General features: G+C 38.4%; 4 protein-coding genes across 10 annotated transcripts in view; 1 reads left to right on the top strand and 3 right to left on the bottom strand.

Moving 5' to 3' along the window:
• Positions 1-16,139: 16,139 nt before the first annotated feature.
• Positions 16,140-32,521, bottom strand: DDX24 (DEAD-box helicase 24). The gene is made up of 9 exons (XM_027729396.2): positions 32,410-32,521; positions 30,529-31,269; positions 27,290-27,667; positions 25,432-25,585; positions 24,543-25,058; positions 22,337-22,412; positions 21,560-21,748; positions 19,036-19,165; positions 16,140-17,295 (listed from the first exon to the last, which is right to left on the bottom strand). The coding sequence occupies exons 1-9, from the start codon at positions 32,519-32,521 to the stop codon at positions 17,063-17,065; spliced, it is 2,529 nt and encodes an 842-aa protein (XP_027585197.2). The 3' UTR covers positions 16,140-17,062.
• Positions 32,522-41,466: 8,945 nt separating this feature from the next.
• PPP4R4 (protein phosphatase 4 regulatory subunit 4) lies at positions 41,467-110,129 on the top strand. Of its 4 annotated transcripts, XM_027729400.2 has the most exons (25): positions 41,478-42,046; positions 42,532-42,605; positions 67,410-67,512; positions 75,890-76,037; positions 76,726-76,799; positions 77,227-77,333; positions 79,886-79,993; positions 84,320-84,441; positions 85,461-85,583; positions 87,793-87,962; positions 88,972-89,091; positions 90,583-90,660; positions 92,103-92,186; positions 93,457-93,639; positions 94,368-94,473; positions 95,251-95,398; positions 97,678-97,822; positions 98,677-98,718; positions 98,810-98,884; positions 100,892-100,967; positions 101,421-101,501; positions 101,826-101,919; positions 102,354-102,424; positions 103,199-103,337; positions 108,232-110,129. In XM_027729400.2, exons 1-25 carry the CDS (start codon positions 41,933-41,935, stop codon positions 108,254-108,256), a joined length of 2,610 nt encoding a protein of 869 aa, XP_027585201.2. In that variant the 5' UTR covers positions 41,478-41,932; the 3' UTR covers positions 108,257-110,129. The 4 variants fall into 4 exon arrangements, with proteins under 4 accessions (XP_027585207.1, XP_027585201.2, XP_039238608.1 ...); XM_039382674.1 differs by lacking the exon at positions 98,810-98,884; XM_039382675.1 differs by lacking the exons at positions 41,478-42,046; positions 42,532-42,605; positions 67,410-67,512 and adding an exon at positions 73,560-73,639.
• Positions 110,130-111,781: 1,652 nt separating this feature from the next.
• SERPINA10 (serpin family A member 10) lies at positions 111,782-117,238 on the bottom strand. The gene is made up of 4 exons (XM_027729407.2): positions 116,501-117,238; positions 115,284-115,557; positions 114,415-114,562; positions 111,782-112,006 (listed from the first exon to the last, which is right to left on the bottom strand). The coding sequence occupies exons 1-4, from the start codon at positions 117,207-117,209 to the stop codon at positions 111,815-111,817; spliced, it is 1,323 nt and encodes a 440-aa protein (XP_027585208.1). The 5' UTR covers positions 117,210-117,238; the 3' UTR covers positions 111,782-111,814.
• Positions 117,239-137,312: 20,074 nt separating this feature from the next.
• The window catches only part of LOC113992280 (alpha-1-antiproteinase 2-like), a 9,013-nt gene continuing 2,146 nt past the window's right edge, over positions 137,313-144,179 (bottom strand). For all 4 annotated transcript variants that reach the window (XM_027729421.2, XM_039382682.1, XM_039382683.1 and 1 more), the window contains 4 exons: positions 141,325-141,990; positions 140,109-140,379; positions 138,169-138,316; positions 137,313-137,566 (listed from right to left, as the gene is read on the bottom strand). In XM_027729421.2, the coding sequence (XP_027585222.1) occupies positions 137,372-137,566; positions 138,169-138,316; positions 140,109-140,379; positions 141,325-141,973 (1,263 nt within the window). In that variant the 5' untranslated portion in view covers positions 141,974-141,990 and the 3' untranslated portion in view covers positions 137,313-137,371. The remainder of the gene's footprint in view (positions 137,567-138,168; positions 138,317-140,108; positions 140,380-141,324; positions 141,991-144,179) is intronic.

Consider the following 144,179-nt stretch of genomic DNA (forward strand, 5'->3'; position numbering starts at 1 on the left):
GCAATGGCTTAGTGGTGATGCCAGAGCTGCTCAATGGTTACCTCAGCGTTGATGGTGAGAGAAGGGAATGATCCTACCAGCAAAGGCAAAGCTGCACAGCCCCTTGCAGAGCCTTGGTGCTTGGGGACCAGCCCAGCCTACACTTGTCCCTGCCCAGCCCCAGAAGCAGGCTTGGTAAATTCAAAGACTCTTCTAGTCACTAAGAAAGCGACTTGGTAACTGGAAGCCATTGCAGCCAACAATCGTTCTGCAAGCGAGAGACACAACAGTGGGTCAACTTTCTGCACTCTTCATCCAGATGCTGATGAGTGAGCTTTCCCACTCCAGATGAAGGGCAGCATCTTGTGGAAAAAAACAGAGGTGGAGCTACACACCAGCCAGGAGAAAGGTCACTTCAGACAGCAGGTGAGCAGGTTGCATGAGGCCAGACAGAGTCACAGGGAGGAAATGGGGACAGGGACAAAAGCATTAGTGTCATTGGGCAGCTGCCAGAAGAAAAAGATGATCTCCCAAAGAGATTTGTACTGGGCTGAACCCCAGCGAGTTGCCCTGCTCACCAGGCACTCTGGCAAAGGCAGTACCATCCAGACCAGCAGTTCTGCCAATGGCAGCAGGAGTACAAACAGCCAGGAACAAGAAGCTCCAAACTGTCTCTCAGCTCTACAAGCAAGCTACAAAGAGACTGGGAAAAGCTCACATAACACCATGTTTCAATTTCCCCACAAAGAGCAATATTTCTCTACCTCTCGCTTTTTTTTCTGAAAGTAAGTAGATATATTAAAGAATTGAAATACTGGGGGAAAGGTTTTAAAAAGGGCTACATATGATCAGCAGCACATGCACCTATGCATGTGTGGTATGCACATTACACAAAGCATAGTCCCACTTGCTGCCAGTCTGCAACATTAACAGCATTAATGGATTCAGCTCCTTTTAGGTGATCTGACAACAGACAGGCTATAAAGCCAGGACAGGGAGACTTGTAGTTCTTGGCCGAGATATGTCACAACATGTTCTTCAAAGCCGATTTTTCAGGATTCAGCCCCTGGGAATGTAAACGTGAGGAGCAGAGTATCATTGGAGAAAGCCATAGAGCATGCAGTCTGCTAGGATAAATAATTCCACTTGGAGACTGCCTAAACTTAGCTATATATGGACATTTCTAGAAAGTGGGAACTGCCATGGTTTTACCATTAACATTTCAAGGGTTTTCTTCAGCCTTTTCCAAGCCCTGTATTAAAGTGGTTTAGCAGAATAATCCTGTCTTAACAGAGTGATAACAGAGACATGGAGAAGTGCTTGGTCAGAGGAGGAGCCAGTGAAAGGGCCAATAATAGCACCCAGACAGTTCCCAAGCTGTTACTGCTTTGGGTTTAACTCTGAACATTGCCTCAGATCTCTCAGTCTTCAGTTGAAATCCTGGCCCTACTGAGACAAGACAAATTACTTTACCTTGCAAAAATAAAAAGGGAAGAGGAAATCAGTTGAGCTTCATGGTCTCAAATCTCAGATTGTGGACCTAGTCTGTATCTATGTGCATTTCTTAGCAAGGACAAGAAATCCTAATGGTAGTACATGCTAATAACAATATATAATCCCAATACTGGCCAGGACTAGTTAATGATGTACAGAAACACACTCCTTCACTTATTCTGATCCACCTTGCCTGCATTCCTGGCTACAGCATGTGCCTGCAATGGACAGCATAGCCCCATGACAATACTATGGTGTTGGGCACAGGCTGAGGGCAGCAGAGCTGTAAACTCAAATCCTGTAGATTAGGAGGTTACTTAAGGCAATTAATGGTTTCCTGCAGAGGAATTCCCTCTTTTTCCTCACCAGAATTCACTTTTGAAAAAATTCATATCATACACTTAGTGACACAGACTGATGAATCTGGAACATTGCCATTTGGAGCTGGAGACCAGACTGGAGACCAGACTCAGTGCAAGATGCTTCAAGGAAGGCACAAAACAAGCTGATGGTGGGTAGTGGTGGAATAATACAATGTGGTGATAAAAAGTGGAAAGCATCCACATGGCACTATTTTAGATGAATGTACTGCTGCTTCAACCCATTAAAACTGCAAACCTCAGCATTAGGATAGCTGTTTTTTGTAACCAGTTCTTCTTCTAATGCTCCTTTTCATTGCTTTTCCATGCATATCCAACTTCGTAAAAATAGATGTAATTGCTGTATAATAGAAACACACTGGTAATAGAAAATATTGACATTTCACTGGTTGTGCTAGGAATCAGTGGGACCAGTGCACACTTTGGTGCACTCTGATTCAGAGCATCCACTTTGAAATCAGTGCAGAACCCCTCATGTTAGTTCCTTCTTCTTTGGGAAAAAGAAGGTGTTACAAAATGGACAAATTATTACCTACCAGAACACCGTGTGGGTGGAAGAGCAGAGCTCTCCAGGGACAGATGATGTGAGCAGGAATGGGGGAATAAGAAAGGGTAAGATGCAAACCCAGCATCACAGAGCTCATGATACCATGACAGTACTTTGGTACTGGCCAGTAACACACACACTGTGATGTGTTATCACAGCATCCATCACTTTGTGATGGATGAGAATTTAATGAGAAGTTATTCATTACCTATGAAACACAGGGGCTCCACTGACTTATGCATGGTGAATACCTTACCTAGGATTTCCACTGGAATAACAGCATGTTCCATTCAGTTTTTCTGCAAGCTGCCAAATCTCTACACTAGGGCAAGCTTGCTAGAAAGCACTACCTAATTAGAAAGGAAGCATCTGACATTGCTTTGCACCAGGCTGCAGTGAACTAAACCCCTGACTTCTTCCTCACACTCATTTAAACAGAAGAGCAGGTTGCTAAAGTTTTGTTTCCTAAGAGTCATATCATTAGGCACTCCTAAGTGACTCACCAGCAGATGAAGCTGGAGGCACTAATTGCAGGCAGCATGAAGTTCTTTCAGATCTAGCATCAAACTTGTTGTCTTTTGTCTCAGTCCAAAGGTAGCATCAGTTTTAATAGCTCAAACCACTCCTCAAGATCAGCCCTCCTTGAGTCACAAAGAATTATCCAGCTAGTAAAAGCCCTGTGTGACAGCAGCTGAGTACTGGTCATGCCCCAAGATTATTGCCAAAGTCAACAAGGAGTGGTACTGGTGCCAAGGATGCTAACCTTTAGGACAGGTAGGCAAGGAGTGGTAAGAGCTTGCACTGGTGTCTGGCAGGTGTGGAGCTGTGTCCAGAGTGCAGAGCTAGATTCACAAATGCTCTCCAAAATGTCCCACCACCGTGCTGCAGATCCTGCTCCCCTCTCACCTTGCTCTCCAATGAGGGTGTAGTAATGATGGCTCTTCATCCAAAGCATGAGCCAGTGGGCTGGAAAGCACTGGGCTGCTCAGGGACTGCACTGAATAATGTTTTGAATGAAAATTTCTTCTGATCACACAGAGGATGGAAGTAACACCTTTTCTCCAGTTGTATCACAGCCCCATGTGCAGTCAGTCCACTAGTAAACGAATAATAATTGCTTCTTTCAGAAATGAAGCAATTGTAAAAAGTTCCTCTTCAGCTCCCCTGTAGCCCTCTTTAGGTACTGGAAGGTGCTATAAGGTCTCTCTGGAGCCTTCTCTTCTCTGCCTCAACAACTCCAACACTCTCAACCTGTCTTCATAGGAGGCATGCTCCAGTCCTCTTGATCATCCTTGTGTCCCTCCTTTGGACTTGCTCCAACAGGTCTATGTCCTTATGTTGGAGCCCCAGAGCTGGATGCAGTACTCCAGGTAGGGTCTCAAGAGAATGGAGTACAGAGGGAGTATCACCTCCCTCAGTCACCCCAGATTCTGCTAAGTTCCACATTTCAGATTTTTGGATGATTTTGTGATACCATAGTTACTATATATAGTGCTGCTGTATAGTTAAAGACCCAGAATAAACCAGTACCTCTGTGGTTTCTACAGATATAAGTAAAAACCTGAACAAAATCACCAAAACCATATCACCTGTGCTTAGTTGGAGAAGGACATAGATTTTCCTTTGGTGTTGAAGGCTCAAATCAATAGTGTTTGGAAGCTGATGCTGTTTGATAAGTAGGAATTCTCAAAGCTCATTTCACAGCTTGGAAACCTTTAAAAACATCCCCTTTATAACAAATGACCCTACAACCAACCAGGACCAAGTCAGAAGAACAATCAACAGCAAACTAAGTTGTACAGTAAAATAAAAAAGAAAATAAGAACGTGCCTAAAGACCTGAGGAAGGCAAGTGTTCCTGTTGCTGATGTGTTAAGAGAAATGATTGCAGAAGAGTTTATGCATGTGAAGCATGACCCTGGTAACTGTCCAGTTCAGTCAGCTGAGGGACAGCATCCTTTGCCAATGGAAGGGACAGGCAGCACCACAGAGCTCTGCAAGATTTCATTTACCATGGATAGCATCATGAGTATCTTGTCTGATCAGCTTCACTTGGACTTAAAAAGCAGGATTTAGAAGTGACTGGATGCATCCTACACTTTCTGGATGCCTCTGCCCATCTCTTTACTCCAAGTGTCTTCACCCAAGACTGCTACCTGGGTCTCTCCTCCCATGTTTATCATTGTGCAGAAGAGAGCCCAAAGCGTCAGGCACATGGAAAACGCTGTCATGCTCCAGTCCCAGAATGAATCTTTTCAACTTGGTAACTGTTAATAGGCCCTGCTAATGCTGAAACTGCTTCTGAATGCAAACAAGACTTTCCAAAATTGTGGGGTTTGATAGAAAATGAAACTGACCTTTGAGAGACTATAACAGATATGTAAATACCTGGAAAATGGAAGTCACAGGGTCTTTAGACTACAGTTGAACTTTGCTCCCTGTATTCTTCAGCTTTCCTAGAGGCCAGGATCACCCGCTCTCCCCCAAGGAGCAAGGCCAGCACCTCCCAGGGCGAGGAGGCTGAGGGGTCACCTCAGGATCTCAGCTCTAAGATGAGAATGACAGCTGCAAATGTAAAATATGACTTTTCAGAGGCATGACAGCTCCTGTTTTGACTGCAGTCTTTCATGTTTTCGGAAATTAAGTCAGAATTTTCCACTGAATGAAACATTTCCATTTCAGCAACAATTTCCCTCGCTTCCCCTCTCCTACCAAAATGCTTGAAATAATTTCAACTAAAACTGTAAACTGCCACATACAATTTTTATTTTCTAATTTTTTTTTCTTTAGGCCACCTAAAGCCCCTTTTCTGTAAGAAAATCAAATGTTTGGAGTTGCTGTAGTCTTTCTTTCTGTGACAGGCTTACAAGAGCAGAATGGTGCCCATGCTGAACTTGGTTCCTCTCGTGGAAATCAGAAGCCCTGGAAGGACAAAACTCAGAAACGTTTCATTTCACCTCTTTGCACCTGCCTGTGCATTGTGTAAAATGCAACCGAATTGCATTGGCCTCAAGCAGCTCCGGGTGCAGGACAGTGGCAACCAGGTGCTTCTATTCCTCACCTACAGTTCCCCACCACCTTCTTCCAGCTACCATGGAGATTCCTGCCTTCAGCTGCTCATCATTGCCCACTGCAGGGACATGCTTTTAATGCCAGCCCAGGTCATTACCCTCTTGAGCAAACTGGGATTCAGCTGCTCCAGCTTCTTCAGGGCAGCCCAAAAGAGGGTAGCAATATCACCTATGGGTCCTGCCTGTGGGTTGCCCCATTGCAGCCCCATTGCACACACCCAGATTCCCATGGCCCAACCGCTGGGTCATGAAGATCTACAAACAGATAACCAGTATAAATGGAGAGTTGGTCTCAGCCTGCGTAAGCATCACAATTAGGAATCTATAGAGTGTAAGTACCAATGATTGAAGCATCTGAGTGAGCTTCCCAAAGGAAAAACCCAGAAAAAGCATTTGCTGAGACCATTTGCTGACAAAAGTGTGGAGACTTAAACAATCCTTGTTTCAGGCAGGAGGCAAATAAGGAAAACAATCCAGAACTGCTGTGTCTGAACAGCTTTGGGACAGTAACAGGATTTGTCCATCTCAGCACAAAATGCCCATCCTTGCTGTCAAGACCCACATCTGCTTCCTTCACACCATGGTTTTGTCCAGAAGTTTTCCAGTTTCTTTCAGCCTGCTTCACTGGAGTGGACTTAAAGGACAACCTCGATCATTGTCATCCCCAGGACTGACAGATTCTGAGGATTTAAGTGAGGTTAAAGCCTAGTCTGCTTCATCATCTTTGTTGCTGAGATAAATGAGTTACCAAAAAAGTGCAAGTTTGGGCCAAGTAAAAGAGGTAACACAAGATTTACAGATATGTAAACTTGACTTGGGACACCTCTCCCGGAGGCTAACGGAATACAAGAAATTACACTGGTGGTTCACAATTACTCTGGTCACAGTCCCTTATGTTTCTTTGGCTGCAGAGGCCCAAGTCCGGCTCGTGGGAGAGGGGAGGATGCAAGAGGCTCAGACCAGCGCAGGCTGTCTCCTGCTTTCCCAGCGCATCGGTGCCACCCAGCGTCTGCTCCGCCTCACTGCCGACATGTCCCATTGGAGCAGCCCAGGGCTGCGGCAAAAACAGTCTGGAAAGTGATGAATTCGCTAATTGCACATGAGTTTAGCTGGGTGAAGATATATGTGACACGGAAGACGCACAAACTCTATTGCATCCATAGGCATGCGGTCTTTGTGGCATTATACACAGGGGAGAGATGAATGCTGGTCAGTTATTTCACAGAATCATTAAGTGGCTTGGGTTGGAAGAGACCTTACAGATCATCTCGCTCCAGCCCCCCCGCCATGGGCAGGTTGCTCAAAGCCCGGTCCAACCCGGCCTTGATCACTTCCAGGGATGGGGCATCCACAGCTTCTCTGGGCAACTTGTTCCAATGCTTCACCACTCTCACAGTAAAGAATTTCTTGCTAATATCTAATCTAAATCTATGCTTTTTCAGTGTAAAGCCATTATCCCTTGTCCTATCCCTACATGCCCTTGTAAAAAGTTCCTCTCCAGCTTTCTTGTAGGCCCCTTTAGATACTGGTCTTTGGAAGGTCTTCCTGCCCATGGAAGTGGGGCTGGAACTTGATGATCTTTAAGGTCCCTGCCAACCCAAGCAATTCTGTGGTTCTATGTTTTTATCTAAAAAGTCATCATACTCCAGAGCACAGAGGAAAGAAATAAACTAAAACCAAAAAACAACCTTAAATAATCCCTCCCCAAATCCATCAATTTCATTTAGTCTGAATTTTACTATTAACTGTTTAAGCAAGACACCAGAATTTTGAATCCTTTTTCCAATCCAATAAAAGCAATAGAGTATTTTATCTGACATCATATCTTCATAACTTCAGAAGACAAAAAAAAAGGCTTAAGGGTTACAGAACAGGCCCTCTCTGATGTTTGCAGAGGATCAGTACACTCTGAAACATGGAGACTGCTGCCTCCTGCAGGAGACAGGATAGTAGCCTACGCAGGCCAGACACAGCCCTTGCCAGTGGGAAGGTGACAGGAAGAGCAGTCAGCGTTTCGCTCTGCTCAGCAGCAAGGTATTCCAGCTGCCCAGGAGATAAATGTGGGAGGTTTCGGCAATATAAATAGCTATTGCGTTAGCACTGGATTAACAGGAGAAAGGCCAAGCTTAATCCCCCTCTTAACATGCTCCTGCATGCTGGGAAAAGGGCTAATAAAGAAACTCTTTCCAGAGATGAGCTGATAGGTAGGTACAGAGCATTTTGCTTGAAAGAGGAAGACACTGAAGGAAAATACATCACCCAGAGTAGGAATCTCCTAGCATTAGTGGCTAAAATTCAAACAGCACTGTCCTATTGTGACTTTTTTTTAAAATCATGTTAACAAGAAAGAGCATCTTAGATGTTGCTCCATTATTGCTTCCATGAAGAGAACTATCAGTAATGTAGATGTTATGAGTATTTATCATCTTTCAGGACCTCTCATTGTCTCCTCAATCACTGCAGTGCAACAACACCTGTCAAGACTTGCTTTTAGTGCAATAGTTGAATAAATAAATATGAGGAAAGCTGCAAATGAAAAGAAGAGAGAGTGATTGTTATTGTGATAATGCCTAGGGAAGCAGGGCAGAAAGTTGGGTGCTAACTACATGCACCCAAGGGCGAGGGACTTCGAGACACAAGATGCTGAAGGTTCTTCCTTTCATCTTAAGGGATTTCATTTCCTTCTTGCGAGGAGAAGGCAGGATTCCACAAGAAGGATAACCATGGCTTGTGCAGCAGTGTCACTGGTCAAGTTTTGTATATGGGACAAAACAGTATCTTCATAAGAGATCTCTGTGTGAAAGTAGTAAGGGAGTTAATCACTGTACTAGATTTACCCCCCAATGCATCCACTGCTACAATGTGCTGTGCACTTTATAATCCAACAGCAAAGTGAATTTTTTTTCTTAAAATTCAGTGCTAGCTAAGCAAAAATGTACTATCAGATTTGCTAGGATGGATAAAGCCAGTGGCTAATGCAGAGATCTGTTTACTACTCACAACAGCTGCAGCCTTTTGAATTTGATGGTTTCCTCCCAAAACTTGAGAAAAGTTTTTGAAGGATCATGGAATTTTTGTGCAAAGGGCACACAAACACAATGCCTGATATTCACCATTCACCAGATAGTAACTGAGGAAGATGCCTGTCTATCCCCTAGACACCACGCAGCCTGCTGAACAAACAGGGTTTTAAAATGACGAACGATTTGGCACCCTAACAGGCTCAGACTTAGAGGACTTGAACAATCTTTTGCTCAATGCTTGTTAAGCAATGGCACACAGGAGCCTGGTCTGCACCTGGCAGTTCTGGCTGTATTAATAGTATTGGATCAGTAACTAATGAGAGCTGTCAGGAATTAGCAAGCACTGCTTATAAGGCTGTCACTTGAATCCAGTTCCCCCCCCACACACACTCTAAGGTATTTAATCAATTTTTCTAAATGAGTGTTTACTTTTCACATTAACTCATCTGAAAAATTATGTTGATAGCTTAAAAACAAAACAGAGAGGGAGAACATGCAGTTCTAGCAATTGCAAGGTCACAAAAATTTTTTTCTTGAACTCCCTCCTCCCTATTTCCTCTGCTTTGGCCATTTGGTAGAGTAAAGCACATTTACCAGCCCTGCGTGTACCTGTGTCCAACCCATTAGTCCTCTGTTGGGGAAACAATGCCATATATTCAATTGCCTGACTTGCTTTTCAGAGTATATGAAATGGTCATAAATATAAGTATGCTAAGGAGCAGGAATGTTTATTTATTGCATCAATTGCCCAGCAGTGGAACCAGTGTCTCATGGCTGTTTGTTCTTGCACCATAACCCAGCTCTGGGAGGCATCATTCATTGCGAACTGAGTTTTGGTTTCACCATCTGTGTATAAGGAATAATTTACTTAAAACGCAGGAGTAACAAAGACAGTTTCCATTGATATACAGTAGATAAACCTTTCTCAGTCAGAATGATGCCTTACAAGAGGCAGCTTTCCCAGTCTAGGTTTTTGGTTCATTATTTGGTTTTTGTTTTGATAAGGCAATTGCAGTATAATGTGAATGCAGTATAATGGAAACTGCAAACTTTTTCTTTATTCCAAGCAGAAAGTTGTCCCTGGCTATTGTAACAGCCAGATTTTTGTGTAGAGAGAAATTTTGGGATAAATGGTGGTACCCTTTTCTAATTAAACAGTCCCTGATAAGTGTTACTCAATGTTTACCTTTGTTCTCTCATTGATCATATTTGAAATAGAAGAAAACAACAGGGAATTTTAACTTGATATATCAGGTCTTGATTCTCTTCTTTTTTTTCTTTTTTGCCAATGAATCAATTTAATTTTTGTTGTCCTTGGGTGGGCAATAGGAAAAAAAAAGGTAAGACCATATCAGGAATCTTGTTTAAAGGCTTAACGGAAGGTGCATTTTTTTGGCTGAGTTATAGCTGAGATAGAACACTGAGATTTTATTTCTTTTGAAATCTGTGATGGCAACAATTTTTCCAGCTCCCTTTTGTTTAGCATTTGGTAAACAAATACTTCATTTCTTTAATGAGACAAAGAACTCCTGAGGCAAGGGAGCTAATGACAGTACTTGTTCTTATATATGTAGTTTAACTGGCTAAAAGGTCACATTGTGTCTATGTGTATACACACATATAACTGAACCACTAGAAAATAGAATTTTGAAAGCTTCTGTGATGAAAGTGACATAATTTGCAGTTGTGTTTATACATGTATATATGTGCAAGAATAAACTTTTTTCCCAGCTGGAACTTATGAGATTTTGAAAACCTAAGACAAGAAAGAAAAATAGTGAGAAATATTTCAGCAAATTTAATTCTCACAAGTTTTTTTTAACTTGCCAAGAAAACAACACTGTGAGGTCCTCTCAGAACTGAGACAATGGCAATGACCTCACTAGAGCCAGCTTAGAAGTAGCACTGTAAGAAGCAGTAATATATTACACCTTGTACCTTATTCCTGTGTTATAGAAGAGATTTAACTATTCTCTCTAAATAGACTCATTTAGCATTAGTTGCTTAGCACTAGTAACTAAAGCACATGAAGCTCTGGGCTGCAAGAGGCAACTGAGATTAAGCGAAAACTAAGGCTGCTAACAGAAATAGCTGAATCCAGCAGATGTGAGTGAAATGAAGAAGATAAGGATGAAGGAGACAATTTCAAGAGAATGAGGTAACTTCAAAAGAAGACCAGGCCAGCAAAAACAAAAACCAGTAAGAAATCAAGAGACCACCAACCAGAATTAAGTGACTGGACTTGTGGATTGAGCAATGGGTGGTACAGGTGTAACTGAGGGGCATGATCTGGGTAGGGGTACCTCCAGGTTTTGGTATTCCTGCAGTAGAAGACAGCCAGTATCTGTTTGCTTTTATGTGGAAAGGTCAACAACTAACATGGACTCTCTTGCCCAAGGGTTCACTGGGTCTCCTATAATATTATCCTATTTGCTTAAAGATGACTTGAAAGATATTGTGAGGATTTTCAGGCACAGTAGGATACTGCAGACTCTGGGTCCTGGGGCAGAAGCTACCAAGGCAGAGGGAGTGGAGCCTATACAGTGGAGTCCCAAGAGAGAAAAGGATTTCCGAAGTATAAAAGGATCTTTAGCTTCTGCTCCGGCACTGGGATTGCTGGATTCTCCAAATCTTTTGCACTATGGGTGCGTGAGAACAAAGGAGTAGTGAGTGCAGTCCTTACTCAATAGCATGGGGTCACACTGCCGCCCTGTGGCTTAGCACTCAGCTCAACTGGATCCTGTAGGGGCGGGAATAACTTGCGTGAAAGCAACAGCAGGAACAGTGACTATCACAGAAAGAAGCAGACCACTAACCCCGGGTCACCCAACAACCCTGTATGTCCAGCATGAAGTAAAACTGATTTTTAAGCAACATGTTATGCAAGCATAACATGCCACAAAGGGGACATCACTATGTATTAATGGTTTTAAATTAGGATAATATTACTTTAAAAAGATGTAATATTCTGAATCCAGCAATTTTACTGTCTGTTCCTGACAAAGATGAGCCCCACTGGGACTGTGCTAAGGTAGCGTTTCACTCCAACTGCATACAGGAAGATCTGCAGGATCAGCCTCTAGAGAACTCAGATCTAACCCTTTTCACTGACAGATCTTTATACTATGTGAATGGAAAATGATACATGGGCTATGTAGTAGGAAGAAACCTAGAGGTACTTGAAGCAGAACCTCTACAAGCCTTGATGAGTACCCAAGGGTCTGAATTAACTGCGTTAGCAAGAGCAGCCTGGTGGGGACATCAGCCGCATTTATTATTATTGCAAATAAGTTTTTGGAGTGTGTCATGCAATGGGTATGCTACGGAAAGAATGAAGTTTTCTTACCTCAGCAAGAAAGAGTATTCCTAATGGAACTGAAATCTGAATGCTGTTGAGAGCTATTCAGCTTCCAAGGGAAATTGCTGTACTACACTGTCCAGCTCATACAAAAGGATACAGCAAAAGTGGAACAAATAATGAATTGGCAGATAAAGCAACTAAAGCTGCTGCCCACCAACCTATAATGAGTATGCCACCATAGTAACTCCCTCTGCTTATAGCTGACCAGAAATCAATAATCCAGCCCAAATATAGGCAGAAAATACTCTGGAAGAATGGGCTCAATGGAAAAGTTGTGAGGCTACGAAAGATGAAACTGTAATTTGGACTACTGGGAGACAGTCCATTTTACCAAGAGTATTTAATGACTTTGGCTATGTGGTTTCATGATAAAACACATGGAGACATGATGGCCTCTAGGAATAGTGCTATGGGGTATTAGAAATACTTCTTCCCACCCTCTGGGGTTGTCACCAGCAGAAATGTTTTGGCAGGCACTTAACTGTAACTGCAACCTTTGTCCCTACTACAACCAGACTCTTAGATGAACAAGTTACCAAATTTGTACTGGGGATACAAAAACACCTGCAAGAAGAGAGGGCCAGATGATTTCAACCTTTTTTATTATTGGATTGTCTTGTATACCTTAAGATACTAGAATGGTTACTCCAGTTCAGATATTAAACTCTTTCTTGTATATGTTTTGGTTCCCTTTGTTTTCTAGAACACAAGGACCAAGGAAAGAATTCCAAGAGAATGAAGTAGCTTCAGAAGGCCAGCACAGCAACAGTGAAAACCAATAAGAAATCAGGAGACCACTAACCAGAATTAAGTGACTAGATTTGTGGATTGAATGATGGGTGGTATGGGTATAACTGAGGGACATGATCTGGGGTAGACACCAAACTCAAGCTGTAACCTGAGAACTAACAAAAGAGGAATTGGAAACCATCACTTGGACTTTATGTTAATCAGTGGATCCTAGAGTCATACACCCTGTTATGGTGGCCCGCGTGTGTAAATCCATAACACCTGTCAGCTTATACTGCTCAAGGTATTGTCATGAGGAAAGGAAAACAAACTTTACTCCTAAAAAAATCATCCACACTACTGATTAGACTGATATAATTATATCAATATTAAAAGAACATCAGACCTCTAATTAGCCCAATGGTACCAAAGCCCATGAGTAATTTGTAGTGCTTGTTCTGCTTTTCCAACTCAGGTTTTGTGTCTGTGTTCTCTAACTGCAGCTCTCACCTACAGAAATTTGGCAATTTGTACCATCTAAAGTTGGTTGCTCTGGAAACTGGCTACAATTTCTTCCAGTTTCACAGCAAGAGATGCTGAGCTCCAAGGCAAACAAGCATAGCAGCTCTGTTCACTTGCTTCCCCAGGCCAATGAACTTGCCGCAGGAGCGACAGATTATTTTTCTCTTTTTTACTCACTCTATGAGGCCAACCCCAGGAGGAGCTTATGATTGACTCACGAAAAGACTGAAGCCTTGAAATATCTTTCACAAAAAGAAGGTGAAATAGAAAATCTCTCACAGGCCAAAATCAGACAACATCTGGCAAAGTATCAAAAGGGGGCATGTAAGGGATCTAGAGGGTTACAGAACCCTCCCACTCCCCGATCCTATGACCACTGACATCATCCTACTTTTCTGAAATGACTATTGGGTATTACTTACATATTGTTGCTTGCCACATTATCAGTCTGTTACTAGTCATTCAAATCATGATCTTCTGAGCTCCCTCCTTTACCAAGCCATTCATCAAAAAATCTGGAATAGCTCAGGCACCCAAAAAACCACATCCTGCTAGCACAGGACAAGCAGTGGGCATTTTAACACCCAAGAAAGCACAGGATTTCTTACCAGATTTTCCTCCTTGTGTAAGGCAGTATGAAGTGAGATGGTAAAAAAGTGTCCATTTCCTGTCTGCTCTCTCCCTTAGGGACCTGGACACAGGGACTGATTGCATTAAGCACATGATACCCAACCCTTTCTGAGGAAGGTGCAAATTACCTCCCCTGGGCACATGGCCATTGTGTGCCTGGGCTCCTGGCATATGGCAAGGCAGCACTCCAGCTTCTGCTTTGCTAACTTGCTGTTTTATTAACACAGGGGAGGAGAAAAAGAAAAGGCATGGGGGATGTCAGGAAACTCTCCTGTCTAATATGCGAGATCCTGTCCAAACTATCTCCTCAGCAGATGCCTTAAACTGCAGGGACTCTTCCTTCTCTTGATAGAAGCATGACAGACCAGGAACTCTGTGACAGGGATGAGGTCAACCAGCCCCATGCAGTTGGAAAATAAAAATAAATGTTCAGAAGCTATTAGGGTTTCGGTTTTCTGTTAGGTAGTACTGGTTACTCTTGCTCTGTATCAGCTTGTACCCTACCACTACTCCGCTGAGCTCATGTTTTTATTAATCTGCTTGGAAGTTGCTGTGACAGCTTAAATAGACTTAGTAAGTCCTTTAATTAATGGGTGTTTTAGCAGACATAAGCGGCCACAAACCCCCAAGATTACTTGTTTGAAGCCTCAGCATAACTGCTGTGCCAGCAGAGCATTACAGAAACCATTTGATACTACATGTTCCATTAAATACCAAGATTAAACTGCCCATATGGACTTGATGTAAAATTCTTCATGTCTAATTTGCACCAGTGGTACATGTGCAAATCAGAGCTGGATAAAACATTCTGCCTTGCCTTCCTCTCTTCCTGCAATAACCTAGTTCACATGGGCATGGGACAGCTACAGGGTAATATTTTCCAATTTATTGTTTAATAATTTCTTTAAATTCACTAAAGCAAATATGAGGTTTTTGATCTAGGTAGAGGATGCAGGGTGTAAGAAAACAAGGCAAAACAGGCAGTTGCAAGACAGCTTTCAGAGTTCGAGACAAGTATTCTTTTTAAGACACCGAGATATTTTTAGGTTCCAAACTCTGCTTGAGCTCCTGTGGGGGGCAGCATCAGTAGATTTAAGCATGCAGAGTTCATGCAGAGCACTGAACTCAGAGGCAGCAGAAGAAAACTGGCACAACAGCATGTCCCACAAGCAAACATGAACCATCAAGCACTGGAACAAGCTCCCCAGGGAAGCGGTGGATTCACCATCCCTGGAGTGTTCAAAAAATGAGTGGATGTGGCACTTCATGATATGGTTTAGTGGGCGTGGTGGCATTAGGTCAAAGATTGGACTTGATGATCTTGGAGGTCTTTTCCAACATTCATGATTCATGAAGGCTGTAAGGAGGGCATAAGTGCCATGCTCTGTCTTGGGGAAGACTGTGAGTGTGAGAACTAGATTGTTAAACACGGGGAAATAGAAGCAGCTGAAAAACTTCATGGCAATAATAGAGAGGAAATAACAATGCTCTCACTGTCCCTCAATTCAGTTCACCTCACGATCTCATGGAATCAAAAACTGCCAAAATTCCTACCTCATGCAGATTTTCAGGCAGGCAGGAGATGCTGAGCTGTATCGTCAGGATCCAGACTTGATTTTGTTGATGAATTGTAAACAGAAATATATCATAAGACACAGAAAAGGTCCACCTGGTCTTCAAACCCGTCAGGGATGCAAAACCAATGCAAGTTTCCTTTTCGTAATGTAAAAATGTGATTAAAATGGCACAGAAATAAGGGCTTGCTTGTCTTTTCAGTTCCTTTTTTCAGCTTCCTTACAAGGAACTGTCTTTAAATTGCTTTTATTTTTCAGATGTCACATTACTCCAAAGATGTACCTCTTCACATGAGTGAGGAAACAGAATCTTACCATCTCTTCTCCCTCAAAACATCCCCCTCTGCTCCCAAGGGCATGTGACAAATAGTGCATTGCATGCCTCAGACATAACTGATAAGCTCTGTATGCTTATGATTAAATTATCACGGCTCTTCTTCAGTAATGCATGGGAGCAAGAGAAAAGCCCTCCAAAGATGGGGATGGGGGGGCCTACAATTACTTACATAGATGAAAGAGTGAAGACTTTGTTATTCTCACGTAACCAGCAAGTGGTTGGAGGGGGCACTCAACTCCACAGACAAATTTCTTTAAGTAGTTGAGTAAATTGGTGCTTCCTATCATGACAGTAACACTGGTTCCATACTGCCTAAGACACAAAAACTCAGCCTTATCCAGAGCTGGCAGGTGAAGGTTACCTGTCCTCTCACCAATACAGATTCCACTGTCTTACCTTTTGGGTGCTTTTCCCCTTTCCTTGCCTGCTAAGCGCAGACAGGATCAGCTATGAGGGATTTAGAAATCTCAAGTGACTGAAAACAGACACAGACTTAGGGTTTTATAGCAGATACAATTTAACAAAAATTCACAATATATTCTTCTGACATATTTTTAAAAATAATTTTAAAAAATACTTGCCTGGGTCAGGTTAAAATGATTTAAAAGCATAATTATCAGGAAGCAATCTTCAAAAGTGACATTTCATAACATAATCTTTTCCATTAAAGCAAAGATCGTGGTTCTAACATGTTTTCAAATACAGGCTTAACTCCAATATTAAAAAAACACTGAGTAGCAACGCTTATTCCTCAAAAATCTACACATCTTCCAAAGTCTGTCCTGGTCTGTTGCCCTCTTTACTTTTTTTGCACATTTGAACACATAAATTAACATAGAACTAAGAGAGTTAAACCCAGTGGAGAACAGAACAGAGAGTATTATCAGAGGAGAAAGAAAATTGGGATATAAGCAGAATTGTAGACTTGCTGGTAACACTAACTCTATTTGCTGCCTTTCTTACTGAGCTGGCTGCAGAAAAAGCCAAACCTCCCATCATCACCAGCTCAGATTGTACTCGCACTATATACAGCTGACCTTCTCCTGTCCTTTAAAGACATTAAAATTCAAATCAAGTTTTATCATTAGACTATGCCCACAGTGAATTCTACCCACTAACTTTTACCCATCTCACAAAACGGAGTAATTATCAGAACTATGTGAAAAATAATTAACTTCTATTAATATAGAGAGTTAAGAAAAAATAAGAACATAGAAAAACAAGATCCAAGACAAGATTCAACAGTAACTAACCCGGTGTTAACTGAGCCCTTTAAACCAACATTTTGGTTTGTGCCTGCACAACCAATACACAGGCAACATCCTTATTCTATCTGTTTTCTAGCTGAGTTCCTCCATAAGTACTGACAGCCTTGAGGAGGATAGTTCTTGCTTCTGTCACACTGAGTGATCTTGCTCAGTTATCTAATTTTATTAATTTCTTCTTCTTGGCTTGCTTTTTGGACACGGTACTCAGAGCTGAAATGCCCACTGATGTCTGAGGCAGGAGCAGTCTTCCAGACTGTGTTGGGTACTTGGTTTTCATAAGGACTTTAAAGAGTGGCTGGGACAACATATGTTTCAGTTGTTTTTTCATTCCCTTCAGCATCTTTTGCTTCTGGCTTTCTTCTTGCTCATTAGCTTTTCTTCCTTGGGGCAGAAATCAAAGATACAGAACGTTACAACAAGAGAACAACTTGCATTGCAGACCTTTGTAGTGAGAAGTGCAGATGTTAATCTCAGCTTTCTCTCTCTAACAAGGTCACTCCCACACAGTCTTCCAGTCATCTGTGTCACTTTCAGATCACCCAGGCTGTCCACAGGATAATGAGATCAAGAAGAATCTCGACTACTGAGTAACCATAGCCCAGGTATCATTCTACTAAATCATTCAGCTGGCTCTCAACCCTGAACAGACTGAGGAACAAAGGGAAGGGGGCCCCAGAAGATAAGGTATGCATTCATCCAGGGCTTCTAGCTCAGGCAGGAGCTTCTTCTGTGTATTTTGTTACTTTATGCATGCCTCATTTCAGCACCTGTAAACCAGGAAGTCCTTTCCTCTTTATACATAAAAAGCAATGAGGTTCTCAGATTTAATAACACAGGATAAAGAAGGGCATAGAAAAGATTTGAGACAGTTAATAGGGTCAGAGGCCTGAAATGGAGAGAAAAACAAAGTTGTTGTAAGGTAAAATTGAAAGGGCACTACTAAAGCCTTTGTAACGGTGTAAGAGGCATTTCATTTATGGGAGGAATGACTGAGATTTTAATTGGTCTCCAACAAGCTACAGAAGAATCAAGAGACTGAGTACAGCATGAAGCTGGCAAGTTTCTGGATGGCAATTACAAAATGTTTCACTTGAGAGCCCCAACTTACTTGGACTGGATGTGCTGTTTTGAAACTCATTACAAAGCACAGCATATTCAGATTATGTCAAAACAAGACAGCAGAGTGCTAATTATCTGAAAGCACTCCTGAACAATTTAGACAGAGACGATTAGCGTTTGCTTGCAAAGTGGTTGAGAAACAGCTAGTCCAGCCATGAATAAAATAAATAAATACATAAATCTAAACGTATTTTGAAATTAAGGCATCTTCATATTTAGCAGCTAACAGGTTAGAGACAGATTCATCTGAAGTGACCTCTGCAGCACCTCTATTCAGCCTGCCTTCAAAGAACTGGTAGGAAATCACACCTTCAGCTCCTAAAATATAAACACAATGTGGTACTTTACAGTGCATCTAAATTTTGCAAAACTTCATGGCACTGAGCTAATAGGCACCCGCAATTGCAACAGCCCTACACATTCAGGCACAGCCTGCAAAACATTTAATTTATAAAATATAAGAAATTATTTACTTCTAACACACCACCAAAAACCTCAGCAACTTGAATATATGTATTGGCCATTTTGCCCACACAACTCAACCTACATGAGGCTCACATAATATTTGGTGTTTCCTAGCACTTCCTAGCTGTTCCCACACAGAGCTGTCAGGCTCCTGTCCTGATGCCTGACTACAGGGAGAGACAAGCAGAAGCGAGGAAACAGCTTTTTCTTTGACACAGGGGGGACAAGACTCAATCAGGACATACTGGGCTGTTTAGATCACTCTGAAATACTTGCCAGAAGCTAAACAGTTCTTGTCCTATGACATGTAGACTTGTCTGTGACTTGCCATAACTGTCACACCTCACTCCCTCAGCTTCAGCACTACTGCTGCACAATCATCCTGAAAACACCAGTAACACCACATACTAATGACACTCCTTTCCTTCCCCTTCTGCTCTGCACAATTTGAAGTTTCTCTGCCATGGTGAGGCTTCTTCCAGACACCAGCACTGTGGGAACAACTGAGCACACCCACAGACAAACATTTCTACTTGCCCATCAACATGTTATCATCAAGATCCATCTCAAGAGCCTCTGCAGCTTGATGGAGCCAGGAGTTGTGTTGCTTTGCCCGACTGTTGAAAAATTCTGCCTTCTCAATCTGCCTTGCCAAATTCATCCGTTCCTGCAACAAAAATACATTTAGACATTATGATCAGGTTTAAATGTGTGGTACTTCAGCAGAATCTGTTTGAGAGCATGCATTACAATGCATCTGGGGTACAGAGACACTCTGGTTCCCTATCCATGTTCCAGGAGATGCCTTGCATAACAAAGACGTCATAATTTGCTAGTGTTTTATTTCTTCAGATCCACGATAGAATCTGGTTTCTAAAACATCTCAACTACTAAACATACCTGAATGTTAACATTCTATAAACAAATCATTACAAACACTTGAGAGACATCAAGAACAAATCATGATTCAAATACCCATAATTTCCAACTTACATATTCACATAGTACAGATCTCAGAGTTACTAGACTCAGCAGTAAGGGGCAGCCACTACCTTCACTAACTCCTGCAGGCCATATGGAAGGAACAACTCATGTTTTAAGGAATGCACCTGGATCTTGTTTAGGCACAGGACAGAATGTCCTGTCCTTCCCAGCTGCACACAGGTGGAACAAAGATGTCCAGCAAATTTAACCTGATCTGCAGCCTTCCAGCTGGGCCAAAAAAAATAACTAATTCACTGTGGAAAGAAACTCTACACTAACAATAAATAATAATCAACCAGCAGCAAGTTCTGCTGTTTGGAATGTGCCTGCAACTGTACAAAACAAACCCTGTGCAGGAAACTGAATAGTCTGGTGCTACACAGTAACAGCACCAGCCAGAACTGCCACAATAGTTAAGATGCAGAGAGAGAAGAAATTAAATGTGCCGTAAACTACTAAATCAGTCAGTTCTAAGAAATTTTAAATAGTTTTTCCGTCTTTGCAAAATTTAAGTTCTCTTTAGGTCTATCCTCTATCCTGGTTCAACAAGTCTATTCCTTCCAAGTGTGAAACCCCTTCACACTTTTTCTGAGCTTGGATGAAGGCATACAGAAACAGAGAAGGAGTGTGCAAAAGGGACAGACATACAGAACCTGCAGCACTATTAGTCCTAACTACAGTGACTTTGTGATTAAGCCCTGTAAGTGTAAAGGAGACCTGACTGTTCAAAGGGACTCTGAGGCTGAAGTCCTGCAACTACAATTACAAAGACATCTCTTCCGGGAAGAGGAGTACTATTACAGATAGGAGAGAAAATCGTGAGATGGTAGCAGGAAAATTAAAGTGTGGAAACAATATTTATTTGCTCATTAATTGACAGAGCATGATAAGAGCCAAGAATACTCAGCAAGAAACACAGAAAGAACCTCTGAAGAAACACTCTTAAAAAACAACAGATTTCTTTCAGTAGCCAGAAATATTTAGTGGGTGTAAGGGGGCAGCAGAGGAGATGGGGGGGAAGGAAATCAGATTCTCTTCATTACTACCAAGAGGATAAAAACAAGTCTGTAGAAGCATTTACTGATTTTCTTTCTCTTTCAGAAAGCTGCATCTCCTGAAAGATTCATGCTAAATACCCCACCTGCAGCAAGTCTGGGCTTTGAAACTTGCTGACATTATTCCCAAGGTGAGGATAGTGCTGTTGCCACTGGGGGTAAACCCTGGGCTCTGTCCAAGCCAAATGGATAAGCCTGAATCAGAATACTATAAGGAAGATAGCTGTTGCATTATCTGACTGCTTGCATTCTCCCTTGTTCTCAATGAGTGTGCAACATTCAGACATTCCAACCCTGAATTCCTTTCAAATCCAGTATTTAAGTATGTCCCATTCCTACATAGCTGATATCACTCAAAACATTAAGAGAATGCTGAGACATGAAATGGTCTCTTATTCAAGAAGTAAAAAATCTGCAGTGACTAGATGCTTTCTAAAACACATTGTTTTGTAAACCCTAACCATTGTCTATCTCCTTAAAATGGTCAATAACCCAGAAAAGAGAACATACCTAGTTTGACAGGGTTCAGTGGCAGCTGTGGCCTCACAGTATAGGAACTCTAAGAAAAGCAGACAACTCACTACTTCAGCTGAGTAGAGGCAGGTGAAGACCACTGAACACCCCTGGACCTGCTACTGTTCTCCAATCTGTTCCTAACAAAAGAGGCTTTAAACAATGTACTTAGCAAAGCCATCCCAGCTCCCCAGCCACAAAACATACTCGCTTCCCTATACTGTTTTTGGAAATCTAGTCAGGAGAAACTCTACATAACACCATACAAGAAAAACATAAGTGATGTTTACGTTCAAACACATTTCTTGGGCCAGTTATAATGGAGAAATCATAAATACTGCTTAAAAAAATATAAAATGTGACTAATTTCATTTTCAAATCCAGGTCCTCAGAAGTAAATTTCACCTGAAATCTGGAAAGAACACGATAGGCAGTATCATATCAGTAATGTAAGTAATATAAGCAAGCAAGCGACTACTCAGGCTCCAAAAAGACTGCTGTTTCTTTACCTTGATAGAAGTCATGCACTTGGTATCAACCGGGAAAAACGGCAGCTCTTCACTCTTCCCCAATGTTTTATAAATTTTCCGAAAATTGATCAAGTCGTCAGGGCCAATCAGCAATAGGCTGAGGCCTTCATTGGCAGCTCGGGCTGTTCGACCGCTTCTGTGCACGTACAGCTCAGAAGTACGAGGGACCTGCAAGTGTTCAGAGAAGCCATGAAGCTGCCAGGGAAAGCTAGCAGCAGCCTGTCATGCTTTGGACAAAAGGTTGCCAAAGAATATTGCATTTTATACACCCACAGTACATCACAGGTAACAGAAAAAAGTAATGTAAAAGATGATGTCTTGACACACTTTTTGTTCTCTGATCCAGCATTCTTCCTTGCATAATCTTTTGTGAATTTCTCCTAACTTCTGACCCTCTGTCATTTCACTTGAAAAGCAGCAAAACATTTTATGTGTCCTCAGAGATGAGTTATATGGCTGAGTCATTTGACACCTTTGGATATCAAAGTGAAGCAAAAAGCAAGGAGGATAATATCTGTTATGCCATTTCTGATATAATCGCACATTGATGAAGTGCTAGCTACTGCAGTCAGTCACTGCAGCAATGAGAACTTTAAGTACAAAGCACTAAGACAGTTAAATGATTAAATATCTATACTTGGGACTATACTATACATGGAATCAAGAATTATAGTTTTATAGTCTTCAGGATTTGGATCATGAAGGTCTTATTTCAAAACTAAAGCAGTAAAAGTAAAACCATTAAAAATACTTAACCTGGTAGTGGATGACATGCTGCACATTGGGAATATCAAGACCACGAGCTGCAACGTCTGTTGTCAGGAGGACACAGCTGAGAAAGTGACAAAATTTAATGAAGATAAAATTGAAGAGTAAATCATCTGCCGAGGAACATAAAATACAGCAATACAGAATCCTACCACAGCAGTTTAAGAAACAGATTTATACTATATCATCTGCTGGAACAACACATTCTGCTTTTCCTTACAGAAACGATACCCACTATTACATCAGAGGCAGTCTTGAAACAATTCTTAAAATAAAACTAAAAAAAGCAAATGTTACCCTCAGCAGGTCTGTATTTCCAATATAGAAATTCACTACCTTGCTGGATCCTGTTTTCCTATGCTCTTCTTCTCTCTCGGTTCACAAGAACATTAGAACTAATTGCTATCTAAAGAAGAAGGGGGATACGTTCCCCTTTGATGCCCTTTTCAGTGCACTGCCCAGGTTGGGTTTAAAAATATCTTTAGTTGATATGACCATACCATTAACAACACAGCCGATCCTTCAGTAGTACAGACATGTTATTAAAAGTTTTACCAGTTGAGAAAAATTACATTAATAACATTATATATTTAAATAACAGCTTTTTGGGGCTAAAATATCTTCCACCAACTTGCATTCAAATAAGCTCTCTCAGTAAATTAAAAGCCGGAAATATAAGGAGAGGATTCTGTTCTGACAATTAGTATTTCTCCTTACCCCTAGATATGATGAACTACTCAAAGATGTTGTTCTTTTATATAAATAGCCTACTACAGAGACAAAATTCTCCTTAGGATATGGAACAATTTGTTTTAAAAACATCTCCCAGCACCTGAAACAAGTTACTTTTAGGTAATGAAAATTTATTATGATTTTACGGCATCTGACTGCATATTCTATTGCTACAAGGTTCAAAATAAAAATAACAAGAGAAAATTCCATGGCTTGCAATCTGCAGAACACCATGAGAGATGGTCTCATAGATTTCTTTCTTGCCTTGAAAATCTGCAGTTTCTGAAAGCGATCCATCCCACCTTGGCCAGTGCTATCAATACAACATTTGCCAAGGGATACTGCAGATCTATCACAGCAATTCAACCTGTGTTCTCCCTGCTTGAATCTATTAACAAGGTACAAATTCCCAGACAGCATGCAGCAGTTTACAGCAGGACTAAACTGTGAGGCTTCCGGATTATGGAAGTACTGAGACCATCACCCTCCTGCCAAAGGCTGTTCCAAAACCAGCAGGAAACAATGTTTCTTAAAATGGCAGGACTGGTCTGCCTGGGTAAACCCTGGCTGCCCACCACTGCTGAAAGGCACAACTGCCCCTTCTCTTACATTGCTCCAGGATACCTTGACCCCCTGAAAGCTAATTCATCTAACTAAACCCACAAAATCGTAACACAGCAAAAAATAGTTAGTTTTCTAATAGCTTAGTGAGATTCAATGACTTACAGAGGATCAAATGAGCTGCAGAGCAAGGATATAGGCAGAGAGGTGTGCAGGATGGTCATGAAAGCCTATGTCTCAAAACAGGGCAAGTGACAGCTCTGTCAGCAGCAGTGAGCTGCCAGACCACAGGATAATTCAGGCTCCAGAGGACCTCAGGACATCTCTAGTCCAACCTCCTCCTCAAAGCAGGATGAGCTGTAAGGCCGGACCAGGTTGCTCAGGGCTTTATCCAACTGAGCCTCAAAAAACTCCAAGAACAAGCAGCCTGTTTCAATGCTCAAGTGTCTGCACAGAGAAAAAGCCCTTTTTCACAGGTAGACCGAACCTCTTGTTTTAACTTACACCCATTACCCCTCATCCTCCTACCATGCACCACTCTGAAGAGCCTGGCTCCATCTTCTTGACAGCCTTCTTTTAAGATATCAGAGGGCTGCAATTAGGCCCCTACAAAGTATTTCTCCCGGGCGACACAAACTCTGTGCCTTCAGCTTCTCCTCTTGCAGAGCCAGTGCTTCTTGAACACCTTGGTGGCCTTCAATTGAACTTGCTCCAGTTCATCACCTCAACTATCCCGTGAAACCTCATCCTTCATTGTTAATAACTTGGGCTGATGAACTTATGGGTACTCACATCCCCAGCTAGCCTCCTCAGCTTGCTCCAACTCTAACAGAGCTGCTTCCCCTTCCCACTACCTTTTACATGATTTTTTTCTCTACTAGGAAGTTGAAAATCAACCTACCTCTCTCGCTCAGCAAACCTCTCCAGGTTTTTCAGCCTTTGCTTTTGGTGCATGTTGGCATGTAACGGAAGAGGATCACAATTTAAGATTGTGAGGAGAGAACTGAGGCGTTTTATACAGTCTATGCTGTTTGCAAAGACCATGGTTCTTCCTGGATACTGGAGAAGAAAGTAATATAGATAATAGTCCTTCTCGTCTGTATTACAGTGGATTCTGGTTTCTGTCAGAGTCTCAACAGTAGCCTCCTTCCTTGTTAAGTCTATTACTTTGGGTTTGCCCTTTATTCCTATTTTTTCCATTAACAATTCTAGTTTGGTCTTCTTGTCCATCTTTTTAGCGTTCTTTTTTTGTAAAACTCTTGTAGGAGTCTGATGGACTAAAGTCAACGTGGCAGAAAAAACAAAAGTCTGTCGATGAGGGTTATACTGTGAATCATTTAAGACTTCCAGCAACTGAGACAGCTCTAAGAAGTGACCTTTCTCAACCATTCGGTCTGCTTCATCAATCACAAGGCACCTGTCAAGCAGAAAACACACAGTAAAAATATACTTGTGCAGATAAATACAAACCTGATACACTTAAAAAGAACTTTTCCTGCTAAACACATAAGGGATGTTCTGCATATAAAACCAAAAGGAGCACTGGGTATGCTGGGGCAGCTACAGTAGCCTTCTGCACTTGTTTTTGAAAAAACAGGCTTTTACTACTGTCTTTAATTGACATTTTCCTCCATCAAAATAACCACTGTGCATTTCAATAAAACACTATGAGACAAAAAAAAAAAAAATAAGTGATCTTATGTAGTCTAAATTAATCAGTTAGTAAACACAATCAGGGTGCAAGGATGACTAGTTCAGTATCCAGCAGTTATTCTACAAGGCACATTTACCTGAGCTGACGAAGATTTGAAAGATGTGGGTGTCTCTCTTTAACTAAGTCCCACAGACGGCCTGGGGTTGCAATTACAATTTCTGGCTTTCGATTCAGTACACGTTCTTGCTTCTGTGCAGCCATGCCTCCAACTAGAATTGCAGTCTTAATGCCTAGAACACATAATAGGTTTTATTTCACTAATTTATCAGTCAATGTTTTTATGTAGATCCATTCAATGATTTTAAACAGTTTATACTGCAACTTTCAATAAGCATTTTGGTCAGGAAACTTCAGGGGTTTTATGTAACATCGAACATACAGCAACGTGCTCAATTTTACAGAAAAATCCTCATTCTTTCTCTTAGGGCACCTGTCTTCTAATAGCACAAAGAAACACATCCATAGCTGTTAGTTTTGTTTACCCATAGGGCACCTGTCTTCTAATAGCACAAAGAAACACATCCATAACTGTTAGCTTTGTTTACCCATACTTCAGAGTCTCATGTTTTGTCAATTACATCTGCATGAACAAGCATATTCCTGCTATGATTAACCAGGAGGCCACTTTGTAAAATAAGACTGAGAAATGCTTGTCTTGCTAAATGACTGCTTGCTTGCTATGGAATAATCCTACCAAGAAAGCTCCTGCCCAATTAATGATTCTTGCATAGTAGCACAGACCTTGAGTTAGCTTTAAGTACTTTGCTGAGGTAGTGAAAGGAGTTTAGTTTTGGAAGCTGACTACACATGGCTTATTTCACCCTCCTTCTTCAAAGAATACATTGGCCCATGACAAACTCAATGCTACTGTGCAAGACCCTTCCAGTATCCAAGCTACCACTGATCTCTCTTCCCTACTACCATGCTTCCAGGTATGGATTTTTTTTCAAAGTGTGTTTGAGGCAGTAAAGCAAGCCCACACTAAAACATTTTCTCTCCTGCTGCTGCAACTATGTATCACTTGGGCAGCAGATTTTTACACATAAATAGCTCTGCTCCTGTCAGAACTGTATGACATAAATCAATTGTTTCAGGCTAGCAGTTATAATAAGCCTTGTAATCAGTTGCAGAATGATGAACACAGCAGGATCCACAGACACTAAAGAAGATGTGCTTAAAAGTAGTGCAATGCACTACATATCCTCTTCAATAAATAATTACTGGTGTTGAAGAAGTGGTGAGTTCTTTTCCAATTCTCTCCCTTCTTTAACAGTTTCATGTCCTCACTCATTCACGCAATAGATGTACTGACTTCTGGTTTGGAAGAGAAAGGAACAGGATGGAATTGCTTTTATCAGGCATATTACTCAGTAATACTCTATGGCTTGACTGCTGCAGGAGGCAAGTCAGACAATCCAGCAATGTGATCTACCCTAAAAATTTATGGCCTTACTTTTCTTTTTTGATCCATCAAAATTATATATTTATATACACACACACACACATAATTATATACGCTATATAAAAAGATTAATAGACCTGTCAAAAATTGAAATTATTATATATATTTAAAATTTTATATATAATGGAATTATTTTTATATATAGCCTACATTATCCAAAACTAGGACAAAGTTAGCTGTGGCTGGGTATCTAGTACTCATTCTGTGTTGTGAGAGCACAAGTCAATAGCTATTTGAAGGAAGACACATTTTAAAGCAAAATATCTCACATTAGCTGTTTACTTCCACATGCATCTCACTGAAGAATCTTCATGTATTTCTCACACATCAGTGACTACAAACCCTAACCCTTCAAAAGCCACAGCAACTTCATGATTTTATGGAAGAAAGTGTGGCACGTGTTCTGGCTCAACACCAACGCCAAGACCCAAACACAGTGTAATCCGGGACATGGCCTGCAGGACCTACGTACCTGTAAACTTTGCAACTGCATCAATGTGGTGCTTTACTTGTACAGCTAATTCTCTTGTAGGAGTGAGGACCAGTCCTAAAAGAGGTCTCTTTTTATGGGAGCCAACAGTTTGTGTCTTGTCACCTGAATCAAATTCAACATTTTCCAGAACCTTCACACAGCCTGTTGTGGAAGATGCATCATCTTCATCTCCGCTATCTTCAACCTGCTGATGGGTTACTTTTTCTGCTTCATCCTCATTTTCCCAACTTGTTTCATCCTGATGCTGATGGGACTCTTTAGAAACACTGTCATTTGTGGTTGTTGAGCTATTCGATTTTTGCCACTGCAGCACAGAGTGAATCATTGGAATTGCAAATGCAAGCGTTTTGCCGCTTCCTAAAAAAACAAACAAGAATAATAACACAGACCAACAAGTCATTTATTTGAAAAGATGAGAAAAGCAACAGCCAAATGCACACTGTTCTTAAAACATACCACTGTAACAGACACAAATTCATGATCTTTAGAACACCAGAAACTTGCAGAAATAACATCTTTTCTCCTGTTCCCCTTATACATCTCCTTGAGGTCACCAATATCGTATTTCCTGGGGAACAGGTATTTTTCCAATCTCTAGCAGGTCAGGCAGACTTATTTGTTCTGAAAGTGTTTTTTAAAAGCTGCAGTTGCAGTCAAGATATTTTTAAAGAACTGTATGCCCGTAAGGAGAATACCATGTCCTATTTGAAAGTTCTGATCAACACTCTCCAAACAAAGGAATAGCAAATGAGGCCAAGGACAAGCTGGAAGGTACTTGAAGGATTTGTTTCTATCTTCAATTTATAGTCCTGTATTTACAACTTTCTAAGAAACTGTATTTTGAAATACTCCACTGCCTAACTTCCTGATCTAGCACCATTTTTATAATCAGAACACAGAAATCTGATTTAAAACAGATAATCCACTTTGGAGAGAAGGCGGTTGTCAAAAATGCTCCTAGTTTTAATTTCAGGGGTTCTTGGCACCAAACTGCCAGTTACATCCCTGCCACGTATTCCCCTCTGAACAATCTGTCAGTATTAAAGATGTCAGGAAGAGCCTGGTAGCACATCGACCCCAGTTAAGGTTCTCAGTTCATTGATCATGAATGCAGCATCCAGAGTACAAGACCATTCCTGTAATAGGCCACTGCTGGGAAACAGTCCTCTGGAAATCTAAATTCATGTCCACATCACATTTATGTCACAAGCCATAAAGGTTTGCCAAATTCAGCAATACAGAATTTTTCCTATTTAGGGGAGAACCTTAATATTAGTTAATTAACAGATAAGCCCAGTGTCATTATCCTGATCAATGCTGCTGCAAAGTCTCCTCGTATGCACTTCCCCACCTTTCTGCATGTCTGGGAGGTCTCTTATGACTTCTGTCTGCACTTGAAGCAGAAATTGTTTATAATCTGTATTTACAGATTATAAACTTACATACTTATATACTTACACTTATACAGTAAGATTCTGTATTACCAGAACATCTGTTTTTAAGGTGAAGAATACTGATGATCTTGAATTAAATGTAATGCAATTTGGCTGGTGCAAATGTCAGTACTGCACCCAGACAGACTATTGCTGTGATAATCAGCACTATTCTGCAGGCAAGATTCATCCACAAATTTAACAAATTATCACCTCAGAGGACACGTTACCTTCGTAACACACAGACCACATACCAGACAGGCCTGCAAAACCAGGAGAAAAGTATATCTTGGTACTACAGCTCAAGCCAATTCACACTTTTTTAAATGGTTTTAGATTGTATAATCGTACGGAGATAAAACTTGGTTCCCTAACCAAAAACTTCAGTAGTTCTACATATCAATGAAAAGAAAGGGTTAGACCCACTGCAAAAACAAGAAGCCTTGCCATTCCCTCCACCTGATCTCCACACAGATCTACTGCTATGTCAAAATGTTGATGTTCTTCCCAATGTTGCTACCAAAAAAGGAAGATTAATAGTTCTTTAACTTATCACATTCCTCCCTCAGGCTCAATGCTAAGTGATGCTGTAGGATGTAGAAAAAACAGCTGGAGAGCTTCAACCTCTCCCAGCTGCAGCACCTCCTAAGGGACAGTTGTCCATATATCTCAAGTTGCTACAGGAACACCAGTGATCCACTGGGCCCTCTGGAGAGAACTTGGATTTCTCTCATGAAAGAATAAATGAGCAAAACACAGTCCTCCTACCTCAGGGTTATGCAAAATTATAAAGCAACAACACAGCCTGCCACCAACCATGCTTTCTATTCCGCAGCTAGAGAGGGATTTGCTTACCAGCACTGCAAAATGGCACTTTTTTTCAGCACATAAACACCACTTAAATTTTCAGTTCCATTTTCAAAAACACTCCCTGCAGGGATTTCTAATCTTATTAAAGCTAATAGCACCAACCGAGCTTCTAATTAAAATAAAAATGCAAATGACTGCATATCTTATTAGTTAGTATACCTTCTTGCTTGAGAGCTGTAAATGACTTTACAGACAAGCACTGAGATAAGGCAACTGGAACAGATGAAAAGAGTGCAAAGGAAGCCTTTAAACCAAGGCAGCTTCCAATTGTGCTTCCTATCTTTATGTCTTTTAGGGGAAAAAATGTTGCAGTGTTAAAGAAGACAAAACTTCAAAGGTATAAGCAGCAAAAAAAAGTTTGAAGGAACATAATGCTCTGAGACTTCACAGCAATAAGTAAAAAAGAGGCTGTAACAAATATGGCCTGGGCCATATTCACGCTTAACGTTGTGCCCAGTGTTTATTTACTGCTCCATGCTAGCACTGAATCATCTCCAGAGGAATCCAGTTCTCCACTTTGCCTTGCCAGGGGCACAAGTTTGGCTGCTGGAAAAATGACCCTGCTTGTTTCATTAATTCTGCCTTTTGCAGAGTATCACCCTACTGTTCCCAAAGCAAGAAACAATTTGAGAGAAAAAAGACTTCTGTCAAAAGCACAAAAACTGATTGAGATTTCAAAGCTGCATAGGCTGTACTTTGAAAAGATGGAACATCTCCAGGTTTGTAAGTTACAAAGTTTTAAAAATTTACTCATACATTTAAAACTTTACTAATATGTTGGATTTGCAGAAGATGGAAGCTCTTCTCTCATGTATAAATGCTGCTGCTTCTACAAGTAAAAACTTGTAACCATGGGCTGCTTTTAAAGAAGAGATGGGACGCTCGCAACACACAAGCAGTTTAACAGATTTGTACCTGTTTCTGCAGCACCAAGAACATCCATATTATCCCGGATGGCAGAAGGCAAGGCTAAGGCTTGAATAGGAGTTGGAGCACTAAACCCCAGGTAGCTCAAGGCCTGCAACACTGGTTCAGGTACAAACAGGTCTTTCCATGCAGACACATCAGCTTTTTGATCAGCTGAGGCAGACAGAACTTCTGTTGTCCAGTTCTTCCCTTTTTTAGAAGTTGTTATTGGTGGAGGAGCTTCCTGTGCTTGAGAAGCCTTGTTTTTAGCTGCCTTCTTTTTCTTTTTCTTTGGAGTGTCTTTTCTGCTTGATGTGCTCTCAGTCGCATGTCCATAGTCTTTACAATTTGCTTCTTTGATTATCTCACTACGCTTTTCCTCTTTATCAACCAGCACATCAACTTCTGCTGCATCAGGAGCATTGCTTTTATCTGTTTTGCTTCTCGAATCTTTGTTTTTCTTTTTCTTTTTGGGAGGGACAACAGGTTCTTCCACCTCCTCATTGCCGCCTTCTTCTGATGCACTCTCAGCCTGTCTCTTCCTCTCTTTTACTTTCCCCACTTTGGAAGAACTTACCAGCCTGTACTCTGTAAGTTCCTCCAAGCATACTATATCTCGAAACTCCTCCTCAGCAAATAGATTGGGGTCAATTTCCACAGTTTTCCATTTTCCTATTACTTCAATGCCTTTTTGCTTCCCTTTAAAGGAAGATCTAAATCTCCATCCTTTTCTAGCCTTCTTTTTTTTACCTGAAAAAGAGAGGGAGAGAAAAAAAAAAGGAATGAAGACTAACTTGATGATATTCAAACAAACAAGAAATCCATGGCATAATTATTTTACTTTCTTCTTTAAAATATTAAAAATATAACTTAGACATTAGTAACTCAAATATTAATAATGTCAATATAACTACAGGCTAATCTATATCACTATAACATATATATATATTAGCCTGTATAGATATCTCTCTATATAGACTAACATATACAACTATTATACATATATATATATTATCCTATATAGCCTATACTATCCTATATTAGGCCACACCTGAAGTACTGTGTCCAATTCCGGGCCCCTCAGTTCAGGAAAGATATTGAGGTCCTGGAGCAGGTCCAGAGAAGAGCAACCAGGCTGGTGAAGGGACTCAAGCACAAGTCCTGTGAGGAAAGGCTGAAGGAGCTGGGGTTGTTCAGCCTGGAGAAGAGGAGGCTCAGGGGAGACCTCATCACTCTCTCCAACTCCCTGAAAGGAGGTTGTAGCCAGGTGGGGGTTGGTCTCTTCTCCCAGGCAACCAGCGATAGAACAAGAGGGCATGGTCTTAAACTGTGCCAGGGGAGGTTTAGGTTGGATATTAGGAAGAAATTTTTTACAAAGAGAGTAATCAGCCCTTGGAATGGGCTGCCCAGGGAGATGGTGGATTCACCATCCCTGGAGGTTTTTAAGATGAGACTGGATGTGGCACTTAGTGCCATGGTCTGGTAACCACAGCGGGGTTGGATCAAGGGTTGGACTTGATGATCTCAGAGGTCTTTTCCAACCCAGCTGATTCTGCGATTCTCTCTCTCTCTCTCTCTCTGTATATATATATACTAGTCTGTGGTTATATAGCTACACATATACGTATGTTTTTATATATATTATACACTATATTTCCCTATAACATAACTGCAGGTTAATTTATTTAACCATATATAACCAAACAGAGCAGCAGGCCAGGCCTACTGCCTGGCACACCTCTGGGGATAAAGAGAGAACCGCCGGATAAATCCCCGCAGGCCCGAAGCGCTTCCGCCGCTGCCCACCCCGGGTACTACCCGCCGGAGCGGCGGCAGGGCCCGGCACGGCCTCCGCCGGCGCACGCGGGAGCTCCCGACACCTGTGCTTACCGAGCTCAGGAGGCCCAGGGCAGAGAGGGACGGAGAGAGCGCGGCCGCGAGCTCTGCGGGCTGTGCCGCCGCCACGGCCGCCGCCCGCCGCGTGTGCTCGGGGCGCCGCCATTGCTGCGTGACGTCACTCACCGGTACCGCGTGAGGTCACTGCGCGGCGCCCGCCGGCGCGTGCCCGTAGGGGGGTGGGGAGGGGGTCGCTGCGCGCGCACGAATGGTCTCTTAAATTGCAGCTCTGAAATTAGCGGCTACGGTTGGATGTCACCAGCTCGTTCGCTGGATATCACATCGTATTAGTCATTCAGTAAAACCCTGGCTATTCGTGCTTGCTTGCGTGCCAGTGTGCTCCTGTTTAAGGGTGCTGCGGGTAAAGCGATGCGACTTGGGGAAAAGTTGAAGTGGCGGCAGGAGGAGCAAGCACGGCACCGAGGGCACAGCAGGATTTTTTTTTCCTCTCACATACTCTCTGCAGCTTGATCTTGCTGTAGGAAGACGATGTCATGAATTATACGCTATGATAATGGCAGATTTTTGTTTCTGCTAAAAGGGTGGCTGATGCTCAGAACAGCCTCTTTTGCTGTGAGACATGGGGGAGGAGAGGGTTAAAAACGGGAGGTTTCAAGGTGATAAGGGACCAGGACACTAGATTAAAGTGCAATTACAACTACAATTATTTCTTCTCTTTGTTATTTGCAGGTGATCCAGGTCCTGTGAAGAAATGGGAAAACAAAAGAGTTGTTTGTTTCTTTGTTTTTTTTCTTTTTTTACTATTTTAAGGCCAAGGGAAGAAACAAGCATATCAAATGTTTTCAAGAACAGTTTCACTTCCTGATAATCAGCATTAATGTTCTGGCAATGCACAACATGAGCAGTTGCTTCCAATTTATATCCTCCTGTGAGGAACGCTAAAGAGCATTTGATGCTTGGTCCTCGTGTTCTGTACAAAATGAGTTTAAATCAGTGACTGTCAGGAAGTAGATTCAGGGAGCAAAGTTTTATACAGTACCTTTAACTCTACGACCAGCAAACCCTATTTATGTAGTACTGAACTGAAGACAGTGATGCCCAACGGTGCTGTCTCACTGGCAGCACCCCCTGAGCTGGTGCTGTGTCTTCATCAACAGCTTTAATGAGGGGTCTCAGCAGTCTTTATGCATTCCTTCGTTAAAAGTATCTTTCCTTCCAGGTTATTAGATTCAAATTTGCGAGTGACAATTCTGCTTGTTTACAATTTTTCCATTTTCCCTCTTTTTATTTTACTGGATATTAGCAAAAGCGAATTTGCAGAAGCAAAAGAAACAAATTACGCTGAAATTCTGGTGTGGCTGACTTAATGTTGTTCCTGAATAAAGAATAAGAAAAAAATTGTGGACAGGAGAGTTTTTACCTGTTAATCTTATGTCCTTATGCTGTATGTTGTGTTAATCATATGTCCTTATGTGGTTCCAGAGTTCCCAGTTTTGTCCTAAAAGCAAGATATAACATGGAAATGACTTGCTGAATTATACTTTTTAATGTAATTGTGGACATATTTTCACAGGACATAGGAGTTATTCTGATTTTTTTTTTTTCAGTAAGAATTCAGTTGTATATGCAGCTGTCTTTTCTGCTTGATCAGTATTGAGCTCTATGTACTATTTATAGACTAAGGGATTGAAATTACAGGCCCTAAATTTTAATTTGAAAGCAGGGACATGCCTATTTGTAATGAGCCTGGAGATTCAGAATGATCTTACCTAAACAGACATGGTACCTTTTCTGATTGCCATGGTGTGAACTGGTTGTACAAGAGGCATTGATTATTTGAGTTGCTTTGAAATGGGATAACCAAGGGAACTAAACATTTGCTTAGTATTAGAGCGACATTAATCTCTCTGAGCCTTTGTCACGTGAAAGAGACGCAGCTTTGTTATGTTGTGACAAGGTTCTGTCAATAAGAAGTGCACCTTTGTGTCCTAACAGAGAGTCAGCTGATAGACTCCTGGTAAATACAGTTCCATTATCTACAGTGCCGAATGACTTCTTAGTAAAAATAACAGTGACAAATGAAACAGAGGCCTGCTTTACCCCCCCTAGGACTTTTTTAGATCAACAGTTACTTAAATACCAGGAAATTGTGAATTGAAGAGAATAACCTGTATTAATAAGTTAACGAGTCATGTCATTTGTCTTGCATAACTCACGTCAGTACATACATATTTTATTATTTTATCAATAATTTCGAAGTTATTTAAGCCATTATGTCTGAGAGCCAAAGAGAACTTGAAGGGTTTGATGTCTTCATTACAGAACTTTACTCGACAGCAGATCCTGTTCTTCCCAGCTGTAAACTATGGTCCTGCAGATCAGTAGTCCAGAGATTGTGGTTTGGTCTCTAGTGTGCAATATTAGATATTATATGTTTTGTCAGTTAATATTTTGGTTTTTTATAAAATATAGAAGACTTCTTCTAAGGTAGGTCGAGTCAGAGATTGCTTTGACAAATACCTTTCATTTGTGTAGCTGAATTCAGCACCAGGAACAGCTGAATCTGCATGTGAGCAACTGATGTAGGCTTTCACATACTAATCAAATTCTTTGGCTTCTCTCTTTTTTTCCCTTTCTTTTGTTTTTTTGGCCTCTTGCAGGAATGGCAGTATCTGGTTAATTACTGATTTTAATAGCCATTACTGCTAATGAAAGAATATCACCATACTGTGATTTATATTAATCCTCATGGTACACTGTGCGCATGAAAAACATGCAGCTGCTGGCCAGTGGGGGACTTGATACCTCCTGTGTTTTGAAGGCTGTAGAATTTGCTCTTCTGTCTTTTCTGGCATGAGGCCAGATGAGGCTTGTCGTCCTGTCCTGAAGTGCCAAGGTAAAGTCTTGGTTCTTGGGATCAAGGCCTGTGTTTTCATATTCAGAAGTTCTGTAATATCATTCTATGACTGATAATATCTTAAGACATAGTGCCATAAAAATAATAACTATGGGAAATGGGTTGCTAACTGGAGGAGAGTTTTAGAACGGATTCTTCTTTCTGTCTTCTGCAGCATTCTGCAATATTTTTCTATATTTCTCCAATTTATTAGTTCTCTATTGTTAAACCTATTTTGAAAATATATGTCCCTTTGCCTGTGCTGCCTATTTTTTTCTTTTTCTCTCTTTATTCCATCTTCTAACTTCACAGATGTGTTTCTTAGCTCTGTGAAGCGTTTTGTCAAAGACATCGTGCTGCTCCTTCAGCTAATGTGTTCTCAAAGCCAGGAGAAAAAGATAATCTCCATGCATGAGATTTAAGAGTACTGGCATGTTTAACTCTAGTTACAATAGCAAAGACTGTTTCAAGAACAGAAGAAGAAGGTGTGATTGAAGAGTGGCAAAGACACCTCCATTTAATGTGAGGGAAACATTTGGAATGGTTGCAAATGCAGTCAGATGCAGTAGATACTTCAGAATGTATTTTCAAGAGAAGAATTATAAAGAAAGTTAAGAAGATAACAGGAAATTAAATAAGCATCAACACTGATTAACCCAGGGGCGAATGGCAAATCAGGCCATGTCACTTAATAAGGTAACTGCTTTTCTGGGCAGAAAAATAAAGGTCATCTAATCTATCTGGACAACCTCAAAATATTTTTAATATGGGAAATGATTAATAACAAGGAATAGTAGAGAACTTTGAGGTGAAAGGAGTTTGCTAAAGAGGAAGAGCAATACATGTTTCATTTTGGGGGAACACATTGGTGTGTACATTGATAGATTATCAGTTATATCAAGTTTACTCAAGGAGTTTCTTAAAGTCTTGTGGACTAATCTTATTTAACGAATAACTGTGATACAATATTAAATTTGCTGATGACACAGTTATTAATACAGAGGGGAATTATGATATCAAGGCAGATTGAAAGGACCTTGAAGACCAGAATAATTGGATGAATATACTTATACAAAGTACAGCACCATTCGGCTAAAGCGAAAAGAATTTATACCATTAAGATGGGAGTTAATTAGTTTCAGATCACTGTGGATGACAGAATTATTGACCACAAGATAACTCTGAGCTGCAGCTCTAGTAGATTTGGTAAACTAATTCCTGTACAAACATTCATTCTTCACAAGAGGCATTACTTCCCTGAAACTTTTATTTTCAACACTGTATTCTGACCACTTTAATTCAAGAGAGGTGAAGTCAAACTGCAGCAGATACCAGGGGGACTGCTAGGGTGATCAGGGGAATGAAGAGCCTGTTTTAGGAATGAAGACTAAATGCTGAGCTTAGCTTTTTAAACCTGTGATTACAGCAGATATGACTGCAGACTTTAAATACCAGGAAAGGGAGAATAATTTAAAGGAAAGGACAACACTAGCACAAGAAGAAACTCGGTAAACTGGCCAACAGTAATTTTAGGTAAGAAATCTTAAGTTTCTACGGCAACCAATGAGTAAAGAATACTTGAAGGCAAAAAGTTGTTAGTTTTAATATAATGTTTGACATGAGTATGACAGATTGTTCATGGTTGTCATAGCAAGGGACTGGACTCACTGGCTTCCTCTTTGTTATGAATATAGCAGTACCAGTCTTTGCTTTTGCAGCAGGCTGGTATGTCTTAGTACACTCTCTTCGTCTTCTGGGTCAGGGTGCTGGTAGAATGTGGTATAGACATCCCTACTGCAAGACTGATGGCACTGAGATTTTTGCCATTATTGTTCTTATTTCTAAAATGCAAATAAATTCTGCTTTATCTGGATATTTGGAAAAACTAATAAATGTGGGGAAAAAAGTTTTCTGTTTCTACAAAAGAAAATCATTCACGTAAACTTTGTAGTTTGCTATTAGATCCTACTACAGGGTGAAAAATCCTACAAATAGCTGGAAGATATGAAGAAAAATGGCACTTTCTATTTGCTCTGTTGTTATTCTCTCTTTGTGCATGTGCTGTTAACTACTTCTGGATAAAGGGTAGTAGATTAGACACTGTAGGAGAACATTACTAGTTCTTACAGAAAGACGGAGAACACAGTGATTGCAGTCTTAGAGATTTTATATATTACATAAAAACAAATTTAAGGATCTTTTCTGTGTTATCATATGATCTTTTTGGGTTTTTAGAGCTTATTGGAGGGAACTAAGTTACAGGAGAGAATATGGGAGACCAGGCTACAGATGATGAAAGCACATTGAATACAATCCATTGCTTTTTCCTTTATAACCCATTTAATTACATAGCTATTACAATGAGATGACCCAAGTGGCAAAAGAACAATCAAAACTTTTCTACAAATGACAGCAGTAAAATGAAGCAACGGTTTCTTAGCAACAATTTAGAAAATATGCTAAATAATATTTTTTGCTGCTGAGGTTTGTGTATGCTACATTCCAGGCATTGTTCCAAAGTAGACTAATATTTCTGTGCATGTTTCTTTTATATTAATCTTCTTACAGGTTTGCCTTAACATGGAGTTTTTCTGAAGAACCACTGTTCATGGAGACATTCTCACCTGGAGTACAGAGGGAATAAAAAAAAATCTTGTTTGGTAAGGCTAAAGCATTAGATGGAACATTAAAACTGCATTATTTTAAGGGTTTGGTGAACTGTAAAAACCAGTTCCAGTCAGAGGCTGCTCATTTGGAAATGGTGAGAAACAGTTGTTACAGCTCTGGCTGTCTCTCAGTAGTGGTGAACACACTGAACTGAACTTCTGCACAGTTCAGGTGCTGAGTCCTGAGCAGAACTGTGATTACACAGTGCATAATCTTCACAGTGTACATTATGAAATAGTATTTATTTTTCTGTGGAGTATTAAATGAAAGAAAATGGGAAATGAAGAATGAAATGTTTCATTTAATTTTGATGTTTATGGTAATTCTTCAGTTGTCTAAATTAAAATGAACAAAAGAAAACCCCAAGAGAAAGCATTACTTTCAAGTTGACCCAAAACATATTGCCTTTTTTCCCCCCCAACATAATTTAAAAATATTTTGCTGATTTTTTCCTCCTTTTTTAGTTTCACCATTGCATAAGAAATTCTGGCTTTTAATTGGGAATGCACACATTTTGCCTGAAAGCATTTCTTGTCGTGTTCTTCTGTATCCCCCAAACCAGTTACTTCATATTTCAGCTGATTTCAGAGCAGTTTCCAGAAGGCAGACACCTAACTGCTCGGTAGCAAAGGAAAATGGCCGTGTCCGACATGACAAATCCCTTCCCCCAAGAATACTTAGGTTGAGCCAGTGTACCTGAAGAATTCTTTAGGTACAAAGTCCTTCCACCTATTTTTTTTTTTTTTTTTTTTGGTCTTCACCTGTATTGCATTTAGAGTTCATTACTTCAGAAGGCCTGAATAACACCCTCTCTCTTCTCCCACTCAGAATGGGTGCTATTTTTCTGGGTTCTCTGCAGTTGTCTCCATTAAGGAAGGATTATTTGAAATCAGCCCGGTATTAGCTTTGCAACCTTACACAGCTCCTGTGTTAAAGTGAAGGTTCCAATTCACTCTGGATTTCACAAAAGCAGCATGAAATAGCTCTTCATTCTACTACATTAGCTATGACAAGGTTAGAATGAAGCTGAGAGTAGAGCTTTATTTGAGAGAAGAGAGGAGTGAAAAGGGGAGGAGCTGGAAGCAGCAGAGTTACTTTAACCATAGATGATAGTGAGAGACTACTTGCCTGCAGATTTACTATCAGAGGGGATTAATTTTTATATATGTGGGTTTGGAACAAAATATGCAAGAATTCTTTTTCCTGTCAAATGTGTGGGTCAAAAGGAGATTTGTTTATATTTAATCTAATTCCTCCTGTGATCTTTAGTCTGGTATTCAATTTACAGAAAAAAATTCTTATTTTTATTCTGCTTTTAACGTTTCCAGGATATTTGTAGGTCTCTTTGATATATCTACTGATTTTAAAACTAATGGGAGTCATGGCCACACAGTGTTTCCTGGACTGAGTTAGAAGGACAGGACAGCTTTTTAAAGGAGCTGTTTAAATGTTTACAAGAAACTCTCTTCCTTAGTGGCTTACAAAATTTATGTAAAATATAACATCATAAATCAGCCTAGTTGTATATCTAAACTCCATGTTCTTCAGTTTTTAAAACTGAGTTATGAAATTCCTGGTTTGAAAACTGCATTGAGTTCCTAATTCAAGGCACACATAAGGTCGCATAAGATCTCTTAAGATTCATGAGAACTACTTCTCACTATTTCACAAGGTGAAATAACCACAGATTGGATGTGAAAGAACTTGCAAAAGGATTTTCCTAAGTAATTGCCATTGGGATTTCAGTACGTTTTCCTAATATTTATCATTGGCAGAAGCCTGCACGTCAGGATTCTGAGTTTGAGAAAAGAACATTGTATAAAATTCTTTTTTTATTTCCCCTCATGGAGATAAGTTACTTAACTGCTCTGAGAGAACTTAAGTTCAGTCATAACTATTGTATTTGCTGATGATGTTCCCTAGTTAAAAAGATAATGCAAAGGAAATGTTCAAAATACTGTTCTCATTTTAATTTATTGTCATGCCTTGAAAACTCCAAATGGTTTTGGTTTTCTATTACATAACACTTTGATTATTTATATATATTTTGGATTAGATTTTTTGTTGTACACTTGCAATTAATGGAGATGCTCTAATTTTGTACTGTTTTACTTGTTTAACTGAGCACAAGATTTGGCCTAATTGGTAGACAGAGAAATAACAGACAGGGGACCATGTTTATTTTTTGCTAGATAAAAGCTGAGGTACTTACCAATCACGGAATAAAAGTTACTAAAATTCTGGGCAATATACTACATAGTATTATCTAATCCTTACAATTTCTGGAATTACTTTTATACTTCATTAACAAAACTTACTGGGTCATGTGGGCATTTCACAATAATAGTAAAACATTGTACCCACCCTTGTGAAATATTTACAGGGATTTTAACTCCTCTGTGAGTGTGATTTGCTTAGTTGTGTTCCATATAATTATTGCAAATACCACTAGAGGCCTGGTGAATAACTTAGCTCAGTAAATGCTGAGTCAAACTATGTGTAATGATTCTTGTCCTCCATGAATTTTGCATCACTGACCCACCCCAACAGGAGCTGTCCTACTAAGTTTTTTAAAAAGATTACATTTTCCATGCTTATTTGTCTGTGAATCAGGGGTAAAAATGGTGTACCTTTATTTCGAAAAAAATACTCTCCCTTGTACCCCCAGTGTACTCTAAGTTTGTGAATGAGCATGGTAAATCCTACAGCATCCAAGGCCTAACTGCATGTATCAGGAAGACTATCCATATGGAAATCTGCACTGCGGTAAGTGTGAGTGGTGTATAACCTGGGTCTGGAATGTAAAAGGTGAAGAATAAGAATTTATGAAGAGTGCAAGTGATGTCTTCGGTGTAGATTCATAATTTACTGCTACGGATGTAAAAGACTTTTTCTTTTTTTTTTTTTTTTTTTTTTTTTTTTTAAGATTAATATAAAAGCATTCATTGGAGGAGGAACCTGCTTTGGACTTTTCTTTAAAATCAGCTCATCTAGAGGTTTGTCCTGTGTAGTTCTATGAGAGCAGGGCAGGACACTGGTGCGGGGTCCCAGCACCACTGGCGGGGGACACCGCCCTGCTGAGGGGATGCCGCGCCCCACCGGGGAGGCCGCAGCAGCGGACGAGGAGCTTCAGGGAGGCTGCAGCTGTGGGAGGGGAAGCCAACAGAAGCCACAGCTGCGGACAAGAAGTCCCGCAGCAGACGGGGGAGCCCGGCGGGGCAGGCTGGGCTGCGGCTGCTGGGGCACCCCAGGCGCGGTACCGGCTCTGAGGGGGCGGCGCCCCCCGCGTGTTCCGACGGTGCCGCGCTCGGGCGCTGTTCTGCCCCGCGGAGGCCGTGGCAGCGCCGCGTTGCCCCGGCGACCGGCGAGGCGGTGCTGGGGCTGCCCCGGCCGGGGTCTGTGGCGCTCACCCCCGCGACGCCGGGGAGGGAGCCCAGGGGGCCGCGCCGCGGGACGGGGGCGGGGAGCGTCACTGCACCACAGCAACCGTCCCTCCTCCCGGGGCGGGGGGGAGAGGCGGCACCCGGGCGCCGCGGCGGGGCTGCTCCGCTACCGCGTCCTGCCGTGCCCTGCCGTGCCGTGCCCTGGCGGTGCGGAGCGAGCCCCGCAGTCCCGGGTGCTGCGCCGGGGGCTCCGCCGTGCCCGTCTGCCGGCCGGGGGCAGCGCGCTCCCTGGCCCCCGCAGCGGGCAGGTGCGGCCCGCGACCAGGGGAAACTTGGCTCGAAACTCCCGCCCGCCGAGGCACCAGCAGCTGCACCGGCGCTCCCGGGGCTGCGGGTGCCGGCCGCGCTCGCTGCCCACCCGGGCCGAGCGGAGAAAGTTTCCCTGCAGGAGGCTGGGCGGAGGCGGGCGGCGCGGCGGGCGCTGCCGCAGTGAGTGCGCCGAGCCCGGGCTGTGCCGGCGGCGGGAGCGCCCGGAGCGTTCGGTCCCGCCGCCCGCAGGGCGATGTGAGGCTCGGGGACAGCGTCGGCTGCCGAAGGCTGTAGGTGTTACATGCGTCCACTAACCTTCTCCAAAATGGATTTTAGTCAGAGCAATCTGTTCGGATACATAGAAGACCTGCAGGAACTAACTATTATAGAGAGGCCAGTACGCAGGAGCCTGAAGGTATATACACCTCAAAAAAGAAGGATGCTTTAAAATCCGTTTTAAATTGTGTCTGTTTTATTTATGCACAGCTAAGTGAGTAGACAGTCTATTTTTTTTTTTTTTTTTTACGACAGCAGGATACTTAAGCATTAAACAGACTTGAATACTACAAAGCAGGGACTTAATATTTCCAGTATAAGAATATTCAACTGGGAAAAAAATTGACTAACTTAGGTCTTTAGATTAATTTATATGTGATTTGCTTTTACTTTAGTAGTGATAATGCCTGGCATGGAACTGTACTGCTCCCACATTGCATCTTTTCCTGGTGAAAGATTTATTTGATTGAATTTGAAATGTTGGCTAGAGATTTCATGGATAAATTCAAGTAACTCATGAAACTGTCCCTGGATATGTGGGGAGGAAGGACTTGTTTTAAGAGGATCAAAACAGTGAAATAATAAGGCACTGGAAACTCATAATCTCTATTTCACACTTGACAGACTCCAGAAGAAATAGAAAGATTGACAGTTGATGAAGAACTCAGTGATATTGAAAGGGCTGTTTATCTACTCAGGTATTTCCTAAAATATTGCTCTGAAACATTGCTGACCATCATGTTTGCATACAACTTTTTTTTTTTTTTTTTTGTCTTTCAGTAGTTTTTTTTATCTTCCACTATGTTAAACATATAGGTAAGATAAAAATAGGTACTGTAATTTAAAAAAAGCCACCCTGGAATAGGGTGCCTGTGTACGCGTACAAACATTGCTGACTTTTTAATATGGCCTTCACCAGCACAGAGTTGTACTTAATCATCTTTTTCCCTGCAGTTGATTTTGCAAGATTCCGTGAATATTAAGGTTAAAAACAGCAATCACTCAGGAAGTTCATATTCCCTCAAAGTGAATATTCACTCGTGGGCAGTTACCACAGGCTGAAAGCAGAGCTGTTCTAACACCCTGTATATGTTTGGACTTTCAGAAGAGAAAACTTGAGAGATTAGTTTTATAGTCCTTAGGAATTACTGTAGAAGACACTGTGTTAATACTTCTCACTGTTCTGGTTTTTCATTTTACCTCCTTCTTCTTGTTGAAGGTATTGATTTGCAGCTACTTGAATAACTTAAATTTTGGTAGTTTAAAATACAGATCTTTCAATTACTGTGTAAGTCATCTTTGAAAGTACAAATGTTCTGAGGGATTTTGAGTTGAATATGCATTTTTAAACAATACCTAGTAATTGAAGAACCAGCTGCAGCTACCTCTCAGTTTGCTTATTCTGCTATAAGTGCTTTTCTGATCTATGCCTGTGCTCAGTGTTTAGAGTTTTGGGGTGCATGGCGTTATTTTTAGGTAAGCATTTTTGTCCAGTGATACTACTTTTGATATTGTGTTTTGTTTATATATATATATATTTTTTAATGCTGGAATTTACTAAATAGAGGATTTTAAAACTTGCTGTGCGTTTCTGTAATCAGAGCAGTCTGTTGACTCTGGGGAAATTCAGAGAAAACAGTTTGTATGTTTTGCATATCATTGAAAGTATGCATATCAATTTGGGGTTTTACCTCACAATAATCAGCATAGCTGACTTCTTTTTCTTTCCCCATGTGGCAGCAAATTTCTTTGCTCTTTTCCCAATTAAAGATCCTGTTTCCAGCAATCTGTGTTAACTAGCTCATTGCCTTGTTAAATGATGAATGTTCCACTTCATATCTTTCCTCTTGCCAGTTGCTATTCAATCTGGCCTTGACCTTCTCCTGACATCTTTATTTGCTTTCTCTCTACTTGAGCAGCTGTTCTGGGGACATAACATTCTTTTTCTTTTGATGAAGCTTTCATTTTTGCCTCTGCATTGTTCTCATTGCTGAAAGGTAGCTTCAACTCTGCTTGATAGGCATTTTGTAAGGCAATCAATTGTTTTCCAGGTATGTTAATACAATAATCGAGTGGAAGCTTTTGCTGTTCAGTAGTATATTGCCTTCCTGGTACTTAGTGGAGTACAAACAAACAGTTGAAAAGCTGCCTGTAACACAGTATCTTTTACATAATGTACAAAGGTATGTACTTTTGGTTTGTCAGGAATTTTTTAATCTATTGTAATAGCCTGTTGCTGTTTGACAGTAATGTCAGTCTGGTCTTTTTGTGCCTTATTTTCTCCAGCAGATGCATTATTTGCTGGCCTTCAGGTTGTCCCTTATGTGGGACGCTCCTTGATATTATCCAAAAAGCCACTGCCTTTTCCGAAAATCCAACTATAAAAATAGCCTTGATGAGATCGAAAGGAATTGTTAATGATGGCTGTGTTATAGCACATTTGAAAAGGATAATGTTATCTCCATATACATTAAAAATATTCAAGAACAATATTAGAAAGTAAATCTCTTACCTTTAAATATCTACAAATAATATCAAAATACTACTTCTGTCACAGTGTTATTTATATTGTCACTTACGGAAGCTTAATCTGCAAATTGAGTCAGAATCACAGAATATTCTGAATTGGAAGCGACCCACAAGAATCATCCAGTTGAGCTCTAATGTGAATGGCCCATACAGAGATCAAACCCACAACCTTGTTGTTATTAGCAGCGTGCTCTAACCGAGTTGAAGATGTTAAATTTACTGAGAATATCTTTAGTGTTGCTTGTACAGTGCATTAGAGCTAACTAAACTGAATGAAACCTTTGTATGCTACAGCAAACCTAGTGTTTACTAATGTTTTTCTGTTGAAGTTCAGGAAGAATCCACACACTTTAATGGCTTTCATTCTGAACGAAAAACCTCAACCACTTTCTTCTCTTAAAAGCTGCCCCCAGCTTCTCCTCCCCACCCCTGAAATTGAATACTCTGGTTTCCTTATATGCAGAGTTGTTCTGTGTTTACTAGGTACTTGTGTTTTCTAGAGTTCTGCTCCTGCAGTCTTTTACTATTTAAGTCTAAAAAATGGGTTGACATCTGAGTTAGAGTAGTTTTCTTTTTTTTCCTAGTGACTGATTCTTACTTTGCTGTGTATACGGGAAGGCAGAGATTTCCCAGCTGTCACTGTTTCATCAGTTCATTCTTCTTTTTTGACTTCTTGTATTCTTCACTTCTCATTTGCCAGTAATACTGTGGAGTTTGGAGCATGGTCTTTTGCTTCTTGATATTGCAAAGTTAATTGTTTTACTCATCTGGTATTTATTTGTAACCATCTAATGATTATTTTGTATTTCCACAGTGTCTTGTCTGTGTCTAGACATGATGTGTGGTCACAGATTTTATAAATTTCTGTTCATTGTCTTCTCTTAAATATGACATAATTATAACCTCTGAATGTTTTTAGCTCATGGTAAGTACCTGGACACAATAATCCTGTTTAAGATCTCACTTTCATAGGACATGATTTCATTTTGATTGTTTTTTATTGTTACCTATCACAGTTTGGTTTCACATTCTAAAGTGATAATAGTAATTTTGATAATCCTAACACGTTTCTCTCTCTCTCTTTAATAATTATTTGTAGCAGATGACTTTGCTTTCAGTCTTCCCTTTTCTGCTAGTACTGTTTTTCAGATCACTGTGCAATGAAGTAGATTGATAAGATGTTCTAGCTAAGGCTGATCGTTTTTAGTGACATTAATTTTCAGCTAAATCAACTCCTTGATTTGCTGCATCATGGGGATGTAGAAACAAGCGAAAGGAGAGGACGTAGTAGCTCTCCTGGTGGCTAAAGTCACTTTATTGTGACAGAGTGAACTTCTGCTTTAGATCACTGATGCCCGGAGAACTCAGTTTTAATTAGGTGACATTCTGCAGTTAGACTGAGCAAATCCTAATTAAATAAAAATGTGGTAACAAATTGGACTGTCATCTGTTTTAATCTCAATTAACCTTAATTCTTGTTGAGGAACTAGGCTTCCTTAGACCCAATTTTCAGGGATGTTTATGAACTTCCCATTGAAATCAAATGGATTTAGGTACCTAAAGAGGGAGAGGCATTGGAGTGTCTAATATCGATGTTTTAGATGTTCAGCCTGTGTGTTTGGTGGTTTCTGGAGGGTCTAACAGGAATCACCAAAGGGTTGTATTGTGCCGATGTTTTGCACACTGCTGGCCCAACAGAACAAGAAGGACAGCAGAATAACTGTGCACCTCAGCCATGTCAGTGTCAAGATTGATGGCTTATCATAAAACCATCAGCAGATTAAGACAGGATGCCAGACTACACTGAAACAATTGAATAGTTTGCATTCCACCTCAAGGCATCATGACCTCTATCAGGACAGTGGCAATAAGCAACTCAGGGACAGTAATTTTTATTCCTGCTGTGAACTTTTGGCTGTAGTCTTAATTTCCATGTTTTCTGATGTTTGATTCATGTTATTACTTATATTAATTTGTCTAACTGTAGCTCATTGTTTTGGGGCCAAAGTTATGTATTCTTTGCCTGATGCGAATCTGTTTTTGGATACAAGGATGCTTACTGGCATGTGCACTGCAGTGTGGCTTGTTTTCTGAGGGCTTTCCTGATAGATTTCCCTAGGGCTTTTACATTGTTGTGTTGTATTATTTTGTAGTCAGCTACTTTTTTTTTTTTTATTTGTGCCTGCTTAGTGTTAAAGCTTCTAGACCTTGACATGTCTGTCATACTCAAAATAACAGGGTGATAATGAATTATCAGGGTGGAAGATTGAATTATTCAGCCTTTTGGGAACATAGTGTACTTTGGGTTTGGAGAGATCCTATCTATTGGTGTAGAAAACAACACAGTGCCTCTCCAACATGGTTTTTGAAGACACAATAGATACTCTATCTAGACTGGAAAGTGTTCTATGCCTCTAAACTTAGCACAACTTAAAAAAAACCCCCAACAACAATAAAAAAGTTGTACTTTATTGTAGCCATGCTTGATTAGCTAGAGTATTCTCAAATTCCAAACATCATTTAATACATTATATGTAGTTAATTGTGAATGTCAAAACCACTACTATTTAAAAGTTTCAGATTTTTATTTTTTTGTCTAGTTTTTAGTCATCATGTTAGTTTTGGAAAATTTCTCTGAAGGTGAAGGCAACTACCCTTTGATTTTAAATGAAAGCTTTCATTTAAATGTAACTTTAGAAGCTGATTGTCTACACTGTGTAGGTTTTTTTGTATTATATAATCATGAAAAATTATACAGCTTCTGGTCCTGATGCAAACATGGTGTACTGGAAGATCCAGCTATAATGCTAAGCATATTGGAAAATAATTCTTCCATCTATACTGCCAAGCTGTAAATATTAATGTAAAAAGTATTTCTTCAGTCTTCTTTTCTTCATCTTTTATTTTGTAAATTGCAACCTAAATTTTATGAAAGTTTAATTCTGATTCACTTAGTTGGACAAATAAACTATTTGCTTGACATTGACAGTTATACAAGTAAGTTAATGTATATGAAATTGATTCTTTCACCCTAAAGTGAAAGGTGTACCCATAGACTCCTAAAGTGTTGTAAAGTCACATACTTTTATTTAAATTTAGATTTGTGCAAATACTTCTGTTAATCATATTTGCTGAGTTGAAACTGCAGCTGAGGAACCAGCTGTGAATATACAGAGCAGAGTTAAAATAGTGCTTTGAGAAGCCTCCAAAAAAAAAAAAAAAGAAGAGAGGAGAGAGAAAAATCTACATTTCAGTTTTCTTTCTCAGGCCCCAGTCAGTGCAGGAAGATGGCAATGCCACTCCTCTCCCTTTTCTAGTGATTGTGCTATGTTTGCACTTGTGCCTGCACAGCGCATTGGGGAATTTATCTGAGGCAAACCCTGAAAGTGATAGTTAGTTTTCAAACAGATTGATTGTGTGATCCAGGACTTTGTGCACTTCAAAAAAGACCAGTGCCAGCACAAAGGAATTGGATAGCATCATAGGAACAATGCTCATGAGTGGGTGAAATGTCTTTGAGACTTAGCACTTAATTTGGCTGGCTTATGGTATTTATGAAGCTACGGTTTCCTGGTGTCTAGTTTCACAGTCAAACTTAATGATGCTCTTCCTCTATTGGAGAGGATCTCTCTTCTCCTTTCCTTAGGTGACTGCATGTTCCTGATAAGTTTTGTGTACCGGCACTAGTGTTGTTGCAGCCACGGTCTCAGTCAGATTAGGGATTTGATGCTAATTCTAGCAGTTTCCAGATGCTTGCTTCCAACAAAATGTGGAACAAAATACAAGCAACTGCTCACGCTACCATAAGGGGGAGCATGAGCAGAGAAGTCACAGCTGATAGATGGCTCTCCCATCAATAGCAAACCAGATTTAGTTCTGATTACTCTAATTTTGAATGTATACTTTGAATTTGTGAAGTCAAGTACTGGTTGAAATGACCAGAGTATCAGCTGTAGTGTATTTAATGAGCTCTTTGACATTAAATGGACTTTAAGAATCATTAAAGTTGGACGAGACCTCCAAGATCATTGAGTCCAACCTTTAACTGAACACTACCATGTCAACTAAACCATAGCACTAAGTGCCGTGTCCATTTGTTTTTTAAACGCTTCCAGGGTTGGCAACTCCACCACTTCCCTGAGTAGCCTTAACCATCCTTTCAGTGAAGAAATTCTTTCTGATGTCCAACCTGAACCTCCCCTGGCACAGCTTGAGGCCTTTGCCTCTTGTCTTGTTGCTAGTTGCCTTGGAGAAGAGGCCAACCCCCACCTGGCTACAACCTCCTTTCAAGTAGTTGTAGAGAGTGATGAGGTTCCCCCTGAGCACCCTTTTCTCCAGGCTAAGCACCCCCAGTTCCTTCAGCTGCTTCTCACAAGACTTGTGCTCCACACCTTCACCAGCTCTGTTGCCCTTCTATGGACATGCTCCAGCACCTCAATGTCTTTCTTGTAGTGAGGGGCCCAGAACTGGACACAGGATTTGAGGTGTGGCCTCACCAGTGCTGAGTACATGGGGATGATCACTGCCCTGGTCCTGCTAGCTACACTTTGCTGATACAGGCCAGGATGCCATTGGCCTTCTTGGCCACTTGGGCATACTGCTGGCTCATGTTCAGCTGCTGTCCACGAGCACCCCCAGGTCCTTCTCCACCAAGCAGCTTTCCACCCACTTGACCCCAAGCCTGTAATGCTGCCCGGGGCTGTTGTGACCCCAGTGCAGGACCTGGCACTTCACTTTTTTGAACCTAATACAATTGGCCTCAGCCCATCAATCCAGTCTGTTTAGATGCCTCTGCAGAGCCTTCCTACTCTCCAGCAGATCAACACTCTCAACCAACCTGATGGTGTCTGCAAACTGACTGAGGGTGCACTTGATCCCATCATCTAGATCGTTGATAAAGATATTAAACAGGACTGTCTCTTGAGCCTGGGGAGCCCCACTTGTGACTGAATGTAGCACCACTGACCACCACTTTCTGGGCCTGGCCATCCAGCCAGTTTTAACCCGGCGAAGAGTGCACCTGTCCAAGCCATGAGCTGTCAACTTCTCTGGGAGAATGATGTGAGAAACAGTGTCAAAGGCTTTGTTGAAGTCCAGGTAGACAACACCCATAGCCTACAACACCACTAAGTGGTTCAGCTTGTTGTAAAAGAAGATTAGGTTCTGGAAGTCTGTGTGATAGCTTTGATATGTGAGTTCAGTAGCTCTTCCTTATGCAATGTCAAATTCTTCTCTGGAGATGTCAGTTGTGTTTCAGAGCATCTTTACACATGACATAATTAGGAGAAACTAGGTAACTGTTGGGATGTGTTTTTTGATATTAAACACAGTTGGAAAATCTGCGGGTTTTCTTAACTTCTAAAAATTGTACTGTTACCCTGGGAAAATCTTATCATCCTCTCCTAGAAATGTTCTACACAGGAATATCCAGCTAAATATTTCCCATGTTTCTTTCTTTCTACATGACTGATCCCATACAGAAATAGCATGTTGCTTAGCAGGAGACTGACTTTCTTCTGTTTTTGTTTAGATGAGCACTGGCATTTAATAAATAACAGCTGTATGGTTCATTTTGAGATGGCATATAATTAATGTATAAGTATAATAATTCTCCTTTATATCACCTTCCTTAGAAAGTTACAAGTGTCTATAAGAACATTTTGTACTTATAATGAGCTTTTATCCTCATGCTTGCTCAGTATTACTAATTTATGCTTTTATCCTTTGCCTGATTTGGCAAGAGATGATAGTATTGCACTAATTTATGTCAGGACCTGGAAATGCATCCAGTGGAAACTCCATGAAGGTGTAGCTGGGAAAATGTAATATTTTATGTTAGAATACATCAAAGGTACAGACTCCTCAAACAGTAGGTCAAGCTGTCCATTTATGGCAAGTCTGAGTACGCTTTCACACTGTGATGCCCTGTAAAATAATGACTGTTGTATGCAAGTGCTTGAAGCAGTCTAGCCTATTTTCACAGAATCACAGAATGGTTTGGGTTAGAAGGGATAAAAGATCATCTTATTTCAGACCCTCTGCCATGGGCAGGGACACCTTCCACTAGACCAGTTTGCTCAAGGCCTCATCCAGCCTGGCCGTGAACACTTCCAGGGATGGGGCATCCACAACTTCTCTGGGCACCCTGTTCCAGTGCCTGAGCACCCTCACAGTAAAGAATTTCTTCTTAATATCCAATCTAAACCTACTCTTTTTCATTTTGAAGTCATTTCCCCTTTTCCTATCACTACATGCTCTTGTAAAAAAGTCCCTCTTCAGCTTTCCTGTAGGACCTTGTTAGGTACTGGAAGGCTGCTATAAGCTATCCCTGGAGCCTTCTCTTCTCCAGGCTGAACAATCCTGCTTCTCTCAGCCTTTCGTCATAGCAGAGGTGTTCCATTCTTCAAATTGTCTTTGTGGCCCTCGTCTGTTCTTGCTCCAGCAGGTTAAATGTCCTTTCTCTGTGGAGGAACCCAGAGCTGGATGCAGTACTCCAGGTGAAGTCTTACTAGAGTGGAGTAGAGGAGCAGAGTCACCTCGACCTGCTGGCCACGCTGCTTTTGAATCAGCCCAGGTTATGGTTGACTTTCTGGGCTGTGAGTGCACATTGTTGTCCAGCCTCTCATCCACCAGCACCCCCAAGTCCTTCTCAGCAGGGCTGCTCTCAATCTGTTCATCCCCCAGCCTGGATTGATACCAGGAGTTGCCCTGGCCCAGGTGCAGCACTTTGCACTTGGTCTTGTTAAATCCTGTGAGGTTCCAGCAACACTCAGCTTGGTGTTGTCAGCAGATTTGCTCAGGGTGCCCTGGATCCCTTTGCCTGTGTCATTAATACGGATACTAAAAAAACCCTGGTACCCGTACTGGTCCCAGAGCTCTGGGGGACACCACTCATCACCTGAGCTAACCACCTCTGGATGCAACTATCCAAACAATTCTTTATGCACCAAATATGTTTTTCTTGCAAATTCATTCTGGTGTTTTGAGAACCATGTTGTAGGCATGGGAAGTCCTTCACATGTCATGGTGTGATGCTTCCATGGCCTTGCGCTCTGACTCCATTTGTTGCTGACAAAAAGGAGAAGCTGCAGTTAGTACTGGTCTGGCTATTCTTTCCCTAAAAGCAGTACAGTATCATGTCCCAAAAATCTGAATACTCTGAGACTCTTCAGAAGAATGATTCTGAGTGCTGATAAACCACATACTTTTGCATTCAGATCTATTTAAATGCTCTTCTGAATCTCCACAAGGCAGAGCAGATAATACTCCATTTTCACAGAATCATAGAATATGCTGAGTTTGAAGGGACCCACAAGGATCATCGAGTCCAACTCCTAACTCTGCACCCATTCCCAGGAGTTACACCATATGCCCAAGAGTATCATCCAAACGCTTCTTTAACTCTGTCAGGCTTGGTGTTGTGACCACTTTCCCTGGGGAGCCTGTTCCAGTGCCCAACCACCCTCTGGGTGAAGAACGTTTTTGTAATATACAACTTCACCCTCCTTTGGACGCTCTCTGATGTCTTAATATCTCTCTTACAGTGTGGTGCCCAAAACTGCACACAATATTCAAGGTGAGGCTGCCCCAGTGTAGAGCAGAGTGGGACAATTCCCTCCCTTGACCGGCTGGCGATGCTTTGGACAGGACATGGTTGCCCCCCAGGACATGGTTGGCCCTCCTGGCTGCCAAGGCACTGCTGACTCACATTCAGCTTGCCATCAAGCTGGACCTTCAGGTCCCTTTCCACGGCACTGCTTTCCAACATCTCGTTCCCCAGTCTCTCCATACATCTGGGGTTGCCCCATCTCAGGTGCAGAATCTGGCAGTTCCCCCTGTTGAACTTCAAATGTTTGATGATTGCCCAGTCCTGTAATTTGTCGAGGTCTCTCTCCAGGGCCTCCCTGCTTTCAAGGGAGTCAACAGCTCCTCTGAGTTTTGTGTCATCTGCAAACTTGCTTAGTGTCCCTTCCAGTCCTGCGTTAAAGTAATTTATGAAGATGTTGAAGAGCACGGGGCTTAAGATGGAGCCCTGCAGAACCCCACTAGTGACAGGTCACCAGTCTGATGTTTCCCCATTCACTATTACCCTCTGTGCTTGACCCATGAACCAATTGCTCACCCACCACATGATGTGTTTATCCAACCCTGTGCTGTATTGGATCATATTGCAGCACTTTGTAAACTTTATGTGAAGAGAAGATGCTTTACTGAGGTGAAATTCTGATTGTGATTTAAGGACTTCAGAATTTAGGACTGTAGGCTTGTATCTGTGCCTCAGAAGATATGCTATGACAAAATAATTTGGAATGAGACAAGAAATAGCTTTGTTGAGATTAAAATTAATCCTGTTCTCTGGGGTAAACTTGTAGAACTGTTCATTTAGCTATTTTTAGAGTTGACTTTAGTAATATTAGTATTTCTGTCCTTTTTTTACCAGCTGGTACTCTAAATGCCAACACTGAGTTACCCTGGAATTTGTCAAACCTTGGAACCCAAAGCTTATTGTCACAGGAAAAAAAATAGGATTATTTAATCACTTAAACAGAAATTTTTATGCTGGGGAAAGAGATTGGAAATGTAGACAGTTCTAGAGACTAAGCAACTCAAGGAGGTCTTTATTATTCATTGATAAATTCTCCAACTTTGTTAGGGGCACCTTATTTAGTCTTTTAGGGGCAGTTTTTCTATAAGAGAGGTTCTCTTTGGCTCTTGAAGACAAACTGAAAAGGAATTTGAAGTTTCTGTAGTAAGGATTTCTATTGATATAATCTGGCAAAACCTGTATTACAGCTAAGAACCAACTGTTTAAATTCTGCACAATTATAGGACTCTGTACTTGAAAAAGAAGGTTGCTTCAGATTCCAAAACTGAGACCAGAAGTCAAAGGCAGTTATGTCCTCAGGGAAAGAATTTTAAAGGTAGACCAGTGAAACATAAGTGCAGTGACAGGAATTGTATGTAATTGAGTTGTTCTTGAAACCCACCCTTTGAGAATGAACATGTCACTGGCATTCTTACATCTTGATTCTCCTCCTTCCCCCGATGTATACGGGCCTTTCCAGTCTGAAGAGTAACAGTATCCTTTGCAGACTTTGAAAAAAAGGGTTCTCTAACTCTTGTACCTCAGTCTCTTAAAATTAGTTTTACATGGCTATCGCATTCACTGCAGTTTTTGAAGTTTCTCCTCTCTGTGTGAATAGCCTTGCTGCTCTCATGGAGATACTTTTTGACAAGATGGAATCTTTCCCATTGAATGCTAATTCCCTATAGCCTATCAGATGAACACCCCTATATATGGAAGAAAAATGTCTTTCTGCTTTATAAGTAGTAATTAAACAAAATGAGGTAAGAGACAAAGACCCACTTGGAAACTTCTGGTAGATTTCCTGGCTGCATCTGTCTGAGACATGGTTTATTGCCTCTGCCTGATACTTTTACAAAAGTAGGAAAACGTACCATGTGTTTCATACACATGTGATTATTCGAATGGACTCTTGATGATGCAGGTATTCTTATTTAAATTCTTCAATTTAACTTCTTTTGCATTCAAATAAATGTTTCTCTTTGCAAAACATTACCCTACAAGGGGTTAATGTTCAGGAATAAAAATACCAGGCTCTGGATATATGTCTCCGTATCTTGGTAGCAGTTGTTTTAGCAGCAGTTTTCTTTAGTCCATGTTACGTGACTGTGGGTTCTGAGAATTTGTACGACTCTCATGTACAGATTAGCTGAGTCATTCCTTGTCGGTTGTATCAATTCAGAGCAGGACCAAGGGGAATTACTATACCTTATTGAACTCATTAACTATGGTTGGAAATGTCTTGCCCATCTACCCCTTACATACTAATGGGATTTAGGTAACTACCCTTTTCTAACAGACTGCGGATAGACAGTACTTCTTAGTCATTGCTTAATTCCAAAATTACAATCACTTTGTTTACAGGAATGTGCTACAGTGTGATTTTAGCCCCAGTGTTTCTCTGTAATGCCTACTTTTGTGTTCTTCCACTGTTCTTAAATTTACTGTAGCATAAGAAAGATTCAGGCAGTGTGTAAGCAGGGGTAGATGAACTGGCGTGAATGGAATTGCATCATTTTGAGTGTGTATGAATCCAAGTCGAGTATAGGAACTAGGAGTTTGTTTTATTGACTTAATCTACTTCAAACAGCCAGGAAGGTGTTTGTAGGACTTCAAACATTTTTTTTTAAACTTACATTTTTTGTAAGATTATATAAATAGAGATGACCAGAATAAGTCAGAAAAATGTATAGTGATGAAGAAAGTCTGAAGTCTCAAAGAGCATAGTCTTCCATGCTTTCTAATGGGCACAAAACTTAATTTATGCATTCTTCTTGTCCTTATCTGTTTTTCAATAATCATCCTGTTTAAGAGAATACTTCTGGCTTTGCAAATAGATCAATACAGATAGTTTTTCCTAAGGCATTTTTCTCATAGGTTTTTAAAATTAAATCTTCTATTTGATTTTTTTTCTTTCCTCAGTGTATCTTAAATCAGAATGATAATTGGTTTTTATTTCTTTAAAATGGCAATGCTCTGTAACTTTGAATAAAATTACAGGAGTTCCCACAGGGTTTTCTGTGACAGTCCGGGAGCGTGAGGAATGGTATAAATGGAAGATCTTGAAGACCTTGTTTTTTTGGCTTATGAGAGTAGCTTTTTGTCCAAATTGTCAATTATGGTTCTAGTAAGAAGTCCGCATTTCTTGAAGTAAAAACAGTGAATTAATTTGGGTAACTATCAATTAGCTTCTCCCCCTCTCCCCCACCTCCACCCCTGTAACTATTGTTGAACAAAGAACATTAAGCAGTGGAGCCACCAGTTTATGCTATGATTAAATAAAAGTTATTCAAAGCTGCTTGTGTAACTCCAAAACATTTCTCTTTAACAGGGAGAGCAGGAAAGTTGGATTCAAGGTGGATCAAAGCATTTGATGATGCAACTGATATTAACAGAGCTGCACAGCAACAGCAATGTTGCACTCAATAATACCATTCCATTTTGCTTGCTGTGGTTTATATTTACAAAATGGGATAGTTTACTATTCGTCTGTGCTGCATGAGAAGTGCAGCTGACCAGCTTGTGGTCTGACTTTCCAAAGTAGTATATATTCTTCTTTTCTTTTCTTTTCTCCTCCCTAGTGAAATTGCTTAGTAACTCCTGTTACCAAGAGTATATTGAAAAGGCTGGACTAGGGACAGGAAGAAAATGCTTTAAACATGATAACTGTGTTTATGTTGTAAATGGAAATTGATTGTATTGTCTCTGACAGAATAAACATATGTAAAAGAGAAATGTGAAAGGTGTCTGCTTTAATATGCTTATTTACATGGTAATATTATTTACATTGTTGGGCAGGCTTGGAGATAAAAATGCTGTCTTTAAAGGGAGAAACAGAAAAGATGCCATTTTCACTGCTGAAATTGTAACTGAGCTTTTTGAGGGGGAGGATTTATGTCCATATTAAATAGCAAAACATGAGTCACTGCCTCATTGCTGCTTGCACCAAAATTCTTCTGTTATAAACAGTTAATCTCTTTTATGTAATTTCATTTCAAAGCTCAGAATTAGGATACCTATTTCTCTGCCATTTTGGGAGCTAGAAGTTAGATTATAGTCTTCAGGGTGAGATTCAAGTTTATTTTTGGTTTTCACAGCTGCATCAAGTGCTACCCATTAAATCAATGGAGAAAAGAATGACCATTTAAAATGAACATGCTTCTTTACTACAGGTTTTAACCCAAGAGTATGTCTATTTCCTTTTATTTTTATCACCATGTGGTTACTTGTAACTTCTTTTGAACCTTACATGCTTCTTGTATTATACACAAAGAAAATACTTGTGCCATGAGTTTGTAATTATTAGGTGCCTACTTACATGGAAAAATCAACTCTAAGGACAGATAAATACACTTGTGCTTTAATCACTTAAACATCCCACCTATTGAAAATTATTTGTTAGGGAGTATATAGACCAATAAAATTAATATCCAGATCTTCCTATCTTACATAATTAGTGCCAATTACGAAGGTATTCATAAATACTTTTCAAGTGCCTCATCTTACTTCCTGATTAAATGAAGAAAGTGTTTTTGGTCTTTTTAAATGAACAATTGGAACGTGGCGGCTTTTGGATCTATTGTGTGTAATGCCCCACACCTGTAAGACCCATGAGTTGAAAAAGATTCGAAGTAGATTTTAGTACCTTACTAGGTCATTTGAGATGTTCATGACTCACTTTACCTGCTTTTTGGTGAAGGATGCAAGTATTAGGGTTTATTTTTTTGATTCTTTTGCTCCCACTTTTTAAGTCCACCATACAAAAGGCTGATATTTCCCCAAATGCAATTTCTTCCCTTCCATCTTATTTTCCTTTTCTTTGCCCTCATCCCTATGACTGAGGGTTTGCCTTAAGTTCATCATCTTCAGGGCACTACACACTGGATACCAGTTGAGATGGTTTGTATGACATCTGTGAAGACTGTGTTGGTTTATGGTACTTGTATAGAACTTTGGAGTTCTTTATGCACTAGAATAACATTGGTATCTTGAGCCCTGCATGCTGTGTTTAAGGTGAATTCTGCCAGTAGATATCCATTTGCATGAATGCCTCATCCGATACCTAATAAAAGTATTGTTCATGAAAATAATATGTTGTGTTAATATTCCGCCGTGGGTTTATACTAAAAATTTATTGTCTCACACCTTTCAGTTAATGATATTCTTCTTCAGTTACAAACCATAGGGAGTAGGAGGGGGAAATGGTGTGCAAATGGTATTGCATCAATTGTTGCCTTTTTCCATGTAACTTTTTCTTCCCCAGAATGATATTGATACTAACATAGTAAATAGATAAGCCAGATATTCTGGTGGTTAACACTGAGTATATACTATGAAGGATCTATGCATGAGCACATTTGACATGCATTCAAAGGAAAGAGATATTCTTTTCTTCCAGAGATGATTCGGTACTAATTTTAGTAAACGTGGGTGGAATTACTGGTAAATGCTTTTATTTATTCTTTCCACTGCAGAACGTCAAACTCTTTTTAGGATAATTGTACCATTAGAAGTAAGTTAAAATATGAGTATGCGAGGAAAAAATAGTCTAACAAAAGACTATTTAAGATTATTGTAGTGATTTTGAAGGTAGGGAATGTTATTATAATTACTTAAACATAATTGAGTAGTGTCATGGTTTAACCTCAACAAGCAACTAAGCCCTATGCAGCAGCTTGTTCATTCCCCTACCAGTGGGTTCTGGGAGAGAATAGGAAGGGTAAAGGCAGAAAACTTGTGGGCTGAGATAAAGACAGTTTAATAGGGAAAGCAAAAACTGCAGACACAAGCAAAGAAAAACAGGGAATTCATTCAGGGCTTCTCATGGGCAGGCAGGTATTCAGACGTTTCCAGAACACGGCCCCATCATGCGTAATGGGTGCTTGGCAAGACAAATGCCATCACTCCAAATGTGCCCTCCTTCCTTCTTTCTGCTCCCAGTGAACATGATATTATATGGTATGGAATGTCCCTTTGGTCAGTTTTGGTCAGCTGTCCTGGCTGTGTCTCCTCCCAACCTCCCATGCAGCCCCAAGTGCCTCGCCCGTGTGGCAGTGCAAAAAGCAGAAAAAGCCTTGGCTCTGTGCAAGCCCTGCTCAGCAATAACAAAAACATATCTGTGTTATCAACACTGTATTCAGCACAAATCCAAGGCACAGTCCCATACTAGTCACTGAAGAAAATTAATTCTAACCAGCCAAAACGAGCACAGGTAGTCAGGAGGATTCTGATGGTTTGCTCAGAATGATTTTAACAGGAATGCAAATACAGATTAGTTATCTGTATATGTAACGCTCATTTTTATCTACTGTTTGAAATTATTCTACCAGAGAGATGGAAATTTGAAAGACTTGTATCATCATTTCAATTTGTTTATTATGTTAATTGTATTATCTGTTTTGATTGTCTGTCCACTCCAAGCTATATGGAACAACTCATGTATTTTTGAGAAACATGACTCTGACTCTTTCTTTTTATTTTAATTAAGTAGCTGAGTTTCATCCTGATTCCCAAAGTGAACGTGAATCAAATAAAGCCCTTTTTTGTTTGACAGAACATGAATCAGCAACAGCTTGAAATTGAAGCAATTTTTTAGTTACATGTTTACCTCAGAAAGCTGCCTTTGATTGATGGTTACTTCCAATGGATGAGAAAGCAGCGCTAGAGTTACCTTTTTGACATTGTAATGCTGATGCATGTAACTGCATCAGTCTGAAGTAGATGTACAATACTGCTTGAAAATATGAATCAAGAGCTTTAAACCCTTGGGTTCAGTCCTTTACCCTTTTTATATTTATTTTCCATGTGACTTTTCATTTATTCACTGTACTCATACACTGTGCTTTCATTCTGTACTCAGAGTTATGTCTGTATGGGTCTTTTACATTTGCATTTTCTTTTGATCCAGAGTGTGTGATTTTGAAAAGGGCTGGTCTACTCGTTTATGAAGTATGTTTTATTTACCATTTGTCTGTGTTTTACTGTTTGATGCAGCAAATAAGTTTTTTTTGTTATGAAATTTATAACCCTATTTTTAACGTTTGAATTTTTTGAAAGACAGGTAAAAAATTCTACTTGTACTTTAATTCTTAGAAAGTTATGATTATTTCAGGCTTTTACTGTGGTGTTACATTTTCAAATTAATTTTATTCTATCTTGTTTTCAACAGAGTTACAGAAGCCTAAAAATAAAGTTTCTTCTCTTTATTTGCTCTGGCTAGACAGGTAACAAAGAAAGAGAGGGAAGGAGGGAAGAGTTAAAAGATGGCTGCCTGATGCTTCTTTGGCCCCATCACAGTCTTGGACTTAGGCGGGTTTATATCCCTAATCTAGAATTTCTGTAAATTTCATACATGTAAAGTCTTGTATACATAAATGTTGTAGTGTATTAGTACATACAGAAAAAGGCCACTGGCTTCTAGGAAAATTTAAATTAGTTTTTAGGTTGATACCAGTGGTGCCCAGCTAACTGTGATCTTCAAAAGGTTTTCTGACAAGAAAGTGCAGCATTTACAGTTTAGGAGCCCCACTATTGTATTTTAATACATAACATTAGTTATATAAAACAATATGATACATAGATCTATGTGTGTGTGTGTGTAAATGAATAATGTTTTTTAAATTCTTGCACTAGCTTTTTTTTTTTTTTAGCATTTACTGTACAATGCCAGAACTATAAGCAATTTGCTACACGTGATACCTGATTTTAAAAATATGTCCCAAATATTGTGTGTTTGCAGTGTCAAGTACTAGGGCAAGTTTTCAGATAAAAGATCATTTTGATTCTGGATACTTTTTGTTTGAATTAGCAACATGGTGGAGGATAATCATACTGTACAAACAATTTTGTATAGCACTTATGGTCTGTAAAATCTTGTTTGTAATATATAGATTCAAGACTATGTTAATAATTGTACAGCTCACAATTCTCTTCGTCCAGCTGAGGCTCTTAAAGGAAGTTATTTTAAAAAAATGACAGATCTTTCCATGGGACTGGCTCTGTTTTTGATACCCTTACTACAATAAATGTCAAATAGATTTTCAGACACTCCTGTTACATAGTTTATGTTTAAAGAAGTATAATTGAAAAGTAAGCATACATAACATGAAATAAAAGGAAAGTTACTGCTTTACACCAGTGTAAAGAAAGGATTGTACTTCTACAGAAAATACCAGATTGTATTTTATCAAAGGAGTATTAACCTTAAAATAAAATGAAAACTGATCTTAAAATGACACATCAATATTTCTGATTTCAAGACATTTTTCTACTTTCTAGATTTCCCCCTTTTTCTTATTAAAAACCTTACACTGTCCAATCAAAGACAAAAATTAAGAAAAAGCACCCTTGTAAAAGTGTTAACTTTTACTTAGCAAGAGCAGTACCTACAAAGCAGTGTAATAAATTTTAATTCTGTGTCTACCCACCTGCATAGGAAAGATTGCAATGTAAAAATCTTCACAATAAACTAAAGGAGATTCTCAAAGGAAGTCTTATGGCCACGCACTTTTATGCTATTGACAGAAATACTTATCTGGATTTCTAGTTTACCTTGGCAACAGTAGATTGTACATGAGAACAGAAATCCTGGAAGAAAAATTGAAGTGGAATCATTCTGAATAGGGTAAATCCTGTTAGATACTGAGCTTTTATACACATAGGAAATTAAGTCTAGGATTTATGAATCCCAGTCACAGGATAGTTTAGGTGTCAGAGGACCCCTGGAAGGCATTTGGTCCAAAGCCCTGCTTAAAGCAGGACCGACTTCCAAGTCTGATGTAATTTGGTGTTAGATCAGGTTGCTCAAGACATTGTCCATGTGAGTTATGAACATCTCCAAGGACTCCCACAGCCTCCAGACACCCTTTTTCAAGTTTCAGTGTTCTTCGTGAATTTTGTTTTCCGAATACCCAGTTAGTTACTGAATACTTTATTCATTTTTTTAATCTTACTATTCTAAGACCTCACTCACTGAAGTTGGTAAATTTTTACTTCTGTTTTCAACAAATGCAGATTTAGACAAACAGAGAACATTTTAGAATCTTGCACTGAAAATAATGACATTTATGGAGTACTAACACTGTAATCTCCTGCAGCCGCCCATCAGAACTTCTAGGTTTATAAAACTAAGTTACACAAAGCATGGACTTGAGTTGTTGGTTCACCAATGGCTATTTAACAAGTCATTTTTGCTGAAGTGGTGTAGTTAGCCACAGTGTTAAAGAAAAGTCTGTCCCCAAACGGGGCTTTAGTTAGAGCTTGGGTAAACAATGTACCTCAGTCTTCTTCACAATACTGTATTCTGCACCTGTCATTGAATTTTTCAGGCTAGTGTGAATAAAGGAGTGAGAGACGGAAATCTAGCTTCTTTTTTTTCAAACTCCTTTGTGGAAATATTGTCTTGGGGAACATTCAGTGACTAATCTTTCTTCATGCTGTAGAAGGAGCTGTAGTCCCTCCATCCATTTCCAAATACAAATGTTTCTAATTGAGTACCCAGGGACTTTTTAAATTTTCTTTGTTGTTATTTCGTAGAATCTGTTTTGAAAAATGCTTTAAAAATTAGTCTAAGAAATCTTATTGTCTTCCTTGAGCTTGATGAAAGTTTGCAAAATTGGAAACACCTATCTTGAGTGTAATCATAGTGTAGTTGTTGTGGGAAGGGGCCTCTGGAGATCATGTAGTCCACCTCCCTACTCAAAGTAGTGTCAATTAGAGCAATATATTCAGTCTTGTCCTGAACTCAGGATTTTGAATCCTATGAATGGAGACTGTACCACCTGTGTGGGCAACTTATTCCAATATTTGAACACAGACATAGAAGAACTTTTGTTTTTTAAGGTTTAAGTGGAACTTCCTATGTATTGAATTTTTTCCCACTGCTTCTTGTCCTGTCACTGGGCACCAATAGGAAGAATCCACCTCTGTCTTCTTTGTTGTCTGACATCAGATTTTATGCATATTAAATAAGGCCCCTGAGCTTTCTCTTCTCAAGATTAAAAATCCCTGTTGTCTGAGTTTCTGCTCAGATATTAGATACTGTAATCCCTTAATTTTAGTGGCCCTTCAGTAGACTCACTGGCACCTGTCTACAAGATTCTTGTGTTGAACAGAGAAGAAGAATTGCCTCCCTTGAGCTGCTGGTGATGCTCTTTTACATCTAGCTCAGGATGCTGTCAGCTACCTTTGCTGCAAGAACACATTGTTGGCTCCTGGTCAGCTTTGTGCCCACTGGGACCTCCAAGTCCTTTCCTGCCAAGCTACTTTCCAGTTGGCTGGCCTCCAGCCTCTACTGGTGCACAGGGGTATTCCTCCATGGCTACAGAACTTGCATTTCCTGCTGTTGAACTGTGTGAGATCCCTGTTTTGTTTCTCCAGCTTGTTGAGTCAGCACAGTCATGTGGTCTGTCAACTGCTCCTTCTGGTTTTGTGTCATCTGCATATTAACTGAGGGTGCACTCTGTCCCATCATCCAGGTCATTAATGAAAACATTAAACTATTACCCCCAGTAGACCCATGAAGTAAACCACCTGTGGCTGGCTTCCTTGCAACTCACCACAACCCATTAGGCTCAATAGTTCATTCAGTTTTCAGTCCACATCACTTTCCATTTCTCTAGGTTGTGCTTTATCAGTTTGTTTATGGGGATATAATGGGAGACAATGTCAAAAGCCTTGCTAAAATAAGTTAAATTCCATCATCTCAGCCAGTCATCATGTTGTAGAAGACTGTAAAGTTAGCTGGTCAGGCATGATTTCCCCTTCTCAAATGCAGGCTGACTACTCCCAGGGATTTTTTTGTCCTTTGTATGTTTGTCGATGATTTCTGGGAGGATTTGCTTCAGTCTCAAGGCAGTTCCAAATATCATGTGGACTTCATTTTATGAAGGTAGAAGAAATAGGTAAAACCAAACGCAGGGGCTAGTGGGAGAGGGTTAGTGCTGTGCTTGTGCTCAAGAAGTGTTCAAGGAGTGCTCTTCAATGGGTCTTGCAGTTAGACCAGCTCTGGTACCAGCAGCGAGCAGCTGGTGTTGCAGAGGCAGTAAGTATGAGGACAGAAGTGTTCAGGCACGAGAACTTTCCTCCCTGCTTGAGGATTCCCAGCACTGGAAAGTCACTGAGCTCTCCTGTAGGATGAACTCAGAAGATGAGTCTTCGGGTTTTATATTTAAATGATATTATGTATGTGGATTTTGCTAGCACAAAAGAGGTTGAGCTAAATTGCTTCTAAGTATAGGGCTCTGCTGTGTTCTTCTATAGTTAGCACTTCATTATATTGAGCTTACTGTGACTGAAGAAAAGATTTAGCGTTTATTTTAACTTGTTTATTAATACAAAATGTCTACATCTGAGCATTTAGCAATAATTCACTATCATTCTAAAGTCTTCAGTGTTTAAAGCAAATCTATGGTGCAGCTCTTCTGGTAGAAATAGAAGAAAAATCTTCTGCAGTTGGAAAGTTACAGACTGTGTAGGTGTTGAAATGCCTCCTGCTTCATATTCTTAATTGGCAGCAAGCCAGGTACTAAGAATTTCTGGTTTAAAGGGAAATACTTCCCTTTTCTTTACATTTCAATGAATAAAGGCAGCATTTTGGTTGCATTTTTTAGCAGTTAGGATTTCTTCTATCTTGATACAAAATGAATAAAATTTTCAGTTAAATAGCTCTGTCAAGTTACCTTGAACTTGAGCATGATTACACAAAGGTATGTATTCCTTTCAAGTTTTATCATAAGAAATTGTGGGCCTCATCCCCTCTGTGACCCTTTTCCACTCTGGGTGCTCTGGATTTCTCAGTTCTGCTTTAAAGCTTCATTGGAATTAGCATGTGATACTCAAGAAAAATTTTCCATGAACATGAAAGACTTCAGAATTCATGGCTTTAAATTAGTTAATAAAATGACTTTGAATAATGCAAAAATATTTCAAGTTGTAAGTATATCAGTTATTAATCATTAACTTAAGTTCATTTTCAGTAGTTGACAGAATACTGCCCTTTCACTGAGTTTAGACATTACTGGGAGAAGTTTTTTATTGAGAGCGCTCATACATGTTTTCCAATAAAGATTAGGGGGATGCTAATATTAAAATCAGTCTGAAAAATCTAAACTCTCATCCATTCTTGCTGGTTTTGAATGGCATTAAAAAGGGCTTTGGTGTAGCTTTGCCCTATCAAAACTTGTCAACATTTACAAACAACAGTTTGTATAGTGGGGTGTATATAGTTACTAACCAGAAAATTGGTTCCTAATGCTTTTTAAGAAAATCACATCAGCTTAATTTTATGTAAGTAGGTAGTCTTAACAGAGGATTAAACCACGGAAAAAATACTGATGTATTTTCTCTTGGAATACACACTGTATTAAAAAACTACAGTGTTGGATTAGCAATTTTGTGTATTCCTAAAGTAAGATAAATACCGAGAGAAAAGATAACCCATATTCAAAAATACGGGAAATGGTGATTGTTTTTATGCTTTGTCAAGCCTTTTTCTCTTCCCCTTGAAATATCTGAAATTTGTCTTGTTTTCAGCCAGGTTTTTTAATTAATATTTTTGTTACTGCACTCTGATATTGTGAATATCAGTGTAATTTTTTTTCCATCTGTGTTGAGCTCCATCCCCAGCTATAATTTTTGTTTGCTCTTTATTGTTGTAAATGTATAGGCACAATAAAGGTGAAGTGTCTGCTCTTGGAATGATTTCCAGATTTTGCTCAGTGGGTCAGAATGTCGCAGCCTTGGTGACAGCAATGTGTGATAACCTCAGTACAGTGCTCACAACTTTCTGCTCACTTCTTACCCATCTTAGATTTAGAATAAGTCTTCTATTTACATTCTTATTTATCTAATACTTAAGGTTTATACGATCCAAAAGAAAGAAAAGGCAAAAATACTAGTTCCTCGCATTCATGGTGTGTAGCATTTTTATAGAACAGTTATTACCATTACTAAGTTTTTAGTGGATTTGACCCTAGATTAGTTCATTTGGTTAGAACATGATGTTAATATCAAGGTTCCAGGTTTGGTCCACGTATAGGCCATTCACTTAAGAGTTGGACATGATGATCCTTGTGGATCCCTTTCATCTCAGAATATTATGTGATTCTTGATTGCTCTGGGAAGTAGGAATGTTTTATTTTGTCCCAAATTAATTATGTTAGCTGATGTAATCACACGAGCATTTGTAAAGATGTTACTTCGAGTTCAGTTTAGACATAGGAAAAGGTTCTTTGCTGAGAGGGTGGTCAGTCACTGGAACAGGCTCCTCAGGGTGAAGGAGTGGTCACAGCACTCACACAGGTGGTCACAGCACCAAGCCTGTCAGAGTTCAAGAGTCTTGACGGTGCGTTTGGTCATATTATTTACTTTTAGGTAGTCCTGTGAGGTGCAGGGGTTGGAATTGATCCTTATGAGTCTTTTCCAATGTGAGATACTGTATGATTCTAATACATTACTATGTGAGAAATTAGTGGAACTACTTGCAATGATGAATCTGAGCATAAACCTGAGCACCTGTAGGACTAAGGCTTGTAATGTGTGTCTGTGGGTAGGAGCCAACATTTACTTAAAGTGCTGCTATACACACGAGTGCTAGTCTTTGTGTCAAGTGATAAAGGGAAACAGGCACTGCAGGGGCACTGTGCATCTCATCTATTTGGGCTGAGATAAATTGCTTTTTATTGTCTTATTTTTCTCCATTGATTGATTATAAAGGAAGTTTATCTTAGAGGCAGACATGCACAATCTAAGATGAAGTTAATTCCATCATATAGCTTTAGTCACATACTGTGAGATTACAGACACTTTGTGTTATTCTGTACAAAAATAGAAATAAAAAAAAAGAGAGACATATCTGCCCTTTCTGGAGGGTAAAGGTTTTGTTGGGGCAGAGGTTTTCCTATATTAGTGCCCATATACAGAGTGATAGTTTGTAATTGGTGAGTTAGGTAATTACACCTGTGTGCAGAATGGAAACCTAAAACATAAGTGAACTGGGGGGAGGTGTGACTCTCCACCTTGCAAAGAGGATTTGAATTCCTGCCATCAAGCCTCTACTTAATCTTCTAGAATGTACTGCCTTCTAATGTGGAAAATTATCTTTGCAAGGATAGTAAAGAATACTTTCTTTCAAAATTTTTACATTGAAATTGCAGTTTGCTAGATACAATTAAGTTAATATTGATGATACCTAATTGCAGTTTGAAATTATAGAGTGCAAAGAAAAAAAATCTTTCTAGTAAGATATTACAGTATTTTGGTTGGAGTATTTTAGTCTCTGTAGATTTTAACCAAAGATTTTACTTTTGTTTCTGGCTTATTATACAAATATATCCTTATTTTTAAAAGCATATTTATATATATTTAACAAAATAGGTCTAAATTGGCCTGCTTGACTGTACCTGTAATTTCATTTGAGCTTCTGAAAGACATGAATGTTGAGGATGCTGTAGAGCATTAATGGAATGTGTAAAGGTCTTTTCAGCTCTAAATGCTTCAGAAAGACTTTACACCTTAACTGTGAATTCTCTAATATACTTCAGAGACAGAACAAAACTGGAAGATGATTGTGCAAATCTCCTATCCTGTGACTATTTATGTATCTAGTCCCTTCCAGAGGTCATATGTTTCGCTAAGGGAAAAAAAAAGGAAACGGATGTGTTGATGTTTAGTTTTATTTTTAATTTTGGTGTCCAGACCCTTTCTGTTTCTGATTCTATTCTAGAAGTTTATCCACTTGAGTGATCTTTATTTTCATCTCATGCTTTTTCTCCATTGTTGCCTACCATTTCCTTCCTATCCTACTTTTTTTTCTTTTCCTTTTTCAATTGTGGGATACCGTTGAGAGAGACAGGATGGGGAGAAAGGTGGAAGATCTGTAACCAAGTTTTTACATCCTTTAATCACAATTGTCAGTATGCATCTGATTATATCTCTGACTGTTTTCCCTACAAAAAGGAAAAAAAATGATAGATTTCTGTTAAAATGTTGTACACCATGTGTAGCTTTCATGTATATCTTCTATTTGTCCCCTACCTATGGTTTATCCCTTTTATTGTTATAATACAAAAACTTCCACGAAACCACTGCCTTGATCATCCAGTTTGAAAAGATCTTTTGAAAGTTTTATGTTTTTCTTCAAAGCTATACTAAAATTAAAACATTCCATGTAAGGAACTATATATAACAGCTTTTATGGTTGCTATTTTTTAATGCTGTCTTCTGCAATGTATTTTGTAAAAAAAAATTCCTCTACTTACATGAAAAACCAGGGTAGGGTAGGTTTGTTCTTGTTGTTTTTTTTGGTTTTGGGTTGTTTTTTTTTAAATGAAAGCTGTGAGTTTGTAATCATGATACAGAGTAATATATTGTGTGTGTTTGTTTTTGTAAGTTCTGGTCAGGATATCCAAGGAACAAGTGTGGTGGCAAATCTTCCAGTCCTGATGCGACAGAATCCTGCTGAAACACTTCGTCGGGTTTTACCAAAAATCAGAGTAAGTTTTGTGAAATGAGGTTTGAATGTGTCTTTTTCTGCAAGTATAAGTATTTTAACAAAGCCAAAAAAAAAAATCCCACTTTTATTGCAACTCACTCTTCAGGAGTGGTATGTCCAGTAGGTCTTCCACATTAATTCACTGAATTTATGAAGTATTAACAGGTATTATATTTTTAAAAAAAGTGTTACAATTGGGAAAAAACCCAGAATTAATACTATTTATGTGTTCTAAAGGTTTAACAATATTTTGACAGCTTTTTGAGAATTCTTTTTGAGGACCATCTGGTCATAATGGTTCATTTTGACCTTCTCTATCTCCTTCCATCCAAACATTAAGATTTTCATGCTGCTGTCCAGAAGAGTATAGTTTGCTTTTAACTGTCTGTGAAATGTCACATGCTGCCCTCCCCACATTTTTAGTTAGTTGTGGTAGAAGCATGCTGACCATGTAATGTTGTACAGTAATTTTATATACAGATATGTTTGTATAAAGGATACTTGGGTTGTTCAGTCTGGAGAAGAGAAGGCTCTGGATAGACCTTATTGTGATCTTTCAATACTTAAAATAGGCTTATAGGAAAGATGAGAACAAACTGTTTAGCCTGTTGAGGGTAATGGGTATAAGTAAAGGGTAGATTCAGACTGGATATAAGGACAAAATTTTTTGCCATGAGAATGGTGAAACGCTGGAACAGGTTGCCCAGAGAAGTTGTGGATGCCCCATCCCTGGAAGTGTTCAAGGTCAGACTGGATGGGACTCTGAGCAACCCGGTCTGGTGGAAGGTGTCCCTGGTCGTTGCTGCGGGGGTGGACTAGATGACCCTTCCAACCAAACCATTCTATGATTCTGTGATTTTAAGGAACATGCATATCTCTCATGTATTTCTGCTCTGCCTCAGATATGAACCCTTGGCTAGAAGAAATATAGAAGTTCATTTAAGGTGTGGTTTAAGGAGCAGCTTCAGCCAAATAAGAACAAACTGCATCACAAATACAAATGCAAAGCTTAATAACTCTATATGAGGCTGCAGTAGGAATTATGACTTTGATAATGTTAGCCTGCCTGTCAGAGTGGTTTTTGGTGATTTTAAAGGCTACCAGCTGGGTGGAAAAATACATTTGTTTTGGCTGTCAAAATATCTCAAAGTTTATTTTGGTACACAACAAATATCTGAGGTGTTTTTTGTTTTTTGGTTTTTTTTTTTTTTTTTATCGGATTGGTCTTCTACCAGTACCATTGGCAGTTTTTATGTGATTAAATTAAAGTTTTGATTTAGAACAGTCTCTTAACCTGATCTCGTGCAATTGCTCACTTTGATATAAACACAGTCCTAATTTATACAAATTGTCAGCTGAAGGAGCATTGTGTTTATTAGCAGTTATTTCAAGATTTTCAAAGCATTGAGTTATGTTAGTAATTTTATGGACAGATTCAATTTCCTTGTTCCCCGTGTATTTTCAGAGATACATTTGACACTTTCAGTAGGGTGATTCAGTCATGATTTTACCAGGACACTTTTCGAATTCAGTCGGTTTTTTTCCCATATAATTTTAAATCTCTCCCTTTTTAACACAATTTGCCAATAGGAGTGTTATTTTCTTCTTGGAAGCAATTAATGCTTAACAAGAATATTTAGATCACTTGAGATGGGAAGAATTTAACTAGTTACTGACTGAAGCTAAATAATAGTTTGATAATCTAAAATACATTGAAATGAAATGTAGAGTTATTTTAAGAGTCTCCTTGCTATGTTGTCCTTTCTATCTCAAGAACATTAGAGTTGAGAAGAAATTTACTGTAGTAGCTGACGTGACTTTTCTTGCTGTATCTGTATCAAATTCTCATTGCCAGGTATAAGAAAGCATATATTAGTAAGAAAAGTGAGATGGCTGACTCACATGCTTATGTTATACAGTTTTCTATATACTGAGGAGATGTTTACTAAATAGCAGAGTGGGCCCATGCAAAAATTATATTTGTTTGTTTCACTAAATTGTCATTTTGTTTCGTTGTTTTCTTTGCTGAAGTTTTCAAAAAATCACTGCTTTTGTTGAAAACCTGTGTGGATGTGTATCTCTCAGCTTTTTTTTTTTTTTTTTTTTAAAGGCAGATATCATAACATTATATTAATAAAAGAATTAAAAAGAGTCATATTATGAAAAATTACTTGGTATATTTCTTACTGTCTGTGGAATTCGTCTTAAACTGAATCCTCCCTCTGTCTCCTAATGTTAAGGAAGAGGCTGCTCCAGGGACAATTCAGTGTTTGTGAAGAACTAATATAATGAGTCATATCCTGCACATTATTATGAATTGATAGACTGAAAGATGAGGAACAAATATTTTTGTAGTCCTTACCATGATTACTTAGCAAATATTTTTCTGTAGGGTATTTAAATGCAAGCCCCGATGCAGGGAGGACGTAGGTTCTATGTGGTAGATGTACTCCATAAAGTTCTGTGCGCCACTATGTGCTGGGGATCACCGAGCTGGAAGGCTGCTTTGCAGAAGAGCACGTGGTGGTCACCAAGTTGAACACGAGCCAACAGTGCTCCCCTGCAGAGCAGGGCTCCCCACAGAGCATCCTGGGCTGTGTTAGTCAGGACACTGTGAAGAGTTCAAAGGTGATCCCTCCCCTCTACTCCACGTCCTACTCTACTCCATCTATAGCACTTATCCAGTTCTGGGCTCCTCATAACAAGAGAGGGCTCAGACTGTTCAGAAGACCCCTGCAGAAGAAAGGCTTGAAGAGGATCTTATCAACATATGCAAATAAATGAAAAAGCCAGATTCCTTGCAGTGGTACCCAGTGACAGGACCAGAGGTAATGGGCACAAAGAGAAACACAGGAGGTTCCTTCTGAACATCAGGAAACACTCTTTCACTGTGAGGGTGACCGAGCACTGGCACAAGTTGCCCAGAGATGTTACTGTCTCCCTCCTTGGAGGTATTCAAAAGCAGTCTGGGCATGTCCTAGCTCTAGGTGGCCCTCCTCAAGCAGGGGGATCAGACAAAATGACCTACAGAGAGCCCTCCCAGCCTCAGCCATTCTGTGAATACCAGACATCATCTCTAAACTTCATATTATCTCCTGAAACTTCTGTGATCCCAGGGAGACTCTTATTTCTTAAGGGGAACTAGTCCATTTTTTGTCTGATTATTTAAATTCAGTAAATGGTCAAGAAATAGCTCTCCTCAGAACCAGGGATTCGTATAGACTAACAGATTGTTTAGAAAACATTGAAGTGCTTTCTAGTTATGTTCTGTGCTATAAGAGGCAGATTAATATGCATTTTGTTTAAATATATATGTGTTTAAAAATGCTTTAAGAAGAATGACTTGAAGTTGCAAAGTAATTGGAAACCCTTCAACTTACATGAAGTGTGTGCAGTTACTGCCATGTTATTCTGACATAGGTAACTCAATCTTTCCTAAAGCAACCTAACTGGCTTCAAGAAGAGTTGATTTGGTTTTTTTATGTTTAACATATTGAATCCATTTTTTGCCTCCAGTGTTTCTACTTTGAGAGCAGAATTCATCTTGAAATGAAGGAGAATTAAGAAACACTAGGGATTTTTACCCTTATTTTTCAGGGCGTAGAGAAGTGCTGGTTTTGGCCGGTCTTCAATAAAAAGTCTAATATGGGAATACGTTTTTTGATTCTAGTCTTATTTTTTTTTTAAATAGGGATGGAGGAAAAATTTAAAAGTGTGATCATTAGCATGAACAGGGCCTAGGGCCTGGAAAATATTTGTATAGTGGGAGTTGGATCTCAGTGTGATCTTAGATCAGGTAGTACTTAATGACTTTGTAAAGTATCTTTCTGTATAACATTAAAGAACATTCAACTGAAAATAGTGCGTGAAGAAAGAAGCATTAAGAATATTAGAAATGAAGCAGACAACTTTAATAATAAATGCAATCAATCTTTGAGCAAATTACTGAGAAAAGTAGTGTGGTTTTCATCTTACAGTGTCATTTAAACCCAAACTGGATGCCTTCCTAGATGATGAATTAAATGAAACCTAAGTTAATGGGCTCCAGGCAGGGGTAAAAGAGTAAAATGTAATGAGGTCAGTCTAAATCTGAGCTCTCCTTTCAGGTTTAAACTTTATAAATTGAAACTTTCTGATATGAGTTAAGTTTCTTTCTGTGGCTTTTATAAAACCAGTTTTTCAATGGTGTTCTGTTATCTAATATTTATTTAATCTGCTATAGAAGTACAGTTCTGCAACCATGTGCATTGCACTTTTAACTGCAAAACAGTATTTGGCATCATTAACTTGATGTATTTTTTTTTCTTATCCTTATTTTTATTGGAGGAATTTTCCTGACTATTAAATGGAAACTTTAATAGTCTGTAAAGGCATAATTGAACTCAACTGCGATTAGAGTCTTGCAAATGTAATCTGGCATTGCAGGGAAATAAGCTGATTTAAATTACTGCACTTGGTTCCACTTCTTAAGACAGGGAAAAATCATTTGTGAATTCGTATTGGCACATGAAAAATGAGTTGTGTAGTAGTTTCAGAGGGCTATTTATTTGAAAGTATTGTCAGCATATAACTGCATAAGGAAACCAATGTACTTATTCAGGATACTTGCAGAAACTCAAAGCAAAAATAAATACTGTTTTTATTAGAGCTATGCGTAATGCAGAGAATGGAAGAAATAAATGCAAGGAATGTTCCGGCTGGATACATTACAAATTTGTATTTCATTCATGAGAAATTGATAAATATGGTTACTTCTATAAATATAGAAATGTGTATATGTAAAATCTAATTAAAATTATTTATGTCAAAGGCACTTTATATATTTAACATAATTGTTTTAGATCTGAGATGAGCAAAATCAGTATGTCAATAAATATGACATAAGTGATGATTGAATTAGGTGTCAGTATTTTGGGTATGCTAATAAAACAAATATGCTGTATATAATTTAGATGTTAATGTAGGAATGAGATTATGAAATATTTTTCTTAAGTTCTGCACTTAAAATGAAATGGGTTCTTTTGTATAGAGGACCCCACTCTGGATTTCTGCATGCACCTCCTCATGAACTTTGGAAGTCATTGAAATGCAGATTTAGGGAAAGCTTAGACATTCTTATCAACATTTCTCTTCCTATACCGGATGGCTCTTTTCAAATGATGTTAATAGTATTTTCCCTGTTTTCCATCCTTGGGCTTGCAACCAAAAGTGGTGGAGGGAGATTGCAGGTATATCTGACTAATCTGACTAAAAGAGATTTTTCCAAATGCGGCAAGCTATGGCTGTTCTTGTTGTAGTGTATACATCAAGCTTTATTTAGTGTTGTCTGATTAATTTCAAACTCATTTTCACAGTTACTTATTTTCCTAATCTGTCAGTCTCCTCTTGAAAACTTTTCTTTTTTCATAATAGATTTTATAGTTTAGGAAGAGGTGGGGTGATTTTCATCCTTCTTTATACCTAACATTGGTCTTAAGGTCCATTATCATTGTATCCTTGAGTTTCTGTAATTTCCATTATTTCTGTGTCTTTTAGTCTTAAAGGAAAATTTCTGTCATATCAACACAGTAACTAAAATGGTTTGACTATGTTCCTGCTTGCAGCATTCTTTCAAGAGACAGGACAGGACAAACTGTGCATTTAAACTAGAGGTGAATTTTCTTTTTTTACAATTAAAGAAATAAACCAGGCTTTCTAAGTTTTGCAAGTTTTGATGCCTGAGTTTAACTTGTGGACATTAGAATAGTCAAGAACATGCTAATAGTCTTAAATTCCATTAAATACACTGTATGAATAAGATAGGAAAAGCTTTTTTCCTGCAGTGAAAATCTGTGGAGTATCCCTGTGTAGAAAAATACATTACCTTCTAAATAAATACATTTATATTAATTAAATTTAAGTTATCCAACTTGAGTTAAGTGAAAATGGAAAGAGGAGACCCATACATTTTCAAATGCAGTTCTGAGTGCGAACATCAATGCAGACAGGTATGTAAGCAATCTAGAAATTTACATTTCAATGTCTCCCGAGGTCCATGAGGAGGCACATCCAGAGAATGTGTTCTCACACATGACTATCCAGAGTTGTGTGGATCTGTGGAGGAGACTATTTGGAAACTTTGTTTGTTGGTAAGTAACCCTGTTTGTGTTGCGTACAAAGCAAATACGTACGTAAAACTGAATTCAAAGAGTCATAGAATCATTTAGGTTGGAAACAACCTTTAAGTTCATCAACTTAAAGACTCTCAACCTGGCACTGCTCCAATATTTTCTGATCTCTGTTAGCATCTACTGTGTGTAGACAGTGCTTTTGATTATTTTGGGGATGTTTTTTTGAACAAATGTAAGCCAGAATCCCAGAACAGTATGGACAGATATTCTGATCCTAAAAATATTCAAAATACAAAATTGGTAGGTGTCCTTATTCTTTCTTGCCTGTGGATGTAATACCAATGGAGGAACAAGGACAGAGATAGGTTGTGGAAATAAGTCTCCATGGCTATTGAATGCAAATATTTTATCACACTTCGGTAAGCAGCTCAGTGCTGTTTCTTTTTTTCATTTGGGGGAGTAAGGACACAGGGAATCCTTTTAGAAATAAACATGGCCGTAAACTGAGACAGATCTTGAGAGATAAGTAATGGTTCTCCTTGAAATCAGATAGACTAATAATTGCACATTTGCACATACAAACTGGTTGATGCTTGTGGAATGAAAACTTCTTGTTTTTTTACCAAATCTACTAAAAATTTCTCAGATATTCTTTACAAACCCTTTTCTCGGAAAATTTCCTCTGCTATGTAATACCTAGAATCATAGAATCATTAAAGTTGGAAAAGTCCTAAGATCATCGAGTCCAACTGTTTGCCCAGTACCACCATGTTCACCGTTGAACCATGTCCCCAAGTTCCATATCCACATGCCTTCTGAATACTTCCAGGAATGGTGACTCCACCACTTCCCTGGCAGCCTGTTCCAATGTCTGACCACCCTTTCAGTGAAGGAAGCCACTTCCCAGCCACTCTGCCCCAACCTTTACTGCTGTGTGGGGTCGTTGTGACCCAAGTGCAGGGCCCAGCACTACCTTGTTGAAACTCATACAATTGGCCTTGGCCCATCAGTCCGTCCTGTCCAGATCCCTCTGCAGAGCCTTCCTACCCTCCAGCAGATCAACACTCCCACCCAACTCGGTGTCATCTGCAAACTGACTGAGGAACACCACTTGTGACTTTCTGCAAGCTGGATCTAACTCCATTCACCACCACTCTTGGGACCCAGCCATCCAGCCAGTTTTTAACCCAGCAAACAATGTACCTCTCCAATCCATAAGCAGCCATACACTTAGGTGCATAATGAATATTTTCTTAATCTGATCTAGGCTTATTTTTATTTTAAATTAAAAGACCAGATTATTTTTGATTTTTGGCAAGTGATCTGAGAAAGCACTGTTCATCTCAAGCACTTTAAAAAAGAAACAAAACCACATATATAATATGTTATGTAAGAAGTATGTGTTTTAAACTCTTACAGAGTTTGGAGTGACTTGTAAAATGAGTGTAATACTTTAGTGGTAGAATAATGAACTTTTTATTTTCTCATGAAATAGATACATTTAGAGAAGTAAACAAATGTAGTAGAATGTTCATGTAGTTTATAGATATTTACAATTACTACTAAAAATGAATGTTGTGTCATAGAGTGCATCATGGAAGTTCTGTGCATAAATCTGAAATTTAAAATACAAATTGTCTTTTTGTTGAATTCAAAAAATTAGTAATATTTCATCCCCTTATTATCTTTGTTTAGCTTTTGAATTGATGGTTTTAAAGACAACCTAATTAATTATATTCTTGTATGTTAAAGCTCATAAGTACTAAATACTGAGTTAGCTAGATAAATATTCTAGTCCATTTTGCCTTATTCTTAGGACTATATATATGTACTTTTTAATTTACATTCCATGTTAGTTGTCAAGGGATGAAATTTAGGTTGCCTCCTGCTATTTTAGTATCTCTCACTGAATGAATGAATTACTTCTTTTTAATTCATGTGCATAAACAACAGAAGTGCAATTGTTGGTTGATCTGTATTCACCCCTCATTCTGTAAAGCAGAAAAATCCACACATACACATTGATGAAACTGGAAGTCACAAAAAATATTATAATTAACTTTTTTCCATAAAATATCCATACTATAATATAAGAAAATCTAATATCTGCAAGAAATTGCTGTTAACAGAAAAAATAATTTTACAGAGAATTTTGTAGTTTACCCAACTTGTTGCATTTTAATTCTAAAAGTAAATGCAAGAATTTGGGTGTTCTTTCAGTACATTTCTGCCTCACGCTTTATATTGATATAATTTGTAATTATACAGGAGGTTCTGCATGTTGCAGGAGTGGAAATGCAGTTAACAGCTGCTGTTTCATTTTTGACTGTTCTGCAAGAGGAGTCGGTGTCCATTCATACATACTCCCACTCCTTCCTACACATCATTCTCCAGAACCTGGAACACAGAGATGCAGGTCAGAGCTGTACAGCTACTCTGATGACCGATGACTTCTATATGTTTTGTTTCCTTAGTGACCATACAATACTGGGTAAAGCAGGGAGTGCAATAACTGTGACTTTGTATCTAGACTTGCATGAATGAAAAGATGACCACTTACATAATAATATTTAAATGTAATTCTGATTGAAGCAAAAAAAAACCCCACTTTGACTGAAGGACTAAATCCAGAAGTTATTACTGGGTTGGAGCTTCTCTTGAAGTACCAAAATTTTGTGGCTTAAAAAATTGGAGGGAGGATGCTTGACATTTCTTCTGTGTTGATCCGTTTTTCTTAATTTCTTTGACACTATTTTTAGAATACAAAGAAAAAAAAGACCTTTTGTAAAACCAGAAAGTTTTAGTGGGCGTAAGGAAAGAATATGCTTCTAAATGAGGGGAATTAACTTTACAAAACAAACAGAAGCATTATTAATTTTATACAGGAATTGAAAAGGTACAAGAAATGGGGACCGAATTTGCTTCTCACCTATCCTACTTCTTAGTTTGAAGTCTTGGGTGTTAATTTAGTGGCTCTTAGACACATAACTCCTTGAAGAGATGTGTGTGAGAAGTTAGAACAAATTTTGTAAAACTGATGTCTGTTTTGTTGTATGTACAATATAACATGGATTATATAACGTATAACCATTTCTTTGGAACAGGTGTCAGCAATGCATGGTTAGAAACTCTTCTTGCTGTAATAGAAGCTTTACCAAAAGAAACTGTCAGACATGAGGTAATAATAATCTCTCACTTATGCTAACAAAAATAAGATTAAGACTGCAAGATTGTATTTCCCTACAAGTTTTATTCACTTCTGTAAGATTTGTGGCAGTTCTATACCTGGCAAAATGGTAATGGTTGTGGAACATACTGTAAGAGAGGAATGTGCTGTTATAGAGGATCTGTGGCTGTGATTTGAACCATAAAATGCTATTTGTGCCAGTACAGGAGTTTAATATTCTATAGTAGCACTGAATATTGAATACAGGTTTCCAATAGACTATTAACGTACATGGGCATCATTGCTGTTAGTATTGATTAATTCCGTTAAAAGGTTAATGACATCTGGGATATGTTTTCCTGGGTTTTTTTTAAGAAGAGGAATACTTTATTTAATGCTCACAGTTCTTCTGTTCATGTTTCTCTTTTTTTTCATATAGATCCTGAATCCACTTGTTTCCAAAGCACAGCTTGCTCAAACACTTCAGTCCCGTTTAGTTAGTTGTAAAATCATGGGAAAAGTAGCTAACAAATTTGAAGCCCATATGTAAGTAAACTGAAAATATATTTTCATTCCATAGTATAAACCAGTATTTCTTTGTTAATGGACAAAAATTACTACAAGAAAAGTAGACTTGTTGCAAAAATTAAATGCTTTCTTTTTATAGATCCCTTTATCTGGATATTAATTATTGATAAAAAATGTTCATTATGTAACTAGCATATTCAACTATGCTTATGTTCATCAGTTCATAACTTCAGTTTGTATGTTCTCCCACAGGTTTGAATGGATATGCTTTTCATGCCATTTTTTCATATAATTTTTCTTGCTAAAAATAAGCCTAAGAGTGGATTTCTCTGCAATTTACAGGGACAAAACACAACTTCCTTACCTTAGAGTTTCTTGTCATAAACAAAAGAATTCCATTCCTCACTTTTTTTATTAACTAACCAAATTTAACATGTAGGTTTTTTTTTTTTCTTATCCCACTTATATGGAGATATATTCAGGAACCGCTGTTGTTCCCGGCTATTGTCCAGCCCTCAGATTCAGTGTCTGTGGTGGTGAAGAGGGAAGTAATGATGAAAGTAAATCTGAATGACTTACCTGCCCAAAGCAGTTGGTATGGTATGGTAGTTGATATGGTACATTCCTTGGACAGTTTATCCAGGCTGATGGTAGTAGGGCCATTTCACCAAATGTGTTTCCCATCCAGGCAGTTGGCCACATGTGATTTTGAATTACAGAATAAATCCACTGAGGGCTACTAAATGCACAGAAACCGTGTCTAGCTGAGGAAGTCCACTCTAATAATGATTGTGATCTGCCCCAAAATGTAAGAATTCAGCATAGCAGAAAAGAAGAACAGCAGGATGATAAGGCATTTAGGACTAAATTTCTTTAGATTATGGTTTTTTTTGTTCAATAAAAAAGAACTAGAAGCAGCCAAAAGGAAGCTATCTACATTTTCATTTGCTATTTACACTACACTTGTTGGACATGCAAATGTTAATGAGCATGCTAGAGTAGCGGTTTTTGACAATGTTACCAAAGTCTTCAAAATCTTTTTATTCCAAATTTATAGAATTCTGTCAGAATAGCAGTCACATTTATTTATTTGAAGTTACATTCTCATGAAAATAAGTAACTTTGCAGATAGCTTGGAATCTTATGTGAGAATATAGGAGTATTAAGTAGTAGCTGTAATAGTCATACTTTCTTTTGTTGTGTTTCTTTAATATGATTCCTTGCTATTCAGAAGTAAGAAACCCCTCATTTCAGTGAACAGATAATAGCTCCTTTTCTGCACTGCAGCTACATGTTAAGAAGATGGCTGAAAATTTTCTGGGACATATTGTTCATCTGGTAGAGAGCTCTGAGTGCAGTTCAGAGGGGTGAAAAGAGACGTCAGTCCCCAGGTTTACAGTGTGGCAGACTAAGATTCATGACACACTCTTGTTCCCCTTGCAGGAGGGCTCTTGGTACAGGCCCAGGAGACATACCTGTCCTCAGGAGTAGACAATATATAAGCATATCTTCACATTCTTCTTCAGAATAGCACAATTTTTCCTTGTAAAATTTATACTGTAATTAAAAACTTTTTATTTGTATTTCATGTTAATCCCAGGTTATTTTATAGAGTATTGAGAAAGTCCTGTCCTTATCATATAACATTAGTTTTTCTACCCTCTGTTCCAGAGTTCCAACAGCTAATTACAAATGTTTTTGGTTTTTTTTTAAGTAGCCCTTACTTCAGAGTATTCTAAAATGCCAAACTTTCAAGAATTTGTACAGTTTTTGAAACTTGAGGCCAAATTTTTTTGTAAGAAGTAAATTAATTTTCACTGGAATGAGTGGAGGATGTGCAGGCTGGCTTGAAAATTTGCTTGTCTGTGACTGTTATTTCTCTTGAGTTTCGCAACAACATAAAAATTTATACAGAGATATTTTAAGAATACTCATGACAGCATCTTGGGCAATGAGAGGAAACACAATGGCTGATACTGCCAAGTTGTAGTATGTGTTTTTACTTAAATAGAAATCAAAATTGTTATTTTATATCTACCATTGATTTAACATGAATACTTGATCTACTTGCACGAAGGTATTGCAGTACTCGAGCTTTTAATCTTAAATTCTTTTTCTCCTGTCTTCTCAATTACCTCTTTGGTGATACCTGCATACCAAAGATGAGGTATTACAGGCATTTAATTGGGATTTGCACTTCCGTTTATGTAATTCATTATATTCTTTCAGTGACTGTTCAAAATTATACTGAAGATGGTTATTAAATGAGGACGGCATCTCTAAGCCTATCGACTATTTTTGTAGTTTAGAAAAAAGTAGTAGATGAAATATGAGAAAATGATAATGGCAGTAAATAGTCCTTTTCCTGTTTCTTTATAGCATATATTAGTGTCCAATGTACAGTATTCTTTTATAATTGCAAATTCTCAGAAAAACAATTTACCATGTGTGATAAATTAGTTTTTTAAAAATTACCATTACAAGTAATGTATGAGTAAAATTTGAGTACTGCTGAGTGGATTTTACCCATTCTTGTTCTGTATATTAATAAAAGATGTTCACATTTTTAGTATTAAAAGAGAGGTTCTTCCATTGGTGAAATCACTGTGCCAGGATGTGGAATATGAAGTTAGAACTTGCATGTGTCGGCAACTGGAACATATAGCTCGAGGAATAGGGTGAGTACAATTTGCCAAACTGAGTCTAAATGCAAAATCTTTCTCTAAAATATTTAATGGTAACCTAAATCTCCTTTTAAAATTGCTGAATTCAAGCATACTCAGTAATGAATTTGGAGTGTACAGATGTGTTCTTAGGAATTGGCTGTTGGCAGTTGGCTGTTTTCCACTTTTAGATTTTGCTTCCTCTTTTATAGTAAAATTGCTGAACCATAAAACTGACAGTTTTTTGTAAATAATGACTTCATCTATAGCTTCTTGAAATCATCTCAGTTATCCATTGATGGTATTGGGCTTATTTAAAAATGGAAGAGGATTATGGCAAGTATTAGCAGTTTCTAATAATTACTGTGCAGTTTTTTGAGAAAAGATGCTAAATTGGTTTCGTAAGCAAATTTCAATTCAGTATCAGCTTTTACTCTAAGCTTAAAGACCTTCAATATTCACATATAGGAATGGAAAAAGTCTGGAACTTTTATTTTAATAAAGAACATGTTATGGTAATAATGAACATGTTAACTACCCACACGGAATTGGTCTCTGAGTGAAAAAATATTTAAAAATTAGAGGTCTGTACACCTGATACTGTGTCAGGGAGTAAAAAAAGCAGTAACTTCTTGCACAGACTTGAAGAAGTTATCAAGAAGGTTCCCTACCCTGTGTTAGACAGCAGGCCTAGATTAGACCTTTAGTGTCCCTCTGTTTATTAAAATTGTAAATGCATGAGAAAGTTCAAGGATGAGGATGAAACTGAAATGTAGTTTGAAAGATATGGCAAGTATGTACTTCAGTCTGTTAGTACAGGTGTTTGCGAAAAGGTTGTCTTTCTGTAGCTGTGGAATGATTTTTTTTTGATGGAGAACTACATCGTGACTTAGATTCTGAGTTATTGAAAAAAACCCACCAAAAAAAACCCCCAAAACAAAACACCAAAAATCCCTGAAGCAATGTGATTTACTTCTCAACCATGGACTACTGGAAAAGTGTATATTCGGACTGTTTTAGCTTACTCAGTTATAGGGAATTCACGGCAAGAACTAAGCTTTGCTGTCATGTGCTTAATTTGACTTTGTTTTAGTAAGGTCATGCAGGTTAGTAATTTCTAGATTCCTAGAAAAACTTGGTTTTATTGTATACAAAATAATCTTATATACATGCATTAGGCACCTCTTCTGCAAGGTCCTTGTCCTGCAGAAGTTCAGAGGATGTTATGACTCATCTCAGTAAAGCTGCTCATTTGTTTTTGTATGTATTCTCTTTTGTATCAAAATGTAGGTTAGCATGTTAAATAATTCTAACATTTGCCATGTTGAATGGCTTTGAATATAAAAGAACTTGTGATTACAGAAAAGAAAGATAATATTTGTCAATATTGTTGATATTTGTAAAACAAGGAATTTAACATGCATTTTACTAAACTGAATTACTGAAAAATTTGAACTTGCATTTCTTTTTACTGTATTCATGGGTCTCACGTATCTTTATGTATCACAAAATTCTGTTTAATGAGAGATTAAAGATGAGAGAAAGAGAGGGTTCTGTTTATTTTCTGGGAGTAACCTGGTGTTTTTATTCCATAACTACTGAGTTTCGAAGGGCAAGATGGTTCTACCTGTCATATTAATTTGAGGATTTTTGATACCACCAAAATGGAAATCCATAGAAACATGTTTGCAATTTTTAAAAAATTTCTTCCTCTTCTCCCCCCTGTTTCTGGTTTTTGATTTAGGATGTTGTCATACCCTTTTCTGCCATGACCATTCTTAGGCTGTATATTTTTGTCTCTGTCAGTCACCTTTGTTCCTCTTTTCTCATTTGTTCTTCCTCAATCCCATGAGATTTTTTTGGTGTCTTTTTTGAGATGCTGTCTCCGTTTCCACAGGTTCCTCTAACTTTCTCAGTTAACCTCTGCTTTAGCCAAGACCTGAGAAGTAAGCATATGAATTTGGCTTTGAAAATTATTTGCGATGCATAATATGGCAGTTTATTTTTTTGAAACAGTAGGAGTATGTTATTCTCAGTAAAGTACCTCTTATCCACTATATGCATATAGTTAGAGAATATTCTTGACAGCTAAGAAAATTATTTTGGTGGTAGCCTTTAAGAAGCACTAACAGTTTGTACTCATCTGTGTGACTTTGCTTTCAGCAGTTTTATTTTACATTTAGGATAGGTTTGTGTACAGTCAGGTGTTAAAATAATGACTAAATGTTATTATTAATAATATTAATAATAACTAAATTTGTGTTATTTTCCTCAGTCCTTCTCCAAATGCAGTTTAACAAATACTAAGCCATATTAAAGAAGAAGCAAAAAAGTTGTTTTCATTTGTAACAAGGTGGCTATATCTTATACTAATAAGTGGCCATATTGGAACCAAAATTTTCTTAAATTTGTTTAGTGTCTTTACAGTCAACTAAATTTCATTTATTTTATGTGAGAGATGAAAGTTTTAAAACAAGATAGGTGTTAAGCAGTGGCAAAGGACAGTATTACTGCTAATTTACCTCATCTTAAACTGGTGGTTTGATAGGGGCAAATACTTTGTTATCAATTAGTGGTCGGTCCTGTGTATTTTAATTTGATTCTTTCTTCACCAGTTTTTATTTTTACCATGGATGTATAGACTGTTCTCTCTCTGAGGTTTTTGTCTGATCCCGTCCCAGTGCTTTAGATACTTTAGTCTCAGAAGAAATTGTGAACATTCAGTATTTTCAGTATGAAAGCTATTTCAGTGTTTCATGTGGAGGCTGAATAAGTAGTAGGTAAATAAAGACAATTAACTAAACAGAAATTAGTATTGTTTAGGTAAATGTTGAAGGTATAATGTGACAACAGTCCCAATTATTTTTACTAGTTAGTGATATTACCACTAAATGATACATCATTTTATTGTAATTTTGTTTGAACGTTTAATCATTTGTTTCGAAGAATACTGTTAAGCTACTGCTTGATTTGCTTGTAATAGTAATAAACTCTGTAAGGTGCAAATCACTTTGGTGACGATTATAAACATTTGAAAGTGTTATTGTTCCTATTGATTTACAAAAGGGACAGCTGTTACTTCTTTAGTCGGATTGGAAGGGATGTTTTGGGCATTTTTATTTCAGCATCCCGGAAGTTGTAATCAGTTCAGTATTAAAAACTGTGGTTGAAAGATCGAAATGACGGTCTAAACTCTACGTACTCAGTTGCTCAAAGTGTCGTATGTAGTTTCGTTTTTGTCATCTTGGTTAATGCTCGTGCAGCGTAACTTTATCAGAGTGTTTCCCTGTAGTTTTATGTCTTGGGCAGTACAAATGTTGAGAGCCAGATCTCTTGCTATTAGAAGTTGCTGAGGTCCCATTCTTGAGGTGTGGTGCTTCAAGTCCTTTCACTAATTGACAAGCAGACCAAGAGCTCGTCTGTGAGAGCAGGACAAGGTGGCCTTCTTAACTCAAATGCAGACAAAGTCAAACACTGGAACTTGACTACCATAAATAAAAAAATGAGCATGAAAGAAAAAAACCCAGTGAAAACAGTGGATATGTCTTCCTAGTTCTTGATAGTAGGGCTATACTAGAAAAAATTTTTCTAGTCTCTTAGAGCAGCCAAGAATCAGTTATACACTGGGACATGGAAAATTATGCTGCTTAGTAGCTTTTACAGAAGCTATACTTTTGCTCCAAGAAGCAAATCTCTTTTCATCTTCTTAATGCCAGGAACAAATTTTTCTGTGTCAAGAGTATTTCACTTCTCCTCCCTGACCTCTCTGATTAAATTTTGATTTCTAAGACAGTCCCTAGTACAACAATCTGCTGCCACTTCACTGATTCCAGTTCACAGGACTATCACACACAGAGGCAATACCAGTAATTACCAAGGTAAAAAAAGGCAAGCAGAACCCTTTCTCATCTTTGAAGTATAAGATTTCCAGACACTTCAGTCCAACATGGCTCATACTTAGTAATTTTTGGCTTTAGACCATCATATTGATGGTCTATTGAGCATATTTGATCAGGAGAGTTTTCTTAGTGAAGTACCCGTGCTCCTTTGATTTTTTTTTCAGACTACATTTTCTCTCATTTATTTTGAGCTAATTTGAATGCTTTTTTAGTGATAAAGTTTTGCATGTTAAATTTGCAGGTTTCTTTGGCTGGCAAAGAAAAAAGTGCTGAGATTGACTGGAGGTTTTTATATAATTTTCTTTTCCTTAGAGCTTTGTCAATTTTTTCTTCTTGACTCTCCAAAAAATAGCTAAATTAGTATTTCAAGAAAGAATTCTGTTTTGCTGTGGAATATTATTTTACTGTAAGTTTTCTTTTGACTGCTTGCCTCACGTTGCAGGACAGAACTAACAAAAACTGTGGTGCTTCCTGAATTAGTAGAACTGGCAAGAGATGAGGGCAGCAGTGTGCGCCTCGCAGCTTTTGAGACGTTAGTGAATCTGCTTGATATGTTTGATGCAGGTAAGAATTTAATTTAGGCTCACTAGCCAAGTTCTTAGTGTTTAGTGCATCTTATAATTCTATTGTTCTGTCTGTGTTCTTCAGACATTTCTAATTTGATTTTTTTATTGTTTTATCCTTTATATTTCCTTATATTTCATGCCTTGCAGTGCTTTATACATAGAAAATTTTAACTAGTTGTTAATAAAATCAGTTATCGTATTTCAAGTTTCTAATGTAATGTGGCTAAATGGAATGAGTAAAACTACTGCATAAATTACAGGAATATTAGGTTACTTGTATTTAATGAATTTAATTAATTTAATACTATCAATACACAATACAAAATGTTAGCTCAAAAAATATTTACTGTGTGGGAAGTTGGTATGAATTACTACAATACATTGTTGCATTTTAAGCCATATGAAGTAGTAGATAAAGAAAAAATAAGATAGTTTTGGGGCGAATACCATAAATGGACTTTTTGCAGTTAGTGTTTATATCAGTAAGTATAATAGTAGGCTTATTTTCAAATAATTGAGCCTCTGGGTTGATGCTGTCAAGTTTGTGCTTCTCTTCACACTTCTCAGTCTTCACTCCTCCTCGCCCACCCCTGATTGCTGTAACTACTGCTCTAAGCTATTGTAAAAAGCTTAGAGAAAGCAATCAGGGGTTATTTACAGGTTTTTAAGGAATGTGTTTCTAGAAATTTGGGTTGTGTGGTTTTTGTTTTTATGGCTGAACTAGAAAATGAACATTTTTGAAAGTAGATGACCCAAAATTATGTCCAAGGGTTTCTTTCCCACAATATCAAAATATTTCTTCTACTTTGTTCAGCCATAATTATTTGATGAATTTTGTTATTGATATAGCATTAGAAAATCCTAATCCCTTTAAAACTTGAACATTTTGATGCAATTATTTTATTTAAATAAGTGAAAATGCATAAATTTCTTAACTAATTACATGAGTTCAGTCTCTGTCCTCTTTTATAAATGTTGACAAAATGGATAACTTTGAAAATTTCTTTTATTTTTCAGATGACAGGAGTCAAACTGTTCTCCCATTAGTGAAATCATTCTGTGAAAAATCCTTCAAAGCAGATGAATCTATCCTAGTTTCTTTATCTTTCCATTTAGGGAAACTGTGTAATGGATTATATGGTATGATTTAATTTCTTTTTAAAAAACCTTGAAAATGGGGGAATATTGGAGAATTTAAACCCCTTCAAAAATATACAGATTTGAGTGTATCCAGTGAAATGGCAGTTAGTAAAGGAAATATGGAAGTAAAAGTTTGACATCATATGTTGCATAAATACCGGATTTCGGAAATTTCCTCTTTGGGTGATCATCTGCTTATTGTTTGTTGTTGTTTTTGTTTTCTTTACATACGATCAGAGATGGAAAATGGTGGTTTATGTTTACTGGTTTGACTGATTTATTTGGGTATTCTGGAGCTTATGATTTGGATGACTGAATTTTTGAAAATAGAGACATTTGAAAACCATATGATGTTAATTTTGTGTGTGCACTTGATCTCCTTTTTAAGACACGGTACAGACTGTGGCCCATAAGGAACTTCAGAGGAGAAAGGAGACCTAATGGCATGTGGATTTCCCAGCTGCAACTGAGGCTAAATCTGCACCCATAATTTTTGTGCCCATAATTTACGCTCAGATTTTCACTTGAGCACAACAGGTCTTTCCTTGATAATTCTGCCTACTGTATTTTACATGTGGGGGGACAGCAGAGAATCATAGGTTTACATTATAATTTCCCCTTAGACCCTTTAAAACCTTTGATCTTTCTTACAGTATTTGAAATAATCATTCATGGTCAAAAGTGACCGTTGCTTCACTACAAATTACTTGAAATGGCTGTTCCACAGTGTCAAACTGTTATTTCCAGAAACAGAGAGTTAGGACAGTTCATCCTGTATTTATCATGTCTTTCCAGTCTTCTTTTCTGTAGGTTAAATGACTTTAATTGCTCTCTCTCTTCACCTCTGAACTCTGTCTGGCAAGTTTGTGTTTTTCTTGAAGTGTTATGCCTTGGGACAGCTGAACAAAGTGAAAGGGTTACTTCATGTGTCTTGCAAGATGCATTGCTGTTTACATTTTTCAGTATGAAAAACTGCCTTTTTTGGTTTTTTAATAAATCTAACAACTAGTTAGTCTTTCTCTTTCCTGGCCCTATGCAGGCGATGCAGATCAGGCTAAACGTGGTACCTTACTGCTGTCCTAATGAAATTATATAAGGCCCTATGTCCAGTTCCTGAAGATCTTTTTAAACTCTGTGTTCTGAAGAATAAGCGGTCTCGGTCCTTGGTTACTGTTATCAAGATACAGAATAAGCAAAGTCTCTTGCCCAACATCCAAAAAATAAACGGAAATACTGAATATTACCAGAACTAGGTAGACCTTTATACAGTTGCCTATATTGTCAGTGATCTATGGGTAACTTTCTCTTAGTTGTTTTTCCAAGCAGTTTTGGAGCGCCTTTGTAGTTCTTAATCTTTTCTTCCCACTCCCTTATTTTGCTTGTGAAAAACATGATCTTTGCTGCCTTTTTCGTTTCACAGGTCCTGTTAGCCCATACTAGAAGGAAACTGAATAATCAGTTTGACAAATTTGCCTTTTGCCATATTGGCTACTGCTGGTTTTTTGTTTTCGTTTTGGTATTTAGAAGTAGATTTTTCAAATTTTTTTGTGTGTGTTTTCAATTTTTTCAAAAAAGTGAAAGTAACCTGCTTATCTGTAATGATATGACTTGTCCTTCCCCTCTCCAGCTATTAACTGTCAGTACTACTTCAGCCCTTTTCTCTTCTGTTACTTGACGTATTTAAGTTTTCAGCAGCCTGTACTTAAATACTTGTGAATGCTGGAAGGAAGCCCATCTGACTCTGCACATTTTGAAAATCTTTCATGTTTAAGGATTCACTGATCTGTTCCTTCTCTACTTAAAGCTTGAATCTTTGTCACAGTTATTAATTGTACGGAGACTGATGATACTAGTGGAATTTCAGAAAGAAAATAAAAGCTTTAAGCATTTCAGCCTTCTTGGTACCAATCACTGATAGCTTTCTTCTCTCTCTTGAGCAGAAAATTGAGCCTGTCCTTGATTAGTCTCTTGTTACTAATGCACTTGTAATTTTTTCATTTTTCTTGATAGTTGCATTCCAGTTTGTTCTGAGTACTTTGTGTACTGATCATACTCTGCTAGGCTCAAGGTGGCGGGAGAAGGGATAAAATTGACATATTTGATAGATTTTTAAATGAGATTTGTTTTGGGGACATTGTTAATAGCATTTGTAATGAGGAAAGTTTGTTGTTTTGTTTTGTTTTGTTTTGTTTCGTTTTGTTTTTTTGAGGCATTTTTACTCCTGAACAGCACTTACGGTTTTTGGAATTTTATAAGAAACTTTCCACACTGGGTTTACAGCAGGAGAATGGACACAATGATAATCAACTACAACTTCAAACTCTGGAACAGGAAAAGAAGTATATTTCAGTGAGGAAGAACTGTGCTTACAATTTCCCAGTAAGTAACATTAAGTTAAGGGTAAATAACTTGTGTCATGCATATAGTTTACTAAATAGGACTGCATGAGTGATAGAGAAGTTATTCTCGAATAGTTCATTGTTATCTAGACTCTAGCTCTCTCCTACACAGTTCAAGTTAATAAGGTTGTCCAAAAGAGTTACCTGGAAAGATTACTCTTTGCAATGCCTCAGAAAGTTATTGGCAAGTTTTGACTGAGCAAATGCTGTTCTAAGAGGTTACTTTTTCTTGTTGTTTCCTACACATTTTCTCCAAACTCTGAGCACAAAGGCTTCAAGAAAATGGCTGTGAAACAGTCCCCAGTTTCAAACCACCCAAAGCTACAGTTTTGCGTTCACTGTGTGTCTTGTCATTCCAGGGAGTTGAAGATTGAATCTGAATGGTTAGATTCATGTCTTAGTCATGTTCCTGCCTGAGTACAGGAAGTGTTTTCAATTTTATGTGAGGTCTTTAAATATACCAGTCATGTTTCTGTAAATCTGTTTTCTGTTTTGACATTCTGCATTTGTATTCAAATAAAATATGCTTGCACCAAGAGCCAGTAGACAGCTATTTTTATTCCACCTTTTAAAGACAAGCAGTCTGTGCTTATTTGAGCAAAACCAAGGTATATACACACACAATCATGTTGAAATTCAGATTCTTGCTTTGTTGCTTGCTAAAACGTTCTGTGTTTTTGAAGTAACCAGTTGCAGCTTTCACTAGTGTACAGAAACATTAACAATATTTATAAAACTAAGGTTTTATATCTCATGGTTTTAGTCTATGTTGTAAGAAAAAAAGCCTGCAACATGTCTGGAAGATAATATAAATTCAGTTTAGTTTTCAACTCCAGATTTTGTCTGATGCCTGTGTTTTAACAAGGCCATCAAAAACTCCACACTTACTACTTAAAATAACAACCTGTTTTCTCTCAAGTTCATCTGATAATCTCTGGTAGTGTAGTCCTTCAGCTGTATAGTTAATAAAGGACATTATCTTTCCACAGGCCATGATGGTTTTTGTGGATCCAAAGAACTTCCATTTAGAACTATATTCTATATTCTTCTGCCTTTGTCATGACCCTGAAGTTCCTGTCAGATATACTATGGCCATAAGCTTCTTTGAAGTAAGTCCACAGTGGTTCTTTGTTACTACTTTGGTGTTTTTATTTTATTTTGTTTTCTTCTTTAAGCTTACAGTTTACTGGTGTATGCTGGTTTTCTATGAGGGATATTTAAGTTAAATGCTCAATTTAATATGAAACTACTTGGAAATTTTTGCAGATGTAAAAGCATATATGCTCTTATAATTCCATTCAGTTTATGTAAATTCTACTCAGTTATTTTCATAAAAGTTAAAAAATGTACAAATGCATAGGTGATATTAGCTATATGGAGTGAATTCCAGAAATTAAGATACTATCGCCTGAATATAGAAACCCATACAGGGAAATCTTCAAGGTTTTCAAAGTCTTGTACTGAGAATCCTTGTGTTTCAGTACTTGAGCTTGGCTTTTATCCCATTTTGTTACTGGGGAAATTGGTAAATCAAGCAGTTTGCATAAAACATTTAAGAAACTAGTAGAGGCACAAATGGCTTTATTTCCACCATCGTAAGAATGGATGGATTTCCAGTTCTCGTTACCTGTTGATGCCTTCTTTTAATGAATGATAATCCAACATAATTGTTGCAATTGTAAAATTAACATCTAATTCTACATAATATTTTGTGTTAGATGTATAACACTAGTAAAGTACTGCCTGAGTATAAGCAAAGTATTTTAACTCATTTAAAAAAACCTGCAAAATTATACTGTGGTCTGAATGTACGTTTAGTTCTCGTTGATTTAATTTTAACAGCATAACTAGGCAACCACGTGACAGCCAAAAATGAGTAGTTTATGGCATTCACTGCTAGGTGGGTTATTTTTAAAAAAAACATGTAGCCATTTCCTTAAAGCTTCATCTTGATTGGAAGTAAACTTTTATTTTTACTTGGCTTATGTAAATAAAAAAAAATTAAAAAACGTCATCTAAATATTCCTTACGGCAAAAAATCTCATTTCTCAAGTTTGTCTCATGTTTGCTATAAAACCTTTTTAACAGTGTGGAGATGGACTTTTAGTGTTTTTTAGAAATTTACATGAGACTTGTGAGTCACAGTCAAAAACTCCAAAGAAGTAAGGAGTAAAAACTTCAGAAGGAAAGGTTGAGGAAACCTAAATTCAGGCTAAACCAATTTTTACATTTAATCTTTTGTAAATTATATGGCAGGTTGACTTTTGACTCTCCTGAGGTGCATGACGTACAACATTTGAATATTCCATAAGGAATTTTTCTAGCCTTGCAGTACAACCTTAAACATTTCTGGTAAATGTGAAGTAGAGTTAATTCTAAAAGCATGTTTCAGAGTCAGATAATAGACCTGTTTCTTGACACATATTCTTTGTATAAGTGTATTTTTAATGTGATCAGTGGGAAAGCACACAACTTTAGGAGGCTGATATTAAACAAATTTTTCTGCATCCCTTCTTCATGCTTGCTGCAGAGTAAATATGTGTTGTTCTGCCATGAAACTAAAGAATGTTTCACCTTGCTATCTTACTGTCATTTTTTAGGTTGCTAAGCTTTTAAATTCTGATGTGCATACAATACATAAAGAACTGGTTACGCTATTACAGGATGAGTCACTGGAGGTAATACATTTTTGTTGGAACTTCCTTTTCCTTGTTACATTGAGGCAGATTATCTTCATGTTTAATAACTCTGCTGTAAGACAGTAGAGTAACAATTTGAAATGATCAACAGCTTTTACTTTTGTTTCACAGATGCTGTATAAAGATGACAGCCTTCTGTGAATAAAAAGGAGGAAAACAGGGAGGTGTTTGAATTTAGTAGACCCACACTGAATTTATTAGCTTTTAAAATATTAATTCTAAATAGTTTTAATTGCTGTATTATTTATTACCTTGCAAATGCTGGAAAGTTTTGGGTTTGATACTATATTATACTATATTATACTATATTATACTATATTATAATATACTATATTATAATAATAGGTGATAGCATTCAAGGTTTTTGCTTTGTTTTATTTTCATTCTCCAGCAGAAAAGGAGATGAAGAAAGTTGTGTGTGGTTCAAAGATCAAGATTTATAGAAAGAGTTTTGATCCAAGGCAACCTACATAAATGAATCACTTAGCTATATTGCAGTCAACATAGTGAGATTTTTTAGATTGAAAAAAGAAAAATATTTATGTTTGAGAAAAAAAGCACCATTTCCTCTTCTACCAGTTACTCCAGTACTTGATCTTTTTTGTTTTCTATGAGGATCTTTGCATATGGCATGGAAAAATGAGTTGTGTATTCAGGTACTCCTTTTTCTTTCAGTACCTTTTGTTAGATGTTTTCAAGGAAATTAAAATTGTTGATAGAACATCTACTTACAATTTACTAAATTCTGACCCATATTAGAATATTTCTCAAGTTGAACACCTGAAAGTTGAGACTTAGAAGCAGCTGGTGATTTTGAAAAATTCCTTGTTTTGATCCCTGAATGTTTATTATATGAATAATAACAAATATTTTGAACTTTATCTTATATCCATTATGAATTGTTGCAAAGAATGTTTAGTTACATACTTTCCTAGTCGAGTTTCAAGTCTCACAACATTTGAAAGGAGGGTTAGTCTATTAATGTAAGCTATGTATTCTATTTTTTCTATCAACTGCATTTTTTCTTAACACAGGAAAAATGCCATTTAAGATGCAGCTGACAAACATGAAAAAGCATGTTTTTGTTTCTTGTGGCTCTTTGCTGCTGAAATATAGATCTTTGTCAAGGATTAATCTTCATTTTAAAATACTGTATGCTGTGGATAGTTTAGAAAACATTGTCTGATCACATAAACCAAAACTGAGACCTGTAGTACTTATATTACTTACTATATTAAAATACCAGTTTTAAATCTCAGTCCTCATCAATGCAACTCCAGTGCTTCTCCTTTTTTTTTTTTTTTTGTCTCAACATGAGAGAGCAGTAACATAAGAGATGTCAGCAGGGATATGGTGGTGAGAATTAAAAATGGATTTGGGTTAATTTACAGACCTCTTTCATGCAGCCTTTCTTTAAATAGGTGTTAGATGCCCTAGTAGGTCACCTTCCTGAAATCCTTGAACTAATGGCTAACAGAGGAGAAAACAATGGATCAGAAAGCAAGGTGGGTATTCTCATGGTGCTTTTTTAAAATTTCCTTTCTAAATGAAGGTAGTAGCAAAGTTTGGACACATTTGGTATTAAATGGCTTTCATGATTAGTTTCTGCTTTGGAGAAATAAGAAGTTTCTGTTTGTTTGTTTGTTTGTTTTTCTGATTGGTGACTTTATAACTGTACAATAAAAACAGGGTTTTGAAAGATTAGACTCAATATGAAAATGAAGAGTTTATCCATGCTCTTTTTTCTAATTAACCACAGTTAAGTGAAAACAAAATTTGGTTTCATGCTAAAGGAGTGATAGCTAACACCGAATTTCAAATCCTTTTTATATTGATGTGTCAACTGCCCATGGTTGCCCTTTTCAGACACAGCTTCTGCTAGAAGGAAATCTATTTCGTGAAGCAAAGGCATTGAATTAGGATTTAAGAGATCTGTATTCAGCTCCCAACTTTGCTAATTTAATCGCATATGGCTCTGGATGATGGTTTATTCCATGGCTCCTCACCTGTTAGATGGAAAAGATAATTTCTTGCTTCAAGATGCTGTTTTGAGCATACTTCCTAAACATATGGATAAATTCAGATATTGCAACAGTACAAGAACGGAATAAATTTATTTTCTTGTTCTGTATGAACAGAAGTTGGGAGTGTAGTTTTAAGATTTGAATTTGTCAGATGTTTACAGCTCTAGATACATCTAACATACAGCAAATGCAATGTCAAGTGTAGCAGTCTATTGCATTTTTCTTAGTGCTAAAGAGAATTCAGCTTTGCTACTATAAATTATTTGCCTCCTACTGAGAAAAGGTGTATAATTCCTACTAAAATTAACTAGGGAAGTGAAACAATAACTTCAAAGATTAAGAGGATAGAAGAAAAATGGGTTTAATTTGGTTTGAGAAAGAGAAGACTGAGGATAGTTGGTGTTAGGGTCTTCATATCTGTAAAAGGGTATTACAAAGAGAACAGTGTTTAGTTTTACTTTGTCAGGAGAAGGGGTTGGAGATGAAAATGTTTTAAGTGCTGCAATAGCTTTTGGATTAGTAAAGTGGAATTTACTGCTTAAACCTTCATTAAATTTCATTACTTTTTTTTAAGAACAAGTTAGACTAGTATCTACTGGAAATGGTCACAGTTGATCCTGTCTGAGCAGAAGAATTAATTGACCCCTTAAAATCTCTTCCCTTCTTATACTGTTGTGATGTGCTTTTTAAGCATAGTAACATGACACAAAGCTAGACAATGTAAAATTAATGTTTGTATTTCTGTTTCTAGTTACTCTCCATTCCTGACTTGATTCCTGCATTAACAACAGCAGAACAGAGAGCAGCGACTTCTTTAAAATGGAGAACACATGAGAAATTACTACAAAAATATGCATGTCTCCCTCATATCATATCAAGTGATCAGATTTATTACCGTTTTCTTCACAGAATGTTGACAATCATTTTGACAAATGTGAGCCCACCTGTCACGTTCTCATTGTTTTTTGCTTATGCTAGTTAGAGCAATGACCATCAGATATTTGCTATGTGTAGTACTTTATGCGTTATGTTGATCTTAAAGTACTATTTTTCGTTGTGCATGGTTTATCAAGCTGTGTTTTTTTAATTAAAGTCTGAATTTGCTCTGAAAACTTCCTGCTATCTGAGGAGCAAAATTTGGACTGACAGTTTGTCATGGTTTGCCTCCTACCCAAGCATTTTTTCCTTTTGTTGTGTTCATTATCAGTTTGTTTCTAGTTAAATGCAGACTTTTTCCTCTGAGATATACCTTCTTTATCCTGATTCCATACATTTCTTTACATTGAGTTTGTTCTTTATGAAAGAACACTGTATTCCTAAAATAAATGGTCATTTAGAGCTACTAGTCTGAAATTTTACTGAGTTAATTCAGGAATAAAACTGTTGTTTTATTTTCTGACACCTACAATACAGAAGGTGCCATGTAAACATGGAATACTTTAAGTTGCTTATGAAATAGTTGAATAAGCAGAAGGAATAAAGAAGTGTCTCATGAATTGGCCAAACGTCTTTATTCCCCTGACATTATGAGAATTATTTCAAAATCTATAAAGTTAGGCTACTTTTTAGCTTTTTTTTTACTTCTAGAATTTTTATATGTTTTTAGTCATATTCTTTCAGATAGGTTTAATTGTGTTCCCTTTAATTGTGTTCCTTTTCAAGAATGTCCTGCCAGTCCAAAAAGCAGCTGCTCGAACTCTCTGCATTTATTTGCGTTACAATCGCAAACAAGAACAGAGACATGAGGTTATTCAGAAACTGATTGAACGTAAGATAATTTTTCCTTGATTACTTGGAGATGCAAGTTAGTTTTGACTGCAGATCTATTTAGAGTTATATTTATTCAGTGTAATTTCCTTCCATCATTGGAGGGATTACACTTGGAAGACATTCTATCATACTATCACCAGCTCATACTATCACCAGGCAAAATGTACTGTGCATATGTGAGGACTATATCTGAAGCTAATGTAAAGGGATTGGGAAAGAGGCAGTGTAGGAAATTGATAATATGCTAAGATCCCTCCAACCTACTTCTTGTACCCAAAATTGCTAAACTGTAGGTGCAGCAACATACAAAGAAGAATTCCTCTGTTAGAAATAAAATTGTCTAGAGGCTTCAGCATAAGAAGTACTGAATAAATCTCAGAAATTAATGTATTAATCAATTAGTCACCTTGACTTTTTGGTGTATGCTATGTGTTTTAAAGATAGGTTAGAAGTTTTAACAGTTACCATTAGCATTCCTTAATGCTAGTAGTAATTTTGATATACCTGTGACATGGTTTGAAAGGCATACAGGTCTTTGTTCAACACAGTAGCTAGTTCAGTTGCTATTTTTGCTTTTTCAAGTGCTCACTGACAGAAATGGTCATCGAATTCAGAATGTTAGTTTTTCACTAAAAGGAAGAGTTGAGATAGGCTGAGAAGTTATGCCTTTTGATGTGCATGTTTGTTATCTTCGAGTCAAAGGTCAACCTGTGAAATGTTTTCTATCTGACATTGAAAACTTGATAGATAATATCTGTGGATTTTTATTTTTCAGAACTGGGCCAAGGAAAAAGTTATTGGAACAGACTTCGTTTTTTAGATACTTGTGAATTCATTATGGAACTGTTTTCAAAATCATTCTTCTGTAAATACTTCTTTCTACCTGTGCTTGAACTTACACATGATCCAGTGGCAAATGTGAGGTATGAAGAATATGTAGCAGTGTACAGGAAAAAAAAACTTTAAATAATATATTAAGAAATATTGTTTGAGGTTTTATGACTTTTTTAAATAATGGGACTTGAATAAAAAAGTAAAGAGCCTTCAGGATGATCACTATTAAAGGTGTAGGGGAGTATGGGAATGGTGTTAGAAAACCACAGAAGCAGGTCAGTCTGAGTGTTTGGGGACTGATCAAAAACCTTAGGGTTTGGGAGTGAAGGGAACAATGAGGCAGAGGAGCCAGTGATAGATGAAAAGATTCATGGGTGTAGGGGAGAATATAACTTCAGTCTCCATTATTTTCCATGCATTTCACTGTCACTACATGTAAAGTGAAACACTCAAGGAATTCCTTCAGTGGTGTGAGCTTAACAAGTTATAACAGGTTTTACCTTATGTAAAAGTGTATCTACTTCATCTAATAATAATGCACAGATTTACATAAGCATAATTTGCACATACATGTGTGTGTTCAGTAAGCTTCACTGGATACTGTGTACTACCGAGTGAACTGTTTAAATAGACACTCTTTTAGTAACTACCACATCTCAACTCAGCAGGATCCCAAAAACTAAGCCATTTTTTGCATATAGCTTAACATTCATGTCTCATGTCATTAAGTTATTGAAACAATAAACTAAATTTGTATGTAATCTGAAGTAGCTTAGTGCTTTTAACAAATATTTTAATTAAAAGCTCTATTGATACAATATTAAAATTTAATAGAAACTTGAACCAACTTGCAATCCCTTAGCTGGCATTAAAATTCATTTTTTCATAAGTATTTTCTGGATTGTTCTCTAACTCCTTTTACAAAAGGAATGCACTGTCTTCAGTGGAGTGAAGTTTAGAGGTTAGACATAGTTGTTAGCTGATGGTTTTAAAACAAACTTAGGGAGATATTATTCTGGCTTTCTACAGTGTGGTGTAAATCTGTAGTGGGAAATGGTGAAAGTTAAAATGGAAGGTATAAAACTGGTAATATGAATTCATATGAGAAATTTTTTTGAATGTTTATAATCACAAAGTTACCATCTCTGGCACAGGAATGTTTCTGATCAGAAGGCAGTGGACTCTGAGAACAACAGAGCATACTGCCATTTATATTTCTTGTACCAGCTCCCTCAGTACCCTCAGGTGGATTCCGAATGGTCCCATAGACTTGTGTGTGTCTAAGTGGTGTAGCAGGTCACTGGCCATTTCCCTTTGGATTATGGGGACTTCATTCTGCTTCCCATTCCTGTCTTCCAGCTTAGGGGGTTGAGTTCCCCGAGGACAATTTCAGACCTTAGTACAAGACAGTCATAGTTAAATTCACCTAAAGTACTTTATGCCATACAGATTGAAAGCAGGCAAAGCTGAGCTTCGCAGGGGCACTCTAGTGATAAAAATGTATCCACAGTGTCTGTGAGCAGCAAGATATTAAGTTTGAAGTTTCTCTTCTTTGTTATTTTATATGAATAATTTTTCTCTCTGAATTAACTGCATTTAAAATTGCTTCCTCAGTCAGTAGAGTAGCTTACAGCTTCTTACCCAGTGTCCACCCCTTCCATTGCCTTGAGGACTGCTTTTTGGGCCTTTTTCTAGGCTGGTTAAACTCACTAAGCCATCAGAAAACTCTTCAGTTTTTCTACCCTCTCCCTCAAGTAAGTTAGTCTCCTGTTAGGTTAGTCAGTTGAGTGTTGGACTGACTGAGCTGATGAAAGGTCCAGTCAGTAGCAGAGCCAGGACAAGCAGAGGCAACTTCTAGATAGAAACAGAAAGATAAGGTAGTGGAAAGAAGTGCTATCTCTTCTTAGGACCCAGTAAATAGTTAAATCCTTTTAATCTTTCCAATACATCTTCATTCTTGCAGTTGTATGGAATTGCAGTAACATGATTTTTGGTGCAACTCCTTTGTCACAATGGACCAGATTTGCAGGATATTTAGATAACTGATTAAGTTAGGTGTGTAGAAATCCAGAGGAAATTTAGGAAATCCAGAGGTCTGCTTATTTTTCCAGATTAAAAAAAAACAAACCAAAGACATGTTTATGGACTTCAAGATAGAGGACTGTAGTCCTGGTCTATGGTGAAGTTTTTGAAAATGTTACAGTATGTGTGGAAACAACACATAAGCAACAATCACTTCTGAAAAATAAGAGCTATTACCTTAATTATTTTGTGTCAAGTGTTAGCATGCAATACATTGAGAAATCGATAATGTTTATTAAACATCTACATTAAAAAGAGAATATTTACCTTTTTTTTTTTTTGGTAGAATGAAGCTATGCTATTTGTTGCCAAAAGTTAAATCTACTCTGAAGATTCCCACTGATAAACATTTACTTCAACAGTTGGAATTATGTATAAGGAAACTTTTGTGTCAAGAGAAAGACAAAGATGTCTTGACCATTGTGAAACGAGTAAGCATTTTTCTTTTTCAGCAGTGTTTTGTCTTTAGGGTAATCATTAAAAGTTAGGATGACTAAAGTTATGCTCTTTGTTGATTTTTTTAACGTAAGAACAGGAGATTAAAAAATTTCACTGTCTATGATGAAATTTTGAACAATTAAAAAGAAGATGTAGTATAGTGCCTTCTGTGAAATTTAGTAGCATTGATGTTTCCTTGGTTACTTATATTGCAGTTATTTTCTAGTAACTGAGATTCAGTATTTTGGCTCAATGACCATTTATGAAAAAATAGCAGATGACTAGAGACAGGAATAAATGTTGATCCTAGTAAAACTGATCGGGTCTTTGAGATAGTGATATCTTTTTGATCTGTGTTATACAATATACAGATAAAGCATTGCAGAATTTTGAAACGTTACAAATGCCTTTGTAATGTGAATATTCAAAAAAAGTGCATCTTTAAGGAATACCCATACATTCACATTTAGAAATCATGAAGTGAAATAGTGAAAGTAGGTGGCTTCCTTACAGGGCCAATCTGCAGCAGAGGTTGGATGAACACCTGCATGGAGCCTTCTGAGTTATTCACAGATTCCTGAGTTGTTCTTTTTCAGTCTAGCTTGTGCTCTAGCCATTCTTGCTTCAGTGCTTGAGTGTATTTTGAGTTCCATGTAGATATTCTATGATTTTATTCATTTTGAGTTTCAACAGGGCTCTGAGAATACACTCTGACAGTTTTTAACTGCATTGTAGCACAACAATAAAAGCATAGGCTTCAAGTATTTAAGAAGAAAAAACAGTTTTTTCCTTAAAAGCATGGCATGCTCTTGAGTAATAATAAATAATGTTTTAATTTTCTTTATAGACAGTGTTAGAATTGGACAGAATGGAGATCTCTGTAGATGCTGTAAGTATTTACTAACTTTAATAGTTACTGACTACTTTAAATTTCCATTTTCATATAGTGATTTTTTATTTTTATTGATTTTATTTTGAAGTTTCAGAAAAGATTTTACGAAAATGATTTATTGGATCAAGAAAAAGAGAGACAAGAGCATCTCCTTTTGGAAATGGTATATTTTATCAGTACAATGTCATTTTTTTAACAGATCGTAGCTAAATATTAATGAAGCAATAATTTTAAGGTAGGGAAAAGGGATATTAAGGAGAGACCTGTTAGTTTCATAATCTGTGTGTGTTTTCATTTTACACTTTACAATAAGGTTAAGTCCTTCAAAGTAACAAATAACATCCTTTTCTAACATCCTTTTCTTTACTCACTAAATTCTGCTTCTCAATTAGAAAGGCAAACTGAAGTTTCTTGAAAAATACCACGCATAACATAATAAACTGATTACTGGAACACCTCAGAATTCACATACAGCTTCCCTAGGCAAGGAAATTAATGTCATAACTTCTTTTGTCCCAAGGAGGCTGAAGGAGGCTCAGTCTGTTACAGGCTTTGTTGTTACCCAGAAAAAGAAGAAAAACAAAAGCTGCAGTAGGCCCTTCACCACATAGCTTACATCTTCACCATGTACTACATTTTCACAGAGCCAAGATTAGATTACTGCAGTGCTCTGTGTCTTCCGTTCCGCTGCCTCCTCTCCAGCCCGAGGTGGGAGAAGCTAAGAAGCTGATAGGATTTAGAAGATCCTGAATTTCCTTAACACGATTCCTTTGACTTGTAATATATGAACTTCTCTATAGAGAACCAGAACAGATTCAAGACTGTCCAAACAATTTAATTGTTTCCTACGTTTGTGGTCCGCTTTGATTTCAGTAGGTCCTGCAGGTCTTCTCTTGGACAGCTGATTTGCTCAGTATAAATACACCTGATTTATGTCCTTCCTGCCACCTCCCATTATCACGAGCAAGCAGTTCAACTTTGTTCTCAGGACCTGCATACACACATTCAAAGTCTTGAACTTAGCTTTAACAGTCTTCAAGTGGATACAGTGAATGCTTTTATAGTGAAGGCATTTGGGGCAGTGGAAGATAGCCTCTGGTGTGCTCTGTGTTACTGTGTATTGTATGATAACATTGATTTTTACACTGTTTCTACAGCTACACTTTAGAATTCCTGTGATATAGTCCATTGATAGGGGCAAACCTTCTGTATCACAAAGGCCTCAGGCATTGTTTGTGACAGGCATGCTTTTGGGGAGCCTGAGGTGTACACAGGAAATTGGGACATGTTGCAATCCCGAACAGATGAAGAGCCATTCAGCCCACTTAAATGTATCTGACTGCTAAAGCTTTAATACTGAATATGTTAATAAGTTTCCTTAATTTTAGTAGACTTTGCAGAAACTATATTCCAGAAACCTTGACCGTAATTAATTACCTCTTCTTTTTTTTTAACTTGGGTAGTAGTTAGAGTGACATGAAAAAAAAAAAAATAGAGTAGAACAAATATGGTTCACTTAACAGTTTTTATTTATGAAGATGGTACAGAAAATAAGCTAATATTATATAATTTTTTGAAGTTGGAGTGATATCTGTTCACCAAATAGAAGATACTTTAAGGCTACCTAATGTTACAGAAAGGCAAATAAATTCCATGACCATGAACAATTTTACATAGCTGATTTTGTTTTGCATAAAGATTTACAAACTGTAGATGTTAATTTGAGACCTTTATAATATTTGAGCATGTGACACACCTTAGCATTTGAGAAAAACATTTTCATTGAATTGTATTTCATTTAATTAAAAATATTGCCAGTTCTGTTTTCAGAGTATTTGTGTAACAGAAAATTTTTACATTGCCAGCTGAAAATTTCTGTATCTTTTTAAATATAAAAAAACCCAAAGACCAGGCATTATTTTAATAATAAGTTATAGATTTGAACTTCAACTCTGAGCTTTTTTCAGAGTGTGATTTTTATGAGCTATTTTGCCTGATTTCTTTCTGTATTGTTTAATTGGTTCTCTGGATATTCACTAGGGGTTGTACTACTAGTAGGAGAGAGTAAAAATGAACCATTATCTGAGTGATTTGGAAGCAATCCCTTGTTGAAACACAATTTATTTACTTTTTCCTGAGTAATATTTAAGAAAATTATTCATTTTTTTAGGAACAATTAGAAAAAGAGAAGCAGCAAACTGAAGGAAGATCTACAAATATTAATGATAAAATGTTTGAAAAGAAGCGTAAGTTTATTTATTTGTGTATATATTGTTTGTGCATGCCTTACTCTTCTACAAAGGTAGTAGCGAAAAGAACAGAAAAGAGACACTTTACACCGTGAATAGAGTTTAGGAAAGTGGCAATAAAATTTGCTTCTATGTATTTCTAAAATTATTTATGAAAACTAGCATCATTGTATATTATATATAATAGTATACATATATAATAAGATAATAATATAATAATATAGATATTATTTTGGCTTTATTAGTAAAATACATTACAATTTAAATTCTCTGTTATTTTTTATTTTGGCATGTAATGTAAATACTCTTCTGTGGTATTTCTGAAGTGTTAGTAGCCCTGGGTTAGATATTTATTACTGTTTGTCCCAGGACTGTGATATGTTATGTCCTCTCTTTTATATAAATCTAAGTTTTAAGAGAGAAGCAATTATACCGGACTTTTTTTCGTAGGTAGAGACAGTAAAGCATCATCAGTGTTGGCAAAAAGTATCAATCTCTCTGTTCCTGGAAGCTCTTCTGGTACATCAGCAGGTAAGAACTGTTTTAAAAATTCTCCTAGAATGCTTTGGTCTCTCTCCACTGTTGACCACTGTGGACCAAAGTTTCATCTACTATACAAAGGAAAACATTCCACTCCTAGAAGTGAATGTGTTTTCTGTGGTTTTTAGGTTCTTTTTTTATTCTTTAGTATATAAATAGTGACCCAAGGTTTGGGTTTTTTTCACTATTAAAGTATTTAAATCCATTTCTTCAGCTACCATGGGTTGACAGGAAACTATATTTAAAAGTGTTCTTAATTATTGAGGAAATGCAATGATATTGATATTAAAAACTGTTTGCTCTTTATAATTTTAGGCAAAGAAGAAAAAAAATCCAAGTTGGTTCGAAGCCAGTCTTTCAGTACTCAAGCACTTCATCCAAAATACAGCAACATAGACAAGTGTCCTAAGTATCTTTATTATCTTCATTGCTTACCTCATAGGCAACTGTGTACTAATAGACAGCTGTTATGAAATTATATGCACATGAATCTATGCAAGTAATGATGTGCTCACTGAATTGTGATCTAAATTTTTACATTTCTCTTTAATTGATTGACTGAGGGAAGAAATACCATCTAAGGCACGCTGAAGCCTAAAAAGTTTTGTGAATTCCTTTTAAGTTAATATGTCACCTTCTCTCATGTATTAAAAATAATTTTTGATATGAATTGCTAAATCTAATTTTGTACATTATTGAAGAGATTTCAGCATAACTTTCTCATTTAATTTTTTCATACAAACTCAGAAATAACATCCAAGATGATTAAACAGCAGTATGATACAAGTGAGAGGAGCACTTTCTGAAATAAGCAATTTGGTTTTGTTTTGTTTGCTTTCTAAGTAAAAGTTCTGCTACAGGATATACATCTTCAGTATCAGGAATGGGAAAGAGTTGTATGTTATCCTTTAGTGGTAAGTAGGTTATTATGTTATGTTTTACTTTAGTTTTTTGTGTGGATGTTGAATATGTCAGCTCCATTAAACAGGCATGTTGTAAAACGTCATTCTACTAAAGACAGCAGCATATAGATATCCAGTACACTTGAACATTTAAGTGCTAGTGTAGTTAGTCTGTTTTTCAGGCTCTTCTTTTTTTTAAAAAAAATTTGCTTAAAGTTGCATTTAAAAGTAGTAAAAATAAAATGAGTTTGTCATGACCCAATTGGAATTTTGGATACCATAAAAAGGTTGGATTTGCAGTTTGCTCCCACCTTTTTTTCAAAAGGAAAAGGAGTATTATGTATAACTTCTACTGAATTAAGAAAGAGAAATTGCTGTTTTCAGTTCTTTCCACTAGATGTTGAAGATTTTGGATGATTAAAGATAAGACTGAAATGAATGACTTCCTAGAGGAACCTTTCCATTCACTACTAATGGCCATTGGACAATTAAATTATATTAAATAGCTACATTTTAAGCAGCTAAAGATTGGCCAAATAAATCCTGCTATTTTCATACATTAAATGTATTAATATTTTCTTAAAAAATGTGTATTCTCATTATTTATTGTTTTTATCATAAAAATACTTGAAGAAATGTTAAATTGAAGCCATTCCCTTAAAATTTTGGATTAGTGCCATAGGAAATATGCCGCTATTGCCACCGGAAAAACAGCTCATTCTGTTTACTCTGTGTTTATTTTTTTCAACCAAAATTCTTTATCTAAGCTGCAACTCTTTATTTCAGATGATTCATTCCGGACTCATTCTACTGGCAGTAGTGGGAATGCTGCCTTCCTTTCTAGTTCTTCTTCTCGCAACTTATTTAACTCAGCTGACCAAAAGAACAGTGGAAATAAGGAGAGTCAGTCCCGAAGGATGAGCATGTAAGTGGTTGACGAGAGGTTAAACCAAATTTACGGGGAACATTTTCAAAGGCAATTCAAAGGAGCCATGTAAAATTCAGCCTGTATTTAAGATACTGCTGCACACAGATTTTGAAACACTAAAATAGCAGTGTAGAAATGTGATGTACGCAATTATAAGTGTTTCTAAGATGGCATTACCTTCTAATTAGTCTTTCACATTGTTTTCTCTTGCACATGTTTGCATTCAGCTGCTAGATTCTGGGGAGGGTAGAATGGGACAAAGTGAAGGTTAGTGCCTTTGATATATAATAATTACAGTCACAGTGATTTAGCTGCCTGTAAATGGAGAAATAGAATATAAGTATTTTTAGACTACTTAATTTTTCATCGTCCTTCTTTTTATGTGCTTATATAGTTTATGTATCATTATGTAACAATTTAATGATGAATCTTGAGACTTAAAATGAACTGGTACTGTTATTTGTTATTAATGCCTTCTTTGCCTTGCCTTAGCCATTTAGATAAATCAAAAATTCAGTGCTGAACATCTGCCTTAGGCTGGTTCTCTTTAAACATCAGCCTAAACTGTTCAACATTTTGCAAGAACAAAATCAAGAATGTATTTGTTTGCTCATATGATAAAACTGTAAGTCTTAGAAAATCACTGTGACACATACTCAAATCTCCATTATCTTACTGGCAGGAAAAAAGATTTCTTTTACACTGTAACTTTTAGGTCTAAATTACTGCCATTGGACTAGCTGTAATTTTGGGTGCTCAAATTGAGACTTTTCTTGGCTAGCAGAGATTTTCATTTGTAGCCAAAGCAGAATGGAGAAGGGAAATGAGCCAGCTGTAGCAAGAAAGCAAGGCTGTTTAGAAAAGTAGATCTGTGTAGTAGAAGCCAAGGTAGGAAAGAGGAAACACCTTACACTGGTTTGCCAGATATAAAGAGGAAAAAATAGTGTTATCTCTTGAATGGTCTTTTCTGGTGAGTTAAGTATCAGTATGAATATATTTTTCCATTTCAGTATTTTCAGATTCCTTTAAAAAACAAACCAAAAAATGTCCCTCCCACTTTTAAGTTAATAGAATTTGTAAATTGTAAAATAAAGCACTCAAAAGTTGAACAAACATGAAAAGAAATTCTCTGAACAGCATTCATTTATCTACTTGTATACTTGAATTTTTCTGCTGGAGTTTTACCATCTTCACTGTACAAGATAATTTTTTTCTGGAATGAAGTCAAGCTTGTGTAGTGATCTATTGTTTTTAAAATTGCATTTTCTTGGTAGAAGAGGTTGGAAGGTAAGTAGTGAATGAAGATGGACTGTTTGTGTTAAGTGGTTTCACAGTAACTTGTCCTTAAGATGTGAAATCACAGTGCCCTCTGTCTCTATCTTTGCCAGTGTCTAATGCTTTCTCCTTAATAATACCCGCAGTACTTCAGACTTTTTATGGGTGATCATTAGGTGGTCACTATTCAAAGTGCATCGTTTCAAACTCAACTATTAGATTAGTAGACATGCTGACATTTTCAGATATCTGTAAAGTAAATGGGACATGTACCTTGAGAATGTAAAATGTCATAGAGTGCTACGTGGTTTCAAAAATTAGGTGTGCTCAAAACCTCATTTTCTTTCACTATATACCTCTGTTCCCTTGCTTTAAAACCAGAAAATAAGTTCAAATATGATCTTTTTTTTAGCAATCATTGTAGGAATTTCAATTACTCATGTCTCACAAGGATTTGGGGAAAATAAATGGATTAATATTCACAAAGCAGTTAGATGCAAAGGTTACTTAGACATTTTTTACATAACATAAAACTTTACCGTATTTCTAAGGTTTTTATATCTGTCACTTAAAATAAAACTGATACCTTTTGCTTGAATACAAAGGGACAGAAAAAGGCTCACACAGAGCAGTTTGCACCTTTGTCTTCAGGCAGGAGAGTGAAATGTAAGAGACTCACCCAGCTTCAAGTCTCAACCTACCGTTCCCACATGAATACCTTAACAGCAGAGTATTTAGAAGTTTGTATCTGATCAAACGCAATGATCTGGATGCTTTCTCTGGTTCAGAAAGTCCCTAAACTGCATGGTGTCAGAAGCCAATAGGATATACTAGGGGAAGAAAACCATTTTTGGAGAAAGAAGAAGAGGCTTAGGATGACGTACATTTAGTTCTGAATAAGAGTTTTTATATTCTGTGTTCTTGAGGGAAAACACATCTCTCAAGTTGATATAATGTCTACTGTGCTGTAGATTCATTTTCTCTTTTGTAATCTGGCCCAATACTTAATTATTTTCATAAGAAAGTGGAGCAGCTCTATAAGGAGGAATTAAGAGATACAGATAAAGGAATGTTGGGCGGTAAATGCATTCATTTGCATAACCTCATTAATCACAGATATGTTTGAGTGTACCTTTTATCTTTCTTTTATTCAGAAAGTCAGTCCTGGTGCCAAATATACACATATTAAAATAAATAAACGCAAACATGCCGGTTTCAAGGAAACATTATTTTCTAAGTTGAAAGATGGAAAAAATTGATATCCAAGTATATAAGCAGTTGACAGAAATGATTCTGAGAGGAGAATTTGAAAATTGTACAGTGAGAAGTACAATAGAATAGGTGCTCACCTTCAGTGGACTCACTTAGGCAGAAAACTTGTGAGAAAATAATAATTGAGTATATAGTTAGACTATATCATCATGTAAATTTACATATGTGCTGATTAAACTTTGCACTGGCCATCTCATCTTAATTCTGGCAAGTCCTAGCTTTCAGTTTGCTGGCTCTACAACTTGAATAAGATAACTTCTAATATGTTGCTTTTTCTAAGTAATTAGGTGTGTTATGTGGGCTGTAACATGTTGTTTAATAATTAAAATATAATCAGATATAATGAACGATTCTTAGTTCAAAGGGATATATGTTTGGACAACATATTGTCTAATTGCTTAAGCATAATATTTTCCATAAAATTGCTCTACTGAATATTGGCAAATGTTCACTTTTGACAATACAGTGCAGTTTGCAGGGATGAAGAATTTCTGATTTCATATATGATGATGCTCCAGGAATTTTTCAAAACTCAAAGTGACTTTGATGGAGAACTGAGTTCTTCACTTACCATACTCATGAATTCAAACATGTGCTTTGTTCCATTTCAGATATGTGAAAATAATGTAGATGCAAGAAAAAAAAAGTCAGTAAATCATGTTCCAGTGCCCACAAGACAAGAAAGTGACCATTAGCATTGTTGCAATTTGCTAGACCTTAGGTAATCCTAAAGCAATAGAAAATGCAAGAATTATGCTTCAGATGCACCTGTGTAACTTAATGGTGGAATCACAAAAGAGATCAAGATTAAGTACCTTATGGAATAGGAAAAAATCACAAGGAGCACTGGTTGAGTATTTCGTCCCACAAGTGATCTTATTTCAATCACTTTGCAGAGCAGACGTGCTTTTCTGACTTTAGCTTGAAGAGTTGCCAGTTAGATCATGAATCATCCTAGTGCAGACGTTGATGTGATTCATGAACACTGCGTTCTCTCAAGTAGTCCAATCCTGTATCATTGTGCTGTGAAGCTTTATTATATTCTTTTGAATGTTTTCAGCTTAGGATAGATATAATCTGTTTAGCTTGAGTTTACATTGCTGTAATATGACTGATTTCAATATCCAGTTTTTTAAAACTATTTAGAGACTTTATAGATTAATAAATAAAAATATCCACCTTATAGACAGCACTTAAGAATCGTGCATCTTGCCTACAGACATACAGATATTGCCTGATATTATTTCCCTTTCAGTTAAAACTTTCTTCAAGAATGAGTGGTACAGGTTTTCCATCCTCTAAAAAGTGGGAGTGGTTTATTGTTGCATAGAAATTAATTTTTTAATAATAAATTGATATCAGTATTTTATAAGATGTCCACAGCTGAACCTTTAGACATCCAATTTGGTGCATGACCATATTATAGCAATTATATGTGTAAGTATTTTATATACTGTCTTTCATCCAGTCATATAATTGCTTAGGAAGTTGAGCACAAAATGAAATAGTTCTGCCACTGATCTCCAACACTTTGAGTTGGTTACTTACAGCTTCTAATCATGTTTTCATGCTGATGTTTAAGATGCTAGGAGTTCTGAGGTCCAGTGGGAATGGCATATGTTTTGCATCACATTTTTATGATGAAACTGGTAGGTATCCTGACACTGATGTATTATCATACAATATATGCAGTTTTTAAATATTCAACAGTTTTAAAAGGGCGAAACAGAACAATATATTGTGTTATATGTAAATGATAATGTAAAATATTGATGCAAATTAATATTTCCACAGAGTTCTAAAAATTAAGCCCCATTGTTTGAAATATTTCTGACCAATACAAACAGTTTTTAATTGACATAACCATGACTCTGTGAAGCTGAAAACCAGTACATTTAAAGATTAAAAAATTAAGGCATGAAAAATCCAGAAACTACCCAGATGACATTGTGGTCAACAGATGACCTAGAAATCACACAGTAATGAGCTCTAAGTTTCTCTCTCCTCCCCATCTTCACTTTCCCCAGATTTTATTGTGGGTTGGGCTGGAGACCTCTGGCACTTTTTGTAGCCATGAGCAGACGGCTTGTAATAGCTTAGCCATCTCAGACAGATCTCTGTGGGACCTTCTGTAGACAACTTAATGGAGAACTTCACCCTTGTTGTGAAGAATGCCCTCAGAATGTGTCCATTTGGCTTTTTTAGTGGGTGCAATAGAGCAACTACTAATTTTTAAAGCACAGCAGCTTATAATTATGTTAAAATGTTGCACACAATAACAGTTTGTTATTTATTTAATAATATAGCAACAACAAATTATGTATGTTTCTTCTTTTGTATGAAGAAAAAACAGAAAATCAAACTCCTAGATCATCTGACAGAAAAAAGAGGGAACCAGAAACTGGTGGAAGCAACGTTCTGGTGAGATAAGTTGGGAGCAGCAGATGGGACTTTCTAATGACTGGAATGAATAAAATACATCCTGCGATGTTAAAACTCTTAAATAAATCTTTTAAATAAAATTCCAAGCTGCAAAATATGTTCAGATAAACAATGTAATGGTTGCAGAATTGTGAAATGATATGGAATATAACTTCAGCTATGTACTCTTTACTGCTGTAGCTAAAGAGAAGGTTTTGTTTTCTTCTATTATGCCTTTGTAGTTCAAATTCTTAGATTTAGAATGCACATACCCATTATTTAATTGGCTTATCTACAATTTTAGCAACTCTTAGCACCCATGTTTTATGCAAGTAATAGAAAGAATTGTTATGAATATGAAAAAATAATCCCACATTTTAAAGAATCTGATTTGAGACCAAAGTCCAGAACCATTGATCAGTCTATTAAAAAAACCATAAACCTTAGAAGCATTGTGCTGTGAATTTGGAGTTAATGCTTTTCCAAGTACTCAGTTCATAAAAATTCTGTATAAGTTTCAAAGCAATCTAAAAGCAAATGTCTCCAGATGATGTAAAAAAAAAGTTTTATTTCATAAGTTTTGTTGTATAAATACTTGTTTTGATTTTTAGTATTTCAGATTGTATTTTCACTTGAATAATTTATAGCAATGAATCCAGTTTTTAATCAGCTGTAATTGCAAGCTGTCATGGTTCAGTGATGTCATCTGCATTTGTTTGTACTAATGCTAATGTTTCTATCAAAATTTCTCTGTGGAAAAACATGCAATCCTATTTTAAAAAGTGGTATTTATGCCAATACTTGAGAGAGAGCCTATGAAGCTATTGTCAGCTTCTCTATTCCAAAATCGAAGCAGCATTACTGTATTGATATCAGAAATATGTGGTTTTTAAAATTTGTTGGTGTATGATAAAGATGATCTGATCTGTGTATGCATATGCGCGTGTGGTTACTTTTTATAATGTAAAAACATGAACAATGATTTACTCAAAATAAAACCTAGGACAATGCTGTACATGCATGTTCTTGAAAAAAAGTTCTCAGGGCATCTTTTATAATTAAAATAAATAAAAGCATTTACCCATAGAGGGTATTTATTTAAAATGGTAATAATGCTGGATGTACGCTGTCTTGTGTGAAGTAGAAAATGTGCCTTTGGATTTGGCAGTATTTCAGTCTCTGAATTCTTAAGCTTCTTACAGCACAGTTGGATTTACCTGTATTCTGACTTAAGTCACAGGCATTGTCTAGGTTCTGTGGAAACACTCAAATTTTCAGTTTGTTCTGCAGCCTGGTGTAGGATCTTGTAAATGACAGATTTCTTTAAAAGCTTCTGCAAGTATTACGATGTTTAACGTTCAGTATGGATATAGATACACAGATGACTTGTGCTGGCTTCTCCTGGGTTCTGCTTTTGTCTCATTGATGAAAACAGATACTCCCAGCTCCCCATGGACAACTAACTCATTGTGCCAGCTACAGCTGCTCACCCGTGGGCCACAGGAGACTGCTCAATCTGTTCTTAGTCTGACTTTTGCTAGGGACCAAACTGAGACCAGCAGTAGCCAGCTGCAGAACAGTGTTTGCCCTTTCAATGGCTTTACTAGAGCAATGCAAAACAACCAGTAAGTTCAGAAATGAATCTAAGCTCTTTTTCCCCTTAAAAGCATGTAATGAGTTCTGTATACAGTCTGTCTTTTTGTTTCATATTGGCTGTCATTTGTTTGTAATTTTTAACTGATTAATTTATTTAATACTGATAACACATGCTCCACTCAATAACCCTATTATGTAATAAATTCTTGCTATGTAATCTTTAAATGTTCTATTTAGACGTTTTTTGGACTAGGCATCTTCCTTGTGGAATACCTTTGGTGTCTTGTGCATACTTTCATCAGTCCTTCACAATACAGACCTTCATCCAAGCAGTCCTTTTTGGGGCCTCTCACTTCTAGGTTAGTTCTGTTAAACGACACCAATGCTTTTGAACCCTTCAAAGCATTGGTTTTACCTGCTGATCACCTGTAGGTCCAGAATAACAGCTGCAGGTCAACTTTACAGTGTAATTGGTTGGTTCTCATATACACCAGCAGCAGGAAGGAGTGATTCTCCTTCTGGGTACATTCATACTGCCTTGTGGAGTTAGGTTAGATGTACCTTCATAGTCCAGTCAGATACCAGAGCCTGCCTCTTAAGTCCTTTTGTGAATGTCTTACCCCAGTGTCTGGGCTGTTGTGGGCAGACATCTAATGGTAACTGAGGTGATTTTTTGAGATTTGCCATCTTTATCCTCTAATTTATCTTTTGTATCTTCTCTTGTGGATGCATCTGTCTGTGTGTGTTTACTGATAAGATAAAGTGTTTACTTTGAAGCTCCGTGCCAAATGATTTTGAACACTCTTCTGCTCCCTTTTTGGCACCTATTTTGTGAAGGTTGTATGAGCAAGCAGAATAAGGCTTAGATCTGTTAGATATATAAAGCTAGAAGGAGATTTTTGTGTTGTTCCATACTTTATATATAGGACTCTGCTAATTAAAATTTACTAAATATTAAGATTTTGCAGTTCTGTTGAAATCACTGCTCTACTTGAATAAAGGGAATTGTGTTTAGATCATGGAAATATTTTTCTATAATATTTTGGCAACATATTTTGGACTCTGGGATGAACTCCATGAATAGATTTATTCCAATTTTATGGAGGTATGTTTTTTTCCTACCAAAGTCGGTCATAGTTCAGTCATAAAGTCCTGTTACATAGCTCACCCTGGTATCTAGATGATATTACAGGCAGAAATTCTGGTTTTAGGAGAGGCCCAGCTTGGTGTTATGAAATAGTACATGCCAGATTTTCCACATTCAGAATATCTGTTATTATTCTGAATTATTTTGTTTTTAATACAGGGAATATTTTCAAAGCAGGCACATCATGTACTCTGAGAGAATGAGGTGATTTGATACTCTGCATAAACACTTTAAGAGGTCACACTCACAGACAATGTAGTAGACTTCATGATAGTGCAATTTCTTCAGTTATAAAGATCTCTAGAGAGAGGCTATAAATTCTGTATTAGGGCTTGATACTGCTTCTGTTTTTGTAAGTGGCAAAAGTATGCTAACATTGAAGTCACTAGGCTCTTAAGTCTCTGCAACGGAGGATAACATTGAGGAAACTGCAGTGTTTGGGAATATTTTGGTATATGAATCTGGGGTTTTATTCAGACATCACTAAAATACTGATTTTTGAGAGTTCAGTTCTGTGGTTTTGGTTGTTGTTTTTTTTTTTTAATTTCAGACAGATTTTAAAAGTCACATTTTTGCCACTTTGAGCCTTAGTGAATTTAGCTTGTTACTTGGCATTAATAATTACTAGGATGACCTGCTGCTAGCTGGAGAGACAAAACAGGTTTTCACATTTCATATTTCAATGTCTTTTTATTCTAATAGAAATTAATAAGATAAAAGTAATGCCTCTTACGTACCAAAGAATAGACACTGTTACCTTTATTCACATTTTTGTTGGATCAACCACCCTGCCAATGAACAGTAATGTTTTAAAAGTTTCTTCAAAAATCATAAAAAGGAACGGTCGGTCCACTTTGATGACAGGAGGCACCGTGAATGCAATTATTTCTGACCCACTGGCTGCTGCGGCCTCAGTTCCTTCTTCATCCACTTCAATTACTGCCTTTTGGACAACCTGAAGTACAAGGTAGAAATAAAATATGTGACAAAAATAAATATTAACATGAAGAATATTTTTCCAAGTGAGGCATTCAGTTGAAGTAGGCTTCTGTTAAGGATTAAAAATGTGAGTGGTCAGTGCAATCTAACTCTGCTAGACTGGTAGACCCATGCACTGTCTACTTCAGCAGCAAAGATATTAGTGCAGCCACCATGCCCACAATACTCACATTGTGGATGTGAGTTCAGGAGTCATTGTGCTTTTCCACGCTTCTGAGCATAGACTTCACTTAGAGATTGGGGTTTCTGTTCTTGCAGCTGGTAGCATGTAGCAACCATTGCATTTGTATAGTGCTCCTCTTTGACACCTAACTGTGCAAGGGAGAGTTTCTCAAAAATAGGGAGTGTTTTCAGCAGTCACAAACACTGTCTGGGTATGTCATCCACAGCTGATTTTGTGAGAGCTTAGGGAAATGGATCAATCTTGGCTTTTTTTCCCTGTATATTTCTAATTTGTTCGTTTGGTAGCGCAGATTGAATATGTGCAGCAATGAGATACAATGCTGGCTTGGTTTGAGGACCTTCCCACTGAAATCGCAGCCTGGCAGAATCTGATTCTTTTCCATTTTGTTCTTTCAGCCTGCATATACTTTTGAGTGCTTCCTCTGTGTTTGGTGAACTGCCTGGTCAGCTAGTGGATTTCCAACTCCCATACTCCTAATTCTAGGAATTACTTATATGAGACAGTTAAAGGACTTCACCAGTGTTGAGCTCTCTGCTAAACATTCTTAAATAATGAATTTGGCTTTCATGATTCACAGGGACAGGATGCTCCTTTGGCACTTTGCAGCTGATGCACATATTGCTTCTAATACCAGTTAGCAGCTACTCTTAAATGTGATTTTTTCCATAACACAATAGAGTTAACTGCTGAGAATCAGTACAAAAGTTATATGATCACAAGGAAGGGTGGGAAAGTGCTGCAGATTGCCATTATATTTCCCAACAGTGAAATAGTTTATAACAAACTGAAAATCACTGCAATTTTCATCCATTAAGTATTTATTCTTAGGATGTTACATTTTCCCAGAAAAGGTTGCTTTGTTAAGCCAGCACAATTTTGAAAACCTGTAGGTTGGGCATTAGAGTTTTTGAAACTTATATAGAGGTGTTTATTATACCACCCTATTAACTGGCCAGTCCCAAAGGCTTCTACAAGGATTTGGTGTAGGGAGACTTGTAAGAGCAGCATCTGGATACTTCTTTCTCATAGGATACAAAGAAGATGGAGCCAGGGTCTTCACCTTACATAAGTTTATAAAGCTGTGTTTTCAAATCTTGTGTCAGATTAGTATCATTTGGGCCTTGTTTTCCTCAACTGTTTATAAATTCATCTTGTTTCAGAAATTTTGTTACTTCTACTCTAATGTAATTTGTATTTAGCATTAGTTGCATTTCATCTTGTTCCACACACTCCATTCTGAAGGTACAAGTTTCTCTGTGTAGTATGTCTTTTATCTCCTTTCTTTGATCATGCCTTTTAATTTTCTATCATCAGCAAGTTGCCTTTTCTATAGACTAGCTGTTTCTTTTTCATAAGGCATCTCTTGTCACACAGACCTGATCTTTCTTGATATTGATGTGATTGTCAAGTCCTCTGTCTTCCATTTCTTCTGCTTCTCATTCTGCCTCTGTTTTCTAACAATCTATTGAAATTCATCTTTGCTCTCCCTTAAGTAGTGGTACTAAGTAGCTCCTCCTCCTTTTTTTCCTTGGGGCTGTGTTCTGTCTTTTTGGCCATTCACTGTCCTTGCATTTGCCTGTTTAAAGATCTTTAAAAGTTCCAGCATATGAAGTGGAACGTCTGTTTGGTTGGAGTACAACTATGTTGTGCCAGTGCTTTGCTGTGAGATTCTGGTTTTAATTTTCCATGTATGCAGAAGAATAGGCAGGACTGCTTTGATTTCTCTTTCTCACTGTTACCTTTTTGAGATTTTATTATTTGAACTTTCTAAAGTTCTTTATTTTTTTAGAATTAAACCTGTCTCTGGACTGTGTATGATGAGTTCCCTCTGGGTTTCCTTCTGTGCTCTGGCTTTTACCATTTGACTGTAATTTACAATGTCTTTCTTGTTCACAGTTTTTGTGCAGTTGTGCTCCTTCTCTGTCAACCATATTCCTCTTGAGGCAGAGCTCTTCTCCTGTGATGGATTAGCTTTGGGAGGTGTTGAGCATTTGTGAGATATAACTGTCTCTTACTTCTATACCCCTCATACTTGAAGTGAGATCCATACTGAATAAGGTGTGTAGATTGCAGATGAGGTACTTTGGTATTAGTGTCCCTATAAATGTGTATGACAGTCTCTTGGCTGGGCCATTTATCTACTATTACAATCCAAATAGCAAGAATTTTGGAAGGCTTACCTGTGAAACTGCTGCATATTCTTGATCTGTGAGATGACTAAGATCTGCTGTACGTGTAAAGAGATTTTTAATTCCAAGAGCATGAAGCAGTTTTTTCATCTTGTATTTTTGCTGTAGTTTGAACTTTGGAACTGAAATATCCACTGTTCTGTTAAAAAAAAAAATTCAGTGCAAACTTGGACTATGCAGAACACTTGGCTGCTGAAATGCACACTACTCAGGAATTAAGCTTTATACAGAGAAAGAAGGGACAGACACTGAAGAGTCTCTACTGGCATTTAGTTTGGCAGAAAATCATCTCTGACCTGTTAACTGCCAGTGATCCAAGAAATCATTTCCTTCTCTGTATAAAATACTTCCAGTGGCACTTAAAAGTGCCCTGATACCAGGATGACACACTTATTTATTGACTAGTGAAAATAATTGTCGCTTCAGGAATTACATTCCACAGGAATAATTTGGGTTTACATTTTCATATTCAAATTTACCAGTCACTCTGGATTTCCCCTGGTAAGAAATGTGTAATAAATGTGCTGCATGTTTAGATTTATTGTGGACTATGCCTGTCAGTGCTATATTTAAGGAGAGAGAATACCCAAGGAAGAATATGGAAAGACTACATTGACTATGCCCTCAGGACAGACACTTCTGAGATGAGTCAAAGATTTGTCCTCCCAGAGTAGAAACTTTCATGTGACTCTTGGGCTGTGGACAGGCCATTAAAGAACCTCTGCTCTGTAGATACCTAATGCCACAGAGATGCTAACATGTGAAAAGGCTTAGGAAGACCAGCTAATCTTTGTTGAGCTTTGTTGCTTTGCTGCAATAGGCATCAAAGACATTAGGGCCCATGGGTGTCAAAGCCGTACCTGATTTTCATGTTTCCAAGCCAGGATTCCACAAGCTCTGTAGACAAATGGTCTTCAAGTGAAATGTAGTCTCCCTCTTTTTCTGGGATAACAATCAGCATGTGGGCATTCCCTCTGTAAGGTATCTTTATCACAGTGCATCTTAAGTTCTCATCAAAAGTTGAATTAATTTTATCTGACTTGAACATCATGGGTACCTGTACACTTCTGTATTTATTTATGTGGAAAGTCTCCATTTCTGTGAATTTGGAATTAAATGGATAGACCCACTTGCCTGAGGAAAGAAAGAAACTAAATCATTATTTGCATTTAGATTTGTTTAGAAAAATGTTCAGAAAAGCTTAAAAAAACTATAGGATATTTTCTGTATCTAGTTGAAGTGGCTGTCAGTCGTATCTGGGAAAAGTGGATGACAATTTCAGTACATGAAATTATTAATAGAATTTTTTTACATCAGAAAAAGGAAAAGGAAGTAATCCACAAACTCCTTCATTTGCACAGAGAGAAGGGAAATATTTTTCTAAGGTTGGTTAGTTTCCACTCAGGTTCAGAATTGATACTCTCTTTGTTTATTAAATACCTGGTGAGCATCTGACCTTTATTGACATGTAACCTTCTCTGAAATTCTCTACCAGCTCTTCAATATCCTGTATGTAATTTAATTATACAGTCCTTTGGATGGGGATTCAGTAATGCACTGACCTCTCCACAGAATGGTTGTGCCCATCACAGCTATTTCTTTCCCTCCCCTCATAGGTAGTATAATGGGGTAGCTGGGTTCCTCTGGGGAAAGGGATTCTTGATGGAAATAGAAAAATTATTTTTGTTTCAATGATTTTGTGTACTATGTAAAATTAGTCCATAATTTTATGCCCGGTATCCAGCATTCAAGAGTATTGTGATCAAGGCTTTTTCATTTTGGTGGATGAATGAAAATTAAACATGCTTTTGAGTCATAGAGATCATTTGGGGATGCACTGAGGTAAGGGGTTTTTTTTCGCTTTGAGACTTTTGTATGGAAGAAAGCATAGAATTGTGGTTCCCTATCATAAAAAATAATTTCCTATTAAATAAACCTAAAGGAAGGAAGTAAATCTAGATAGAGACACAGAGAAACAGGACATCTGAATTTATTTAAGCTCCTCTTAATGTAGCTGAAGTTAGAGTTTTGATTCTTCTAATAAATAATAATTTTCCAATATAAAACCAGCTATTACCTTTAAAGACAATGTAGTCCACAAGTAGCAATTTATTATGGCGGTCAAGCTCTTCAAAAAGATCTGGGATTTTTCCTTTGGTCCTCTTGTAAATGTTTTGATTTATGAGAAGTTTTGTCTGAGTAAAGTTTTCAAAGTCCACTCTCAGGAATTCCATATCAAAGTACTGCTTAGATAAATTCAGGAAAGACTCCTTGAGTCTGAAGTCCTTTTGGATAAAAGAAAGAGTACCTTGCATGAGGAGAAGTTCTTGATTCATTGTGAGTTTATCTGTCAGTTGTTTAAACAAAGCTGGTAAGTGTTGGTGATCCATGCTGTCCTTCAAAGCATGGAGGTTTAGACCTTTTACTATTTGTCTGTATGTTTCCCCTTTGGCTGCCAGCATATAAACAGTCATGAGAGCTGATACAGAAAGGGGAGAGATGATCACATTGTTATCATGTGTCATTGCAATTTTTCTGTAGAGGTTAAATCCAAAATTTGCAGTCTTTTCAGTGAAGTTGTAAAGAGTGAAGTCTTCAAGACCTTGGTCTTCAGATGGTTTAGAAATATTTTTGTGAGGATACCACTCTTCAGAAATACTGACATTTTTACTTCTTTCCAAGAAATTATTGTCTTTTTCCTCCTTTGAAATGTTAGGTTTGATGCCAGCCTTGATGAATTCAACACATATTTCACTTAAGAGGAGTAGGTAAATTCCGTTTTTCATGTTGACATCCAGTAATGAGCTCTTTTTTTTCTCTAGAAAAAAAGAAAGGCAACACAATGACTTTTTAGTTTATTCTTCTCTTCACAAGGCAAAAGGTCATAGATGTAATGAAGTGGTTCTTTCTGCCTGTTCAGGGTATATATTCTAAATCTAAGATCTCATTCCTGTCTGATAAGTCAAATTTGGATCAGTGAAAGAGAGGAGTTTCAAACATAATTAAATGAATCCAGAAAAGATATCATGATCTTCTGGTATTGGTGATTCATGTCAGGAGTAGTTCACTGATTTTCCATTGCTCACTTGTATTTTCTCTACAAAATGAAACCGAGATTTCAAGCACAATATGCAGCTCAAAGATGAAAAATGGAAAATGAAAGATGAAAACTGAAAAGCTGTGTTGCAGCTTTCGTCCTGGGAAATTGATGTCATCTGTAAGCACAAGAATTCTAGGCAGCATGTGGTAGAAACAATATGCTTGGCCTTCATAATTTCATTTCACTTTTCCTCCTGCTTTAGTTTGTTTATCACTCCATTCAGATCGTTCTCCTGATCACATGCCATAGGATTCCCTGCTCTTTTCTACTTCTCTGTCCAGCAAATGCTGAAATAGGTCCATTGGTGCTGTTTCCTCCCTGAAAATAGCATGTTTCAATGTCAAATAGCAAAAGGATGAAGCAGTTGTTCTATGCTTAAAAATACAGTATTTTACACAAGTTTTGATTTCTGAGAAAAGTTAATACAAGGTCTCTCATCTGACCAACGAAGCCTTTGGAGAAAACTGGACACATCTTAGAGGAGACCTCAGGCAAACTTTAGCATCAGACATTAATGGTGTAAATTTGCACATGAAACACACTTTTCAAGCGTGAAATGCAAATATGATTGTCATCCATCTTTCCATTAAAGCAATATATGAATTCTTTCCCATACAGCAGTGTGGAATTGCACCTTTTGGAAAAATTTTGAATGGCTGCAGTCTTTGGAGATGCATTTTCTCATTGTAAATTAAGCAGGATGTCCAAGATTACCAAGCCTGCACAGATTTCTTTTTTATAGCAGTGGCATGCAGAGAGATAAATGAGATGAAAAGATGGATTATATGGTCCATCTTTAAAGTAGTAAGTGATTCAATAGTCTAGAATCACATGACACTGTAAACTACTCCTTTTAAGTTAAGGATCTGTACAGCAAATTACGGTCATTGTATAATTTGTGATTTGGCGTATTGGAAAACTGCTTTTATTCAATTTATTCAGAGTTCAGCTGAATTTCACAGTTGGCTAATTTAGGCTGTGGGAGTTAGTCCTGAAAAGGTATGTTGATGTGAGTACTGAGATATTCAGGTGCCAAGTCACAGGGTGCTTTTGGCAGTCAGGTGGTGTGCTATTTTCTTTTGAGATAATAGGTCACGTTCTGTACTTGGTGCAACACAGATGGGCTGTCATGACTTAATCGGGAGGCAGTGAAATCCTGAATGTTATGCCTCCTCTCGAGGCATAACATGGCAGACAGAGAACAGAGTAAAATATGCAATGAATATTTAGTGAATATTTTTTTCTTTATTTTTCTTTCCCGTTAACTCCTGGTTTATTTTCAATGAGATTCTCAGTGTCTGGATTTTGCAGGACTGGAATAGAGAAGAGAATGACTTGACTTCAGCTCCTGCCTTGCTGTTCAAATGGTACATGTGATTTCTGGACAGTTGGGATACTCACTGTCCACTGATGGCCTGCAAGCAGTGCAGTTCAGAGCTATTGCCCAGCTATGCTGGGCATTTCTGCTGCTTATGTAGTGACCCACTTCTGTGGGAAGTAACACAGGCACAGAGGTCCTATTCCTGCTGCAATGCTGTGCCTGCCCTGGCAGCAAAGAAGGAGGTTCTTTCCTCTGGGAGTCATCCCTACTTCAAAGAAGGATCTTTGGACATTGCCGAGTCAGCTCTAGCACAGAAGCAGGGATTGGAAAATATTGCTTTTGATCACGTTCAGTCACAGAGGAAGGGTTTTCTGCCGCAATCCATCCCTCTAAAAGAGCATCAGGCCTAACTGCTCATTAGGCATTGCAGAGTGCCAGCACTTCCTCATCTTTTCTAGGCATAGTGCAATTCTGGTGCAACATCTGGCAGTGTTGCGTTTGGCAGATGTCACTGTTGCGTCTCTCTGAGAGGTGGGGACAGTACTTGGTTCAAGTGGGCCACCAGCTCCTCCATGAGATGTAAAGGGACTGAATGGGGAAAGTGATGAGCTGCCTTCCAGAGGGCTCTGCCATCCCAACACAAATAGGTTTCAGACTGAAAGGACAGGGGAAATGTGGAAGCTCTTCTTTACAGGCACATCCCAGACCATTAAACACTCAAAAGATTGATAACAGCATACACAAATAGTAACATAAACAAATGCTACTTATTTGGGTGTAATGAACATCACAGGAATAAGAACTTTGCAGTTGCACTAAATATTCCCTGCAAATCTGAGATTGCAAAAATTTAAAGTTAACATTACAGCAGCTGTATCATTCACCTCTACTAACAGTTAGAAAGAAAGCATGTCCTCTAGAACCAGGAAAAAACAGTTCTGGGAACAATAAGGTGGAATTTTTGAAGATTATAGACTCATATTTTTAGACCCAAGTAAAGCTTATTGCTAATTTTAGGTAACTCACTTTATGCATAGACAGTTCATTAATAAACTGTGTTAGAACAAAGTGAACATTATTTCCATTTTAAGAAATACTTGTTTCTAGTAGTATCAGTATTAAAGAAGTTACTTGTGCAAATGCCTTTTTCTTCTGAAGACATTAGAGCATTTAAAACTGCACATCTAGAGGCTCACTGGTAAATATGTAAAATTGCATATATATATATGTATTAAAAATACAATAATCCTTCCCTTTACAATCTAAATGCTTCATATAAATCTTGTCTTACCTATTAGGTAGCTCCTCTGTTACTTTTCTCAATCAGCTGTGTTTAAAAATGAGAAGAAGTTGTCTGTCCCATATAGAAGTTTTTGAACAAATATTTGCCCTTCCAAAGAGTGATAATCTGGTTTTGTCTGTTATAAATTAACTGCTTGATAAACACTGAATTTTGTTTCCCATAAATGGCATAATGAGGGAGGGTTATATTCCAGTAAATATATTCTATTTTTCACAAGAAACAAGAAAACAAGAAACTCTTTGCATCTAGCCCTTCGTCACCCTGTCAGGATGTGGCCCCACAGATCCAGTTGTCCATGAGAATTATATTACAGGCAGGCTCTGAGCTACTCAGTGGTGGAAGCAGTATCCAATCCTGCTTTAAATACCTCCTTACGTAAAAGGCTATGTCACAATTCACTGAGGCAGGGGAAGCACAAGGGAGGGAGACTGGGAGGGAGGAAGAAGGTACAGAACGTTTGTAGGGGTGTTACCAGCTTCCTTGCCCTGCCATTTGGCCATGCTTTTGGAGGAGAGGCCAGGGCTCCACTCCCTCTTTCAAGAGCATGCCAGCTATTTGGTGACATATCAGTATGCCAACATTAACCAGCTGATAAGTGCTGAGGGATGTTTCTCTTATAAAATACAAAGTGGGGGAAGCTGGTATTCCCACAAAAGTTATACAGAGCTATGGGAGGTATGGATAAACTTTTTGAATTTTCAGTTGGTCTTTCTTGGACAGGTTTGACAGGCTGATTTTGGCTGTTCAGCATTATTATTTGGGTTAGACACATTCTTTAGGCCAGTTTATTCAGCAGTTTCTGTAGCATGGTGTGAAGTAAGGTAACACACAGTTATCCCTGAAATTCCAGGCAGTGGAAGGATTGTGGGTAAATTTATTTCCAAAGTCAAGAACACTAGACTTAAAAGAAGATTATCCTAACAGTGATCCAAACAGTGGGCATGAGAAAGACACGCCCCCTGTTCTTCTCAGAGCTTTTATAATTTCTGTGCCCCCCTCTGTGGGAAGCCTTCGACATGTCTGTGGACTTATCTTTTTCTCATGCCAGGGAGTGTTTCTCTGGAATGCAGGAGGAGAAAACATCTGAAACTCTCTCTGGGGAAAGATGCCTCTCCTAGGCAGGAAAGCTTTCTTACGCGAAACAAGCTCTGATATCTTCACCGTAATTCTTCCGGAAGGTCATCTACCCTTATACATGAGCATGATCTAAACTCTTCACTATTTTGATCAGTGGCCTAATTCCAAATAGAACATATACTTGGAACTCCTTATCTTCCCCTCATGCTCCTGAATTACTTTTGAAAATATTCCCAAATGAAACAGAACACTTCATTTTGATTTGGATTGTAAAAGAAAAAGAATTTGGCCCTAAAATGTGAGATAAGGGGTCTATTTTCTAATTTTTGGCTGAACTGAAAAAAAATACGATGTGCAGTGTAAATGGAAGTATTGGACATTTTAGACAGTCCGTCATGGACTTTGGCATCCAGGACTCAATGCAAAAAGGCTTTTGTTGTTGATGAGTATTGCTTCTATAAAGGGGAAAACAGTTTTTGCTTTTGAAGTGCAAGATTTGATTAGGAAGGGCTTAAGACCTGAATGCAGGCCCTCCATGGTCTAACCAGGTTTGTATCCTCATTGCAAGGACACATTACTGGAGGGCAGTTGTGGGTTTTATGCTCTTAAGAAGTTTGAAAGAGGGGTCACAGGCTCTAGCTGCTTGTGTTCTTCCTTAGTTTAAATTGGTTTAAAATATTCTTCCTTTTAGAAACAATCCTGGTCATAATAGTGCCCCAGTGTAGGCATTGTATTAAAGAACACGAGAACATAAGATGGGATTACTAAGCAAAGGCCCTGCTCTAACATCAGGCACTCTATTTCCTAAGCATAAGAAACTCCACTGTGAATGCCCCAGTGACTTCAGAACTTTGGTTCTCTGTGGTTCTCTCTCAGGTGACTGGACTTTTTTTCCCCTACCTCCTAGCCTATATTTATTTGTGTTTAATTCAGTTGGATTTGAAATTCCAATGTCTTCTCACTGCATGGAAGAAATTTGCATCTGATATGGTTGAACAAAGCTGCATTACTGTGGTGTGCCTCTAAATCTGTGTGTCATGTGCGGACTGTGGTACTGTGATTGTGACCCAAGAAGAAAATACGAGGAAAACCTGATGCGCACAGAAGCCAGTTTTTGTGCTCAGCAAAATTAGCAGTTATTTGCAATGACAATAGCGACCAAGCCTCTTCCTCCTCACACCAGGACTCTGACATGTGTGGTCACTGCTGGAAGCCCTGCATGAGTTAAGATGTGCAATATTGATGTTTAATATTCAAAAGATTAAGTCTTGTTTATAGATGATACTGAAAAGAAGGGTTTGAAGAAATCTTAAAGTCTGTGAATCCCTCAGTTAAATCTTTTCTGGACCACAAAACCCATATCAGTCCTCTTTTACCTGGAGGAAAGACACATTGGCTGTGTACGGAGAACTGAGGGAATTTTCCTTTCTAGTTACTCACAAAGCCCATGCTAGTTTTTCTCCATACACTATCAGGAGTAACATATTCCTCCCACCAACTACTATTTATATTGTCAGTTGCCCTTTGATTTCTACAGAGCTTTCTGAGCAGTGAAACGCCACACAGCATATGGGTAACACTCTGCCAAACTATACATATTCGCAGAGTGAGTTGCTGGGAGAGGATTTGCCAGTTTGTCCCTCTGGCAAAATTGCACTTTTCCACAGTTTAGGGCAAAACCACCTCTGAGATCAGAACGATCAAGGCCAATACATGTGTACTGCTGCCCCGTTGTGTCTCTGCTGGGACCTTGTGCCAGCGCAGTGCTGAGGCTGGGCAATAGGCAACTGATAGGTCAGCAGTTGAGCTAAAGACCGTCTGTTCTCTAATAAACAACTGTTTGTGGATGCATGTGCAACTCTGAAAAATTTGGCAGTGATTATGTAGTCCAGGTTCTCACCAGTCTGTTTGACAAAGCCCTGTGACTCTTGAGTACCTGGGGGTAGATATTGCAGAGGCAGATTGAGCTGCTTGTTCCAAATATTCAGAGGGTTTTTGTTATGAGTCTTTCATCCTTTTGTAGTTTTTCCTGTGGGGCTGGCAACATTTCTGCTTCAGTGGCTGCTTCTCCTTTTACTTACTTTCCTCAGTCTATTTTCGGAAACCTTCCCTGACCATGAAGCAACTAATCATCCTAATATTTGGGTTTTTTTGGCTTAGATTCCCTGTGCTAACCATGATTCCTCCCAGTTACAATCTCCTTGGTACAGCAATAGTGCTTGCTTAAGTAATGCCTCTCTTCCACATGCCATGACCCATTTTAGCAGTTTGTAACTCAGCCACAGCTGAGATTCAAAGTGGGCTATGAGATATGATGGGCATTATTGCACTACTGAGAGCAGGTTCCAGGAAGGAGACAGGTGGTTTAATTAATTGTGTCTGTACCAGGTTCCTGGTAAGAGGAACTGAGTTTCTTGCCTTGCTCAAACAAGGTGGTAACCAAACAGATATATTTCACTCAAGGCCCTGCAAATTTCTGTCCCCAGCTAGTGGCTACCCATTTGCTTTCTCAAGGGCAGACACAGGATATTTACACCTGTCTTGATGGAGCTAGTTGAAATCAGTCAGAAATACTGTCCAGGCTGGAGTCTGATGAGAGGAATAAAGGTAAAAAGTGTCAATTTAGGAAAGTATTTTGGCTGAATGTGATCTAACATCTTCCATGTTTTTTAGACTAAACAAAATACCGGTATACCACAAGTAGTTCAGGAGATACACAGGGATGATTTTCAGGGATCTGTATTTCTTCTGAAGTCTCACTGTGAAATTACTCATAACACATAAACTAACATGCTCCAACAGTTATAAAACAACTCTTTTTATGGTCTCCTGAACATGCTTAGTTTGTCAACAAGCTGATTCATCAAGGTTGCTGCTTCTCCCACTCAAATAACACACAATATAATTGAAATAATCAGGATGCAAATGCCTTGTGGCTCCAGGCCTACTCTGTTTATAAGCTTGGCCCTTCTGTAGAGAACTAGACCTATGCCACTGTTCATGTGACAGGATTCCTATAGCATCTTTGGAAGGTACATATTCCTTTATCTCATCTGAGGTGGGATGGGTGCATTACTGTACAAGATGGACAAAGCAGTAAAGCTGTAGTATTTCATAACACAGGGCTGAAGTATCTCCATTTTATTTTCAACTTCATAGTCAGGCACTGTTTAACTGTCAAATAAAACTATAATTGTCTTTTAATAAGACATCTTACTATGGAATCTTTTATAGGAAGTGGGAAAATGATGAAACAGGGTAGCAGTTTGCCCAGAGAACTACTAGCAATTTTCAGTAAGAGGTGAAACAATCCTCCATGAGGCTTGATGAAAGTAACATGGACCCCTGCTTTATTCCAGGGGAAATAAATGACCTTTTAAAGGTCCCAGCCTTGTTTTCCTGTGACTTTCTGACTTGCAGCAATGGAAAATTTTAATTTGCAATAATTTATTTATCCTGCATTTTTACACAGAAGAATTGAAGTGGTGCAGCAGGGACCGGCTGGTGTTTGCTGAGTCCTCATGGAGCCAGCAGGTGTCATCAGAACCTTTAGTTCTCAGATGGGAAGAAGGATAATTTTGCATGTTTGGACAGCTGTCCTTCTCTGTGCCTTACTAAGTTTGTGTCATGAGACAGGATTTAAGGAGGCAGGATACACAAACTTAAAAAAATGGCACTGTTTTCTTGGGAAGTCATGTCAAAGTTTCTCCGGTAGATGTAAAAGGCAAGTGCATTTTTATTTTAAATTCCTGGAAAAAATTCAACTTGAAAAGCAGGAGTTAAAAGGTGTCTAAGAGGTTAGTATATCTAAGGGGGAAACCCCTTTATTATTACACCTTCAAAATGGCGGAAAATTTTACAATCAGTGACTTCTGATGACCTGAACTTGAAATATGATCTATTTTCCCACAATTTCTTATCCAAATTCTATGTTTACATGCACTGTACATTCGTCTCCTTACTGCTGTGATAATCAAGTTGTGTTCCTGAGACTTGCAGTCTGGCTGTCTGGCCTGAAGCAATTACCTGATGTAATGAAGAAATGTCTGCACTTTGGCCTCTGTAACAGACAAGCAAAAAGTGCCTTTGGGCACTTAGGAAATGTGCTGAGGGTTACTAAGTACCAAATGGGTGCAAGTTAGTGCTACCCACATTGCCCACAGAGAGGCTGCCCAAGAGCTCTGCATTGTGGGGTTGGGTACTTGTGTTTCTTTGGGGTTCTGCCATTTGAACAGAGGTATCCATACAGGTCTGGCACTGAGCGTGCGCTTCCTGTGCGAGGCTGCATGTGGTAGGTATTCAAAAGCCACTTTTTTCCTCAAGAAAGTGTGTTATCTACTGGCTGCGCTTCCATGGAGTACTGAAGCAGGCATTAGTTTTCATATAGGACTTGGTGTCTTTGTTTAAACTGCTTCAGCACTTTACGCTACTTGTTCTTCCATGAGATAAGTCAGTGTCTGTGTGTTTCTACCCATTTCTTGTTACCAGGCCCTTCTTGAGGTTTTCAAAGACAATATCTGTGTTTACCTGAAAGCAGTAAAACTAAAGTGGAGAAGCAAGTGCAGATAAACAAATCTTTAAGATGACATTCATGTTGTCTTCAAATAACATATGAAGCTGTTATATGGCAACAACACAGTTCTTGTGAATTTGAGTTCAAAGGATAATAAATGGCATCCATAACGATCAGTCTGAAATGAAAGGCCAGAGACATTGACATACTTGTGTCTGTAACTCGATTGTATATGTAATATTAATTTTCAAGAAAAAGACATATTATACCAAAAACCCACTATAAGTTGAAAATTTGTAGCCAATATTTCCATTGGTTCTTTCCCATAAAGAAAATTATTTAGACAGTGAAACAGTTAAGTGGACAGCAACCCCTGTCTGTGAGCTGTGTAGGGACTCAAATATGGCTTGCTTTATGTTTCATAAGAATATTGCATTTAATATGTGGGCAGTGCCAGATGTGAGGTGTGAATTTTTCATTTCCTTGATTTAGGTGCTAATACCACTTAGCAACCTTACACATCTTTGAAATAAGACTTCTTAAGGATGCACTTACATTGCTAGTGAGAATATAACTTATATTAGGAAAATTACTTGGGAAAAAGGGCAAATGCATGAACCTCTTTCACTCCTGATGGAAACCAGGTGCTAAGTTTATAGCTCTTTTGAGAGGTTTCCTTTAGACAACTACAGGACTTGGTTGCTTTTCTCAGTTCCTGATTTTTCTGGTTAAAGTGCCATCCAACTTGGCAACTTGGAGTCAGTGAATTTTCAGCTTGAATTTTTTGAGAAAATTTAGATTGTATTTTCTCTATCTCATTCTCTCTCTTACCTTCTCTCAAATCCATCTTATATATTTTGAAAGTGTTCTGGTTTTGCATCTGCTGGGACAAAATGATAAAGGTCTGAAGCATGCCAAATTCATGAAGCTGAATGATCTGATCCAGGACAGATACTTTTACAGCCTGCACTGTGGGATGTGGTGATGAGCTTGTCTTTGTAGACATCATGTAATGCACACCAGAGAAGCTATGGAAACCAGGTTTCACTGAATCTGTAGGCCAGATAACTATTCATATATACAAAAAAAGAGCAATATTTATCTTTTTACTTCCAAGTTAGGCCCATCAACGTGTGGAAGGTAAATGAAACCTTAATATTAACTTCCTGGATAACAAAGAGTAGTGAGGTATGTTCATGACGAGCAGTTTTTATATAAGTATCCATTCCTATAGGGTGGTAGGACAGCTGGAAGAAGAGAAGAGAAGGATGGCAGTCAAGGCTGCAGAAAGCTGAGACTTTACTGAACAGAGCTCAGAAAAAGTAACCTTGGAGGCACTCAAAACCTGGCCCAAGATTCCATCAATCCATGAAATGTAATTGGCCATTTGAGGTCTGTTCCTTGGCCGGCAACAGCATTTTCCCATGTGGGAAATGCAGTCTCTTTGGACCCTGGATCACTTGGAGTGGAAAGCTGTGTTCCCAGAGGATATGTACCATGGGTCAGCTCAAAGCACCTTCACTGTGAGAGCCCCTGCGGAGATTCAGCTGTAGGTTAGTCTTGCTTTTCTGTGCTACAGCCATAAGCACAATATCAGTACTTTTCTCTGTGCCTTTTCTTGGAAAGATTCCCAGCCTCCTACAGTCAGGATTTTGTGCCAAACTGAAGTATTTAAAAGCCTATAATACACTGTGTTATATATTACTTTAAGGAGAGTGGTGTCTCCAGTGTGGGAGCAGTCTTACTTCAGACACTTCCTGGGGCTGTGGCCAGATCAGAATAAGTGACTGAACACATCCAAGACATCCTTCTTACCTCCCAGAAGGCCTGATCTACCATCTTCATTTGTTCCTTCTCAGTCATTTTTGATTGAAAGCACCTATTTTGCTCCCTGTATAATGAAACAATTTTTGGATCCCACTGAAGTCACTCTATAGTAAATGATAGTAACCTTGGCCAGCATGTGATTATAGAATGAATGTGAGATTTTTGCATCATATAATTTGCTTTTGATGGAGGTATTCATTTTTCTTTTTGGCATTGTAATGAGCATGGAAGCATATGCATTGACAGGAGGTTGAAATTAAAAGCCACCACCCATTCTTCTTCAGTGAGCAGTGGTGTCTTCAAGTTCCAGTCACTGTCCTCCTAAAGGACAGCCAGTTCCTGTGGTCAGACTTCTTGTCAGGCAACATTTCTGTTTAGTAGAACATAAGCGTAGGGTGAATATGATATTTCAACTACATTTTATTGAGCTAGTAGCTATATTTAGCAAGACTTTGCTCTCTCAAACAACAGGCAAACAAGTGCTCTTGCGAATGCACAGTGCAGTAATAGCACAGAATTGAGGACTCTATATCAAGAGACTGCTTGAGAAAAGACTTTAGCCTTTAACATCATGGTTCATACGCTTGCCACTCAAACCCATATCTTCAGCTTGATCATAGTTATCTTATAGCTTAGGCACAACATATCCGTAATATGCATTGGAAGATCTAACTTCGGACACAAAGATGTTCCCGTTCTATAGGAAGAACACAGTCATTGGACCTATTTTGATACTTGTGGAGGGTCAGACCCACTGATAATCCACCTTGCCTGTACTCCATATAGGTTGGACTGGCAAACACCATTGCTTTTAACATGCTCCAGATATCGGGTTTCAGCTTCTTCTTAGACTTGTATATGCATAATGTGGATCAGGTGTGGCAATGTGCTCAGATGCTCTGCGTACTGCTATTGTGTACCAAATCAAATTGCTCATCCCAGGTGATGTATGGGATGGGCACAGAAGATCAGGCATGCTAAAGAGAACATGAAATATAGAGAACTGATGTTTTTCATCTGAAGAAAGAAACCTGTAAGATACAGACCATTGTAACAATGAAGAGAGGAAAACAAGCAGTCTTTTCAGTGTTGATGTGTTTTACTGTTATATCAGTAAAATTTAACTTACATAAGGATGTTTGCATGAAGAAATGATGCAATGGAACAGTGATGGGAAAGTGTTACTACCTTAAATCCCTGTGCGGACTTTCATTCCAGCATGAGTGACTTCTTGGTTGAGCTCTAACTCTTAAACTCTTCAACAGGTGACAAAAAAGGATTTCTTATGCAAGAACAAAAGTTTCTGTACAGAATACTTTCAATCTAGAACTATATTATTTTAAACCAATCCTTTAGATCATAGCAGAACCTTGTTTTTTTCTGCATATAGTGTAATGGAAGGTGGAATTATTCAGCACATCATTGAATATAATTTTTGGAATTGATAAAGCTGTTTCTGCCTTTTGACCAAAATTCAACATGTGAAGCCTTGCAAAACTCACAGCTTCCACTGTGAGTCATGCTAACTAGCATGACAAGAATAGGTCTTTTGCCCTTCTGTGGCTGTGTGACTTCCATACTTAGCTGACTTACAGAGCTGCTCTTACTCTAGGCATACCCAGACGTGCCACAGTGTGATAGGTTTTGAGTTCTCACTGAGAGCTGAGCCAGTGAGAGATTCCCTATAGGAGCAATTGAATCAGCACAGCTGTGCCCATAACAGCTCATGCTGCTCAGGGGAAGTGGCACAGTCTCTGTATAGCAGTTGTATAATGACATAACTGTGTTACTTCACTAAGCAGGCTGAGGTTTACCTGTCCTTGCTCAGGCAAGGACCGTTTTAGTAATTAATTATGCACATGCTGCAGTTTATGTTGGTAACAGTATGTCTAGTTCAAGTAGATATGATAGATGCAAGTGTTGAGGAGAGTCCACAGCATGATACTGAAAGCCTGCAAGCAAACGAGCTCTAACAGATGAGGTTGCAAAAACAGAAGCTGAAGCCAGGCTGGAAGTTTGATCATAAGCATGCATGAAATGCAAATGCCTCATCTCTTTTTCAGTTCTGCTGAAAAGAAAAATGAGCTGTGCAATGGAGTCTTTGCCCAGAGTTTTATCTCCTAGTTTAACATCAAGCGACAGGGAGTGAGAGTGGAAGAAGTATGCAAAGTCAGCATGCTCACTGCAATGCAAACATGAGCGTTATCTTAAATTTGCCCTGAGAGAGTGGAAAACAAAGGTATAAGCTAGCAAAGCATTTTCTCATAGAATCTCCTCTGTTCACTGAAAGTGTCTTGTCCACAATCTCCTTTAGAGTAATTTGGTTTAATTATGCTAGCAGGGGTTAACACTTCTGTGTCCCCAAACCATACGACAAAGATGAGTCAGTGTGTGCAAGTGTATCTGTGTGTGAATGCGTCTGTAGGACAGAAATACAATGAATCTGAGCATAGCTAAGTGCCAGGACATTAAGTGAACTGATGCAGAGCTGGAAGGACCTGGGCTGTGCACCCTTGCCCGTTAGCCAAGGTTTGCTCAGGAATGGTGGCAAATTGCAGTCACCCTGAGAGCAGATTTCGGGAAGGAATCTGAGAAGACAGCATGCCTTGGTGGAATACAGCCCACTTAGGGAGCCCTGCTGGCATGTCAAGCAGCACCAGCACTGCTCAATGGTGTGGGGAAGCAGACAGGAGGGAGCAGAGTCCTAAAATCCCTTTTGCAGTCTCAACAGTGATGCATTTGAGCTAAGGAGAAATGTATGTTATTAAGTCCTATTATCATGGTCTCCCAGTAATCTCAAAAATGTTAAGATTTTGTGCTACCTTGATGTGTGGTTTTGTGCATGGGGTGTGAGACTCACCTCCTCTTGAAGCACTTCAAGAGCTGTGAAAATAGACGCTGTGTGGGTCAATGTAACCTCTATTGGCTACAAAATTATATACATGGTAGGCAGAGTGGAGCTGAAAGAAAATGTGCTGGCTGTCTTCAAGTGTCTGTGGTTATATCAGCTGTCATATTCTAAAAATGGTGTGTTTTGCTCATATCAGGTTAAAGGGGACATTTGGAAGTTGGTATATTTTTTGCAGGGGAGATCTTGCCTACCAATATGGCAGCAAACCCACTTATACTCCTGAATTCAGACTTCCAGCTTCATGGAAGTCTCTTCTTTTCCCTGCTGTCCCCATCTGTGCTACCTGGAGAAGGACAGCACACTCAGGGACACCAAGTGGATGACAATGGAACTTTTGCATCACGGTCAGTGGCTCACCACTTGGCAGTGAGGCTGAGAGCTGCAACCCCATGACTCCTTCCACCCGAACTCTCGTTATATTCAGCCCTCACTGTAGGAATATCCCTGTTTTCTCAGACCAAGTGGCCTCACGTGTGGCCAGGCTGTGCCCCAGCACTGCCAGTCCTGGTGGCCGTCAGCAGAAGCAGAGTGGGCTGACCTCCTGTGCTAACCATGGAGGCTGAGCTTTTCTGCAGCCACAGCTTAGACACACCCTTTCATTCTTGAACCTTGTTTTTGTATTTTACTGAAGTCTGGAATCATTAGAAAGTTTTTCTTCTGTGACCGAAGGATGCCACCTTGACAAAGAAAAATGCATGCAAGATCTACCTGTTTGGGAAGACTGCTCAGTCAGCCAGGTTTCCCTGGCTGGTGCCAGTGGGCTACATGGGATGGCATCACTCCTGCTGCCCAGCATGCTGAGCTCATTTCCACTGTAAAGCATATCCAAAAATGTGTCGTTTTCCCACTACTATATGAGGAACTCAGGATATATTTTGAGAATATTGAGAAATAAATCCCTTAGGTATGTATTGTTAAAGCTTTTGTTAAAGTTTTGGATGCTATACAAGTATTAAGTCACACTAGACTTTTACCTGTGGCGAGACGTTACATTAGTTAAACAGTTATTTCCCGTGCTTTGAAGCCAGCTATTTCAACACATCAGGTAGTCTGATAATCTCTCAGCTGCACCATTTAACAGGCAAAAAGCTTCTCTGTGTAAAAAACCATAGCAAACCCAGGGATATAAAATAATGGATAGAACTAGATCAAGCTGTAATACAAGTGCTTCAGATTATACTTAGATTAGCTGGAAAGTGATCACGTATACAACCAGATTCTCATGCTGGTCTCCTGCAACGAATAACCCACACACAACATTCACACCTGGCCTGCAACAAGTTGTCCTTAAAAATGCTGGCTGTTGTCAGTGTCCCAGCACCACCACCACCGTATGTTTCAGTGGCAATTCTGGTCAGAGGCTGGGCACTCTGACACGCATGAATGAGCACACAGGACAAACAGTCTTTTAGAGCTGGGAAGATTTGTTTTAAAATAGACTTTCCATGTAACCATGAAGAAAGCAACCTACAAGTGTTTTTAGCTGTGATTTTATCTCCTCTCAGTGAGCTGCTCTCCTTTGTCAGTGAGTAGAGGCATGCTGATGCCTTCTACTAATCAGTAGCTGACTGGCTCAGCTAGTGAAGATAAGACAGAATAAATAATGATGAAATCTTATTTCTTATAGCTATGGGGGGGGGGGGGTAAAAAAGTGCTTTTGATCAAGTTGCTAAACATCTAGTGACTGAATAACAGAGTATCAGTATATCAGATAAGATAAGGAGGCACAGAAAAAGGAGTCATACTGATGCCCATTGTAGTGCCTTCTTCAGTTTCTGGACTAACAAAGTGGTGTGAAATTCTGTCCATGGGAACAGAGCAGAAGGGAGCCTGTTAGCCCCAAAGTAGGCACCCGGATGGTCCCTGGGCTGTGGATCACAGCCTCCTGCCTGAGGGTGTCTCTTTTCGCTCACAGTCTCCAGATCTTGCCCCTCCTGGATGTGGCTGGCCCTGTGCCAGCCTTCCTCATGGTCTTGCTGCCCAGCTGTGGGGAAGAGCTGAATGTCCTGTGGTCCAACACACACCAGCAGGCTTGACAAGAGGGCATCGAGGTCTTTGGAGGAGGATGGGGATCTGAGTGCCACTTAGGGCTGCCTTCTTGCCTCTAATTCCTCTTCCCATTGCACCAACTTTTGCCTTTTCTCCCGCATTGGTCCACAAGGTTTTAGCCACTTGGTAGCTGGCAGAGCTCACTGATTGACTACAAAAGGGTGTTTTGAGGGGGTTGTTTTCTTTCCAAAACATCAGTTCTTCGTGTGCCCCCATCAACCAGGCACTGGGAGAAGGGACCACTGGTATCACCCTGTCAAGCTGATCTTGTGCTAAAAAGCTGCTTTTGGAGTATACCCATGATATATTTCTGCTCCAAATACCTCAAAAGCTGACATCCAGGGAAGCTTTACCATTTCCTTTCTGGACCCAGCATGTGGCTACATGTGAGTCTCATATATTTCATGAGCTTCTGCCCCCCTTTCCTTCTCAGTAACCTCTGGGAACATCCTCCTGTAGCCAGAGCACTGTGTTATCTTGCACTCTATGAGGTATTTTCATATTGCATATAGGAAGCAAGAAAAACATAGGGCTGTTTGGTCCTTTGGCTCTATCAAGGTGTACGGGGGACTCACTGATAATAACAATTATTTTGCATCCAAGTAGGTGGCTTGGATACCCACCATATACTGAAAATCTTGTTATGACAGAAAAACATGCCTTGTATGCAAAGATGAGAATTTTTCAGTAATGTATTTAAAACCTTAACAGTTTTACCCAAGAATCAATAGCTTGATCACAATACTAAGACTTACTGTTCAGATTATGCATAGTTAAAATTTATACAAACAAACTCTTTAGTACCTTCCCTGTTCCCTTGTTTTATGCTCACCCTTTCTCTGCCCCACTCCTTCCTCAGGTTGATGGCTTCAGCCCTAAGCAAAGGCATGGCAGGATGGCCACATACTGCATCCTTGCTGGGAGGAGTACAAGGGTGGTGGATGCAATCTCTGTTCTCTGGGATCTGTTTGGGATCATTGTTACACATTTGCTCGCATGCTCTTCCCATTGCTTTTCCTTCATTTGTTCACAGGTTCACAGTGCACCTGAACTTACTACCTGTACTGTGTTTTACATACACTGTGTTCTCAGTCTCCGTTCTCCTAGTTATGCCCTAAACTGGTTTCACTCAGCTTCCAAGTCTGCAATCCTTTGATGACCAGTAACCGAGCACTGGCAAGATGTTATAGCTCTAGCTCTAAGGTGTTCAGTATTCTCCAGTCCTCTGCTATCATCCCACCATGTCTGTACTCCTTCACTTTTCATTCTATGGCCATACACCATTCAGTGCAGAACAACTACGTGTTCTTAATATCTCCTGGTTACAGATACATCTGTATGTGTATTGATATGTAAATGTTATACCATACAATCATATGAAGGTATGGAAAAATTTAAGAAAATTAGATAATAGCACCTGATTGCTGGATAGTTACTGTTACAAATAAAGAAACTAAAACAAAACTCCAGGCAGGTGAGGACAGGTTCAAGCAAAGCCTGACAAGTGCAGAGACCCAAGGCCTGTGCTGTTAGTTTGACACAAAGCAGGTCACTGTGTTATAAGCAACAACAAGACTGCTGCATTTGCAAAGTTAGAGGTTACACTGACCCATGTCTGTCTTCCTGCTAAGCAAGAGCTATCAGATCACACCTGCCTGAAGTGTGAGTTTCTTCATTGACTCATCTTTGTAGGGGGGCTAAAGGATGTGGGGTGGGAAATGGGGTGGCTTTTGGTTCTCCTTCTCCAGGTCCAGTCTTGGTTAATGGTGAGAAAAGAACAAAACCCCAAATGCCTCCTTCCACAAACAGTGTGTGAGCCCAGGAGGCTGTTGCAGTCTTGGGATGTGGTACTTGGAGGACTTGGAGGCTGCTGGGCTACAGCCAATGGCATTGCCCTGGTGCAATCAGTGAAACAGAGCTTGGCATCTGGCCAAGAGACAAACAGGTTACCCAAACCTGGAATCACTACCAGCACAGCTGTAAGTTCCATCCTCACACTCTGTAGTTGTGTCAGCTTTGTCAATGGCTAATGAACCTGGTTGTTAATTGCTCCCAAGAGGCATCTCTGGCTCATTTATATCCCCAATTGCCCATCGCACCAAATAGCAATAGCACAGTGACCTGAAGCCCTGTCTTTCTGCCCAGCCTTTCTGGCTCTGCTCAAGGTGGTTTGTTGAAGGCAGGGAGCCCCATTGCCTCACGCCTCCCATTTTTAGGGAAAGAGAGGAGGACTTGCTGTTGGAGAAGGTACCACAGCTGAGCCGGCAGCGTTCACCTCCTGCGTGAACAAATGGTGCCATCAGGTGGGAGGGATAAAATGTTAGTCTGCGGGAGGGAGAGTGGGAGGCTGTGAAAAAGAGCTGGTGCAGAGAGGAAATGAGAAGAGTGAGTGTAATAGGGAAAACCTCTTTTGTTGCTTGCAGCAACAAGAGCAGGATTAGGAGAGTAGGACTTGGTGGATGGGGGGGAGAGATGAGAACGGGCCACATAACAAACAGCGCAGCGCAGCATGGATGTAGGCAGGGAGCAAGCTGTCTGCTGCTCTTTTGTGCTAAGTGTGGCGCCTGCCTCTTCTTAACACTGTCTCTGGCAAATCCTACAGTGGAAAATCACAGCATGATGTCAGTACACCAGGAGCTATTGCCTGATGAAACAAGTCTGGCAGACGGCTCCTGGACACCGATCTTGACATTGACAGGAAATCCCCTGTGGGAACGGCAGACTCCCCTCATCACCACCACTCTGTTCTCCTGTGGCTGGCACACATATACCACACCACTCACTGTCCCTGCATCCTCCCCAGCACATTTTACAAACACAAATCATACAGGAGATGCAGTGAGAGGAGAAGCCCAATCTGTGGAGTGCTGGTTCTTCGCAGCAGCCTGTCTGCTCCTGTACCTCCCTCCTACTGCCCTGTGGGCTCTTTTTACTGGAACATGTGAGGAAAACAGAATTCCTGCATCCTGCTTCTGAAGGGGGCACATGTCTGTGAGAGCACAGGTACTAAGAGTAGGAAAGGAAGGAATCCCCTTCCAGAGTTATGGATTAACAGCCTGCAAAAGCTAATTTAGCTGATGTGAGAGATTCTCTTTGTCTTCACATCTCTCCCAGAAACACATGGGGACAACTTTCCTCCTACTATACTGTATTTCTGTGTTTATGTCTTCATCCACTGTGAAGTGGTTTACAAGGGAGTGGGCAATATTTAGTCTTGTACAGGTAACTGTACATTTGCAGCCTTCGTTCCTTTATCATTTCTTGATGTAACCTGAGAATCACTCTACTAAAATCAATTATGTCCGACAACTCTAGGGAATTCAATACATAGCTGAAGATCTCACCTCTGAGCTCTCTCCTCCCTAGAGGTTTCACTGTTGCTTTGCTGAATGCCCATTCCTTAACAGAAGTTAACAGTAGCTGTGATAACAGCTGAGACTGATCCCATGTAGGCTGCACCCTGCAGTTGTGTGTCAGGGAGACAAGAATCCTCCACAGGTAGGGTGCCTTATTATTTGCCGCTTTTGGGCACTGGGCCACAAAGCCACCCAAACAAATGGAGGAGAGTTCAAGAAGGCACCAGAAATGTACTGTGTTTAGTCAAAAAACACCACCAAGCACTATGTATGAGAGTTAACGGGGGGTATTTACTAGGAACAAGAGCAGAAAGGGGGCTTTCCTTTTGATTGCAATAGGGGAGACAGTGCTTTGCAGCAGACTAATAAAATCACACTTGCTCTTAATTTCATGGAGGGCACACAAGTCCTGGCTTTGGCTATGTTAGCTTCCCAAGCCATTTGACTGCTCCCAGCGTCATTCCCAATGCCAGGACACCATTTCATCTCTTTCCAAACTCCACAACTTTAGGTAAAGAAGGGGCAATTGTACTCTTTCTGGTACCTGTTGCCAAGGCAGGCCCATTGAAAATGGTTACCAGTCAGCCTTCAAGCTGCCCTGTGATCTACCTAGGTGCCTGTCACCACTCCGTGGGTCAGGTGATGTGCTTATTGAGTGCTCCCTACCTACTTTTTTGGCTGTAAAAGGATAGTATTTGAAACATCTACCATTTTTTAGAGCCCCATTATAGGTTTTCCACGAATCTCAGCTTGGGTACTTGCCATCCAAATACCTCACTTTCCCATTCATCTACATCCTTCTCACCACTGATGGATACATGTATGAAAAGCAAGCTACTCCATCTAAGTCTGTCAAATTGGCAATACATGGTTGAAAATCTTCAGGTTCAAGAGCAGAATTTGATCCTCCAGTTCTGTTTTGAGCTTCAAGAAACTCAGGAAGATTTGTTACTAGATTAATACTAAGAATGATAAAATGGTTCTGGGGCAGAAAGCAGAATTTTTGGTGAAAGCAGCTTTTCATATTCCCAGTGCTGTCTCCATTAGAAGCTTCCTTTTCCTGTGATCCTGCAATGTTGATCCAACTATTCCCATCTCTTGTTTGCTTACATGTGGTAAATTATAGCCACTTCTGCTTTATTTGCAAAAATGTTCATAATTTTGTCTGCTATTCTGGCTGACAATCACATACTAAGCAGGAGCCTTCCATTTAAATATATATGTTTCTCTCTGAATGCTGGCAAATCTTGGGTCTTTCTTTGACCTTCAGTAAAGTAAAAAAGGCATTCTTTACTAGCTGAATTTAAAACATTTTCCTTCCTTCCTCTTCAGCAATTGTCATGGTCAATACCAATAATTTTTGACGATGGCATAAAAATCAAAACTGTTGCTGAAAAAGAACAATATACACTCTGGTACAAATGGAAATGAATCATGTCATGCATTTTCACATCTTTAATTGGTAATAGCAAACAAAAGTCATATTTCACTTCAGCTAGTGATAGTTGGGTTAACTATTTTTCCTATGAAGAGTGTACTGTTTGTATCTCTGTCAAAAATCAGCATGAGGAAGGGATGGTTGAATTCAATGGTAGGAGGAAGAGACATTGGCACTACTTCAGCAGCAGTTGCTGCTGCTGCCTCAGTACCTCTCTCATCAACATCCAGAGAAGCCTCATGAACAACCTAGGAAAAAAGAAAATACAGTCATTCTGGGCAGTCAACAGCCACCTGAAGGATGAATCAGCCTCCTTTTAAAGCAGCCCTACTTTGAGGCATCTACTGAGGAGTGAGTAGAGGCAGAAGAGCTGTATTGTTGTAGTCATGGCTGCTTTAATGAGGACCAGGATGGAGCTACATAAATCCCCTAAAAAAAAAAAAAGAAGTCCAAAAGATTGGATGAAGAATGGAGGCTCCACCTATAAGTGTTTGTCTGCACCTCCAAAACTGAGTCTCCAAGGCGGGGAGGACAGGCTGTGGTGTGCCTGGAAGCATTAGCAGTTCCTGTCAAGGAGCCAAGGGTTGATATTCCTCTCATGTTTTAGTTACTGCCCAAAAAATCTTGGCCAGTACCGGTCTTTGAAAAAACAGACATGCAGTGATCTAATCTGATCTCCAGTGTCACCAGGGACCAAACTCCTCTTGTAAGCTTGCGGGCTGAGGCCTAAATGAGCCCTGTTGCAGGCAAGTTGGGAAGCTGGGAGCTGTATTTAGCTGGTGTTTCAGGATGCTGTCACTGAGGGGTTTTCCTCTGTGTTTGTGAAAGAAAAAAGCAGCCACAGACTTACTTTGGAAACCTTCAGCTCTGGGGTGCCAGTGATGCCAGAGAGATCTGCCTGGTTGGTGAACACATCCACAATTCCCATCTTCCTAAGGGTGTTACTTATTTCATAGCTCCCAGAAATAGAAAATTTGGGGAAGTAGAGATCCATAAAGCTGTTAGGTAGAAGAGAAACATAGTGGGTGATGAGAAGAATTTTTCACCAATATAAATGATGGTGAGAAAGCTGTGCAATTCCCATGAGTGTCAAACCCCAGGGATTTGGACCCTGAATGTGCAGTGGGCACTAATTCAATTGCTGATGCTTTTCATGCTGATAGAAGCACTATCATTCTTAATCATAATAATAATAGTAATCATAATAGTATTTATCTGGTATTTTGCTTTAGGAAATCGGAGAGCACTCTGCTAAGTAGGACAGTAACAAGGCCCCTGCTTTACAGTCAGAGAAGATGAGGGCTGAGGTGACAGCTCATGTCGCTCAAGAAGGTGGAGAGCTGAAGTTAAGTCCTGACAAAGTCTGCTTGGGGAGAAGTGTGGCAAACCCCAGCACTTCAAAGCAAAGAAGTATTTCTGGCATAACTGTGGCATTCAACATGGCTCAGGAAAGGCCCTGCTGTCTGCATTTTTGGATGCCATGTCCTCTAATTGGACATGGCCATGTCCTCCTGTGGACTGGCCATGATCAAGTTTGCCTTTGAGTGTGAGCTATTTGTAGACAGCTCCTGCTTAGTATGCTTTCTGCTGGATTTCTTTTCACGCACTGTTCAGGGATGCTCAGAGCATCCAAGTCACCTGCAGCAGTGATCACCCTTTAGGTAGTTCAAGTCTTTTGCTGTCTTGCCCAGAGGCAGCTTGGGTTGAATAGCAAAACAGACAGGATCCAAACTGCATTTCTGTAACCTTTGTGTGATACTGCCCGGTGCATTAGAAGAGGATGGGACCTCTAGCACTGGCCTCAACAGCAGAACGGAAATTGCCATTTGGTTCTCACAGTTTCTCCCATGAAGTACTTATTCCTGTGTTTATCTCGAATGAACGTGCACCACAAATTAATTTAGAGAAGGATTATCCTGATATTACAGCTGAGAATGACACATTTTTATTTTTGATATTTGAGGTATCACATTATTAGCTTATACTCAATTTGCTACCCATTATGTTTTTACAAACTGTGCTGGTATTTCTATGATGATGCACTGAGATACATGGGTGTGAACTGCACAGCCTTATTAGTTGTGAATCAGGGCAGAGCTTGGTAAATTAAGCATATATTAACCTGATATTACTCATCTGCTGTTGCTAAGATCCCTCCCAGACAAACAAGGTTGTAAAACATGTTAGCTGATGTTAGTGTCAATGGTTGAAGCTAACTGAACCTCATTAGATTTTTACAGTTTCGAAACAAAATGCCAGAAAATCGGGACATTCACAATTAATCACTTGCCCGTTCTAACAATTGCTGAGTGATGCAAGGGTTTCTGTAAGGAAGATGTTTGTGTAGGATGTATTATGTATGGATGCAATACTACAAACTGTAAAAGTTATGGTTCATTTGAGGTTTAGACATGGGCCTGAATCATGGTGTTTCGGTGATATATGAGAGGTAAAACACATTAGTGGAAATCTCAGTATAGAAGATTTGCCTTAAAATTGCCACCATTCCACTGACTTGATGGAGTATTTTAGAAACACCAATCTAGGCTTGCTATTCGGAACTCCTGGAAGCCCATCAGGATAGTCTGGTTAGGAGAGCAGCAAATCACTCAAGCATCAACAAAAGAATAGTTAAATACAAACCAGCTGCAAGATTTTTACAGGTAGGGCACACAAGCCAAAAATAACCCACTCGCTTCCCAGAATCACCAAGTTCATAGTCTTTGCATTCCCAAAAGAGTAAAATACTATAAATATAGGTGCTGCTGCAGCTGACTGGCAGAAGATTACCTCTGGAAGAGATGATCTGACCATTTCTGGATGGTTTCCTTGTCCAGAGTTTGCTCTAACTGCTTCATTTTCCCTTTTGCTGGTAGAACCAGAAATGCAGTAGCACTGCCATTATAATGCAGCCGTACCACAGTGCATGACAGCTCCTCATCAAAATAGAAGTCAAATCTGCCCGTTTGGTACATCATAGGGACTTTCACAGTAGTTTCAGCATCCACAAAGAACTCCCTTTCTTCGGTATGCTCTGGTTTAAAAGGCTTTTCCCAGTTGCCTGATACAAAGAAGGAGAATTTAACTGAATATCCCATGTTCTATCCCATCATAGATTAAATTTTATATAGCTCATAATAATATTCACCTATTCCTCCATGTGTTAAATACAGAAGTTTCAAACATAACACTTTAAAATGTGTATCACAGTAAGGCAAGAATCTTTTTACCTGGTCAGAAGAGTGCATTGGATTCCAGTTTCACTTTGTGTTTCAGATGCCAGTAATGAAATAATTAGGCATTTTCTTTGTGTCTACCACTGCTTTTCTGTTCAGGTGATCTAAGTGGCCTTTCTGTAAACATAATCTATGTACTCATGTACTGCATGCATTTAATTTCTATTGACTTTAATCATAGGCCTCAATTTGTAGATGTGTTATATCAGGCTTAAGAGCACATCATCTAACCCACATCAGAAATGCACAGTGTTTCCACTTTTTTCCTTAAAATGTTCTTCCCTATTCATTACCAGCTTTTTCCATATATAAATATTAGTGTATATATAAAGGACTCTGATAGGGGAAAAAAAGGAGTATGTAGTAAATTAGGCCATTGAATCATGCATACTTTTAAAAAGAAGTATTAAAAAGATTAGGTCATGCATGAGTCTCAGTGCCTTTACTGAAAATCAGAAGAACATGGGGCAATAGGAGTTACGGTTAAACCCACGAACACGTGCTCAAGCTGAACACACAGGCAGCTGTGGCTCAGAGCAGAGCTTCTGGAGCTGTCACAAAGACAACCAAGCCTGTGTGGCCCACAACTCCCTCCCCATGCCGAGCAGGATCCTGCCACCTCTCCACCACCTCCACTGTGCCATGAGGGGATCTTCTGGCCCAGCAAAGATCATTTGAAATTCTCCCCAGACCAGCTTTGAAGTGAGGCAGCTGACACTAGGGCTGTTGGTAAAGATGAATCACGTGAATGCGAACCCTGGAATGCTTACCTTTAAAGAAAACAAAGCTAGCCAGAAGCATTACAGTCTGTGGATCCACGTCCTTGACCAAATTAGTAATTTTCCCGTGTGTTTTCCTCTCTATATAATCATTGATCTGCTTTTCAGCTGCTGGGGGATTGTTAAAGTCAGTGGTAAAAGCCTCCAGCTGATACAGAGCTTTGGCATCATCTAAAAACTCTTTTAGAGGTTTCAGCTTCTCTGTTACAAAGATGGCATTCCCCATGTTGAGCTGGACCCCACCCTCAGGATGGCTCAGCATATGAATTAGGTTGTGGAAGCCTTCATGTATCTCTTTCTCCTGAATCTCTGTAAGGTTAAAGGCAAGTCCTTCCAGGATCTGGGTCTGAGTGGCTGATCTAGCCCCTAGGGCCAGCATTGCAAAGGCACTGGAGATGCTTACAGGAGAGAAGAAAATGTTCTTATCAGGTGCCTCCAGTGTAACCTCTTTAAAAAACTGGAATGCAAAGTCAGCATTATTTGGCACAAGTTTGAGGCAAGCAATTGCTTCACCTCCATAATGCATATGGTGTTCAGGATCATTTGGATCATGTCCATTGTGGTGACTGGGTGGGAGCTGACTATAGGCAACAGCATGAAACCCAGCCAGTAGTAAACTTAGGTAGAATGAGTTCTTCATCTTCTTGTATTAAAATCCTATGAAAAAAAAGAAGATATTTCTAAGGTAAGTAAATTAATTAGGTAGAAATAGTTATTCTGTCATTACCGCTGAATAAAAAATCATATCTCTTTCTTTTGTCCTCAGTTTCCATGTTCTCCAATTCTTGCCAGATTTTCCTTTCTATTATTTTCCCAGGCCTCCGGGCAAGTGTCTGCCAACTTTTTCTGCCACCCTCACCCTAAATACCCGCAAAGGCAAAATTCAGCATGGATTAATTGAATACACAGCACCCTCAGCAGGCTGAAGAATGGAGCATATCCCACCAGAAAACACACCATGGATAATCACTAGAAGACTGCGGTACCACTGTGCTTTTGACACTAATGGTCTAAATAATTTCTGGAAAGCTCATCATAGAAGAAGTTTGGATGTTCTATGAGTAAAAGGAGAAAGAGGAAATTCATGCAAGTGAGTAGCAATTAGTAGCTACATACAAACAGCATTTGAGCAAACAGGCAGGAAGGATATCTTTAAATAAAATTTTGGTCAGATTGATAATGCATCCTATTTCAAGAAAGGACAAATTAGTAGTGGCTGTTCTTCAGCAGCAACCAAATATAAACCCCTACCTCTCTAAGGGACAGGTGTTTGGTTTTTTTTCCAGAATAGAAATAATGTAATGCTTTAAATAAGAACCTGAAACAAAGTGCTGTCTTTTCATAGACCACCAAAATCATTCAAGTGGGTTCATTTTCAGCTCATCAGAAGCAGTCAATATCATTAACAAAGAACAAGGCCTTGTTTTTATCAGATGCTCTACTGGTAGAAGGGCAATATATTTATCCATGTGTTACACTTGGCTGTCATAGCTACATTTCATTGCAGAGCTGATACCCTGCACTGTATAAGCTCTTACAAAGGGACTTTGGAAATGGGAATATGACTGTCCCAATAGGCCTCATTTCAGAGTAGGAATGTAGGGCAAAGAAATGGTGAAAAAGTTGCAAAGGATTTGGGGAGATAATGAGCCATATTTGCTAAAATTGTGCAAGGAGAGATATATTACAGCAATAGCACCTTTCATCTCCGGCATGATTCAACTTGAGAGACTTTCTGTTGTCAGAAAGTGCTATGCTTACAGTCTAGCTTTATCTATAACATCAGAGGGAGAAAGTTATATTTGTAGTTGAATATCCACTTACAGTTAGACTTATTAGAATAACAAAACATTTTCAAGCTATAATCAAATATTCAAACATTTACATGTTTGTTATAAGTAATTCTAAAAAGCAGACCTCTTTGCAATAACACCTACAGTGGTAGGAATACAAAGTAGACAAGGTATTTAACTGACTTGACCTCAAAACTGTGGCTAGTGGATACAGCATGGGTTTGCTGTAAGGGTTCTCTAAAAAATTGGTTACCATTTTCTGAAGGGTATTTTCCCTATCCTGATATTTTTGCTCTATGTAGTTATGACATGTTCACATTTTGTGGTTAGTTTATGTACTTTCATGGAATTAATTTCCTTTTATTACAACTCTGAATTCACAGATAATGAAATACAATCTGAATCTGAATCATCCATCTGTTACTCAGTACTGGCCAATCACAAACAGTCAAGAATCGTGAGTCAGCCCTCACAAAAATCTTGATAATGTTTGGTTTTAAAAGCATAAGATTATAAGAGACTTGGTAGCTGCAGTTTGTAGAGGTCTTTTTTTGTTGTTTAAGCCTTGAAGATACAAATGGCCCACTCCATCAGTCCCTTCTTTGAAACATAAAGGTACTTTTATAATAAAATTTCCATCATCTAAGCCTTCATAAAATCATTGGGGATTGTAACTTCATACTCAAATACTTCATACTCGATACTTAGTATTTCATATGATATTATTGTGGCTTCTAGGTTGGCAAGTGATCAACCAGTGGCAAACTGACAACAGAGACCCTTTCAGCATAAAACAGAAGCTGTAGATTCTCACGTGGCCTTAATGATTGAGGGATTTTCCTACGAAGCATACTTGCTAATGATTTATTAAAATGCAAAGATCTGAGAACACGAGCTATAAAGCTCTTAAGAAATTTCCTGAAGGAGCTAAGTTTGCAGAAAGCTCCCTATTTTAAGACCTTTACTCATATAATCTCCAGAAAAAACAGTCTGTCCATCAACATGGCAGTAGAAGTGAAAAGCACTTCAATTCAAAATCCAAATCTACACTGA

Source organism: Pipra filicauda, unplaced genomic scaffold (genome assembly GCF_003945595.2).
Source record: "Pipra filicauda isolate LSUMZ 115617 unplaced genomic scaffold, ASM394559v2 scaffold27_size4233163_pilon, whole genome shotgun sequence".
Classification (NCBI taxonomy): domain Eukaryota; kingdom Metazoa; phylum Chordata; class Aves; order Passeriformes; family Pipridae; genus Pipra; species Pipra filicauda.

What these genes read in the sequence shown, in the direction of transcription:
- DDX24 (XM_027729396.2), bottom strand. Translation starts at nt 32,521, where the DNA reads ATGGCGGCGCCCCGAGCACACGCGGCGGGCGGCGGCCGTGGCGGCGGC. An exon ending in CCCTGGGCCTCCTGAGCTCG is followed by an intron (nt 31,270 to 32,409) that starts GTAAGCACAGGT and finishes TCTCTTTTTCAG; the next exon opens with GTAAAAAAAAGAAGGCTAGA. An exon ending in TGATGATAACATGTTGATGG is followed by an intron (nt 17,296 to 19,035) that starts GCAAGTAGAAAT and finishes TTCTGCCCCAAG; the next exon opens with GAAGAAAAGCTAATGAGCAA.
- PPP4R4 (XM_027729400.2), top strand. Translation starts at nt 41,933, where the DNA reads ATGCGTCCACTAACCTTCTCCAAAATGGATTTTAGTCAGAGCAATCTG. An exon ending in CATATAGCTCGAGGAATAGG is followed by an intron (nt 79,994 to 84,319) that starts GTGAGTACAATT and finishes CTCACGTTGCAG; the next exon opens with GACAGAACTAACAAAAACTG. An exon ending in CAGTCCCGAAGGATGAGCAT is followed by an intron (nt 103,338 to 108,231) that starts GTAAGTGGTTGA and finishes TTTTGTATGAAG; the next exon opens with AAAAAACAGAAAATCAAACT.
- SERPINA10 (XM_027729407.2), bottom strand. Translation starts at nt 117,209, where the DNA reads ATGAAAAACGGAATTTACCTACTCCTCTTAAGTGAAATATGTGTTGAA. An exon ending in CTTGGAAACATGAAAATCAG is followed by an intron (nt 114,563 to 115,283) that starts GTACGGCTTTGA and finishes TTTTTTTAACAG; the next exon opens with AACAGTGGATATTTCAGTTC. An exon ending in AATATGCAGCAGTTTCACAG is followed by an intron (nt 112,007 to 114,414) that starts GTAAGCCTTCCA and finishes CTTGTACTTCAG; the next exon opens with GTTGTCCAAAAGGCAGTAAT.